The 144,179-nt window shown below is 34.5% G+C and overlaps 1 protein-coding gene across 1 annotated transcript; it reads left to right on the forward strand.

Moving 5' to 3' along the window:
* Positions 1–14,339: 14,339 nt before the first annotated feature.
* On the forward strand, positions 14,340–75,175 carry Hpf1 (Histone PARylation factor 1). Its single transcript, XM_090405875.1, has 7 exons — positions 14,340–14,514; positions 29,091–29,151; positions 33,608–33,793; positions 39,390–39,579; positions 49,702–49,800; positions 62,411–62,646; positions 74,434–75,175. Exons 1-7 carry the CDS (start codon positions 14,383–14,385, stop codon positions 74,733–74,735), a joined length of 1,206 nt encoding a protein of 401 aa, XP_090262001.1. The 5' UTR covers positions 14,340–14,382; the 3' UTR covers positions 74,736–75,175.
* Positions 75,176–144,179: the final 69,004 nt, after the last annotated feature.

A 144,179-nucleotide genomic window follows, 5' to 3' on the forward strand; every position in this document is an offset into this window, starting at 1 on the left:
TCTATAGACATCCAGATAAATCTGGATACGAAAACCCATTGAATAACATGGATAAGAAGTGCAATTTGATGTCACTATTTCATCCACATTCGCCAGTAGGGAGGTTAACCTTACTATCTTTGTATTATTAGCAAAAAGCTGTATATCTCCTGTTAAATACTAACCAATGCTATTAATAAAAAGATTGAATAACAATGTACAAAGGACTGGTCCCTGTGGGGGGAACCACTGGTCAGTCTCCTTAAATCTTGCATGCTCACATCTCCCATATACCATTTGATATCTGTAAGTCAATGCTATCTTGTTTAATTCATTGCATAATATAGATTCTCTGTCAACCTATTATTGTATACCAGTTCTTACTTTTTCAAAATCTTCACCACTACTCCAGTGATACTGATAAGTCGATAGGTGGACACATCAGTCCTTGCACCATCCTTGTGCAATGGGATTATCATACATTCGTTCATTTTCTGTAGATCTTCCCTCTGCCAGACACTCAAATTAGACAGCTAGGGGAACAAAAAAAAAAAAAAAAAAAGTAAATAAAAAATATTTAGCTATTCTTATTGAGTTTGTGATAGCTCTGGTACCTCTTCCTACTCGTATTTGAGGTTCATCTCGATAGTACCAAAGATACTATTGAGTTCCATGTTGCCTTACAACAGGTTGACTACTCTTATCAGAATGGGCACTCATTAGATGAACAATCTCATCTGCATCTGCCCACCCACATACCATCTGTATTGACACAAGTTACCTTTCATGTTCATTATTTTTTACTTGTAGCATAATGATAGAATTCCTTTGAGTTGTCTTTAGCTTGCACAGCCATTTCATATCATATCCACACTTAGCTTTCTGTACAAAAGTTACAGAAAAGTTACTTCTGTCTTTGCCTTATAATTTTCATAACTGATATCATCCTTATGCATACTGTAGTATTCCACATCATTAATTTAATAATCTCTTACTGAATAAAATTGCAAATCCATTTCACTGCCAACTAATATTGCCAAATGAAAATTACTAAAAACAGCTAAATAAAAGAGCTTAAAAAGGAGTTAAAAATAAAAATTTGAAGCTAAAAGTTTAAAAGTAGTAGCTGATACTTTTAAGTTACTTTATTCAAATTGAAGTGGCACTTGCATATAAGTGGCTAAATACATCTTCCATGTGGTCTTCTGCGCTTAATTCACCCACGCTTAGATTTTCAGCTTTATTATATGTGGCCATTGTCCCAATATTACTCAGTGTAGATGCTGGTAAATAATAGTTTGTACAGCACTTGTTGTTATGTCTGAGGCCATACTTGACTGACAAAATAGCTGTCAGCATTGGCAATTCTATTTTGTTTCTTAATTTAGTCTACATTCATGGAACTAAAAATTCGTTCAATTTCCACATTAGAATTTGGCAGTATTAATAAATTTATTGCACACTGAGCGATTTCTTTAAATGGATTGATTCTAGATGCATCTTTGTATTCTCGTACTTTCCAGAATAGCTCAGTGTTTTCTATATTTGTCCATTTATTTAAGTGGATAGTATTGTAGTGGTATTCAGCAGCAGCAGCAGCGACATCTTTTTCTGTTTTCAGCATTATTTCTAAGATAGGAATAACAGGTTCTTTTATGTTTTAGAGTATTGTCAACAGAAAAAGAAAACATCATTCTTAAAATAATAAAGTTTTCAGATAACCTTTGCTTAAGCTGTTTGAAGAGACTAAGAAGAAACTGTCTTGCTATACTTCTAAGATTTCTCTCATTATTTTGCATTATTTTCTTTTGTATCATCAACTCTGAAATTTTTCTTTAAAACCTGTAATCAAGATTTGGATTGGGATCCAAATAGCCATCAATCTCTTACTCTAGAGGGTTGACTGTGGATGACGGTAGCACTAACATATTAGCAATAGTGCAAATCAAATGAGAAAGGTCTTCAAATAATTTCATCTTATCTGCACTGTTAGATTCGAAAATTTTGTTAATTTGCTGAACTTGCAGAACTAGAACAGCAGCATGCAAAAATAAAAGGTACAACCGATTCCTTTCATATTTGTACATCTCCCGCAAAATTTGAGCTTTGTAACATTTCTTAGTCACACGTCTTCGAAGTGAGTTAATTCCAACCACTGGCTGAGAATTCTGTCTACTGCAGGTTCAATGGAGAGCCACCTTGTTGCACAGTTGCTTATAATTTTCAGAGGAGCATAATTTTTGTTGATAGTTTGATACAGCTCTTTGTATGTTGCTTGTCTTGAAGAAGAATGTGATGTGAAAACCACTTATATGTTTCAGTAACTAAAAATTCTAATTTTCTTGGGAGAAATTCTGCACAAGTGTGAGACATTGCTAGTTGTAAAGAATGGCATACACATCTAATTAAAATTAAGGAGGGAATATATGCCTTCATTTGTTCATAAACACCATTATTGACACCAACCATAACACTGGTGTTGTCTGTACCAATTGGAATGAGATTTTTAATGTCTAGTTTCTTAGTCACGAGCTCTTTTTTCAGTGCAGCCATAATACCACTAGCATCACATTTTTCTAGAACCACCATATTTAGAAATGTATGCATAATTTTGTTGAATTTCTTGCTATAATAAATGGTCATTCCTAAAATCTTATTCACTGTGATATCATTCGATTCGTCTATTAGCAAACTGAAATATTCATATCCAATGTCTGCAATTAGATCTTCAAAATGCTCGCTTAGAATATTCTTTATAATTGCAGAGCACTTAGTTCGGTGCAGTTTTACCTTTGGCATAATTTGACTGTCTGGGATGATATTTTTGCAAAGATCTACTAGATCAGGGGCTCTCAACCCTATGCCCGCAGGCACCATGGTGCCCGTTGACCAATTTGTGTGTGCCCGTCGCTGTTCAACCATGTGCCGTATAGTTTGAAATAATCACGCAACAATTCATGGCATGCTATGTGAAGCATGCGTTAATGACACATGACGAGTATTGAATGCATACAATGTAAAGTAGACGTGCATTCGAAGTTGTTCATTCCAGTTTAAGAACTGGAATATCATCATATTCTCCTAATCATGAAGCACTGGCCAATGAAATGCAATGCCAAAGATCACACTAACTTACTATTTAAATTTTTATATAATGTAAACTTTTAAGTAATAAAACATTTGATTATAATGTAAACTTTGTATGTATTCATTAACAAACGAATTCAAAAAATTTGCTTGAAAAAATAGATGGTGCCCGTCAGTATATCGGTATTTTAGAATGTGCTCTAGGAAACAAAAAGGTTGGGAACCCCTGTACTAGATGATCTCAACTGTTGAATGATGAGTGACAACAAAGAAATAATGCTAACCTACCTTCAAAGTTCGCGGTCTCATCAGACTTTTTCACAAGCATGTTTGTAACAGGAACAGCCTTATATGGAACTGCAGCAAGATGTTTCTTAGTTTGGCTATGCTTTAAAAGCTGACAATATTTAGCAGCTATATCACATCTGCAAAACTTACAGTGGCCTTTTGTAGCGTCACCAGGAACTTCACACAACCATTTGCAACCACTCCCTCCTAAATTTTTCCTTGTAAGCTTTATTTTTCTCTTTGCTAATTTTTGAAGAAGGGTATACAACTCTTTACTGCAACGAGTTACGATCAGTCTGAGAACTTCCCACTTGCTATCATAACTACCCACCAGAACACGGTGCAAAGACTAATTTGTAGTGGTGTTATCAACTTTAAGGTGATGACAAAATGTCACTGTTGGGCCACATGACTGACTGACATCATCATGCTTTTGAAACGTGTATGATGCTTGCACCAAACATACAGTACAATTCCTTATCGAATGGGAACATCTGGAAAACTTAAAACAGTTTCTTTAACAGTAAGTTATAAAACAGTTAAAAAGAGCTGAAACTAGTTCTGAAGGAGCTAGATTTGGAGCTAGGTGCTAGATTAAAATTTTTGGAGCTAGGGAAAGAAAAAAGCTAGATCTAGCTCCAAAAGAACTAAATTGGCAACACTGCTGCCAACCTGTTGATTCTTCAAGCTCTAGGGACACATTCCGATATTGCATCACTGATGTATTTTATAAAATATAATATATATAAATAAAAGTTAAGACAGAAAAGGATTAGTCATAAAAGATGGTATGTGAGAGGCTAGAGATTAAGTTATTAAGTAAGTTCATAGAAAATTTTTGGAAAGGGGATTAAATTAGAGGCTAGCAAAAGAAAAATAACAGACTATCGCTCAGGGCCGATTCCCGGATTGAGACATCGTTACCGGCTCGCCGATCAAAGGACGTTTGGTAGAAAAACGCCACCCTAATTGGTGAAGTAAAAACAAGTAGGGGGCGGAGAAAAGAAGTTAGAAAAAGTGCCGTTAGGAGAACAAGTATAAAAGGGTTGGAAACCGCCTTTTTGGTTTTGATTTTGATTCTGTTCCAGGGGAGTCCGAAAGCTCTTTCGTAGGGATTTCACGGTGTTTTCCTGAGTGGCGAGATTGGAGTTATATCTCCATCGTCACAACACGGAAACAAAAGTGAGCGTAATTTTGATTCCGTATTTCCTATGTGAGAAGCGAAGAATGCCATATAGTCGAGGAAAAGAAAGAATATTCTTTGTGTTCCAACTTCAGTAACAACTACGAAAAACGGAGAGCTGTAAAGAAATAGATGTCTACGTCGCGAGTTGCACAGCCGATATATAGATGATTCAGAGTGTGTCTAAGCATAGTTCAACTCAAAAAAGGAACGTAGGAGTGGCAGATTATCGGAGAAGTTACACCAAGCTAGTTCAATCAGAAGAAAGTAAAGGCCCATATGAAAAACCCAGGAAAGAAAGGTACTGTAAAATATATCTAATGTTAACTAAAATTTGTCTGTGATAAGTATCATTATTCTAATACGGAACTGTTGAAGTGACCAAGGAAAATTTATACTAGGACTTTAGTATCTGACAGAATATATTGAAAGTAAGCTGGCTAGTGTTAATGTTATGTGAAAAATTAAGTGTCCTGAGAATTTTGCATGTCTATTGTAATGTATTGGAAAGTTAAAATGTCATAGTTGTGTGTTAGCACAGAAAAGGGTTTAGTTAATCTACTTAAGTTTGTATAGTTAAATAGTGTGAATTAATCTTATTTGTCCATGTCAAATGAATTTACGTGTTGAATGTGTATGGCAGCATGATCGTAATACTAGTTATGTGTTAGTACAGTAAATGATTTAGTTAATCTACTTAAGTTTGAATAGTTAAATAGTGTGAATTAATCTTATTTGTCTATGTCAAGTGAATTTATGTGTTGAATTGTTATGGCGGCATGATCGTAATACTCATTATAGGATCATAGCCTAATTACATGACATGTATTAAGCTAATGTTAATTTGTAAGTATTTGGTTTAGCATTAAATTGAGTAATCACAAAAATTGAATTGTACCATGTTAAGGAATTTAATAAACCTTTCTTCAATGATAAAAGAGTTGTCTGAAATTGCTGTCCAATGCACCACTTGAAAAATACGAACCTAATCACGCGGGAAATTGATGTTAAGAAACGAGATAAAGTGTCACGACTGCAACATTGTTACACTTTCAGACATATTTGAGTTCTTTCTCCTTGTTTTTGTATATAATATCTCAAACTAAATATCCCAAAAGGCGCAGTATAAATACAAATATTAGGGGTACTAAGGGGAGAAATAACTTAGATATTAGTATAAGTTTTGTGATATAGATAATAGTAAAACATAGACAATCGGGAATTGTTAGATAGAATAAAAATCATAAAATGGGACACAACATCACGGTCATTAACCAGAAACAGGACTGTCATGTCTTTCACTGAAACCCCCCTTATGACACTACAATGAGTTTAGAAAATGGGGAGGTGTTCCTGCTAAAATGGCCACTCAGTGTATGTATAATCAGATCTAATACTCTTTGATCCCAGGTTCTTTCTGTTCACATGGTGCTGTCTTGCAACAGCTCACTAATTTTGGCTTCCTTCTAATGAGATTTCACTACTACCTAATCAATGGTGATTATTTAGTACCCAATAGGTTTAATTGATGATGCATTTCATCATCACTGGTAGCTCACCAGAGGCAAGACATGACAGTCCTGCCTCTGCCAATTTCATATGGATGCTTGTGATAGATACACCAACTTAGAAAAAAAAAGCGTGCTGATAGTGTTGTCATCTGTGGCCAAGGCCGAGAACTTTTCAGGCTCCTCCCCGCTCCTAGTAACAGTCTGGAAACTGGCACGGTCCCAGAAGAGTGGAAAGAAGGAAAAATTAGTACCACTGTACAAGAAAAAAATCCAAGATAACATCCAACTATAGGCCAGTGTGTTTGTCAGGTATAGCAGGGATGGTGTTAGAAAGACGTTAAAGACTTAATAGGAACTGGGACATTGATAAAATGAAAATCTTTCTGGAGAGTAGCACATGAACTTGTTAAAGGGGAGTTCTTGTTTCAGTTACTTGGTTGTGTTTTATAATTGAATGATTAGTACATTGGACAGAGGAGATTCTTATGTAAGGATTGTTCTGAATTGTGTTCAAGCATTCAATAGAGTACCACCTGTTGAAATTGAGCAGAATAGCTGATGAATCAGGTCTACAATAACCTCGAAGGTCTAGGATCACTGTCGTTTAATTTATGAATCAGCGATAGTGTTCGGGGGTTTGAGAAGAGAAATTCAGTTGTTTGCCTATACTGCTAAATTACTAAAAGCAATGGCGGGAAATTTGACATGATGCTGATACAAGATGATTCGAATAGATTGATACTTTGAGGAGAAGAATGAAGATTTCACTTCAATATCGATAAGTGTAACGTCGCGTATTTTGGCCAGAGACGATGGAATTAGATTTATCAGGAGGTTGGAAAGAATAAAGAGATGGAGGTGACAATTATGGGATATTAGTGGATAGGGAACCAAACTTCATGGGACATATCCCAAAAGTAAAGATTACCTAGAAAATTGCTGCTATAATATATGAAGAACGTTGACAGGTAGGGATAATGAGATGATTAAAGCCCAATTAACATTTGGATTTCTGTGTGCAGATATGGACACCTAGTTACATGAGCGATGAAGCATTAGGGAGAGCAGAGTCAGAAACTAAGACCGTCTCAAGACTAGAATGCTGAATAGGACAAATTAAGGGAATGCAGTGTGCAGAGCATGGTATATAGAAAAAGAAGAGGTGATATGATTGAGGCATAAGTTAAGGAAAGATGCCTCTCAAATAGATTGAGGGTAATATTTGATGGAAGAATGTTCTGAAACCTAACTACAAATTTCGTGTGAGTGAAGAAGTGAAAAGCAGAGTTTTTTGAGTGACGTGTAGTAAATGAATGGAATATGTTCTTCAGAGTGGATAGTGATTGCGATGCCTAATGTCTTCAAGACGGTATGGTAGTTATTGTTATCTGCCTGTGTTTCACCTACCATGATGAGCTAACAGGGTCAGTTGAGGCTTGGAAGTAATAATTCTATTACTATATGAAGAGATCCTAAATAAACAATTAGAAAATAAAATGTGCGGAAAAAATATCAGGAATTAAGGAAATAACAATATTCGTAGTAGGAAATGTTGGGCAAGGTAAAAAGTGATTGAAAAACCTGAGGTGATCTGAACAAGGGATGAACAAACAAAAAAAAGATGAAATAGGAACATGCAAGATTAAAGAACTAAATATTCCAGAAGACTTGAAGAGAAAATGAATGCAAAAGAGATAATATATCGAAAATGTGACGCAAAAAAATAAACAACATACCCATTGATAAAGGATATGAAATATTGTGAGAAAATGAGAAGTAACATCTCAACAGATGCAGAAATGATATTGATGCAAGGTTTGGAAGAACTACTCAATGGATAAGAAATAGACATTAACAGCAAAATGGTGCAAGCAAAGATGCAGACAACCCGGATCAATATATGTAAAAACAGTTAAGGGAAGCTGGGGATATTATAAACTCGTTTAGTAATGTATTAATTTCTGTATTTTGTTTAGAATTTCAGCCAAAGTTGTGAAGCAGTGTATATGTCTGTAAATTATGTGTTTTTCTCTGTTTTCATGAGACATTCATACTCAACGTGCAAGGATGTCCTTTCCCTACACTCCATAAAATGGAAAATTCTATCTACTGAAATCCTGTATGACTTTCAGAAGTTTACGAATCTTAATCATGTCACTCCCACTTTCTCTTATTTGCTAGTGTCTGCAGCCTACAAAATCTCAATCTATTTTCATAACCAGTAATCTACAATCCTGATATCATTTTTAACATTCTCTTTTGCACTCTCTCGCTCTCTCTCCATGATATCAGAAAACCATGGAAACCAGACCTGGGTACAATAGTCCATGTGAGATCTTATCAAGGTCTTATGAAGAGGAAAAAGTATTTCAGATGCCTTTATGTGTCAATTATCTTCCTAGTTGTATGTGCAATCTTTGGTATATGGCTCTTGAACTTCAACTTCCTATCTACTAAACTCCAAGATCCCTAGCCTGATCAGTTTCTTCTAACATAACTTTTTCAATATAATGACTTTGGATATCTCATCAAACAAAAGTGAATGACTCTATTTATTAAGACAAAACTGATAGCCGTTTTCACACGCTCAAATAATCTTGCAACTACTGCATATCAGCCACACTTCTGATTACCCTGCTTATCTTTGCATCTTCAGCAAATAACTGTATGTCGCATGCCAAATTCTCCCAATGTCATTAATGTTCAGATTAAATAACAATGGACTAAAAGAACTTATCCTTGTGGCACACCACTGATTACCTGAAATCTTGCAGACTCTCCCCCCCCTCCCTTCCACATATACTACTTTTTAATATCTGTCAATCAGCCGTCGTCTGATATTCATGCCAATCCATTTATACATAATAGACAGGGGTGAATGCTGATCTTGAAATTCATGCTTGCGCTTGTTATCATTCAGGGAGTGAGAAGTGTGATTAAGTCTGATTAGTGGAATAATGAATTACTGACCATTTGGAACTATACATTTAGAAATTCATGTACATTTAATCATATAAATACAACATTTATTTTAAAAATGATATTCTATCTTTTTCATTTTAGCTACTTGAATACAAATTCTATCCTATGGTTCTTCTTTATGAACTGGTCAATAACATCATCATAAAAAGTTGGTTGTAACTTAATTTTCCCAGGCAACATGCACACTTGTAAAGGCTGGCTGAAACTCAATGGCTAGAGCTACTTTGACTGCATATGGCCTGTGTTTAAGACGACTTGAAGGTAGCGGAAATTGCTCTGCACGCGAATGAAATCACAGTGCTGCAGCGAGGACCTGAAAGCTCCCACAACCTAGCAAGTCAAGGTAGCTTTGACTAGATGAGCAAGCATCGGCCTTCGATACACAACGCAAAGTTCAATTATTGCCGCGCAAGTTTAAGACATCTTCTGTCTACAAAAATAAAAGCATAAACGAAATGCTTATAAATGCACGCATTTATTAACAAATGAATATTACTTCTTTCTCAAGTAATGAGCTTTGCAGCAAGCATGGAGAATTTTCCCCTGATTATAGATTATACTAGATATATGTATAATGGATTATATATTATATAATCCAAACCGTTATTCTATCTATCCTTAGGTTATTACCTGTACAGTAAGGAAGGCAAAACTACTTATGAGGGAAAGTTAGCTGATAGCTTTCTCTCAGAGAGTTGTTTTGATATGAGTGACTTTAAAACACCATTCACATGTTGAAAAATCCATCACTATTCACAGTTCAAAATTCACTTGCATGGGAATGGTCGATGTTCACAATTTAGGAGGATAAAGACCATTGGCAGTTGAGCAGCAGTTGGACGTGTTCCAATGGACTTAGTACTAAGTTGTGGAATTATCAATGCTATTTCAGGTGAACATTGGCCATTGAAATATTTATAGACTACACATATTACAGAAACCAAACTCCTATAGAAAATGCGAAAGTGGGATGAATAAGTTGGGAAGATATGGATTGTTAATCAGTCTAATTGCCTTCATTGAGTCAAGCATCTTGAGGAAACTCTTAGGGTCCACTCTAAACGCGAGAGCAATATTCAATAGATGAGTGGATTTGTGATTTTTGTAAGGTTAACAACTATCCAGAGGTGAAGTAACACCATTAGCAAATAAGAACATCACAACAATTGCATACCTAGTTTTTAGAAGCTGAGGATGCAATGGTTGTGATGTGTTTATGAGAGGAGAGGCTTGATGTCAGGGTGATTCCAAGAAGAGAAAGCTCATCTTGTCGGGAGACTTGAGTTGTGAAAAATTATATTGATAGAAAATTGTTCTTTTTTGTGAGAAATAAGAGAGAACTGGGTTTTACTAGCATTGAAATTGACAAGGTTATTTGAACCCCCATTGGAGGATGACTTGGAGATCAGAATTGAGGAGAGTGGTGGTTGATGTTGTGGAAGTTGAGGTAAGTTTGTAGAGTAAAGCTTATGAAATGAGTGTGCTTATCTACAAAACTGTGTATTGGGTTGGAGGTCAACTGAAGTAGGTCTTTGATATATAGAAGGATGAGGGTTGGCGGGATAACAGAACATTATGGAACCCTGGCATTAGTTGAATGGTGCGAGGATAAGGATTATCCACGATGAACATTGTATGCGTCTAGACAGAAAGCTGGCAATTCAAATGCAGAAATCCTGGGACAGACCAAATCATAGAAGTTTGCTTAATAAGTCTTTGTGCCAAAACCGTTTAAAAGTCCTGGAGATATCAGGTGCAACCGTTTGTTGACTGACCATAATTATCGTTTTGAACGGGACAGTACTTTTTTTTCGTATTTCCCTGCCGTCCCGTTGTTTTCATAAAAATGTCAAATTTGTCCCGTTTTTAATAAAAACTATAAATATATTTTAATATTGGTCAATTATAAATTATTATTCATACCTATAATCGTATATCAATATCATGGATACCAGTAATTTGTATATCCATGGATGCGCATTGTTCGATGCTAAATATCGATATCTGCAGTGACTTATCCAGAGAAAATAATAATAATAATAATAATAATAATGCATGTGGCATCTGTTTTGCTGTAGCTTTAGTTTTTTGTTTTGTCTGTATGCAAACCGGTGGCTTTGTTATACAATGCCGGTTGTTTAAATTTCATATTTTTTGAAGCTTTAAGTCTATCCTTGCAAGGGCAAAGAGGCGAAACTGCAGTTTTAATGACGATCCCCAGAAAGAATTCAAATTTATTAAAATTGACAAGCTGTGTAGTGATGGAACAAAAGTGGTATGCCACATTGTAATGTCTATTTCTTCGTTCCTCATGGAGGGAGAAGCGACATCAACCAACATCTATGTAGCCAGAAACATAAGGATGCTGAAAAGATTTCAGTTAAAAACGTCAGCTCGTTTATGGTGATAGTGATAAAATTGCAGCAAGTGAAGCTCTTGTTGCTTATATTGTGCATCACGGCCAAAGTTTTCGCGCAAATGAATGCTTGTCAACATTGATGAATAAAAATTATGAACGAAAATTTTCTTCAGCACGTACCAAATCAGAAGCAATAGTTACCAACGTTTTATCAGCATACATATTGAGCAAAGTAATAGAGGATTTGAATAAAACAATAACCCTTAAAGTCAGTTTAAATGCATCAAATAAACAAACAAAAAAAAAAACACAGCAAGCTTTTTCCAACCGTTGTGCAGCACTTTTTGCCAAATTGTGGTGTTCAAGACAAAATTATAGACTTTATTTCTTTACCTGAAATACAGTCCCCATGTACATCTACCTAACTTTTTGTATGAGTTCTGTCACTGAAGAATAATGGTAAGCTCAATATGTTTATGTAATAAAACTTTTTTGTCGTCTTACTTTTTCATGAATACAGATTATTACATAACCCCCGTCCCGTTTTTCTCTCAAGGAAATATGGTCAGACTAACCACTTGAAATTCACCAAACTTCTCCATAGCATTTGTCGAGAGGTGTGTGATATATGTTAGTTGATCTCCTGTTGATTGGCAATGACGAAATCCATACTGATGATCGTTTATTAGCTAGTTGCCTTTGAGATAGTGTAAGAGTCGGGAATTAATAGTTCTCTCCATTACTTTAGATAGGACTGAGTTGATTGAGATATGGTGGTGGTTTGGCGGTGATTTGTCGCCGTTCTCTGGAATGGATTGAACATAGGCCAATTTCCAGGCTGTGGAATAGATACCAGTCGAATAAGAGAGTATACACAGGTGACATGGGATAGGAATCAGTTCTGGTGTATAGATCTTCAAGACAATTGGAGGAATGCCATCTGAACTAGAACACTTTTTATGTCTAATTTGGACAATATTTTTCTGCTCTCTTTCTGGCAAAATATATAGGGGATTGTATATCGGGTATCTGGAATTTGGTGTGGGGGGGGTATTAACTATTGTAAATCTTGCGTGCATTGAAGGCAAAATGTGAAGCCAGGAGATTCGCTTCTTCTCTGGGTGATAATATAATAGAGCCATCTGGAAAATTACGACCAACTGCTTTGGCAAGAGACCAAAAGGCTCAGCTGTCGTTTGGATAGGCTGCAAGTTTCCTGCTTTTTCGCACTTTCACACCCTGTTTTGAAAGCACTGATAATGCTTCCAAAACAGAGTGTGTAGGAATAGTATAGTACTTTTCTCCATTGCAATTATTTCGGGCTTATTTATAAGCACTAAAGGAGGATGGAGCTCTTGATCTAAGCCAGTTGTGGTATGCTTTATTTTTTTATTTCTACAGATTTGGCACGTCCTTTGAAGCATCAGAGTTTAGTTAGGAGGCAGCAGCTCAGAGTAGTTTGGGAAATGCATGCTTCCATGACAGGATTTCATTGGTGATACGTTCGGTGCATGTTTAGGTTGGAAGGCTGGATCCAGCCATGGGAATGAAGCATAGAAATGATGGAGGTTGTCCTATTTGGCACAATTAAAGCCAGAGGCTGTGTAAGCGTTGTTGCATGGGGAGGATATGAGCACTAGATTGTGATCTTAATTACCAAAAGAGAGTGAATTTTGCACACCTTACTTGACCTGTTAGGTGGAAATATGGAGGTGAGGACTCACTCTACACTCGTTTGAATTGCTCATGGGTCTCATTTTGTTTGAACGTACCTTGTTTGTGGCTTTTTATTTAGTTATTTATAACAGCGAAATAGGGTAGTAATAATTGTTTATGATATACTTCATTCTTGTATTCTTGTGACTAATTAAGACTAATTTATTGTACAGTTTTTTAAATTTAAAAAATTTGTTAAATTTAAAAAAACTGTACAGTTTTTTTAGGAATGCATTAGTATTTTATAAGTATTTTTATAATGTATGTATATTTTCTTATTAGCATTATTTTTTATATTTTTACCTGAAAACTTTAACTGTTCGTAATTTCAATGTATTTCGGCTCCAAGTGTTGCATTTATGCAAAATCATGCCATTCAGAATTTAGTGAATGTATAAATAACTTCATCCCTAGTGGAGGGAACAGGCAAAAAAAAAAAAAAAAATATATATATATATATATATATATATATATATATATATATATATATATATATATATATACATTTACAGTATTTATTAATTTACTGCTTGGTAATGAGGGCTGAACTCAGCGAATGATCATGTTTTGTAATGTTAGCAGTTGGTAACCCTGGATTTATCAGGCTAAAATGGCACTTTTATGACTGACATTTCAGGTGATATTTTGTTTAAACACTACTGAATTTCATTAAAAAAAATTAGAAAAGAAATCCAGCGCCATCTCACAAAGTAGCATATTAACATTTTAAATTGTACTTTTAATTAAAGGAACTTTTTTTCTCAGTCGATTTCAGAATTTGTCAGTCTATGGCGCAGGAATGTAGGTCTGTTTTTTCCCCGAAGATACTTCGATTTTTGATAGTCATTATAATCGACTGTTGAACGCATATGAATACATACAAATAAATATTAGCGTGGATTAAGAAATCGCCTCATAACCAAGCATAGCGGAGCGCACTCATTCCCAAGGCCATGAGAAGAAGTGCAGACCAGCTGCTTACCGATTTCCAAAAACAGGGTCTGAGTGTGAAAAATAAAAAAAATCAATTAATTATACTTTATAATTAAATAAAATTTCATTTCATATTCATTACCATATTAATTGTGATTATAAAAATCAATTATAGAATCTTCAACAATTATGCTATACCTACAACTGAAACCAATGGAGCGGGAGGAGGGGTAGTAAAAAAGTAAGATGCAATATTTTTGTACTGTTTGATTTAGTTGCGACCTCTACGCCTGTTACTGTTTACAACTCGCAACTCAACTGGAGAAATAATAGAAAAATATGAAATGTTCAAAATGGCACGGCGGGAAAAGAGAGGTAGTGACACCTTGATACCTTGCAAGTATGGGGACTCGTGCTATCGAAAAAATAAAGATCATCTTAAAAAATACAGTCATCCTGTTACACCACAACCAGAGGTATGCTCGTATGAAACTGAAAAGAGTCGTGTTTAAATAGGTTTAAGTATCTATGTATACCCGTCGCCTCATACTTTGAAGGTCGTAATCTTAAAGGTATAGTAATTTTCTCCATTCTTCCTTGAGATCGAGGGAATACCATCAGAAGGAGAAATGAAGACCCCTTAGTTATAAATATAATTCGTATAACTATTAAAAGGGAGGGGAAAGATGTAGCTGATACCAACTTTGCATGGTGGACTCGAGGCGAAAATAATTTTGGAACCTTTGAACTAGGAGCAACGTTTTTGTAATGTATAATTTAGTGCCGACTTCTAAGCTATTACTCCTTAAGATACAGTGTTTAGTATATCTTAAAGGAAAGATTTCGTTTCTTTTTTTTTTAGGGGGGGGGTGTACAGTAATCATGATAAATATGCTCATACGAATCACACATACGAAAACATTTGCAAACTGGACTTCTGTTGTGTAGTTCCAGAAAGTACCTAGACTAAGTATGAAGTCAACATTAAAAACAAAAAAAAAACTTATATCTTGTTGAATTTAATGTCAAAAATATTTAAGAACATTTGTTACTTAATCCAATTTTAATGATAAAAGTATTGAATTTATGTGCTTATAAAAATGTACATTAGCTGTATATTAAAAGCACAAAGTGACAGGATGAAGTAAAGTATCATCATTTTTTAAGACCAGCGTATGAGCCACCTATTCTTTTGACATGGTTGTCCAGTGAGAGTTCGCAACTAAAAGATTCCCAGTGAAGAGAGAGAGAGAGGTAGATAGTGTTTGTGCTTAATCTTGTAGTTTGGGTATGCTGGTGGAAATACTATTTTTGGATAGTAATGAAAGAGCATAGAGTCACTTCTTTTTTGCCCATCTATACATATGAAACTTTGCAGTGGAACCCTTCAACAGACCAGACCACAGTGGCCGATATTCCTCTAGTACTGATACATATTTTTTCAAATAAATATTTTAAGTGAAACTTCAGTAGTTTCACTTAAATTGCTGGTATTTCAGTGAAATCTTTCAGAACAAACATGTTTGGAATTCTGAATTGTGCTTTACGGAAAGGTATGCAAAATTCACTTTTGGTAATGCAGTAATTAATTTTTTCTTTTAGGGTTACACGGTGATCAGCATTCATTTAAAAATTTTTTTTTTTTAAAATGAATGCTGAAACCGAAAATGCTGTTTACCGAAAACCGACACATACGGGACAATATATACACATAAACTCCTATCACCACCCAACACAAAAACTAGGTGTCATCAACACGCTAAAAAACAGAGCTCAGACAATTTGTTCCAGTGAATAGGCACTGAAAGACGAGTTTAAAATTATCAGTAATAACCTATAAAAAAACGGATACAGCCAAAATACTATAAACAAAATTCTCTACAAAACCACAATAAAAAACAAAGACAAACCAGACTACAGTAAAACTATAACCATTCCCTACATTAAAGGAATATCAGACAAAATAAACAGAGTACTACAAAAGTACAACCTCAAAGCCACCTTTAAGCCTCCTGCAAAATTAAAAAACTTACTCAACTCATCCAAAGACCCACTCCCTCCACTAGCTCACCCTGGAGTATACTGGATTTATTGTACTTGCAACATACCATATATAGGAGAAACAGGACGCACTATTCCTGTTAGACAAAAAGAACATAAACGACACATTAAATATAATAATTATGGTGAAGCTGGCCTTTCTGATCATGCCCTGAATACCTTACACAGAATTGACTGGAAAACCACCAGCTGTCTACATCACACTAGAACATGGTATGAACGGAAATTCAAGGAAGCCTGCGAGATTATCAGCAACCACCCCATTCTGAACAACAATGATGGTTTAAAAATCCCAAACATATGGAAGGTATATATTCAACCTTCCTCACCAAGAACAACTATAAACAGGACTGTAGAAAAATCCAGTATTGTAAATAAAAAATAGGAATTGTAATACTAAAAATAGGACACCAATTGTTTCTGAAAGAAAACCATCTAAAAGAATGTTTATTCCTGTCATTGTAAAAATAGAATTTAGCTTGATGTAAAAAATTCTTATTTTATTTTATTTTTATTTTATTTTATTTATTTATTTATTTTTTTTATTATTCACCAGAGGTCACGCCAGTAGAATAACGTGATCAAATCATTGTTTCTCTAGCTTACAGTTAATGATGTAACTCAGCTTGTTCTGTATACTTATGTATGCTCCAGATGATGATCATGATGTGAAGATCGAAACGTCGGGATAATAAAAAAGTTTTTTAACACGGTTGTAAATTCCATAAAAATTTTTAAAATGAACAGTAATTAATTTCTTACAATATGTAAGAACTACAGTTGGCAGAACTTCAGTCATTACATATCCTTACATATCACTGTTTGTATCTAATGATTGACTAGTTGTTATTCTGGAGTTACAGAAAAGTTGGGCTTGATCACAGGTTTGAGTTTTGTGAGAGATGGAATTTGGGATAATATTGCCTAGTTAATCCTTGCCACACTGGTGACTGGGAAATCTGAAAAGCAGTGGACTGCTTGAGATTAGCATAAGAGGATAATTTAATGTAATTTAGAATGTTTTCTTCCTCATAGGTGTTCCTGCAGCTTCATGGTCCACTAATGTTTCTCATAAGTCTATTTCTCTCATATGAAGTGATTTGGATGTCGTTATTATGGATCCTTTATTGGCATAAAGACAAGCAGTTACTGTTCTGTAATGCTGTTCATCTTTGTACAGTGATATCCTTTCTGTGATATCTGTTAATCATCAAGTGATATCTGTTAATTCATCAAGTGAATAGTCAGTATTATGTGCTCTTCTTTGAATATATAATATATACTGTACACTATGAACACTACATAAGTAACAATCCTATCCTTCATAGTTGCATGGTGATCAGCATTCATTATTAAAAAATTATGGAAATAACCATCGTGTGTTATAGTAAAACTTCAGTTTAATATAAACCAAAATAATCACTCAACGTTTTGACCTTCATATCAATGTCATCATCTGGAGTATATGCACACGTACAAAGAAACAACTATGTTACAATCTACACAGCAAAATAAATTCACAATAACTTGGTCAACCATTAACACTACTGACCTGACCTTTTGTGTAAAAAAAAAAAAACCTCACTACATCAAGAGTGTCTCATATCTGTGGCCTCTTATACTGCTTTGATGCAGTAAGGTTTTTTTTTTTAGGCTTTAATAAAAATAGAAAAAAATTTTAGTTCACTCACAGTACTACTTCACTATAGTTTATTTACAACCTTTTGTGGGTAGGAGTCATATAAAAAAGAAAAAAGGTTACAAATTGGCATTTAGGTTTGAAGGATGTGCAGAAATACAGTTGTCTGGTTAAATCAGCTGTGAGATAATCATATTGCATTCACTATATCATTAAGGGAAATATTATTTTGGCATGTGTGCACATATATATATATTAAGGACCGTATCATTAAGATGTGTGTACACATACACAGTAATCTACCATTTATTCAATCTTCAAAACAATGACCATTCAGTTAACTGCCCCTTGCATGTCAACTGACTTCTCTGCTACAGCACCATGTAATAGTACTTCAATTATCTGAACTCACTGTTCTGATAAATGAAGAATCAGATAAATGGTAGTTTACTCTATGTATGTAAATATATTGTCATTATCATCATTAATTGCCTGATATGTACGCATACATATCAGGCAATTACCATCAAGGGATGTTCAGGCTACTATGACAGCACTGCATGGTTAAGATATTATTTTACATTATTAATAGTCTCATATCAACAATTTTTCTCAAGATTAGTCTGTTATTTGTCAGCCCTCCAATATTGTTTTGTCAAACATTTTGTTCTTCTAAAGCACTTCTGAATGAATCAATCCACCTAGACCTCGGTCTTCTGCTCAGTCTTTTTCCTGCCATCTTGGCATTAAACACCTGTTTTGCTAAGGTGTTTAATGCCAAGATGGCAGGAAAATCCCCTTTCCTTCCTAATCTAAGGTGGTCACCACACTACCTTAGATTAGCCCTGCTCACACACACTCTTCAATGAAAACAATGTCAAGTTTCTTCCTAATGTCTTCATTTTTAATATGATTCTGCCATTGATGCCATCTGTTCAGCCTCCTAATTTTCTAAGACCTCTCATATCTGTTGCCTCTTATCTTTGATCAAATACTTGATTTCTATCCAAACTCTCAGATCCATAACTCAAAACTGGCTTAAACACTGTCTTGTGTACTGCTAGTTTAGTGATTTGTCTAATTTCTCTCTTATTCCATATGAATTTATTCAACTGCTCTCCACCATACCAGCTTTGCTTATTCTGTTGTCTATATCCAGATTTAACTTGCTATCTTTGCTAAAAACTGTGCCTAAATAGCTGAAATATTTTACTTGTTCTGTAGGCTCTCCATTCAGAATGCATTGAAGTTTTTTATGTTCCTGCCTTTTTCATAGTTTGATCTTTTTATTGCTGATTTTCATGCCAAATGTGTTATAGCTGTTCCTGAAGATTTGCACTGGATGTGTGTTGGAGTACATCTGCATAAAGCAAAGAACTAAGTTTGATATTTCCAATTCTAATATCAGGTCATTGCCACTTTCTTTCATAATGTGATCATATAGATAAGAGTGGAGAAATGTGCATCCTTATCTTACATCTAATTTTACATCAAACCATCTTCCTGTATTTACTTCAATTCTAACTGCTGCTTACTACTTAAATATCGACTATGTATTCACCTGAATAATGTTCCATTTACCTCATATAACTATAGTGTTTTGAGAAGCTTTTTCCCTGGACACCTTATCATATGCATTTTCGAGATCGACAAAACTTAAATTCAGATCCTTGTCATATTCTTATGATTTCTCAACTATATGTTGTAAAGTGAAAATCTGATCTTGATTTGGCCTGAAATGAATCCAGTTCTTCTCCCAGTTTCTTTTCCACAATTTTTCTCAGCCTCTTTTCAGAATTTTTTCTGTAATTATCATATTCAGCATTATTCCCCCCCTTTTTTTTTTAAGTAGATGGGAACTATGAGAGCTTGACTCCAATCCTGGTCAGAAGGTCGAAATCCATAGGATTTTGACCTTCTGACCAGGCCCTCTGAATTATGCAATATAGCCACTGCGAATATCAGTGTGTGTGTGTGTGTACACACACACACACTTATATTAGGTTATATATATATATATATTATTCATTTAAAGGGAATATGATGCTTAGATTTTACTTTATGCAGTGTTATCCTCTTAAACAGTTGACAAATTTGATATGAAAATCAACAATAAAAAGACACAAGCTGTAAAAATATGCAAGAAAACAAACAAAAACAAGTCATTATTCTTAAGCAGCGAATCTGGAGAACAAAGAACACATTTTAGATCTTAAGCATAATTTTTAGTGAGGATAATGTATGGTTAGTTGGGTGAATACATTTATATTGTATGAGGTAAGAAACCAAATTTTATTTGATGAGTTTGATACGAAAAATTTTAAGATATGAATCTGAGTTAGAAATAAAAGAGTTAGAATACTTCAGAAAATACATAATAAGCATTCTTAGGAAAATCAGAATAGCAGAAAAGTGACATCAGGGCATAAATATATAAAAATTGAAGATATTGGAAAAGAGACATAATATTCATGACGTTATTCTGTGCTAATGTAAGATAGTACAGGCATAAACAAACAGATGAAGAAAGATTAGATCTTTCTGACATCCAGAGAAAGATCAAGATATAGGTGAATTGATGCAGTTAGAACTACTTCAGAAAATCAAAGTAAATCAGAAGCCTGAAAAACATTGGACTAATTTCAAAGATAGTTGTCCATAAAAACCTGGTAAAGATAATGAAATATTATGTTGGATCATCATAGTATCTTCTCTTCTTTTAAAGTATATACACCAGAAGGCAGTGATGGCAGTGCAGGAATTATGCATTCACTAAAGCTTAATGCTGCCACACTTAACAGCTAATATTTAAAAAATATGAATTTTAAAATTGATAAAGTTTATTAGAGCTGCTTGCTAAGAAAACAAGATACATTACTAACCTTACCTAATCCAGCCAAAAAGCTGTGGGTTCGAATCCTGCCCACCACAACCACTAGTGAAAATACTAGTGGTTATGGCAGGCAGTAGATGGCATTGGTGTAGGTGATGATTGTGGTTGATGGATTGAATGTTGGAGACAGAGTTGTGGAGTGGATGCCCTTCCTCAATTAGCCCTTGGACTCCTTGGAGGTGTCAGGCAATAATACTAATTTCTATAGGTGTGCCCATAAGTCACGAAGGGGTTTAAAATGTGAATAACTTTTGATTATTAATTTTTTTTCATTTTATATTTTTCAGGTATTCTAAGGAACATTTGGAAAATTAATCATGGCAAAGTTCACAACCCAACAGTGAACTAATATTGTATGGTTTTATTTTGAAAATCAGCATTTGATTATTCTAATGCAAAGAGCATATTGCCTCAGTTTTAATGTCAGAAATGCTTCTTCAGAAACAATGATTTGTCACTTGATTGAATGTTACTAGCAAGAGAGGTTCCATAAGTGACATCACAATCCAGAGACCCTGTTCAGCCAGGATAGAGGAAAACATTCAACGTGTGTGGGACAGTATTGCAGAAGAACCAGAAGCATCGATCTGAAGACATTCTGACCAATGGCAAATGTGTATCATCAGCTGCATTTATTTTATTTATTTTTTTCTCTTCAAAATTTTATGATAATTTACTTATCTGTACAAGAAACTGAGTGTCTGTTTTGTTCATAGTTATGTAATAACACCAATTATTATAATATTAGCATTTCTGCATTATCTGTATCACTAATAGTCCTGCCAAAAACCTTTGCAAAGTCTAACAGTATCATTGTAAACCTGTTACCTTTATCCAGCTCAATTATGACTGCATTATAAAATGCAGTCATAATTGAGCTGGATAAAGGTAACAGGATATTAGGAAAGAACTTGACATTATTAGCATCCAGGAATGCGTTAGCAGAGCTAATCTCAGGTGGTATGGTCACTTAAATAGAATTGGCAAGAAAAGATTAGCAAAACAAGTGTTCTCTGCCAAGTTACATTTATTGTCACAAAATGATTGACAAAATATTGACAAAATGATTGTCAGACATACCAAAATATTTTGGGAAAATTTGGAGAAAAGAGCAAAGCTAATAATAATGGCAAATATCTGTTGGATTTCTGCTCAGGACATGGACTGGTTATTACTAACACCATATTCCAACATAAAAATGTGTACAAATTCACATGGAGAGAAGAGGCTAGGAATAAGAAAAGTCTCATTGACTATGTTATTGTTGATAGTGATGTTTTCTCCCTGGTGCAGGACACCAGAGTGTGCAGAGGATTTGAAATTGGAAGTGATCACTATTTGGTCTTGAGCAGGATAAAATTGAATTTCATATTGAAAAGAATAACATGTAAGAAAGTTTTAAAGCGAATAAAAGTTGAGCAGCTCTCAGATGTGACTGTACACTAAAATACACAAAGCTTATTGAAGAAAAAATGAAAGAGTTTGAGAACAGGAACCAAACCTTAGAGATTCAGTGGCAAACTCTGAAGAAAACATTGATTGATTCTGCCAGAGAGGCATGTGGTGAGGTTGTCTGCAAGGATAGAAAAATCAGAACTCCATGGTGAACACAGGAAGTTAAAGAGGCAGTGATGGAAAAGAAGAAAGCATATCAAAAGTTCCTGGCAAATAAGTCAGCTTTTGCTCTTAGAGAATACAAAGACAAATGTAAGAAAGCGAAACACTGTGTAAAACTAGCTAAACAAAAGTCATGGGAGGACTTTGGCAAGAACATAGAAAATAAATATCAAGAAGGTGGTAACATATTCTGGACTGGAAGAAAAATTTTCATGTCATCTTTATCATCTCTAAAAGGAGTTAGAGATGATAAAAGTGACATGAAAACAGGAGAAAAAGATATCCTTGAAGTATGGAGTAATTACTTTGAAAAATTGCTAAATGAAACAAGTAGTGATAGCACAGTGGTAGAAAACACTGACCAGGCATGCAGTCAGGAATACATATCCATACTTGAAGTAGAAAAAGAAATCAAAGGCTTGAAATGTGGAAAGGCAGCAGAGTAGATGATATTCGACCAGAAATGCTGAAATATGGTGGCATAAGAGTCTTACAGTGGCTGCACTGCATAGTTCAGAAAGCCTGGACAGAGGGACGAATTCCCGATGATTGGAGTAGCGCTCTCATAGTACCCATATATAAAAAGGGAAATAAAACTGCATGTGAGAATTATAGAGGTATTTCCCTACTGAATGTTCCTGGCAAGATCTATGCAAGTGTACTTGAGAAACGGTTGAGAAGAATTGTGGAAGAAAAGCTTGGTGAAGAACAAGCTGGATTCAGACCAAATAGAGGCTGTCAGGATCAGATCTTCACTTTACGACAAATAGTCGAGAAAGAATGGGAATATAACAGAGATCTGTATTTAAGTTTTGTTGATTTGGAAAAGGCATATGACAAGGTGCCAAGAAAAAAGCTATTCAATACACTAAAGTTATATGGTGTCAATGGGGCATTATATCAAGCAATACTTTGTCTTTATTTGAGTTGTAAGTCAGCAGTTAGAATTGAAGGAAGTGTGAGACAAGGATGTACATTATCCGCTCTGTTATTCATTATCTATATGGATCACATTATGAAGGAAAGTGATATTAAACATGATATCAAAATTGGAGATGTTAATGTCAGCGCTTTGCTTTATGTGGATGATGTTATACTTCTAAATAAATCTGCTACAAGTATGCAAGATTCTCTGACTAAATTCAATAACTGTTGTAATAGATATGGTATGAAGGTCAGCAATAAAAAGACCAAGACAATGAAAATAGGCAGAATCATTGAAAATGTCAGCTGTGTTGTGAATGGAAAACCTGTGGAACAAGTGAAACATTTCAGCTACTTAGGCACGATTTTTAGTGAAGATGGTAAATTAAATATAGAAATAGACAATAGAATCAGCAAAGCTGGTATGGTGGGAAGTCAATTGAATAAATTCATATGGAATAAGAGAGAAATTAGTCCGAACATTAAATTAGCTGTATACAAGACAGTGTTCAAACCAGTTTTAACTTATGGATCTGAGAGCTGGGTCAGAAGTAAAACACTTGACCAAAAACTAGAGATCGCAGATATGAGAGTCCTGAGAAAGATTAGAGGTGTGAACAAATGGCATCAATGGCAATATCATATATTAAAAATGAGGATATTAGGAAAGAACTTGACATTATTAGCATCCAGGAATGCGTTAGCAGAGCTAATCTCAGGTGGTATGGTCACTTAAATAGAATTGGCAAGAAAAGATTAGCAAAACAAGTGTTCTCTGCCAAGTTGGCAGGAAAATGACCCAAAAGAGGACCAAGATATAGGTGGAGTGATACAGTACAAAGTGCCGATTGAAATATAAGATCTGATAATGTTGGAGTCTTGACAAGTAACAGACTGATTTGGAGGAAAATTGTAGATAGGAAGTTAGTAATGACATAAATTTTTCATGTAGTACTATCATAACCTGTAGTTCTTGTTCAGAATGACCCCAGACAGCAAAGACGTCATCAACATATTCTGATGTTGGCTTAAATATCCCAACATTAGAATTGAAAGCTCTTACCCCCTTAAAACGTAATAAAAACATAATCATCACCAGAGCTGACAAGGGAAATACCACTGTTCTTCTAGATACCATATCATATGACTGAAAAATGAATTTACTGTTCCGAGATTGAAATACATATGCCAAACTTGATTATGATCCTACCAAAAAGACAGCTCAACAAGTTACTTGATGAAACCACTTCTTTAGATGAAGAAACAATAAAAAAAACTCAGGTCATACCATGCTAGGCCTCCTAGAATATAAGGTTTACCTAAGCTTCACAAGAATAACGTTCCACTCAGACCCGTCATGGATTCTATTAGCAAACCGACTTACAAATTATCAAGATTTTTATCTAACATTCTCCATCCTCACATAGGACACTCAGCGTCATCAATTAAAAATTCAACAGAGTTTCATGCAAAAATAAGACATTCAACTGTTCGAAACTGACGTGCTAATTAGCTTCGACATTGTCTCCCTCTTCACTAATATTCCCCATAAGGAAACCGTATGCTTATTAACTCAAAAATTTCCATTCGATATTGTTGAATTACTGAAATTTATTATTATGTCTGGTTACTTCACCCTGAAAGAGAATTTACAAGCAAGAGGAAGGAACAGCAATGGGGGTCTCCCTTATTACCAAACTTAACTAACCTGTTTCTAGAATACCTTGAAGGAAAATTTTTCACGTTTAAACCCAAAAATTTGGCTACGATATGTTGATGGCGTCTTTGCTGTCTGGGGTCATTCCGAACAAGAACTACACCTGTTTCTAGATAAAATAAACCTCCTTCATCCTCGCATCAAATTCATGCTAGAAAAAGAATCTCCACAGGGTATCTTCTTTCTGGATTTAAACATCCAAAGAAAAGAAGATGGTTCCATCTCCACTTCTGTCTATCGCAAGCCAACATTTTCAGGTTGCTACATTCACAATTCTTCTGCTCATCATCCATCTCAAAAATTTGGCATCATTAAATCATTAGTAACCAGAACACACAGATTCTGCTCCTCTGAAGAATCTCTAAACCAAGAATTAGAAATAATCAAAAATTACAGCCATACTAAATAGATACAATCTTAAAACAACTCAAAAAATAATCAGTCATTTTACCATACCTTATGTCAAAGGCATCTCCAAACATCCTTCAAAAATTATGAAAAAATACAAACTTGCTACTACTTACAAGCCAATCAACCAGATCTTTAAAATCAGAATTGAAATGACCTTCCTTCCACTCATTGAGCCGGCCTTACCAGACAAACTCACCTCTGATGCTACCTGGCATGTACGAGGTTTCACGCTCCTGTAAATTGTCTTGCTATGGACAGACAGGTAGATGTGTTCAAAAATGCATTTCGGAACATCAAGACCATATCCTTCTTATCAAACCATAGAAATCTGGCCTTTCACAACATGGAGTTGTAAACCCAAACCATATGATCCATTGGAAAAAGACCAAACTTCTACATAGATTTTTATATAAACATAAACGTTTATATAAAGAAAGTGCTCAAGCCCTACTTCACAGACCAAATCTAAACCATACTGACATTCTTGCTATTCCTAAACTATTGGAAATTCTCATACAAAATTGTGTAAAATAATTTTCATATATGCTATTTTATTTTAATGTAATCTATTTTTTTTCCCCTCCTATATATTTTAATTTAATTCTATAACACGCTACTGCACACATATTAGGATTCCATTGTAATCATGCACCCTAACTGTATGTTATTCTTAGTATTGTTTGAATTAACTGTACTGACGATGTCCCATGATATTTAGAATGAAATATTTATTTATTAAAACTTATTATTGTGGTTATTTAAGTAAAGGGATATTACATCCCATATTGTTCATAGCCGAATAAGAAACTCAAAGAGTTTCATGCCGAATATAGAAACTATATAAAGTTCGACGAGTCCAAGCGTAAGCACATACCTGGATAGTATAACACTACATAATCCATATGGTAGTGCAACACCAGGGCAACTCATAGTAAGGGTGGAGCAAGCTCTGATCACTTTTCTTGGTATTTACCCATAATGTGAAACCCAGCTTCTAGGAGCTGTATTATTGTTCTACATTATGAGAGAAGGTCACTACCCAGACCAGATTCAACCTTTATTGAGGTCTCATTGGTGAGTAGGTAGACCTGGATAATACCAAGTTTGCAGCGAACTATTAGGACAAATTATTAGGACACCTTCTTGGCAATTCTTATAGTAAGGCATGTAAGTTCTGTTCACTGCAAACTTGGTATTATCCAGGTCTACCTACTCACTGATGGGACCTCAATAAAGGTTGAAACTGGTCTGGGTAGTGACCTTCTCTCATAATGTAGAACAATAATACAGCTCCTAGGAGCTGGGTTTCACATTATGGGTAAATACCAAGAAAAGTGATTGGAGCTTGCTCCACCCTTACTATGAGTTGCCCTGGTGTTGCACTACCATATGGATTATGTAGTGTTGTACTATCCAGGTATTTGCTTACGCTTGGACTCGCTGAACTTTATATAGTTTCTATATTCAGCTATGAAACAATATGGGATGTAATATCCCTTTACTTTAATAATTTTACGTCGCCGAATTGAAGCCTTTGGCTCTTCATATAATTAGTAATTTATTACTGTGGTTATTACATGTGTTTGTTTGTTTAGTCATACATTATCAACATCCAGCTTTTGCAGTTTCTCATGCCATGACATTTCTTCAAGCAATCTCCTAAGTTTGTCATAATTACCAGCTCTGTAATTCCACATACATTCCCTCTTAACTGAAAATTCCACACATTTATCCACCTCCCGGGTCAAGATCATATGATCACTCTCACCAGTTGGTGACAATGTGATCATCTTGGTTACAGACAAATTCTCTAATGCAGTTACTAGTTCTAGCACTCGCAACTCCTAGTACATTCTATCACATGCTTCCTCAGATAATTATCCCTTAGTAACTGCATAAATTTTTTACCTCCCTCCCATGTCTCCTTTCCTCCTTCCAATTTATGTTCCCATAGTTGAAGTCCCCCATAATAATTACCTTCTTTCCACTCATTGAGCCAGTCTAGTTGGCTTAGTAGTTAGTGTACCTGCTCTTCAACCAACAGGTCGCAGGTTCAAATACTGCTGTGGGCATAGTAGTTGTTTGTGATTGTCTTACCTTTTGTACTGCTATAACCTTTGATATGGCACAGCATGACCTTTGCTGTTCTTGTGCCATTAAAAACCATAAATCATCATAATCATTCACTCATTGAGCTAATTTGCTGATGCATACTATCAGCGTTATCCTTCACATCCTCTGGTCTGAGCAGCAACCAACTGTATATTTTGTCCTACTGACCTCTACTCACACCATGCCTTAAATGCACCACTTTCACTTGCCTGCAGTTGAACTCCTACTCTCTCTCTTTGGTTGTAGTTCATCAGCTGTCAACAATAATACCCCCCTTTTCCTATTCTTTTCTCTCTGTCATCCCTGAAAATACTATACCCTTCGCATTTTATCCCACTAACTATATCATCTGCTGTCAGCCATGTTTCATTAATGCCAATAACCTATGGCCATGATGAACTAACCAAATATCCTCCCCCCCCTTGTTCTGAATGCTCTTGGCATTATTGTATATAAAATGTAATAGCACTCTCACCCCCACTTCCAGGCTTACTACTGTCTTTATACTTTATACTAACTTAGGCATTGTTTGCACATTCTTACACCCAACTATCTTACTGGTATCTGTGTACTGCTCAACAACTTCCTTCCCAAATCTCTAGTTTCCCTAATTATTTCACATCCAATCACACTTCATTCAGTAAACACTTTTTCCAAGTAGTACAGAATATCAGATTCATTCAAATGCAAACAGTCTACCTTATGTAAGTGCTTTTGTCTGTCAAACTTGCTCCACACATCTGAAACTTCATATCATTCCTCCTTCATAACCTATGTATCAACTGTTTTACTCTCACAGCCCTCCTTTTCAACTGCCCTCTGTCATACCGTGGCAACAGACTATCTTAACTCTTTCACTGTTTTCTTTTGTAAACTGTTCACTTTCAGTAACTCTTTCACATACTCCCTCATTCTATACTTGTCTCCTTTCAAATCATTTATTCCAGCCAAAACAATCAACTCCTTCACTTGATCCTTTTGCATTTTTAATAGCCTCACTAACATCATTAATTTTTTCACCCAGGAAACACAATTTCATTACTCTCTTATCAAACACACCTATTGTAGAATTGCCGTACAAGACACTCTCTCTCCTCAATTTTTCTTTCTTTCTTAGTCAAGCGGTCCTTTCTCTTTTTGTGCACCCCTTTCTTTCTATTCTAAGTTGAACCACTTACCAGGACATTTCTGCATTTGCTGTAGCTCATGCTTTATTCTGTGTGTGTGTGTGTATCACTTCATGTAGCCATACTATCTCCCTAATTAGGCTAACTCTTCATTCTTCACATCTATCACACTGTTCTTTTGAATGTTACTTTCACCCTCTCTATCTGAATTAATTCACTTTTACTCTTTTTCTCTCAGTTCTATCTTCTGCTACTCTGTCATCACAAACATTTTCATGCTTATTCCCTGTTACATCTATCACTTCAATCTCTTGACTCGACCCACGCTTCTGAACTTTTTTTTTATAACATTTTCAGCACATTTTTGAACCAATGGCCATTCACCTTTGGTGATCAGTACATTTTGCAGACATTGTACCTTAACAGAGTCCTTGTTGAATTCCTTAAACAATGATGCTTTGAATGGCATTGTTCTGCTTCAAATCAGTGCTATGTTCCATGCTATGTAACTTACCGTACAATGTATTTATTTTTATTTTTATTTTTTTCAGAGTGATTCAAGCAAAGTAGAGTCTGATTATTTGAATACCAGTAAACCGGAGTCAATAGATGGTAAGAGTTAATTGTATTCTGTATCTCATTGCTTGATAGGAAAAAATGGAATGTTGAACTGCTGATGACATGAGATATAAAAAATGAATTAAAAAAAAGAAACAGCTTGTATTCTTGAGAAGAACAATGAAAAATACTGCATAGTCATCACGGAATTGATTAAATCAGCAGACAGTTAGGATTTACAAAATTACAACCATGGATGTTTTGGATTACAAATGATATACTTAAGTTAATAATGAAGATATTTTTAAAAACATCTTTTTATTATTTGTAAAAAGTTCAGTTTGTGATTTATTTATTAAATCCTGTTGTGGATTGCACCACTGAATAAGTTTCAAACTATTAAATTTTATCTACTGTACTTATTGTAAAAATAGTTTACTAGTAATATTATGTTCAGGTTTTCTATACTGAAATCTACACGTAGAAGTAAGATCCTAGATATATGTAATTTGCTATTATAGTTCAATATCTATTCTTCTCAAAAATTTTGTCTTAACTTCAACAATAATTAAGTAAATTGAGTTTTCACCCCTCTGTATATGAAATGCGAAAAAAATATTTTGACTTGGCCAGCTGGCCTGGTTGACCGAGTAGCTAGCGTATTATCCACTCTCCAGCCAAAAGGCTGTGGGTTCAAATCCTGCCGTGGATATGGATGTTATGTTTCTTTGTGAAAATACTAGTGGTTGCAGTCGGCGGTAGATTGCATTGGCGTAGATGAAGGTAGTTGTGGCCAGTGTAGTGGTGTAGGCAGAGTTGTAGAGTAGGTACCCTTCCTTGATGAGTCTTTGGACTCTCTGGAGGTGTCATGTAATAATAATAATAATAATATTGAGATACATTTAAAAATATATTTATACATTATTCTGAATATTATTTTAACAATAGAAACTTGTCTTAAAATCTAAAAAGACAAACATACAAATTGCATCTTAGCTGGTTTTGGAGTCTAAAATTATACCAACTAGAAAGAACATTGTCTCTTAATTGCATTTGGACCTCTCTTGAATGAAACAGTTTCTTTATTTTTTCAACAGAAACAGTTCTTCTCCTGAAAACCACTTTATCTCGGAAACAACTGTAGATTTCCTATTCCTTGTTAGAGATACAAAATGTTCAGACTTCACAATAAAATCTTCAAATTTGAACACTGTCTGACGTTCATCCATAAAATTCCTTCTAAAAAATCTCACCATGTTGATTCTTTCCACATTATTCTTCAAGATTTTGCTATTCTCGAATGAAGGATTTGCAGGGAAAAATGATTGAACATTTAAAAATCAATGCACTGTATCCTCCGAAACATCCATCAAAATGTTTCAGAGGATAATCTGCTAATGAACCTTTAATATCTGATAAACATTTTTTTTCCGATATGAGAAGCTTCATTTATCAAATTCCAATAAATTTCTTCCACAATTGTTATTCCACTTTTAAAACATCTTTCTTCCTGAAAGACTGCTACTTACAGAACTTTTTCTCACTAGTTCAAAACACTCTTCCATATCACTATATATATATATATATATATATATATATATATATATATATATATATATGTCTCTCACACACAGCTCTAACCAGCTGTTTACTAGTGGTCTTTTCACTCACACGTGCTCCAGTGCTCACAATACTTCCAGTTCCGCAAAATCAGAACAAATATGTAAAAAAGTTAAATATAAATTAAAAACGAGAGGAGCTTCCAAGGTATTTGAATAATTGCTGCTCACACCTTCAATCCCAAAACAAAAATTATGTCATGCGAGACAAAAAAAAAAAAAAAAAAAAAATTAATTTGAAAAAAGAAAGTCTCAGACCAGAGATACTAGAATACTAGATGAAAATATTAAGAGTGAGTAATGAATTACCTAACATGATAACTGTAGGAACATGAAGTACCTGCAGAAATTCTAAAAAATCTGGGAGATGCCACACAAGAAACCTTATTTAAAGTGATTAGGCTAATCTATCAAGAGGAACAGGAAGTATTTGATTTCTGTGAAGATGGTAACAGCATCTCAGAAAGGGATTGCAACAGACTGTAAAAATCATCAAATGTTAAGTTTACTCATACATGCTTCAAAGGTCATAAAGTAGTGGAGCATAGAAAAAAAATCAAAAATTGAACATTATTTAGATAAAGATCAGCTGGGATTCCAGAATGGTAAAGGAACTAGAGAAGCAGTACTAGTAACAAGAACAATAACAGACCAAAAAAGGAAATAAATAAAGCTACATAAATTGTTTTTATAGATTTAGAAAAGGAATTCAAGATTAGTACAGTGGAACAAGATTTTTCAAATAATGAAGGAAATTGGAATAGTAAGTACTTTGGGTGATGTGAGCTAAATCATGTTTCTCAAGTCAATATGCATATGTTCTAGAGGGGTGATTTTTGTTGTTAAATCGATCCTAGACTGGAGTGATAGACTAATTAAGAAATTGTAGTATAAAACAGAAAATAGATTGAGAAACACTGCCGTAAATGATAGTAGAGAGTGTTCTGATTTATGGGTGTGTGGGAGTGGGGAAGAAAATGGACTTTGAATGCAAAGTAGATGAGATGTATAAGAGTTTTGGAAGGTCTATGACAGAGTATACATATCTTATATCTTTCGCCTTTAGAGAATTCAGAACGACACTGCTATGGACATGGAAAGATTGAATTTATGGGAAAATGTGGTGGCTGCTTAGGGTGCTATGGTGATTTAGACATGTTCAATGGATGCACCAAGAGAGAAACAGAGATGGGGGGGTGATAGCCTAAGAGAGTGGTGAATTGGTCACCTCCAGGAAGAAAGAAGGAATGGCTGGACTTATATGGAGAGAAGTAATTGTGGATGCAGTGAAAGCCTGAGGGTTGCAAGTGGTTCCTGGAATGACTATTCACAATGGAAAAGGAAATTACAAGGCAACCACTAAGTAGCATAGATGTTTTTAAAAAGTAACAATTTGGAAACTGCAGAACTTGTTTTGAATATAAGAAAAACACAAAGATATACATATTATTATTCACAGATGACCAGGTTGTATTAGCTACATCAGATTTACAAAGAACAGTAAATTTCAGAACACCATAACATGAAATCATCTAAAGAAGAGACAAAAATAATTGCATCTGTAGAAAACCCATAATAAGTAAAATAGCAATATATTGAAATATTAGGACAAGTAAATACTTTCAGGTACTTAGGATATACCGACCCCTATCAAATGGTTTGAAAATGTCAAGTGCAACAAAAGTTTTTTTTTATCTGGGAGGTAATGTAGGTAAGACACTCTTCTGTGGATCAGGACTGGTAGAATCCAGACTGATGGACATTGATTAAATGAGTTTTCCAGGTGCTGAAATCGAATGTTGATGACCTCCATTACTTTAGATAACAGTGATTTAAGAGCATAGGTCAGTAGATCGATAATAGTGTCTTTTTATGGGAATTGGCTGTACGTGGACTTGCTTTCATGCTGTAGGATAGATGCTGGCTGAGCATTATAATAGCATAGAGATGATTAAGGACAGGAGCATATCTCTTCATAAGCATAATTCAGGTCTAATACCATCAGGACTAGAAGCCTTAGAAAAATCTTTGGATCTGTAAGAGATAACAGGTGAATGGAAAAGATAATTTATTTAAGAAATTTATGAACTCTTTAGATCTCACTTCTCTGAAACCACAGCTTGCAGATTGGGATGGTTTAAACATGTGAAAAGAATTATTAAGGAGAGAATGGCTAAACAAGTGTTCAAGATGAGGCCTGATGGAAAGTGATGTAGAGGAAGACTAAGGAAATGTTGAAGGATAACATCTAAAAAGACAGCTGAGAATCTTGGACTGAAAGAACTCAAGACAGAAAAGAACAGAAGGAATTAGTACTTGTAGCAAAGAAATTTAGAGGTTCAGAAGGCTAAAGAAGAAATACACAAAGGCAGCATGATCCACCCAGTTTTCCCTTCTCCAGACCTTCTTTCCCTACTGGAGATTTGGTTGGGACTTTTTAGTAGTTTGTTATGACAAACTTGTTTGCTATAGTGAGAGTTGACTGTATTATGTTAATACAACCATGAAAATACAAGGGGGGGGGAACAAAGTTCTGTTAAACACCTAGAACAAAACTGATATTAAATTAAAGCAACTGATATAACCAAAGAAAGGACATATCTTAAAACCTTTTAACCCCTATGTTTTGGGCATTAAAAGGCTTTAAGATATGTTCTTTCTTGGGGTTATATCAGTTTTAAAAAGTTTTAAGATATGTTCTGTCTTGTGATTATATCAGTTGCTTTAATATCATTTTTGTTCTGTTTATCAGAACTTTTCACCTCCCCCTCTATTTCTTCATTGTTGGGAATTTTAAAAAATCTTTGCAATTTATTCATTTAGATATAAGATTTAAGAGGTTATTGCTTTGTATAATTTACTGCAAATTATTTTTAATCTGGTTTTATTAGAGCAGAAAACAAAGAAAAGAAAGAAAGAAGAGGATACAAATGCACTTGAGAAAGGGAACTTGAAGTCAGATATTTCTCAAGAAGATTTAAATGCCTTGATCAAAGAGAAATTTCTGGTTGAAATGCCTGAAGATTTCTTTTTATTTTGGACTTTTTGCAGAACGCTGAATGAAATACATCCTGAAAGTAAGTATATATTTTAGATTATTTTGTTTATTTTTATGGCCAGTGGTCTTGTGAACTTCTGATACAACACAGTGATGCCAGCTTAATATATGCCTAATTAACTTTAATTTTAGAGCAGGAAAGAATAGGACATCACACTTTAACTCTCATACAAAGTACATATGAACCTGGTTGTAGGGCTCTTTAAGGATCAAAGCTGTATAACTGAGGCGACCTCCACATAGCCTTTTAAACAATGCAGAGAACTGACCAGGCTTCTGACGTAATGCCCAATCCTCACTCTCTCATGCTGTGCCCTGTTAAGTATCTACCTGGATACTGAACAAACAGGGATGGACTGACAATTTGGGACGCACCAAATAAATTGTATTCTTATTGGCTTAAACCACAAATAAAATGTTGGAAGTTTTTTTCACTTGGTTAGACTATAATAAATTTCGTTTAATCCTTTATCCAAGTGTAAGCAAACAAAGTTTGCGCCTGAAGTATCTTCAGGACTGAGGCAACTCGTGGTAAAGGTGGACCAAGCTCTCATCACTCCTTGTCTTAGTATCTCTCATAATGTAAAGCACATCTTCTTGTGGACATGCACAATGCTATATTAGGCAGAATATTACGAAAAAACTCAAACCTTTGTGTTCCCCCCCCCCCCCATATGCAGTTTACCAAAAATCCACAAACCTAATTCCCCACTAAGACCTATAGTAGTAGATGCCATTAACACACCTTGCAACAAACTCTCAAAACAGCTGGATAACTCTCTGACCCCCTCCCCACTGGACTTTCCACATCTATATAAAAAAACTCTACCCATTTTAAAACCCTAATAGAAAATCTAACCTTAAATAACACAGACATATTGGTAAGCTTTGACATCTCCTCACTGTTTATCAATATTCCCTTAATTGATACCTTAACACTCTTAGAAAACGTTTTTCCTTCTGACATCTTAGATCTCTTTTCCTTTGCCATCAATTCTAGTTATTTTTCTTGGAAGAACAAAATCATGGGTTCCCCCTCTCACCCCCCCCCTTGCCAATTTTTATATGGAAAATTTTGAAAAACGAACCATAGACTCAGCCCCTCTCAAACCTTCTATCTGGCTAAGATATGTAGATGATGTGTTCTCTATTTGACCTCATGGCCCAGACACTTTAGACTCCTTCCTTAGTCACCTCAACAGCCTACATCCAAGATTCCAGTTTACGGTGGAAAAGGAAAAGAACAATTGTTTACCATTCCTAGACACCTTAGTTACATGACTTCCTAATGGTATACTTTCCTTCACTGTATATAGAAAACTTGCGCACACAGGCAGATACTTTCACAAACTTTCTCACCACCACCCCGCTCAGCAATATGGCATTAAAACTATTAGTATTAAAAAAATAACCAGTTCCTCCCCCATCCCCTGGCCATCTCTTCAGAAAGAGTTTAGAAATGTCATCACCATACCCTACATCTGTGGCACATCAGAAAATATAGCCAAGATTTTAAAAAAAGTACAACCTACACACAGCATTTAAGCCCCACTGCAAACTTGCCACCCTTATCCGTTCTACAAAAGATCAGCTCCCCTCCTCTCTCAGTGCCTAGAGTGTATAAAGTACTCTGTTCCTGTAAGCTGGCATACTTTGGACAAACAGGCAGATCAGCAACCATCTGCCTGGAGAACACAAGTCTTACATCTGCAACCACGACTATGATCAGTCAGGCCTGGTTGACCATGTCTCGGATACTCCACAGTATCTCTTGGGAAAAAACCACCATGCTCCACCACAGTAAATTTAAAAAAGAGAGACTATTTCTAGAATCAGCAGCAGCTCTCAGAAATCAACCAAATCCTAAATAAATATGGTTGCATTAAGCTCCCTAAGGTTTGGGAAACACTAATCATCAGAGATCCCACCTTACATTCCAGGCAACCTACAACTGCCCATAGTGGACGCTCCACCTAGATAGGACTTTAGAGTCACCCACGTGGTTGGCTTAGTGTTGTGTGGTATTTGTGTATATGTTACATTAGTTTTTTGTAATCCCTGAAGATGTTTTGTTGACTGAGACGAAATATAGGAAGTATTGAATTCTGTTTTAATCCTTTCTGAGAACTGTACACAATCCATTAAGCCTCCAACATGAAATTTATTATTAAAAATTAAATTATAAACATAATTTGATTTTTATTGCAACAGTTACTGTCTTTGATATTCACCCATATAAAAATTAAACCTCTTTCAAAAAAAAAAAATCATTTGATAACGGATTTCTTTGGGAATTCATTTTAAGCCAGAAATGTTCTAGAGCAGTGACAAAAAAAGGTTGAACATCACTGCTCTAGAACATTTTGCCACCTTCTTGATGTTTGTCTTCTGTATCCTTACCAGACAAATGACTCTTATTTAGCTATGTTGACATTCTGTTTGCTTTCTGACTTCTTGCTGATTGTAGGAGAAGTAGAGGGGAGATATGCAGTATTTTATCTATTTCATAGATGTTGTAGTCATTGGCTAAAGTGTCGGACCCTGTCATTTCAACTTGACTCTGTGTGTGCTTTGAGAATGCTTGCTGTATTGCTAGGCAGGATGATGGTGGGCTTTCCTGGGTAAGCACCTTCCAGTGTGTGTCTGTGGGGGGTTCTATAAATAGAAAAGGATAATAAACTGTTTGGTAGTGGTGTAATTGATGTGTCTAGAAAGGGGAGACAGTTGATTTTCTGTAGTGAAGTATATTCTTGATGACAGATGTTTAAGAGTACTAATAATGCATCTATTAATGGGTGTGGCTCTTGGGCCAAAGAGCAAACACATCATTAACATAGTGTAGTCAAGCTGTTGTGTATTATTATACTTGACAAGAAATTATATTCTTGCTTTAATCCTATACCCAAGTGTAAGCATAAGCGTGAAGTAATTTCACTAATTTCCTTGTATATAAAGGTTGTTGATATTACAACAAATTGCTTATTTGAAAGTTTATTTTTCACTGGGTTAGACAATGATAAATTTAGTTTAATCCTTTATCCCAGTGAGAGCAAACAAAGTTTGCACCTGAAAATATCTTCAGGACTGAATATAGTGTTGTAATATCTTACCTGGGTAAGTAGTACACCAGGCAACTCGTAGCAAAGGTGGAGCAAGCTGCCAACACTCCTACAGTATCTCCCATAATGCAAAACACATTTCCCTGTGGATATGTATACTGTTATGCATTAAGGGATTGACAGTTACCCAGACTAGTTTCGACCTTTATTGGGGTCTCTTCAGTGGGAGCCAGGCCCAGAGTTGGAGATACCAGGCAGAAGCAGTAGCATGGTCATCTTTACCTATAGGAGTTGCCAAAAGGTTTGCCACATTTTTTTATTAAATTACTCTGGATTTAGAGAAAGATGTTGAAAGTTTATTTTTCACTGGGTTAGACTATGATAAATTAGTTTAATCCTTTATCCCAGTTAGAGCAAACAAAGTTTGCGCCTGAAAATATCTTCAGGACTGAATATAGTGTTGTACTATCTTACCTGGGTAAGTAGTGCAACTCGTAGCAAAGGTGGAGCAAGCTACCAATACTCCTGTTCCCAGTATCTCCCATAATGCAAAACACATCTCCTTGTGGATATGTATACTGTTATGCATTAAGGGATTGGCCGCTACCCAGACTAGTTTTGACCTTTATTGAGGTCTCTTCAGTGGACCTATAGGTAAAGATGACCTTGCTACTGCTTCTGCCTGGTATCTCCAACTCTGGGCCTGGCTCCCACCGAAGAGACCTCAATAAAGGTCGAAACTAGTCTGGGTAGTGGCCAATCCCTTAATGCATAACAGTATACATATCCACAAGGAGATGTGTTTTGCATTATGGGAGATACTGGGATAGGAGTGTTGGTAGCTTGCTCCACCTGTGCTACGAGTTGCCTGGGGTTGTACTACTTACCCAGATAAGATAGTACAACACTATATTCAGTCCTGAAGATATTTTCATGTGCAAACTTTGTTTGCTCTCACTGGGATAAAGGATTAAACTAAATTTATCATAAATTGCTTATTTATCCCATGATGCAAAGCACTCTTCCTTTTGTATATGTATATCACTGTGCATTATGAGATCAGCACCTAGACCAGTTTCAGCCTTTATTAAGTTTTCATGATTGGGAGTGAGATCAAAGAAGATACTAAGGTTAAATTATTGCAGAAGTCATATTTTTAACATATAAGATTTAAAAAAAAAAAATGGTATCACCTTATTACTAAACACTCTGGATGACAGATAGTTATGAAAAGTTTTATGGATATTTGAGCATTGTATATTTTACTTGACAAGAAATTATATTCTTGTTTTATTTCTGTACTGAAGTGTAAGCATAAGTATGTCTGAAGTAACTTAACAACTGGTTTACTTGTGTATATATAGATGCTGTTGACTTTGCATCCTATAATCAGTAATTGTGAAGTGTTACTTTATGCTTGGATAGTGTCCTGGGTAGTTAGTGATCCTTCCCTATTCATGTTTCTTTAACTCTAATTCATATGTATAGTTTGTTGGATGTCAAAACATGTTGTGGCTGGTAAAAAGTTATGGAGTGTACAGACAACAGAATACCTAGCTTTCTATTTTCCTTGTGTCAGGCTTACATATCAGATAAGAAATTCAAACGAGATGAAAGGATTAAAAATTACAAATATTTGAAATTTAGTGATACTGAACTATTCCAAGTTTTATTCATATATATTTATTGATTTTCTGGGTAACTTATTATTTGTTTTATTGGATTAAAGCTTAATAATATCAATGTGTATAATGCTTTTATGTTATGCTCCTTTTTATTTGAGCATTAGGTCTTCTAATAAAGCATTCATATACTTTTCCTGCTTTCCAAAATTTGCATCAAACATGCCATATTTGTACATCCATATTTTGTAAGGTGTGATAGTAGATTTTGATAATTCTCATAAAAATGATAACATAGAAAAGATTGACATCAATTGGGTTTATATTAGTCGAAGTAATTTATTTAATACTAAGTAAAAAATACCAAAAGTTTCACCAACTTAACTGTTTGGCTTCTTTAGGGTGAATAAAATAGATACAAAACAACTTAAACACTAAAACTGTTCATGAAGGAATGAACCGAATACAGTTGTATTTTTTACAAGTACAGAAGAATGTGTACATCACATGCATGGACCTTGTATGATGTAAACTGTTATGTAGGAACATTCTGTACCAGAGTTAAATCTCGCTGCTAAAAGTTGTTTTGTATCTATTTTATTCACCCGGAAGAAGCCAAACAGTTAAGTTGGTGAAAATTGTCAGTAATTTTTTTTACTTAGTATCAAATAAATTACTTCAACCAATATAAACCCAGTTGATGTCAATCTTTTCCATAGTTCATATGGTCGAAAAATAACATAAAAGCATTAAAAATGATAACAGTTAACAGCAGTATTTATAGTTTACAAATTGTGCAAGAGCTGCAACTCTCATACTAGGAAGTTTATCTGTACATTTGTATGATTAGTAAATATAAATATATTTAGTGTAGAATGCAGCATATAATGCAATAAATAATTGCATCCTTTTAACTCTTGTTTGATATATCTAGATGCATTGGTAAATCATCTTGGACTGTACCTAGTTGGACCCTATGATATTCTGGCAGGCAAATTGTCCAATGGTAAAACTTATAGTTCATCTGATCTTCTTTGCCATTGGCGATATTATTATGATCCACCTGAATTCCAGACTGTATTGAAGAAAGAAGGTAGCGCACATTATCACATTGGCTACTTCAGGTTGGTCTAGGTGAAATTTCAAGTTTTCTCTGAATAATTGTAGCTGATTGTAAGATGTCACTAATTAAGTAAGTGAGAAACTAATCAGTGCCAAAATAGTTCAAATGTGAATGCTCTTATTTTGTGTGTGTGTGTGTGTGTGTGTGTGTGTGTGTGTGTGTGTGTGTGTGTGTGTGTGTGTGTGTGTGTGTGTGTGTGTGTGTGTGTGTGTGTGTGTTATACCCTATGTTTTGTTTTAATTGTGAATATTTTATGTACTGCCCTTTATATTGATTTGTGTAATCCTACATTTTATAACCCAGATGAGCTTCTGATATTGGATTATATATGTCATTTTTGGTATAATTTTGAAAAAAAAAAAAAAAGAATGTGATCTGGTGAAGTTAATTTGATTTATATTGTGTTTATGTTTGAAATTCATAAACTTTAAAATATTTTTTGAAGTTAATCAGGAAAATAAACAACTTCCATTAGTTGGGGGGGGGGAGAGAAAGGGTGAGCAATATTTTAAGTTGTTGAAGTAGAGAACAGAAAGAATAAACCAAAAGAGTGATTATTATTTGCCATATCCCAAGTACTTGGGACTATTGCCACCATAATTCATATAGTGTCTATCATTCCTTTAACCAATAGCATGCACAACTCCCTCTGACCACCCATTTGACTCGTTCAAAAGAAAACAAAAGAAAAAATAATAAACCTAGTACAGTAGTACCTCGACTTGCAAACTTAATTCATTCCTGACTGCTGTTTGTATCTCGAAACCCAATTTTCCATTATATCTTATGGGAAATTAATTAATCCATTCCTAGATTCAAAAATTGAAAAAAAAATCCAAAAAAACCTTCTCAACTAAATGAAGAAAATGCAAAGAAATGGAAGAGGAGTATTTTTACACTATAAATATGCATTTTGTATACCATCACATATTAATTTTTATTTATGAAATCATGTTTTACATGATTAGTATGAAAATCATCTTCCATTAAATTGTAAAAAAAAAAAAAAAAAAAAAAAAAAAAAAAAAATTCTTGTTGCTGGTTTTGCGGTTCAGGAGTTTTCGATTTGTTGTCATCAGTTGCTTCTTTTTTTGTCTCTTAGGTGAGGGAGGTTTAAAAAACCTATCCAATGTTGCCTGAATCTGTCATTTCCTTAACACCCTTCTGAAGTGATTAATGACATTGTCATTGAAGATATTGGTGGCTTTAGAAACAACACCTTGATTTGGATGCTACTTGTTAACCAATTCTTGCAATTTTCCCCAGTGCTGCAAGATTTTTTTTACGTCACTTGTTGGAATTGCTCCCTTTTTGTTGTTGTCTTCTTCGTCCTCTGAAGATATTTGCTTTTCCTCCTCATTCCTTTCTTTTTTCTGCTCTCTTCTTAACTCCTGTAGCTCTTCAGTGGTTAGCTCAACGTTGTGCTCCTCTATATCTGCTTCATCAACTTCCAAATGCATGGTCTTTCCCAGGGAGACAACTGTATCTTGGACCTGAAAGCGAAATTGACAACTGTCAATTTCGCTTTCAGGTCCTTCCAATGCAGTTCCTCGGACACAGTCGGGCCATAACTTTTTCCAGGCTGATTTTAGAGTTCTCACAGAAACATCTTCCCATGCCTGGCTAATAAGATGCAAACAATGAAGAATATTGAAGTGATTCTTCCAGAATTCCCTGAGGGTTAATTCCGTGTTGGTGATAACTTCGAAACATCTTTGGAAAAGAGTTTTGGTTTTTAAAGTTGGAAATAACATATTGATCCATTGGTTGTAGGAATGGTGTGGTATTAGGGGGTAAGAACTTAATGTTGATGAAATGGAATGAGAGAGAGGTATGGGAGTGCTAGAGGAGGAGAGACAGAATGAGAGAGAGGTATGGCAGTGCTAGAAGAGGAGAGGATGGAATGAGAGAGAGGTATGGGAGTGCTAGAAGTGGAGAAAATGGAAACAGTAGGTGAGAGGGAATGAGAGAGAGAGGTATGGGAATGAAAGAAGAGGAGAAAATGGAAACAATAGGAGAGAGGGAATGGTAAGAGGTATAATGTATGGGGACTCAATGATCCGTGGTGTTCAAGATAGGATGCATGAGGAGTGTTTGCCAGGAGGAACGATAGAAAGGGTGGCTTTGGCGGTTAAGAGAGGTGAAAGGGTGGATGAGATGATTGTGATGGTGGGAACAAATGACTTGAGTGGTGGTATAAATAGGGCAGCAAGAGATATGAGATTCTTGCTTGAGGTGGTACGAAAGAAGACAGAGAGAGGAAAGATAGTGTGTGTGTGTGTTGCCTAGGTATGATAATGACGAACTGAGCAGAAGAGTGGTAATATTGAATGACATAATACCTAGGATGTGTGACATGAGAGGACTGGAATATGTGGATGCTTGGAGTGCATTTGAGGACAGAGAAGAATTGTATGCAAGAGACCACTTACATTTGAATGAGGAAGGACGTAGGCATCTGGAGAGAGATTGCTGTTCTGAAAAAGTCAGTGTGTCCCAGGGAGGATGGTAGCAGGGGTGACCTCTTGTGGGAAATGGATACTTGGGAGAAGGGGGAGACGACATCAAGTAACCTCTGAGCCTAGTGGAGTCTAGAGGGGATAATGCTGGGTATAGAAACAATGGCATTTATATGCTATATACTAATGCCAGGAGTATCTGGAATAAGGGAGAGGAATTGGTGGTGCAGATAGCATCAGCCTGCCAAAAATTATTGGGATCACTGAGACGTGGTTGACAGAAGAGGATATAATAACAGGAATAGAAGTCGCTGGGTACAGCATTTTTTGGCAGGATAGGAAGGGAAGGCGTGGTTGTGGAGTACTGCGTAGGCAAGACAGGATATTTAGTGGGGTGTTGCTACAGACTCAGGAGTACAGAGGGTAGGGACCAGGAAATGTTTAGACAGTTGAGTTTGGCAAGTACAAGAAGAATGATTGTTATGGGAGATTTTAACTACAGTAGTATAAACTGGGGAGAGGAAGATGCATGTAGCAATAAGGGAATGGAATTTCTAGAATTCTTGAGGGACAAATGTCTTAGGCAACATATAATAGAGGGAACAAGAGGTTCAAGAGTTTTGTATTTGGTTATAGCATCAGAAGAGTTGATAATAACTGAGATGACATCTCTCCCACCAGTTGGAGAGAGTGACCATATGGTTTTGACTTGGAAAATGACTAGACATGCAGGAGTATCAAAGAGATGGGAACATGTGTGGAATTATAAGGCAGGTGATATAATAGTCTAAGACGTCAACTTCGGGAAGTTTCATGGAGGGAGGAATTGGAAGGCTGGGATATCATTAGTGCATGGGAAATTATGAAAGAATATTTGTTAGCAGCAATGGTAAGTTGTATACCACGAGTGAACAAGAGGACATAATTTGGAGTAAAGTGGATGACAAACAATATTAAACAAGAATTGCATGCGAAAAAGAGGCTGTGGAAGAGATAGGTGAAGAGAGGATGCATGAAGAATATAAGACACATCTAGAAGAGTGACTAGTATGGTAAGGAAGGCGAAACTGGAATATGAGAGGAGATTGGCTCTAAGATCCAAAGAAAATCCTAGGAAATTTTTTAGATATGTGGCCAGCAGGAGGAGGAGAAATGACTGTGGAAGAATGATATTATGGGATAAAAATGGGAATAGTGACTGATGCAATGGACATAGTAGAATTGTTCAATGAACACTTTATTGGAGTATTTCATCCTGGAGGAGTCAGTTTTAATGCTAGAGAGATAGGGCAAGTTCAAGGTTTAACGTGGGAAATTGTGAAAGTGCGTGGAAAATTGTGAAAGAATATTTGTTATCAGCAATGGTAAGTTGTATACCACGAGTGAAGAAGAGGATGCAATTTGGAGTAAAGTGGATGACAAACAATATTAAACAGGAATTGCATGCGAAAAAGAGGCTATGGAAGAGATATAAGGAGACAGGTGAAGAGATGCATGAGGAATATAAGACACAGGCCAGAAGAGTGACTAGTATGGTAAGGAAAGCGAAACTGGAATATGAAAGGAGATTGGCCCTAAGATCCAAAGAAAATCGTAGGGAATTTTTTAGCTATGTGGCCAGTAGGAGGAGAAATGACTGTGGAAGAATGATATTGTGGGATAAAAATGGGAATAGAGTGACTGATGCAGAGGACATAGTGGAATTGTTCAATGAACACTTTATTGGAGTATTTCATCCTAGAGAAGTCAGTTTTAATGCTAGAGGGATAGGACTGGTTCGAGGTCTGGAGGTACAGGAGGAGAGTGTGTTTCAAATACTGAGTACTCTGGATGTCAGTAAAACTGTGGGACTGGATGGTATTTCACCATGAGTTTTGAGAGAATGTGCTAGGGAACTGACAGTGCCTTTGACCTGGCTTTTCAATGAAAGTCTGACTGCTGGAAAGGTTCCCATGGAATGCAAGGAAGGTAAGATAGTGCCATTACATAAGGGAGGTAGCAGACTGGAAGTGTCTAATTATAGACCAGTTTGTGTGTCATTCATAGTTAGTAAGATCTTGGGGAAAGTAGTGAAGGACCGTATAGAGCATTGGGCAGATGAGGGTAATGTTATCTGTGAGAGTCGACATGGATTTGTGAAGGGGTGCTCTTGTTTTAATAATATGCTAGCCTTTTATGATAAAGTTACAAGAGCATTAGATGAGGGAAGGGCATATACTGCCATTTTCTTAGACTTAGCGAAGGCATTTGACAGGGTGCCACATGATAAGCTGATATTTAAATTGCAGCACATGGGTCTGGATGTCAGATTGGTCAACTGGATTCAGGATTGGCTGTCCAATAGGTATCAGAGAGTTGTGTATGGTGGGGCAGTTTCAAGGAAGCAGAGGGTTGCAAGTGGGGTCCCACAGGTCTCTGTACTGGGACCTATATTGTTTAATCTTTATATCAATGACATTGTCAGTGGATTGCAAGGGGATATTCAGTTATTTGCAGATCAATTGTAGCTATGGTGGATTTGGACAAGTCATACTGCTTGCACAGATCACTTTTCCTGACTCCTTTCTCATATTTTTACACAATCTCTTTCTTAATTTCTATTGTGATTTTCTTCTTCTCTTCTTTCTTAGTTTTCTTTGGCCCCATGTTGAAAATAATATGCTGATCAGTGAAATTACGCTTATCTGGTAGATTATTCAGAAAATAAACTCGAAGCTACAATAAAACACGTCACTTATAAAAAGAAATACACACAGTACACATAATAAATACAAACCTAAAAAATCTTCACGGTGTATTGTTTGTTTACACAAATACTGAAGTAGATACACAAAAAGCTAAAAGTGCATACATATATGCTGGTGCTGTACTCTGCGTTAAGCCTATTTCTGTTACTAGTGGAAAAAGTTAAAAATATGTATACAGTATAATGAAAATAGGCATTACTTCATTTGGAAAGATAAACATCACAGTTCATATCTCGAGTCTAGGTTTGTATCTATAGGTCAAAATGGGATATGAAAAAAAGTTCTTAATTCGAGCAGTTCGTAAGTTGAGGTACCACCGTACTTATATCTATGCTTCAACACTTTTCTTAATTTCCATGGATGCTCCCTTTGTGCTCTCCTTCTGCCATATACTGAAAAATTTCTGTTGCATCACTGTAAAATTCCTTGCAACTAAATTATGGTTGAAAGGAAATTATTGGAATGCAAAACTAAATCTGTTTTAATCAAATTTTTCAACCTACAGATCTTTAATATGTTCTCATAATGAGCATCCACTTAGCTTAACAGAGACAGGTATAGTTATCTCAGTACTTTTTTCATTCATATAAAACACAGGCAGCTAAATCTGGCAATTTGCCAGGTTGGCAAGAAAAAGACCCGGAAGAAGACTGATAAATTGATGTTTTTTTTTTGTAATACTTATAATTTCCTAACTTTTATTTGCCTCTAACTTTTACTGGGTTGTGGTCGAATAGTTAGTCAAATTAGTAATTTTAACTCATCTTACTTTCTGACCCTAGTTATAATCATTTTTATTATTATTATTATTATTATTATTACGGGCAACTCCAGGGAGTCATTAGACTCATCAAGGGAGGCCCCACTTTAAAATGGTTTTAAAAACCATTTTAAAATGGTTTTTGTATTTTCCCTATTCTTTTCCGTGCATAAGTATTATGTTTGAACCAAGTATTTAAAATTGTAATTAAACATTTTCTTGCAAAAGTCAAATTTTTTTTAACTTCATTTCTTTTATCCAACCCAAAATTTTCATTATATTTGACATTATTACCATCAGGAATTAACCTGATTTTATGTACTTTAATACTTCATGTATCCTTTTATCCTTACTGCCTTTTGATTTTCATCTAAATATGTCCAGATGGAGGCTACATGTCTCCATCTGGACATATATTTGCACAAATTGATTGTTGTAGCTTTCATCTTGATTATTTATTTATTTGCAAATGTGACACTGTTTTTGGTGAGAAGAATTCTGGTGAAATAAATCATCTAATCTGATGTTTAAATCATTTGTTTAGTATTATGTCTAATTTTACCATGACTGGAGCCTCTACCTTTGTTCTGGTCACTGAACATATCTGATTCTTTCCTAAACTTTCTATGGTTCATTTGTGGTAGTCACAGAATTGCTGACCTGGATCTACAGATCTAAATCCTTTGTATGTTTACCTATGGGCAAATGAAAGTGTTATTGTATGATTGCATTTTGTTGCACCATACACATATGAGCTATATTGATGCTGACAGTAATATTTTTGAGAATTTTTTAAATGTGAATAACTTTATCAAGTATATACCTGCCCATTTATTGTTATTTTTTAATGTTAATTTGTTTTAGAATTTAAAATACCATATTTCCTTAATTCTGAGATGCCACTGAATTATGAGATGCACAATTATTTTTCAGTATTACATCAAGAAAAAAGTATTTCAACAGAACTGAATCATTTTCCAGTTTAAAATTAAATGTGGGGAACGTTCGTCTATCATTAGTTGTACAGATGGTCAAAAGCTCCCCATAGTCATGAAAATTTCGTGACTATACTCATGATCTCATGTGCATAAAAATTTTATTTCAGTAGGGTATATGGTGTCTAAAATTTCAATTATTTAGCATTTTAGGTCCTAAAGCAGTTAGATGCTTTTTTGAATTGCTCATCATCATCATCATCATCAAATTCCTGACATGTACCCTCAAGGGATGTACAGGATATGATAGCACTACATGAAAAAAATTACATCATTACTAACTTCCTATGTACAATTTTCCTCCAAATCAGTCTGTTACTTGTCAAGACTCCAACATTATCAGATCTTATATTTCTATCATCTAAGGCACTTTGTACCGTATCAATCCACCTATATCTTGGTCTTCCTATGGGTCGTTTTGCTGCCAACTTGGCAGAGAACACTTGTTTTGCTAATCTTTCTTCACCCATTCTGTTTAAGTGACTATACCACCTGAGATTAGCTCTACTAATGCAATCCTGGATGTTGACAATGTCAAGTTCTTTCCTAATATCCTCGTTTTTAATATGATATTGCCATTGATGCCATCTGTTCACGCCTGTAATCTTTCTCAGGGCTCTCATATCTGTGGTCTCTAGTCTTTGGTCAAGTGTTTTACTTCTGACCCAGCTCTCAGATCCATAAGTTAAAACTGGTTTGAACACTGTCTTGTATACAGCTAATTTAGTGTTCTGACTAATTTCTCCCTTATTCCATATGAATTTATTCAATTGACTTCCTACCATACCAGCTTTGCTGATTCTGTTGTCTATTTCTATATTTAATTTACCATCATCAGTAAAAATCGTGCCTAAGTAGCTGAAATGTTTTACTTGTTCCACAGGTTCTCCATTCACAACACAGTTGACATTTTCAATGATTCTGCCTATTTTCATTGTCTTTGTCTTTTTATTGCTGACCTTCATACCATATCTATTACAACAGCTATTCAATTTAGTCAGAGAATCTTGCAGACTTGTAGCGGATTTATTTAGAAGTATAACGTCATCTGCATAAAGCAAAGAGCTGACATTAACATCTCCAATTTTGATATCATGTTTAATACCACTTTCCTTCATAATGTGATCCATATAGATATATGGATCACATTATGAAATAATAACAGAGTGGATAATGTACATCCTTGTCTCACACCAGATTTAACATTAAACCATCTTCCTGTACTTCCTTCAATTCTAACTGCTGACTTACAACTCAAATAAAGACTAATTATTGCTTGATATAATGCCCCACTGACACCATATAACTGCAGCGTATTGAATAGCTTCTCTCTTGGCACCATGTCATATGCCTTTTCCAAATCAACAAAACCTCCATTCCTAAGCTTCTTCAACAACCTTCAGAATATTTTGCCACCTTCTTGATATTTATTTTCTATATTCTTGCCAAAGTCCTCCCATGACTTTTGTTTAGCTAGTTTTACACAGTGTTTAGCATTCTTGCATTTGTCTCTATATTCTCTAAGAGCACAAGCTGACTTATTTGCCAGGAACTTTTGATATGCTTTCTTCTTTTCCTTCACTGACTCTTTAACTTCCTGTGTCCACCAGGAAGTTCTGATTTTTTTATCCTTGCAGACACCTCACCACATGCCTCTCTGGCAGAATCAATCAATGTTTTCTTCAGAGTTTGCCACTGAATCTCTAAGGTTTGGTTCCTGTTCTCAAACTCTTTCATTTTTATTTCAATAAGCTTTGTGTATTTTAGTGTACAGTTCACATCTGAGAGCTGCTCAACTTTTATTCGCTTTAAAACTTTCTTACATGTTATTCTTTTCAATATGAAATTCAATTTTATCCTGCTCAAGACCAAATAGTGATCACTTCCAATTTCAAATCCTCTGCACACTCTGGTGTCCTGCACCAGGGAGAAAACATCACTATCAACAATAACATAGTCAATGAGACTTTTCTTATTCCTTGCCTCTTCTCTCCTTGTGAATTTGTGCACATTTTTATGTTGGAACATGGTGTTAGTAATAACCAGTCCATGTCCTGAGCAGAAATCCAACAGATATTTGCCATTATTATTAGCTTTGCTCTTTTCTCCAAATTTTCCCAAAATATTTTTGTATGTCTCACAATCATTTCCTTCTCTGCTATTTAGATTCCTAACAAGGACCAACTTTTTCTTTTTCATTGTGTCAGTTGCTTTTTCTAAAGCCTCGAAAAATTCTTCCACTTCTACCTTAGTAAAACCTTCTGTGGGAGCATAGGCACAAATAAGTCTCATTGTCCAGTTCCCCATTCTCATATTTGCCCACATTACTCTACTTGAGACTGACTGCCATTCAAGAAGATTAGCCTCATATTTTGTGTTGAATACTATGGCTACTCCTTCTTTTCCTTGATTGTCATTGCCTGAATATACCATTTTGTATTTATTGCTCAGAAAGATCTCACCAGTTTTGGTCTTTTTTGTTTCAGTCACCCCTATTATGTTGATCTGGTACTTATCTAATTCCTTAGTTAGCTCCATTTCTTTGCCATTCAGGCTTCTTACATTGATAGTACCGATCTTTAACTCTGGTGATGTTGAGTTGGGGTTTGTTTTCAGATTTTTTCCATTCTGTCATTAATTTGTTTTGTAATAAGGGGGGTAACTTAATTTCCAGGTCCATGTGAGATTGTATCCTAGAAAGAAGAATGAATGTACTATTTGCCTTGGAAAATATTGAAATATTTGTATCTATGAGGATTTTGGTGAATAAAAAATATTTTTTTTTAATTTATTTTTTACATAATCCAGAAATTTCTCTCTGAAGACCAAACATGGAACTTTTTCAAGCCACCTCAGGCCTTCAATATGCAGGGTGATGGTCTCACATTTGGAGATGGACACCCACAGCCTTGTTGGAAAGTAGATATGCTAACCACTCAGACAACCAGTCTAGCAAATTTACTTCATGTTAATGAAAATTCATGATATGTATATTTTAGTTTGAGAAGTGTGACCTTAATACCTTAATAATAAACTTTGTTTTTTTTTTTTTACATAATTGTTGCTTTTTGCTGATAGAAGTTCATGGTGCAAAATTTCAGATTTAACTTTTCTCCCCTATTAAATTTTAAAAGTAAATTAACATTGATAAATTTATTTTAGAGACACTCCTGGCGATACTCCTGTTTTTGTAGCTTCAAATTCTGCTTCCAAAGACAGCATTCTCATGCCATTGGGTGAAAATCTGTTTGCAGCTGTACTGTAAGTACTGCGTAGCAATATGTTATTTACCAGATTTTGATATCTTGTTTTATAATGAAAAAATATATTCTTCTTTGGCAGTAACTGTTCCAACATAAAAAGGTCCGTAAAATATTTTCATATAATTGATGATTTTACAAAAGATGAATATAATTATTTAATGAAATCAGAAATCCACTAAACTGCACTCTCATTTTGAAGAAAAATCAAGTTTTGGACAATTGTTTAAAAAAATTAAATGAATTTATATTAAATATTTGAGTATTGACATGTGAGTTATATAGCTATTAAATTCCAACTTTTTTTTTTAACTGTATAAATATTATTAAAAGTTGTAAACTTTTAAAAATTACACTGTTTGACATGATTTATTAAAACAAATATATAAATAAACCTGTTGAGTGTTCATGTTTGCTTTTTTTTTTTCTGATAGAAGTTTGATACCATAGATATCATCATTTTATTATAAAGTAATATTTTGCTTCCATCAGATAGCACTTCAGCCAGGGCTGTATTATGGTACAAGCAAACTCTTGAGTTTGCTTGAATTTAGGAGAAAAAGTTTTCTCATCTTCTTCTTCTTCATGTAGCTTGCTCAGTGAGAGGGTGTAGCACCATGTCCTTCCAGTTCTCTCTGTTGGTGGCTTTCCTTTTTGTTTCTGCATAGCCATTTGATTCTGTCCATGATCTTATATCTTCAAGCCATGTCGTTCGTTTTTTTTATCTCTTGATCCTTTTCCCATAATTTTTCCTTCTAAAACTGTTAATATCCTTTGTACTGCCAATCTCATCTTTCTCTGGATCATTTCCTGTAATAAAGATCTCTGTGTTCTCATTCTCTGTAGGATATCTGTATTTGTCACATGTTCTGTCCATGGGATTTTCAGAGCTCTCCTATAGCACCACATTTCAAAGGCCATTATCTGTTGCCTTACTCTCTTCTTGAATATCCAGGTCTCACTTCCATATGTGAAAATTGGCCACACTAATGTTCTTATCATCCTTTTCTTTGTCTCGATACTCACAGAACTTCTGAGCAGATCTTTATTTTTCCAGAATGCATCTTTAGCTATGGCTGTTCTTATTTTTATTTCTTTATCTTGCTTTCCATCTGCAGTAAAGTAGGTGCTTGAATATTTGTATTCTGTTTTATGTTTAATTTTCATATTGTTTACGAATATTTCTGGCTCGGATCTGCTTTCTTTTGAGATTTTCATAAATTTTTTTTTTTTTTTTTTGCATTAATATCTAATCCAAATTCTTTACCATCTTCAATTAGTAACTGCAGTAACTTGATTCATTTGTTTCTGTTTTTTGCTATTAGAATGGTATCATCAGCATATCTAAGATTGTTGTATTTTATACCATTGATACTAATTCCTGTTTTTTTTTTTTTTTTCAATCTTTTTCATCACTTTCAATCTTTTTCATTTCTCATCTTGTGCATATTTTTATATATGTTGTATTGAATTCTATTGAAATTAAAATAATTATGTAAAAACTTTTTTAATTACTAGGATTTATGACACATGTGCTAAACTGTATCTGAAATTGATGAACTAAGATAAAAATTATTTACTAATAAAATTTTCTCATTTACTGTGGTTTGCACTGAAAACCACACTTAGATAAATGCTGCTTTAAGGGTAAATTCTGAGATGTTATTGTTCAAATTATTGCATATAAACAAACACGAAGAGCTTTCCAGTGTTTACTCACTTCATCAGTTAAACGTTGCTGTTTGAAATCTATAGTATTATTATTATTATTACGCGACACCTCCAGGGAGTCCAAAGACTCATCGAGGGTGGACACCTACTCTACAATTCGGTCTCCACCAACTGCACTAACACCATCTACCACCCACCACTAGCATTTCCACAGACTATCACAAACATCCGTGCCCACGACGGGATTCGAACCCTAAGCATTTTGGCTGGAGAGTGGATACGCTAACCCCTCCACCAACTAGGCTGCCATTTTTTATAATTTTTTTATTTATAGTTTTTTATAATTTTAAACAAGTTTTCATTTCTTGCCACACTGAAAAAATAATGTGCATGACATATTTTCCAATTTCTGTAATTTTAACAAAAATTCAATATAAACTGAAATGGCTAAAAATAAATAAAGTGAAAAATACCTATCAACTGAGTTACAAAATTTCTTCATTACAGGATCTCCATACTAGGCAGCAGTATCAACAATATCAACAATGCACTGATTTAAAAACAAAAACCACACATGAATCAAATGACATAGAAGAGGAATGAGAAAATCTGAAACTAATCTTGACGAAAGCAGCAACAGAAAGATTAGGAATAAAGAATAAATGGAATAGAAAAAGAGGACTGGAACAAAGAAATAGAAAAGAGAATTAAAACAAACAAAAAAAAGACAATTACCAGAAATGGCTGAATTCCAAGACAGTAGAAGCAGAAATAGAATATAAAAGAAAGAGTGCAATTGCAAAACAAGAAATAAAGAGAAAACAGAGAGAGAGGGAGAGATGGAACAATTTTGTAACAGAACTAGAAAATGGTATATTTAAGCCACAACCATAAATAATAAAATACATGAACAAAGAAATTCTTTAACATAGTCTGGATTTCTGGAAAAACTCCTAACTCTTATGCAAAAAGCACTAGTTATTCCAATTTATAAAAAAAGGAAGTAAAGATGAATGCAATAACTATAGAGGAATTAGTCTGCTAAATACAGGATACAAAATATATGCAGGAATATTAAAAGAGAAACTAAACATTATTGTAGAGGACAAACTAATAAAAAACAGAATGGGTTCTGTAAAGGCTGATCTTGTATAGACTCAATTTTCACTCTAAAAGTATTAGATTAATTGAATATTAATTAATTAATTAATATTCAATTAATCTAATATTAAATGAAAAGCAAAGAGAATTTCAAAAAAATAAATAAGTAAATGTGACTTTCATTGATTATGAAAAAGCCTTTGATAAAATAGACAAAAATTATTTAATTAATCAATCTAAATATACCAAACCAGTGCTCAGTCTATTCAAGAAATATATACAGGAAATAAAATAGAAGTCAAATTAGAACAAATATCAGAATGGAAAGACGTATTAGGAGTATGGCAAGGATGTACCCTTGTATCAGGGGCATATATTTATGGTGTGCTAGGTGTGCAATGCATAGCCACAGAATAGCAATATCACTCATATTATATTTTTGTGTTTATTCTTGTTGAAGACTTTCCTAATTGTTTTCTGGCTTTGTGTTATTCCTAAAATCAAACAAAACATGCTAACACTTCATGAAGAGGACACTTTTCATAAACATTGCATCACATTCATGCTACTAGCCTATGTGTGTGTGTGTGTGTGGTCACAAATATGGACACTTTTGAGTCCTTTGAACAGATGGCACAGCTGTTCAAATTCTTAGTAGAATTTGAACTGCTGTGCCATCCAGTAGTTTTAAACCACCCAGAAGGCCAGGCAGGGTGTGCACTGAGACAATAGCACTTAGAAATCAGTGACTGTGATTGGTTATTGTGTTGATCAATCCAGTTGAATGCTGTCATTTTTCATGAGTTGCTGTTTTTTGTTTTCTGAGTTCATCTGTTTTGTGTGCTTGAAGTGTGAACTGACGTGTTTAGGACATCGATATAGATAATTTTAAGTTTATAACCTTCTTTCCCTTATTTACAGTGGGAAATAATGTTGACAATCTACTGAATGTTCTGTTTTCTGCCAAAGCTTTTGTGGTTGTATGATTGTAGTCGAAGGAGGTAAGGAAAGGTGTATATTTACACCTTCGAGTAATTCAAATATATCAACCAAATATAGCATTCGCCTTCATTATGTTTTCTGATATATCTTAAACACATTATCCTCCATTCTACACAGATTAATTTGGTTACAATTAATTGATAAATTAAAGTATTCAAAGTTATTCTACAATTAATTGCATTGGACCAATTAAGATAGGTGCTAATGCATTATGCATTCTTAAAACTTTCATACCTTGATAAAAATGCGATTATCCAGTCAAATTGATATGATTTTTGCAGCACTGGTTGTATAAGCCACACAACAGCACACCCAACCAAATTGGACATGCTATGCCACTGATATAAAATTATAACATATATACAAATTAAACATAAAAATGAAACAAAAATTAAACATAAAAATGAAACAAAAATTAAACATATACAAATTATAACATATAAAATTATAACAATCTGGAAACAGCATAACACCCATTTGGTATACAAATAAATCCATAAATAAATAAAGATAGATACACTATTATTTGGAGATGATCAAATTGTATTAGATACTTCAGAAAATCTACAGAGATCAGTAGAATCATTAAATTCAGAAGACAAAAGCCATAACTAATGGCTTTCAAAAGAGAAAACACAACAAGAAGTGAAATAGTTATAGATAATAAAATATTAGAACAAGTAAATACTTTCAAACACATGAGATGTGACTTATCATATGAAGATGAAAAAGATATAGACATTAAAATATCAAATTTTGTTAAAGTAAACAGCATAATAAATAATATATTTAAGCCATCTTGCTACAAAAATACACCAGAATCAGATTATATAATGTTCCGTCTCAACTTCATTATATGGAAGTGAAACATGGACGATAGAAAATAAAGATGGAAAAACAAATTCAAGCAACAGGAATGAAATTTTTTAGAAAAGCAACTGGATATACCAAATGGGACCATGAAACAAATGAAAAAATTTTACAATCCCTGAATATAAAACCACTTAACTACCATAAAAGTAAATATAAACAAAAATGGATAGAACATCTAAATTGAATGAACAATAGCAGACCACTAAAAATCTTCCTTTCCACTAATACACCTCCAAATCAAAGAAAATGTGTTGAATCATTTGCAATTTGAATTTATTGCATGTGACAATAATTATTATCAAATATGAATTAGCATAATCTAAATCTGTGTATTTTGTAAATTATATAACCATGAAAACAGATAAAAATGTAATTAATATAAATTTAAGAAAACATTCACAAAATTAGAATAATTTTTAACATGGTTCAAAATATTAGAATATTCCAAATTTTTCCAATTGGTTTTGAGGAGAGTATAGAAATAGCATATATTTCAGTAGCTGCAGGACTGACTTGTGTGTGAGCTATCATTTGCACGTAGATTTCAGTTAATCTTTTGTTAAACATGGGTTGAACGAGTGACATATCGGAAGCTAAGAATGCCAAACTCAACGGTTTATAGTTAAAGAATTGAAATGTTCTCAAGCAAGCGTGAGTAGAGTATTCAGACAGTATTCTAATAACTGGAGCTTTCAAAGTAATCTCTGCAATAGCAGTTGAAGGTAATAACTACATCAGTTATTACCTTTGATGAGAGAGATGAGAGGAGATTGAAGAATATCGTGAAGGAAAAACTGCTTCCTAAGTGTAAGGTATTTTCACAGGAAATGGAAAGAACAAGGTGGGAATGTGTCTAAATCTACGACTTCAAAAATTGGGTTTTAAATCACGTGTGCCTAAGACAAAGCTGCTTGCAACTTCCAAGCAAAAGGCAGTTAGAGTGTGATGGTATAAGTAAAGACTGTTGTAGGATCAAGAGGACTGGAAAAAGGTACCTTTTAGCAATTAAAGTATTTTGTGTGTCCCATGGTCATCAAGGGATACGTGTTTGGCATCTTAAGCAAGAAGTATTTGATAAAGAATGCATGGAATGCTGGGTGAAATTTGTAACCTGCCATGATCTCGGTTTGTATGATTGCAGATGGTCCAGGTAGGCTGTGTATTGTATACGAAAAAGTCAATTCCAAAGTGTACCAAGAAATTCTTGAGCACTTTATGTTACTGCCATCGGAAGATTTATGTGATGGTGATTTCCTTTTTCAGCAAGATTCAGCTTCTTGTCACACTTCCAAGAGCACTACTAGATGGCTTAAAGAAAGTCAAATCAATGTAATTTGTTGGCCATCAAACTCACCAGATTTAAACTTCATTGACAATTTGTGAATCTGTGTGGGATTAAAGAAACTCCTTCAAGATGTCCTAAGAGACAAAAATGAACTTGTTTCTAATCTGCAGACCATATGGGCATTTTTTGATAAAAAAAGACTGTGAACTGCTAGTAAAGAATATGTCCAACTGTTTGGTCATAAAAGCTAAGGGGAATGCAACAAATTACTAATTATCATGTTGTTTCCCTTTGACTGTAATTTTTGTGCATTTATTTTTGCATTATTCTGAATTTGTTAATGTTTTCAAATAACAGTTTTTCTCTATGCAATAAATTAGAATTGAAAATTATTCAGCACATTCTTTGATTGTTGATTTTTTGATTCGGAGGTGTATACAAAGAGTAATCATGAAAATACTTCATGCACAAACTTTGTTTGCTTATGCTTGGGTAAAGGATTAAAACAAGACTATTCTTGTCAAGTATTATATAATTATCAATTGTAAGTAATACAGTTTCTTTACATCAGATTTAATTGCATAAGAGAGAGAAAGATTTCATAATTCAGTCAGTAGAAGTGATGACTTTTTAGCCTGTTGTATTCATCTTAGGTTTAGCTGTATTAACAACCCCCCCCCCCCCACAAGAACAAAATAAATAAGATATTTATTTAGATGCTAAGATTTTGCTTCCAAAACTAGCATTTTCAGAGCACATAGTTATATTACAATACACAGGCACTAACAGTCAATAGTGGAAGCAGTTCATAATTATAATTTATTTTGGTCTCTAATGTTGAATAAAAAATTAAAAATTTGCTCTTGTTTTGATTGGATCTGGTCCTGGAATGTCCATCTCCCAAATTTTTGGAAAATTGATGCAATCTTACTTATTAAGGAATGCTTCAGTGCTGCTCCTGCTAACGACTTCAAAAATAGTCATTCTTGACTTGTAACAATTTCTGTGTACCACTGTACTGTACTGTATTTCTTTTAATCCTGTGTGATGGGATATCTGAAGCAAGGTCTTGAATTGCCATAATGATGATAATGAATATGTTCTCCAGATGCCAATTTCAAATATCTGTAATATGACTATTGAGAATGGCTGTGTTACTGAAGTTTAAATTACTTTGGAATGGCATTGGGGATAATATCTTGAAAAACAACATAAATTACAAGTCATCTCTCTCTCTGTGTGTGTGTGTGTGTGTGTGTGTGTGTGTGTGTGTGTGTGTGTGTGTGTGTGTGTGTGTGTGTGTGTGTGTGTGTGTGTGTTCTAAGGATGCATGCACGAGCACACACACACATGCAGCATCACAGCTTGCTAAAATACTGCTTATTTCATTTTTTTCCCTTCCTCAAATTTCAAAATATGTTTGTGATAGAAGTTGGACTTCAAACATAGACCTTTTAACAGTAATGGTGCACATGTTACCACTAGGCTATGCTATTGACTGTGAAACACTACTTTTCCACTTGAGCAGAACTTCTTTCCTTGGAAGCATTACATGCTGTAACATCCTATCAAGGTCATCAAACACTAGGAATTTTGTTTCAATAATGAAATACTCTGAGTTGGCATATTGAAAATAATTATAAAACTGGAGGAAAACTCACATAAATAACTTTCTTAGCTTAGAATTTTCGCCTAACTATCATAGGCATCATCAGTACAAGATCACAGAATGGCAAAATATTAACAATTCTATAAAGCACTACCTAAGTAGCTAATATAAGATAACTATAAAAGGTCAATAATTTCCTAACTTATTTAATATATATATATATATATATATATATATATTCAGAAAAGAAAAGATTAGCTGATTTAAAAAGTACTATCTCCCACTAAGGGGATAGATGTAGACCATTGGATCTGTTTAAGTTAGGACAGTGAAGTGAAGTAAAGTTTCACACATTTTATAAAGCCGTTCTATGAGGAAACAGCTTCTATGAAGAATTCTTGTCTTATTCCAGTGAACTTTATGTTTAGTGTCTCTGCAGGTCCCGACTTCTCAGGCCCGTGGTATTTAATAAGATTTGTTGTTCTAGCTGAATAAAAGTAGATCTTCCTGTTTGTATGAAATAAGATAACTCATAAGAGCAAGGCATCTAGTAGATGCCCGGATAATTGAGAGGCAGGAGCTTGTCCTTAGAAGAAGTGAGAAAGGTGGAGATTTTTCTGATGGGGGCAAAAGGCAACAAAAATATTCAGCAGTTTTAAAACTTTCACTGTGTGTTTGTTAATGCCATGCACATAAGAGATAGGAACATTAGTTATTTCTTCTGTGTTTGAAGAGGTAGAGATACCATGCTCTTTTGATGAAAGAATCCTTAAGACCATTAGATAAAAAGGTGGAATTAATATGTTGAAATTTTTTTCTGTTAAGAACTCATCTGAAGAACATTAAGAATGAACATGATCTGGTAATGTTTTAATAGTTCCAGCCTTTAGACTAGGATGGCGATGAGATTCAGCATACATGTAATGGCCTGTATAAGTCTTCTTTTGAAAAACTAAAAAATGTAGGCCGTCATCTGGTTGACGAATAATTAAAAGATCTAAAAAACCTAATTGCTTATTTACTTCTTCTTCTAATGTGAATTGGATCCTGAGATGAAGTGCATTTAATTTAGAAAGAAACTGCTGTAACCCAGAGGAAGAACCATTCTAAATTGCAAAATTATCATCCATGTATCTGAATCAGTGAGTTGATCTAGGTGAGATGTTATCAAATTTGCATTGTTCAACGTGTTCCATGAAGAAATTTAGTGATAGTAGGAGAAATAGGATCGCCCATGGCTGTTCTTTCAATTTGTTGATATAATTTATTTTTAAAGGAGAAATAACCAGAATGTATTGCAAAATCAAATAGTTTAACAAGATCTGAAGGAAATTCTTGTTGAAGTAATTCAAGGGAATCAGATAAAGGAACATTAGCATACAAGGATTCAAAATCTAAACTAATCATAATATCTGAAGAGTTGAAATGAAGATCAGAATTTTATTTTGAAAGTCCACAGTATTTTTTATATAAGTAGCAGTTCTCTTGGTTGAAGTAGTAAGTAAACTAGATAAGAATTTAAAAATTTTATAAGTGAGACATCCAATACTATCTACGACTGGTTTTAATGGAATATCTGGTTTATGAACTTTGGGAAGAACATGTTCAGGAGTCAGCAAAGTGATCGATATTGACCTCTGGGGGTTGATGTGGCTGTCCAAGGGATCGATAAATGTCAACGAACACCTAAAACGATTTTGAATAATACCTAGTAAACATGCAATGCCAGCTGGTTGATCGACTGAGCCAACGAGGGAGAAACGCACGTTCTCCCCAATGAAGACATCTAGAACAGAGACAATCTGGGCTAATGTGCATTTATTGCCCATAGCTGTCAGAGTGGTGATCGGTGATCTGATAACTTTTGAATTTATTGCATAATTTTTTAAAGTTATAGTGCCGAGATAATGGCAGCCCCTGATAGTAAGAAGAAGTGCCGACAGTATTCACAAGAATATTTAAAATTTGGATTTATACCATCATTTACCAATGAAACAATGCCTATGTGCCGATTATGTGAAAAGACTTTCAGTAATGATGCTATGAAGCCTGCAAAGATGAAAGATCATCTCGAAAGGGTTCACTCTGATAAGAAAAACAAAGATTTAATTTTTTTAAGGCACTGAAAGAAAAGATCATAAAACAACCAAATTTAAAGACATTTTTAAAAGCACCTGCCAGTGGAGATTATGAAGGAGGACTGAAAACATCATACAGTATCTCTCTTAATATACCAAAAAAAGGAAAACCACATACCATTGGTGAGGAGATCATACCAGCCATTAAAGATGTGATTGAAACTTTTTTTTATTATTGATAACATTTATTTAACATGATGGAAGAAAGGATCAAGGGATCAAGGATTCAATGAAGGGGTCAATGGTCTAAAATGTTTGCTGATCCCTGCTCTAGTTGAACGACCAAAAAAAGGTTTTAAGCATTTTCTTTTGATCTTCATCCAAAATAGAAACCTTATCAATAATATAATTAAATCTGTTTTGTTTACTATAGACAGGATCAGATGTGAGGGGCCTATAAGTTGAATAGTCTCAAAGTAATAGACATTTTTCTCTCATATTCTTTTTTGTCTTGAACAATAACAACAGCCTTTCCTTTGTCAGCATTAGTGATAATTAAATTGTTATTATTCTTCAATGATTTCAGTGCTTTAAATTCAGAGAAAGAAAGATTCTGATGTGGAGGTTTTGCACTAAAAAGAATTTTTGCACATTTGAAATGAACAACCTGTTAGCTGTTTTTTGAGATAAGATTCAAAGATCTCTATATTATGAAAGAAGTCCACATGAGAAATAAGCATGTTGTCACCAAAACTTTTCATAAAGCAGGAATAGTAGTTCATGTTCATAACGATGTTGGATATAGGCCACTTCTTAAATTTGAAAGTAAGTTGTGATTTAAAACTGCATAATTTAAGTAAAAAAAAAAAAACATTAAATTTATCTCTTGTTTAGCAACTTATCCCAGAATCCAATTCACCTTAGAAGAAGAAAATAAACAATTAGCCTCTTTAGATCTTTTAATTCTTCATCAAACAAATGATAGCCTACATTTTTCAGTTTTTTGGAAGAAAACTGATACAGGCCATTATATCCATGCTGAATCTCATCACCATTCTAGTTCAAAGGCTGGAACTATTAAAACATTAGAACATCATGTTCATTCTTTATGTTCTTCAGATGTGCTATAGCAGAAAAAATTTCAACATGTTAATTCCACCTTTTTATCTAATGGTCTTAAGGATTTCTTCATCAAAAGAGCTTTTAACAGTTATGATATCTCTACCTCTTCAAATACAGAAGAAATTACTTGTATTACTGTCTTTTATGTGCATGGCATTAGTGAATGCACAGCGAATTTAAATAAGTTAGGAAATTATTGACCTTTTATAGTTATCTTACATTAATTACTTAGGTGGTGCTTTTCGGTATTGTCTGTTAATGTTTAATTGCCATTCTATGATCTTGTACTTATGATGATTTGGAGAAAATTCAACTCTAATAAAGTTATTTACATGAGTTTTTCTCCGGTTTTATAATTCTTTTCAACTAGGAATTTTAATATATATAGAAAAATGATACTTGAGAAACGGTTGAGAAGAATTGTGGAAGAAAAGCTTGGTGAAGAACAAGCTGGATTCAGGCCAAATAGAGGCTGTCAGGATCAGATCTTCACTTTACGACAAATAGTCGAGAAAGCATGGGAATATAACAAAGATCTGTATTTAAGTTTTGTTGATTTGGAAAAGGCATATGACAAGGTGCCAAGAGAGAAGCTATTCAATACGCTGCAGTTATATGGTGTCAATGGGGCATTATATCAAGCAATACTTAGTCTTTATTTGAGTTGTGAGTCAGCAGTTAGAATTGAAGGAAGTACAGGAAGATGGTTTAATGTTAAATCTGGTGTGAGACAAGGATGCACATTATCCCCTCTGTTATTCATTATCTATATGGATCACATTATGAAGGAGTGTGGTATTAAACCTGATATCAAAATTGGAGATGTTAATGTGAGCTCTTTGCTTTATGCGGATGATGTTATACTTCTAAATAAATCCGCTACAAGTCTGCAAGATTCTCTGACTAAATTGAATAGCTGTTGTAATAGATATGGTATGAAGGTCAGCAATAAAAAGACAAAGACAATGAAAATAGGCAGAATCATTGAAAATGTCAACTGTGTTGTGAATGGAGAACCTGTGGAACAAGTAAAACATTTCAGCTACTTAGGCACAATTTTTACTGAAGATGGTAAACTAAATATAGAAATAGACAACAGAATCAGCAAAGCTGGTATCGTGGGAAGTCAATTGAATAAATTCATATGGAATAAGAAAGAAATTAGTCGGAACACTAAATTAGCTGTATACAAGACTGTGTTCAAACCAATTTTAACTTATGGATCTGAGAGCTGGGTCAGAAGTAAAACACTTGACCAAAGACTAGAGACCGCAGATATGAGAGTCCTGAGAAAGATTAGAGGCGTGAACAGATGGCATCAATGGCAATATCATATTAAAAATGAGGATATTAGGAAAGAACTTGACATTGTCAGCATCCAGGAATGCGTTAGCAGAGCTAATCTCAGATGGTATGGTCACTTAAATAGAATGGGAGAGGAAAGATTAGCAAAACAAGTGTTCTCTGCCAGGTTGGCAGCAAAACGACCCAGAGGAAGACCAAGATATAGGTGGATTGATATGGTACAAAGTGCCTTAGACGATAGAAATATAAGATCTGATAATGTTGGAGTCTTGACAAGTAACAGACTGATTTGGAGGAAAATTGTAGATAGGAAGTTAGTAATGATGTAATTTTTTCATGTAGTACTGTCATATCCTGTACACCCCTTGAGGGTACATGGCAGGAATTTGATGATGATGATGATGATGATAGAAAAATGACAGTATGAGCTTTTCGATCATTTGTGGTGGGATACTGTCACATGAATGCAAACATTTTCTGTATTAAAATAAATAAATAAATATTTATATCATTACCACCTATGTAATAATAATCATTTTAAGGATATAAGCACATCTTTTTTCAGGGTTGAAATTTCTGCAGCACTAAAGAAAAGTACCAAGCCTAAACAAATTTGTGACCTCAAGAACTTACAGTTGGAATTACAAACATTTGCCAAATCAAATAACCTGATATTAGAACAGAAGACAGTCAAGATGAAAATGAGAAATAAGCATGTTGTTGCCAAAACATTTCATAAAGCAGGAATAGTAGTTCCCGTTCATAATGATATTGGATATAGGCCACTTCCTAAATCTGATAGTAAGTTGATTTAAAACTGCATAATTTAAATTATAAAACTCTAAATTTATCTCTTATTTAATAATTTATCAATTTCATAACTTATTTTAATGGTATTACAACACCAAACGAAGTAAATTTTAAAAATATGTTTATTAACTGGATTTCACTGGATTGCAAACCAGTATCATCAGAACACAAAACATGTTATATGCAACAATGAGTAAGTGAAACAATTCAAATTGTAATGGACAAAAGATCTAAAGTCTTAATTTGTAACCTCTAATGTCAAAAAAAAAAAAAAAAAAAAAAAAAAAGAATCTATGTTGGAATTGATCTTAAGACAATAGTCTCCCAAATTTTTTGCAAATTAATACAACCATACTTGTTCAGGTTAGGAGAATGCTTTATAGTCATTGCTGACTCTAGAAATAATCTCTCCGACCTATAATGATCTTCTGTATAGCACATTGGTTTTTTTCCCATCTGATCCTGCGTGAAAGAGTGTCCTGATCTGCCAGTTTAGGCTTGCCACAATAATAGTAGTGAATGTAGTTCTTAATGTTCTCCAAGGCAGATGTTAACAGATCTTCCTGTCTGTCCATATTAGTTCAAGTCACAGGGAATTTCTTACACTCCAGGATATGCTAGGGGGATGGAATTTATCCTTAGGAGAGTGGATCAAGATTACTAATTTGACATGTGGTGAGAAGGTCATATTTTAATAGTACGTTGGCTATCTTTTCAGATATCTCTTAGGGAATAGGAATGGTGGTGTTTTGTTCTTCGGTGTTTGGGAAGGGCCAGTAGGGGGTCCATGTAGTATTTTATCTGTCATCAACAAATATTTTAGATATCATTAACAGATGATATCTGTTGTATGACAATGATACTTGTTCTTGGTTGTTTGAAGAATGGCTATGTAGTATTTTATCTATTTTGTAATAGCTGTAGCCAACCAGGAAAATATGATAAAGATACTTAACATTCTGTGGAAAGAGCTGTATCATTAGAACAAATAGTTATAGCTCTGTGTTTTTTTTAAAATACCATGCTCTTGGGCTGGATCATGATGTGGTTGTTTATGTAGAAATATTCCTGTGTGTGTGTGTGTGTGTGTGTGTGTGTGTGTGTGTGTGTGTGTGTGTGTGTGTGTGTGTGTGTGTGTGTGTGTGTGTGTTGACTTTCTATAAATGGAAAAAGATATAGACTTATCTGAAAGTGAATGACTAATGTGTCAAGAAAGGGCAAATAGTTATTAGATTCTTTTTCTACTGTGAAGTGAATTTTGGTGTATTGGCTGTTTAGATAAATAACAAAAGAATCCAAAGTGTCTTGCCCATGGAGACCAAATGGCGAAACACATCATCAACAAAGTGTAACCACACTAAGTGCTTGTATTTAGCTGTGGTAATTATTTTGTTTTGTGCTTCGAAGATGCTGGTTTGAAATCCAGCAAAATATAAGCTAGTTAATATTTTAGATATCATTAACAGATGATATCTGTTGTATGACAATGATACTTGTTCTTGGTTGTTTGAAGAAGGGCTATGTAGTATTTTATCTATTTTGTAGTAGCTGTAGCCAACCAGGAAAATATGATAAAGATACTTAACATTCTGTGGAAAGAGCTGTATCATTAGAACAAATAGTCATAGCTCTGTGTTTTTTTTTAAAATACCATTTTTAAAATATTATGACGCCAAACAAAATAAATTTATAATTTATTTTGTTTGGTGTCGTAATACCATTAAAATAAGTTATGAAGAACATCCAACACGTAAGCTGGTCTGTCAGATTTACAGATTTATTTATCAAGTACTGAATGATTTTTTTATGTAGCTCCCACCCACAAAAGGATTTTCTTTAAACTTGTAGCATATTCATACCATCGGTATGCTAAGGATTTATTTTTTTCTATTTTTTAATAATTTTATATGTTTTTTTTTTTTTTTGGCATTGTTTATTTTTTACAAATTGATTTGCATCATTCAGATTTCCAAACTTTAACAGTTGCAGTGTTTATCAGTACATCATTAATGGACAAATGGATATAAATTTTGCCATGTTGATGTACTTATATATTTCACTGTGGCAGTGATGTTCGAAAAAGTTTTAGGCACTTCGCAGCCTGGATAGCTAAGTGGATAGTATCTGTTCTTTGCTGTCAGTAGATGTGCATTTGAATCCCACTATAGATAAAACATTTTTGCTGCATGATACTTGTGAATATTATTTAGGTTATATGTGATTTTCATCATCTGATGTGAGACCATAACCCACCTGTTAGAAGTGAGAAGTAGTATGAAAAATATTTGTTTGATTTCTTGAACAGGATTCCTGATTTACCAAACAAAGTAAATTATATAAAAAAAAAGTTTATTAACTAGCTTATATTTCACTGGATTTCAAACCAGTATCTTCAGAGCATGCTCCTCATATGATACTTATTGTACTGTTCCATCCACTTAAAATTATAAGTGAAACTGCAGTTCAAAAATAAATCAGAAAATTTGAAAAATAAACTGATTTGTAAAATTAATTATTAGTTTTGTTTGTAACACTGGTTACCATCAGTATTACTAGTATATATACAATGGATTTGGTGTGGTCATTTCAAAAATATCAGTTTTCTTTTATTGTGTATAGTTTTTGTAAATTGTGCAATATGATCAAAAAAGTAACATGACCATGAATCGAATAACAAAATCGAACCATTCATAAATTAGTACTTTTTATTTCACATTAATATTTTAATGAAGTAAATAGTGTGTATTTACTTCATTAATTAATTCTTAACTGGTTAGACTGATTCCCATTATTCTGTTCTATTCTATTCTTTTCTTATGAGTCAAAGTGGTAACCATTGTGCTAATTGGAACTGCCAATTTTTCTGCCTTCTCAACCAGTCAACTGCCTTTCAAGCTACAATTTTGTTTAGCTTAGTTTCATTGTGGCATATTATGATTTCAGTAGTGTCTTGTTCAGGCTTGGTTTTGGACTTTCAGTGTTTTGATTATGGCATAGATGTCTTGTGAACATTTAAATAAACCAGGTTTGTTATCTGCATGTGGTTATTCTGTGGATAAACAAATTCAAAACATCACTGATTTTTGTTAAAAAAAAAAAAAAGTGTATTATACCTATTTTAAAATTAAATTCGGTGATTACGACAACCTGGGCCCTGCACACTGTTTTTGCCAGGATTACATTAAAGTTAAGATTGTTGAACCAAGAGAAAGGATGGGGAGGGTTCCTTTAGTAGCATGTGACTTCTGTTTATACAGAAATAGTAGTTATCAGCATAAAATGGTACATTTCAAAAAATAAGTATACAGTTCCTTATCTTGAGGATATTGTATCTGCAATAAAACCGGTACTGCATTATAACTGACATTCTTATTCTTTCATTCTGGAATACATTGACATAGTTCTGATTACAAAGAACAAAGAAAAGAAAGAGACCTCAGAAATACTGCTAATGTATATGTATTACAAACCGCCACAAAGTTTCTTCTCGCCTATACAACTCCGAAAACTTTAGAAATCCCAAATTTGCCTGATCTTAGAATATTGTTCTGACATTTTTTGTGGTACATCAGAAACCATGAAAGAATATTACAATGCTTGATGCTCTCTGGAAGAGGGCAGTTACTCCTTTCTCTCTCTCTCTCTCTCTCCAGTCACTTTCTCATAGACATTCTCTTTCTTCCATATGCCTTTTCTATGTGTATTTATATGGATGCATTTCCACTGAACTGACCATCATATTTCCAATTTCCTCTAATCATGTAAAATGTGATCATCTGATTTTATTTTTTGGAACAACCTTATTGCACTTGTGTTAGTTTATTTAATGGTATTAATTCACAACACAAGAATAATAACAATAACAGTTTGTCCCAGTATGCCGACAGTAATGATTTCGTTAATAGTGGGACAACTTATTTAAATATTTGTAATAGACAACACAATGAACTAAAGTTCTAATTGGTGGCATCTATTGTTGGATGAGGAGAGAAAAAAAAGTTTAGTTTCTTGTGTTCTCCCTCACAATTTTTAAACGAGTCCCACTGTTAACAAAATTGTTGCTGTTCACATACTGTGACAAACTGTTTTTTGTGCTCTGAAGATGCAGTATATAATTCCAGAGAAATATCAGCAAATAAAATAAATAAATAATAATACTTTTCTTATTATTCTTGTGTTGTGAATTGATACCATTAAATAAATTGATGCGACCTACCAACACACAAGCCTTTCTACTCGTTTAACCTTATTGCACTGTTTCCTTCAAGAACTACAGCTTTGGAAACACATAGTAACATGTTCCTTCTTTCTCCTGTGTTATAGGTTTTGTGATTTCTCATATCTGGTAGTGTTATGAAAAAAAAAGGTTTTTTTTAATTAATTTTAAAAAAGTTCCTTTCTTCCCGAATGGATTTTGATAAAATTTGCCATTATGAATTCTTATAATCAAAAATGTGTTTTGATATGTGAACAGTTTAACTCATTATATAATATTGCTTGTTTCTGATAGACTATCTAGTATTATAATATCATTTTCCTCAGGTATAAGTATTAGTTAGGAGTATGGTTAAATGATTCTGCAGGGCTTTATTGCATATCTGTATAGGTAATTGATATAGTTACATTCAAATTTTGTCTAAGTGAAAATTGTTATTTTTAAGATATATGATTAACATAGGTGTTTGTTTTTTCAGTAACATTTTGATGATAAATGACTTGATATGATTATGAGATTTTGACTAAAGAATTTAGATGAAAATGGAGTGATGTAAAATCTTACCGCGTATGTGAAAAGTGAATTTGCAACAACACGAAGATTATAGATAATCATTATGCCTGAAAGATAAACGATCATCATTTCCCATGTATCCTCATGGGAGTGTTCAGGATATTATATTAGTCCAGTATGATTAAAATTTTCTTATTAATAATTTTCTGTCTATTTTCAAATCTGACTTCTAATCTCCAGTATACTCAACTGTTATATTTCTGTGTTCCAAGGTGCTAATGACAGCTTTAATCCATCTAAACTCTGAATCTGTAACATAATTTGTCAGTTTCAAAAGCTTGTAGTGTAACTGTATTTGTATTGAAATAATATTGGAGAAAAGCTGTACTGTAAGATATTACAATGAATGAACTAAAGCACAAACAGCCAGCTAAACCTTTTCTCTTTCACAACAATAGATAAATAGTTGACCGAATGAATGATTGTGCATTTTGACTGAATTCTGTAATATAGGGCAGTTTGATGCTTGTGCAAGGTCAAGTTGTTATTCATAAGTTATTAGACAAGATGTTGCAGGGTGTCATGTCTAGAAAATATAGTGGATTTGGAAAGCTTTTAGCGGTAGGGTGAGAAAGTGCTAATTTTAAACAGGTACTGTAGAATAAGTCATAACATTATCATAGAGAAACCAGTTTTCATTTTTCAAATACTCCATATGTTTTCCTATGAAATATCTTGCAGATATTTTACCCATTTGATACGAGGTTATATGACATGACTGCATTCTAATTGTGTAACAATTAGAATGCAGTCATGTCATATAACCTCTACAAAATTTTAAAAAAAACAAAAAAAAACAATGAATATGCTTTGAACTTTAAACAGATTTGCTTGGTTTGGTTTTTTATCACAACCACATCACGTATCAGCTGATGTGACGGTGATCAAGGGCATGAAGTGTAGATTACCTTCTGCCATTGAAAAAGTTCATGAGATTGCTAAGTGAATGATGTATATGATGACAATCCTATCCATAAATGTTTGGGAACTTCTAACATATTGTGGTAATGCACTTGTTTCTGGTTTGCTTATAGCATCACTGCTAAACATAAATATACTGGTAACGTAATAAGGCCATAATCATTTTGCAATGAAATAGCATTTGATGATAAATGTATAATTTAATCTAATGTAGCATTTGTAGAGTTTTCTTAATATAAGGTGATATAAAAAATCTTTGTGATGCAGCCAGCTCTCACTGTTTCAATCACATATAGACTAGGTAGGAACAATTTGTTATAGCGGGTAGTGCTGTGGCAATGGAGTTTTGGTTGGGACTTTTCAGTAGTTTATTATTCTGAGTGAGTTTGTTATAATATAACCACAAGAAAGAACATGTCTTAAAATCCTTTGGGGGTTAAAGAGTTTTAAGATATGTTCTTGTGGTTATATCAGTTGCTTTATTATCATTTTTGTTCTAGGTGTTTATCAGACCTTTTTTTGGCCACCCCCCCCCCTCTTGTGCATGTGTACACGCACACAGTATGTTTAAGGATTCATCTTATCTGTCATCACTGACAAGAGAAGTCTACATTTCGATGTATAATATGTTTGATAATGTCTTATACACCTGCTCTTGAACTTATCAAATAGGAGGGGTATCTTGTTGCCAAGTATCACTATATATTCCTTTCCATTCTTCTCTGGGAAATTTTCAATTTGTGAACCATAACTTTAGTGAAATTTCATGTTTCACTGTCATATGTAATTACAGGTAAGACACATTGGTTGAAAGCTTTCCTTTTCAAATGAAGTGAAGATAACGTTCACCTTCTCAAAAGCCATCCAACCTAAGTTGTATCCTTATTTCTTCTGTTTCTGCAGCTTTGATTTTTATGATTTATCTCACATATTAATGTATGAATCTACTACTCTCGCCATCTTCTGGCAAGAGAACATCATCATCAACAAAACACAGATAAGTAAAAATCTTTCTGTTAATTTCAACTCCTCTGTTCTTCCAATTTAGTTCATGACAAACTTCTTCTAAGGAAACGTAAAGAATTTTGGAGATAATGTAGATCCAGATTCCCCTATTTATCAGAATTTTTTTCATTTTTCTTATGCTATTTAATGACAGAAGTAGCATAACAGTGTGTGTGGTGTGCGCGTGCACACATACACATTGCTTTGAAAGAAGTCAACAGATACCATAGTATAAGGAATGACCAGCCATGGTGCTCACCTTAAAAAGATATAGGACTTCCTTTTGCTGTGATCATGGCAGCAATCCTATAGGGCATACTTTCCAGAAGTGTTCGATGGCAATCAATGGGCATTTCGGACCATTTTCCTGTACACACGTCATGAGGTCCTGGATGTTGTAACTTAACCCAGTGTTCCAGTTCACCCCACAGATGTTCAATAGGGTTGAGATCAGGGCTCTGTGGAGGCCAGTCAAGTGTGGTGACATTCATGTCCACAAACCATTCAATTACAGTAGCAGCCTTTTCATTGTCCAGAATATTCAGATACCTCTAGAGTTCAATGTTTGTGGCACCAAAACAGAGGTCTGATGCTTAACCAAGAAAAACAGGACCATACCATCACACCACTTCCACATTTCATAGTTAGGGTTATGCACTCTGGTAAGAGACATTCTTCAGGTATCTGCCACATCCACAACAGTCCATCTGCTTGGTAGAGGGCATAACATGATTCATCACTCCATAACACGTCACTTTCCAAGCTTCCACATCCCACTGTACACACACTCTTTACACCACTCAAGACTATGCTGCATGTAGATTCAGGTAATGTGGGGCTTGGATATTACGGTCCTACCACACGACCCTTTTTGTGCACATCTGTTCTTAATGTTTTTGCACAGATTCGTGTTCTAATCAATGCCCAGAATTCTGCATTCAACATGTCAGCTGATGAATGGTAGTTTTTACATATTATCCTTTGTAGCACCCTATAGTCACGTTTCATGGGTTCCCCACTGTGGTTAGCACTTTCATTTGACTCTATGTGCTTCCATCTCTGTATGGTGTTACTGATTTGACCTGGGATGACCCAATTTGCTGAAAACATAGGCCTGCAACATATCATCCTATCACTATGCCTCTTTCAAACTCCATCAATTCCCTTCTCACAGCCATTTCACCTGGATGCAGTTACACTGACTTGGGAGCTTCATATTCCAATTTATACTAGCTCTTACAAAAGATTTTCACCCTGAAGAGGTCCACAGTAAATGCCACTGAATATTCTTCTGTTGCATTTTTATGATCTTATTAGTTTTCTTATCCAATACAATTATTGAATTATTTCTTATCCAATACAATTATTAGTTTTCTTATCCAATACAATTATTAGTTTTCTTATCGAATACAATTATTGAATGGTTGGTCTGAATCATCATTTTAATGTGATGGAGTAGTCTCATTTGCATAATTCAAGTGCCCATCGACTTTATATCCTTTACTTTGTTTTATCCCAAGTGATTACAAATCTGGAATGGGAGGTGGAAATCAGTGTTAATCCTTCCCATGTTCACTAGGCAGGTTGGGATTCACTTGTCTGTATTAGTTCAGTGATCCTTCTGCAAGTATACACTCCCAATATGCTTTGCTCATACCATCCATTTGCCTCCTTTCACAGACATTTGCATGTCAATAAACTTTAGGAAGGAATCCAAATAAATAATTAATTTTTCTGAAAATCAAGATGAATAATTCAAATCAAATATACTTACACACTGTTGCAAAATGCACCTATATGGTGCTATTTGATTTTACTGGTAATACTATAATGAATAAAACTGAATTTCATATTGAAAAGAATAACATGTAAGAAAGTTTTAAAGCGAATAAAAGGTGAGCAACTCTCTGATGTGAACTGTACACTAAAATACACAAAGCTTATTCAAGAGAAAATGAAAAAGTTTGAGAACAGGAACCAAACCTTGGAGATTCAGTGGCAAGCCTTGAAGAAAACCCTGATTGATTCAGCTAGAGAGGCATGTGGTAAAGTTGTCTGCAAGGATAGAAAAATTAGAACTCCATGGTGGACAAGGAAGTTAAAGAGGCAGTGAGGAAAAGAAGAAAGCATATCAAAAGTTCCTGGCAAATAAGTCAGCTCTTAGAGAATACAGAGACAAATGTAAGAAAGCAGTGTGTAAAACTAGCTAAACAAAAGTCATAAGAGGACTTTGGCATGACCATAGAAAATAAATACCAAGAAGGTGGCAAAATGTTCTGGAGGTTGTTGAAGAAGCTTAGGAATGGAGGAGAGAGTGCTATAAAAGGAGATAGAGATGATAAAGGTGACATGAAAACGGGAGAAAAATATCCTTGAAGTATGGAGTAATTACTTTGAAAAACTGCTAAATGAAGTAAGCAGTGATACACAGTGATAAAAAACACTCAACAGGCGCCATCAAACAGTAGAAAAAGCCATCAAAGGCTTGAAATGTGGAAAGGCAGCAGGAATAGATGATACTCGACCAGAAATATATAAAAGTCTTACAGTGGCTCCACTGCATAGTTCAGAATGCCTGGACAGAGGGACGAATTCCCGATGATTGGAGTAGAGCTCTCATAGAACCCATATATAAAAAGGGAAATAAAACTGAATGTGAAAATTACAGAGGTATATCCCTACTGAGTGTTCCTGGTAAGATATTATTATTATTATTCCTGACACCTCCAAGGAGTCCGAAGACTCATCGGGGGAGGACACCTACAACTGTCTCAATATGTGCAAGTATACTTGAGAAACAGTTGAGAACAATTGTGTGGAAGAAAAGCTTGGTGAAGAACAAGCTGGATTCAGGTCAAATAGAGGCTGTCAGGAAAATGAGATATTCACTTTATGACAAATAGTGGAGAAATCATGGGAATATAACAAAGATCTGTATTTAAGTTTTGTTGATTTTGAAAAGGCATATGACAAGGTGCCAAGAGAGAAGCTATTCAATATGCTACAGTTATATGGTGTCAATGGGGCATTATATCAAGCAATACTTAGTCTTTATTTGAATTGTAAGTCAGCAGTTAGAATTGAAGGAAGTACAGGAAGATGGTTTAATGTTAAATCTGGTGTGAGACAAGGATGTACATTATCCCCTCCGTTATTCATTATCTATATGGATCACATTATGAAGGAAAGTGGTATTAAACATGATATCAAAATTGGAGATGTTAATGTCAGCTCTTTGCTTTATGCGGATGATGTTATACTTCTAAATAAATCTGCTACAAGCCTGCAAGATTCTCTGACTAAATTGAATAGCTGTTGTAATAGATATGGCATGAAGGTCAGCAATAAAAAGACAAAGACATGAAAATAGGCAGAATCATTGAAAATGTCAACTATGTTGTGAATGGAGAACCTGTAGAACAAGTGAAACATTTCAGCTACTTAGGCACGATTTTTAGTGAAGATGGTAAATTAAATATAGAAATAGACAACAGAATCAGCAAAGCTGGTATGGTAGGAAGTCAATTGAATAAATTCATATGGAATAAGAGAGAAATTAGTCGAAACACAAAATTAGCTATATACAAGACAGTGTTCAAACCAGTTTTAACTTATGGATCTTAGAGCTGGGTCAGAAGTAAAACACTTGACCAAAGACTAGAGACTGCAGATATGAGAGTCCTGAGAAAGATTAGAGGCGTGAACAGATGGCATCGATGGCAATATCATATTAAAAACGAGGATATTAGGAAAGAACTTGACATTGTCAACATCCAGGAATGCATTAGCAGAGCTAATCTCAGGTGGTATGGTCACATTAGCAAAACAAGTGTTCTCTGCCAGGTTGGCAGCAAAACGACCCAGAGGAAGACCAAGATATAGGTGGATTGATACGGTACAAAGTGCCTTAGACGATAGAAGTATAAGATCTGATAATGTTGGAGTCTTGACAAGTAACAGACTGATTTGGAGGAAAATTGTACATAGGAAGTTAGTAATGATGTAATTTTTTTCATTGTAGTGCTATCATATCCTGTACATGTCAGGAATTTGATGATGATGATACTATAATGAATACTTAGCCTAGATTTTTTTTAATGCTTAGTTTTTTACATTTCATCAAATTGGCTTTAAACAAATTTCATTCTTGAACTGAGCATCCTGTGGGTTTTCATTGCCTGCTTTCTTTCTTTCTGATCATTTTGAAGAAACACTAAATTGGTGTTCTTGATAAGTGAGAGATAGTATAGATTATTCCATGTCCACTAACATGCCCTGGGTCTAAATCCTGTGGCATTGGATGTACTTATTCATTTTTATTTATTTATTATTATTTTTTTAATGTGAAAGGTATAAACCTGTCATATGCCATACCATTGATGAGCTAAAGTTAGGTAATCCAGGAGTTCTATTTTAGCTTATCTAACCTCAGATAAATAATAAAGAAAGATAAATAATCCGGTTTATAATGGTCAAACATGGTATGCTTTTTCAAGCTATTTCAGATCTCTAATAAATAAGGTGGCCTTACTCCATACAGTGAAAAATTATCTGCAACTAAGAAGTAAATATACATTTTATATTGTGGCTTAAACCAATAAGAATACAATTTGGTTAGCTAAATCTCAAATAGCTAGCTTATCCTCATTTCATTCGGTTTCCGGGTAGATACCTAACAGGGTGCATCATGAGAAGGTGAGGACTGGACATTAGGTCAAAAGCCCTGGTTGGTTCTCCATATTCCTTAAAAGGCTACATGGAAGCCTCCTCTGAGTTATACAGCTTTGACCCTTATGCACTCCTTTCATGAAGTAGTAAATAATATTTAAGCACTCACAATACCAGTATCTTGCTTATTATTGGCCTAATCATATTTGATCTTTAGAGATGGTAATAACATGTTGCATGTATCTTCGTGGGTGAGATTGTTCACATATTAAAAAAAAAAGGAAAGTTTGCGCAATTATCCTATATAATTTCTTATATTTAGGTTTCATAAAAATTATACAGTAATTATCTGTGTTACTATCATTAATTTACTCTTATTCACTTATTTGTTTTAGGTGAAATGAAGAAGCTTCTTATACAAATTGTAGAGAGTAAAACAGATAAGGATAGAGAGAAACATTTGGATAACTTACAAGAAATAATTACCTTTGTTCAGTTTGCAAATGATGAATGTGATTATGGCATGGGATTTGAGTTGGGTATTGATCTTTTTTGTTTTGGAGACCCTAAATTTCACTCATATATCCTTTGCTTACTACCTTTGGCTTATGATCTATTACAGAGGAAAGAATTTGCTACAATCATAGAAGCTCATCTTAAAAACAGACGGAAAGGTGATGATTTGAGTGTTCTGTGATCTTTATTTATAATTCAGAAGTTCATATTATGACCTGTATCAATCTAAATCTATAATATAAGAGATTTACACATTATAAATTTAAATAGTTTTTTGTATTCTAATACCAGTTGACTTTACTGCAAGGTATTCCAGATATTTCACTGCAGTGGAAAACATGCCTTCTAGGAAGCATAACATTTACCAGCCATTATAGAGTTCACTTACTTAGACCCCACCCTTTTCCCTTCTTCCAGTAAAGATCAAAATGTATCTTAATGCAAAAATGGAAGTCAATATGTAACTCAACAAACATCCATGCATATTGTTTAGAGATCACACTAACATTTTGCAAGTGATAAAGGTGGAGACTGGTTTCAAGCCAATTAACAAAAAACGATTTTGGGCTAAGGGATACTACCTGCTTCCTTTGGAGGAGAAATATAAAAAGAGGATTATTATTTGTTGTCTTCATTATAGCTTATTAAACATAAACAAATAAAAGAAAAAAATGCAGAGTGAAAATAAATCCATGTTTTTTACTACCAAATAAGGAAACTTATGTCAGTGTGAAAAGCCACTAAAATACTTGGAAATATACTACAAATAATATTTAGTCTAGTGTTATCCTAATTATGCATAACTTTATGCATATGAAGCTGGAAATTCAAATGTACGAGGGTGGTCTGGAAGTTCTCGGCCATAGATGACAACACTATCGGCAATTTTTTTTTTTTTTTTTTTTTTTGTTCTAAGTTGGTACATCTGTCATAAGCATCCATGTGAAATTGCAAGTCATTCTATCAAGTAGTTTGCTTTATACAGCTGTCTGAAACAGAAGTGTTGTCTATATCCCTTGAAATGGATAAAATCGAGTATCGTACGGTTACAAAATTCTTTGTAAAAGAAGTTTAACGCCAAAAGAAATGGGCTGTAGAGTTTTTCAAGGAAAAAAAAAAAATCTTCTTTCCCAATTCATCTGAACTAGGGTCTTTATCACAGTATTAAATGAAAGAACTATGGTACAATATAGCTGTTGCTAATCAGAATATTTCTAACATGGATTATATATATATTTCCAACCTCAACAAGCATGGCTGCACTAATTTACCCAAAATTTGGGAGACAGACCTATGCAGCCCAGTTAAGTGGCATTTGCATCTACCTATTGTGTTAGGAAACCTGAAGAAAAAACGTTTCTAAAAAAAGTAGGCACCAGCCTTGAAGATGATCCATGTGAAGGACGTCCAAAAAGTGTAACAACACCAGAAATCATTCATCAAGTGCATGATATGGTATTGGATGACCGGCGAGTCAAAATGTGTGAAATTGCTGAGAGTATAGGCATTTTAAAAGTGTGTGTAGGATGTATTTTGCATGAAGAATTGCACATGAAAAAAGCTTTCAACAAGATGGATGTTGTGTTTGCTCACTGCAGATCAAAAACGCACTTGCATGAAAATCTCTGAACAGTGCGTGGAGCATTTTAACAAGAATAAAACTTATTTTGTGCATTGATTTATTACTATGAATGAGACTTGGATTCACCATTACACACCAGAATCCAAACAGCAGTCAAAACAGTGGACAGAAGCCGGTTGTTAAGCACCAAAGAAGACCAAGTTGGTTCCATCAGCAGGAATGGTCATGGCATTGGTGTTTTGGGATGCTAAAGGCATTTTGTTTATTAATTATCTTGAAAAGGGTAAAACAATAACTGGGGAATATTATTCTGATCTTGTAACCAGACTAAATGAAAAAATTCATGAGAAAAGACTGTGTTTGCAGGAGAAAAAAATCATCTTTCATCAGAACAATGCACCTGCCTGCAAAGGTGTTTTGGCAATGGGAAAATTAAGAGATCTGCACTATGAATTGTTGGAACATCCACCCTATTCCCCAGAGTTGGCTCCTTCTGACTTCTCTCTCTTCCTAAACTAAAACTCTTCCTCGCTGGTCAGCATTTTTCTTCGAATCAAGAGGTGATTGCAAAATACCATTTAGAGGGGTATTTTGCAGATTTTACTCAGAACCATTACAGAGGCGGGATAATGATGCTGAACCATCGCTGGAATAAATGTATTAGTCTTAAGGGAGATTATGTTGAAAACTAAAAATAATTTTGAAATTATTTAATTATTATATTCGATGGGATAATGATGTTGGAGCATCGCTGGAATAAATGTATTAATCTTAAGGGAGATTATGTTGAAAACTGAAAATAATTTTGAAATTATTATATTCGTTTTTTTTTTCATTGTTAGGCTGAGAACTTTTCAGACCATCCTCGTATTATCAAATAAGTTAATAAATTATTTTGTTACTATTTTATCCAATACAGACAATTCAGAATCCTTTCGCAGTAATCATGAAATGGCAAATATCAATAAATATCAACTCAAAACTTAATCTCTCACACCATTAAAAATTTGTTATAAAGTTAAAACTTAGGATTCCAAATATTGGTAGCCACGAAATATTCTGAAGTTGTTTTTTTTTTGTTCACTTGTTCCTTGGACTTACCACTCTGATTTCCTAATAGATCCCCCATCCTAGCAAGGTTTGTGGCTTAAAGGTTGCACGTGCATAGACATAACAGAATGTCATTCTACTGCAGAAAAGGAATTAAAAGCTATTTGTTTTGGCACAACTGTAGTCCAGGCCAGTGCAGTTAGCTGCTATTATATTTTTGCACACACTGAAGTACGGTTGTTGGCTGCTTCATCCACCCAGAAGTTTCTGTCCTCATTTAGCCTACTGCTATAAATTAATAGACTGGTTGTCAAAAGAAAGAATTAGTTTTCATAACTGGGGCATTTGCCTCTAATAATGACATTTGGCCTGTACATTATTATGCAGATGAAATTACATTATTTTTAGTCAGATACTTTGTTTCTAATTCATTAACTCTTCATTTTAAATTTTGAGTACTTAATGCTAGAGAACATCTGAAACTTGTATATCAGACCATGCTACATTTCTTCTGGTTACATTTATTAAGTATAAGTATAACAAAGCAGCTTTACCTTTTCATCAGTTTTACTTATTTTAATATAAAAAATTGTTATATGACATAGTCCATCTTGATGTCTCAGCAGGGAAAATTGTAATATAGAAGATATAATAAGTAAACAGATTTAATTATTTTCAATAGTTGCTTAAGTCACATTCACATCATCAGGGAACAGATAAGCTTGAAAAAGATCTATGTGCAATCACTACATTAGTATGTAAGACTGGAGTAGAGAAACAGATCAGGACTTAAAGTCCTAAATTCTGCCTTGTGGTCTTGGTTCTGTGTTCTTGGCTGTTCAACTGATTGTGTGATGATGAATGTTTCCAAAATGTGATCAATTAATCTACCCATATTTGTTGAAGTTTGGATAGAGTTTTAGGGCAGAGGTAGATTCCAGGGATATGCTTTTGTATTTTTATTCTCTTCAGTGAAGTAGGTAGCAGGTCCAGAGTTTGATCTGCAAATACTTGAACAGCCACAGTAGGATAAGTTACAACTGCACCTTACCAAGTATCCTGCAGCAGTAACTATGGGAACACCAGACTGTGTAACATAATGTTTATAATAAATTTAGTTTAATCCTTTATCGAAGTGTGTGCAAACAAAGTTTGCGCCTGAAAGTATCTTCAGGACTGTGGTCAAGTGGTACATCACCGGGGTGACTCCTTGCAAAGGTGGAGCAAGCTACCAACACTCCTATCTCAGTATCTCCCATAATACAAAACACATCTCTTTGTGGATATGTATATTGTTATGCATTAAATGGGAAGGGCCACTACCCAGACTATTTTCGACCTTTATTGAGGTCTCTTCGGTGGGAACCAGGCCCAAGTGTTGATACCAAGGCACAAGCATTAGCAAGGTCATCTCCTCCTATAGGAGCTGCCAAATGGTGTGCCACCTTTTTATTAAATTACTCTGGATTTAGAAAAAGATGTTGAAAGTTTATTTTTCACTTGGTCAGGCTATAATAAATTTAGTTTAATCCTTTATCCAAGTGTGTGCAAACAAAATTTGCCCTGAAAGTATCTTCAGGACTGGGGTCAAGTGGTACAACACAGAGTTGTTGTACCGCATGTGATATACATGCGGTATGTTGACAGAGATCAAAGACCACAATCAGGAGTCATGATTTGGATTTATAACTCCCTTTTAAAACAGTATATAAACAATAATTGGTTTATATGCCCCAGAAGAAGGAAGAGAACAGGATAATATTGAATTTTATAATCAGCTACAAAATATATATGATAAAATAAATAAAATTGATTATGTAATTTTAGCAGAAGACTTAAATGCAAGAATTGGAAATGCAAAAATTAATAATAATATAGGAATATATGGAGAACATACTCTAAACAGGAATGGTAAAAAATTGATTGACTTTGTAGTTTATAATAACCTAAAAATAATGAATTCTTTCTATAAACATAAAGACATACATAAATATACTTGGGCAGCAAGAAGAGGAGATCAATATTAGATTATTTTATCTTAAGTGAAAAGACATCAAACTTTTCATTAGATGTTAGAGTTCACAGAGGATATGAAATAAGCAGTGACCACTTCCTCCTTAAAATAAAATTAAGATTACCACCTAACTGGCTACAAGTAACAAGAAGAGAACGAAAATTTAAAACATTTATTTATAAAACTAGACTATTAAATGACACAAATATACAATGGCTATATGAAGAAAGAATTAACCAATATCTAGATAAAATAAAAACAAAATGAAGAAATAGAAATAGAATGGCTTAATATAAAAACGATACTAAATGCAGCAGCAAATGAAAGCTTAGGAAAGACTAAAAAAATTCAGTAAAAGAAAAAACTGAACATATGGGGCAATACAAATCAAAGAATAATCAAAATGAAAAAAGAAGCCTATCATAAATGGTTAAGCAGTAAGAGATTAGAAGATGAAATAGAATATAAAAGAATAAGAGCCATTGCTAGAAGAGAAGTCAGAAAAAAACAGAATCATGGAACAAATTTGTTTTTAATTTAGAACATGATTTATATAAAATAAAAGACCCAATGTATATAAGATTTTGAAACACCTAAATGCAGATACTGAAGAAAACATAAAATTAAACACTAAATTGAAATTAGAAGAATTTCTACACAGAATTGTGGACAGATAAATATTTTAAAAAAGACTACTGGCAAACACTTAATGAAAATGAAAAGGAAATAACTAAAGAAGAATTAGAAATCAGCCTGAAAGAAACAAACTGAAAATCACCTGGAGAAGATAAGCTAGGTTCAGAACTGTATAGATATGCAGGAACAAGATTCAAAGAAAGACTCCTATTATTTTAAAATAAAATTCATATAACTGGTAACTCCCCAATAGAATGGAAAAAAGCAATTGTGGTTCTTATCTTTAAAAAAGGTAATTGAGATGACCCTAAAAACTATAGAGGTATAAGTATACTAAATTCCTGTTACAAAATATATAGCAGAATTTTAAATAGGAAACTAGTGAAATATTCGGTTAACTTTATTTTAGAAGTACAGAATGGGTTTAGAAAAGGACTATCATGTATAGACCCAGCCTTTTGCCTAAAATTAATTATAGAGAAAAGAAGAGAATACAATTTAGAAACACATATTGCATTTATTGACTTTGAAAAAGCATTTGACAAAGTTAAAAGAAGCATTTTATTTAACATATTAAATGAAAAACAAATACCAAATAATATCCTAAAAACTACCATAAATATATATGAAAATAATCAAATACAAATAAGATTAAATCATGAGCTATCATATACAAGAGAGATAAACAGGGGTCCGACAGGGATGTCCCCTCTCAGCAACTATTTTTAATATTTACCTAAATGAAATAATAATAAAATGGAATAAAAATTTTCATCAAGGTATTAAACTTTCTCCTACTGTGAACTTAAACACTCAAAAAAATCAAAAACTATGGCATTTAAAGGACAAGATCCAGCAATAACTAAGATAGTTATTGCTGGATAACAATCTTAATAGATAATAGATAACAAGATCTTAGAACAGATGAATTCATTTAACTACCTAGAATGTATGATCACATACAAAAAATATATAAACATAAAAATTGCAAAATATTTAAAAATAACAGGTGGAATTAACTCTATATTTAAACCAAACCTAGTTCAAAAACAAACCAGACTGAAAGTATACAATACATTAGCCTTACCAGTCTTATTGTATGGAAGTGAAAAATCTGGACAATAGAACAAAAAGATAAAGATTAATAACAGCAGAAATGAAGTTTATGAGAAAAACTGCAAAGTATACTCTATTTGATCACAAAAGAAATTATGAAAGAATTAAACCAAGAATCACTAATAGAAAAAATTAAAAAATATAAACATAAATGGATGGAACACATTCAAAGGATGAAAATCGAAAGATTACCAAAACAAGCCATTAGGAAAAAGAAAACCAAGACGTCCTCTTAAACGATTCAACGATGACTTCTAAGGCCAGAATAGCTAGGCCTAAATCCTTGATTTGCATGATGATAATATAACTATCATAGTGTTCTGTACCCCCCCCCCCCCCAATTGATAATAGGAATTCAATGATGGTACACACACATATATGCACAGGCACACACACACACTCACACGTGCCTATTGAGGCCGGAATTTGTTTAAAAAAATTTTGTTTGGTCTCTAGAGCAAAGTTTCTGGACTATGAAAAAAAAAATGTATAATTAATAAAAAATGGAAAAATAATCCTTATTCCACCCTTGGTTCGAATGTACTATAAGTTTCCAAGAAAAACTTTTTGTGGGTGGAAGCCACTTAAAACAGTGCACACGTACATGGGAAAAGAGCATGATTCTGCATTGGTTAGCAGATATAATTTCACAATTTGCCAACAAGTACCTGCATAACTTGCATGTAACATGGTCTAGTTATTAATATAATTATGTGGTATAATTCCAGGAGTTTGTAAATGAAATTCCATTGTGTTCAATTGAGACTGATTAAATGTATGCTTACTAGATAGATGCTAATAGTTTCAAATGGTATGCTGACATGAGCATTGCCAGTGTGTGAAGCAGTTTGATCATTTAACTTTACATCTAAATGTGATATCAGCAAGTTCAAAATAATATGCAAAGACTTGGTAAATATCTGCATGCCTTGGGATTCTTCATCTACTAATTGAAAGATGCAAGTAAAAAGCATTTACATTTATACTCTTTGATAGAAATATATAACCTTGAAAAAGTAGATTATGAAGTACAAGTGAATTTTAGTCTTTTGATACTTTGAAATAGTGATGTTTGTGCATGAATAATTTTTATGGAACTGATTCCAGTGAAATGTATAGTACAGACTTATAGCAAACCAATTATCAGGCTCTACAGATTGATAATCCTTTCTTTCTTGAGAGGATATGTATTTTTCACCATGATTCTATTGGATTATTTTTTGGCAGGTTTCTGATTGTCTGACTAATTGCAGAAGTTGGTAAAATAGCTCAAAGGTTTCCTTGGATGTTAACATGCTTACTTACAGGTAAAGATAGCCTTATAAAGAGGATAACTTCCCTATGATTCTCTGCATCTTGACTGCTGTGCGCAGATTTCGACTATTTAGACTTATTTGCTGAATTGAACTCATAAAGTTTAATGGAATAAATATAGCACATATAAATAATTAAATAACATGCATAATCAATCCTATATTTTGTCTCGTTCACTGAGTCATCATCATCATCAGGGAAAGAATATTACAATTGCATCAGAGTCCTATGAGGGGTGCTCTCTATGGGTGCTGTTGGCTAGCCTTAGCTGTGTTGGACATGAGGCCTAAGAATTAAACTTTCCCAAATCACTAGTCACCATGCTAGATTGGTTGAGAATATCCTTAACCTTTGCAAGCTATAACTTCTGACATTAATCCTTTAGATTATAGTGTTTGAGGCCAGCTAAAAGTATACCTGTATAATATTAATGAAGGAAAATTTTGGACATTGCAAGCTAGCTAGCTACATTGGAAATGAACAAATAGAAATTAATGTTAACCAAAGAGAAATGTATATCAAAGTAAGAAGGCAGACATTTTGGAGCAGGAGTATTACTGATATTCATTAAAATAATACTTTGTAAACATACAAGTATGGCTTAGGATATCTATAACTTTAATTCTAAAATAAACATTTAACATTTTTCTAATTTCTTCTAAATTAGAAAAGTATTGTATCATACTCTTTTAAAGTATTACCATGTTACTTGTTCCTAATTCTCTATTCCATTTCATTTCACAGAACTGTAAGGTTTGGTTTAGGACTGGCTGTTACAGTGTTCAGACATTATTCTCTTCAAATCATGTGTTCAGTCTTTTCTTCTTAATGTGGAGCAATATCATTTTGAAGCTGTAAGAGCTTGTACTAAAATGTAATGTGTGGAATTATGACCACATTATTACTTACTCTGTTGACTTTCTCCATATACAAAGGTCAGTGAAGTGGAGTGTAACTCATATCACTCACTGCCAGTTTCCACTTTCGAACAGCCCAGGTTCTGCCCATATCAGTCGACATTGGGTATTTCTAATAAATGGTATGGGCTGTATTTTTTTCTTTGAAAATATATGCAGTGTTTTGTTTTATAGAAATACTCATTGGGGGCAAGAGTACTTTCCCTCCATTCCTCAGGTATATTTTCCTGTTGACAAACTTTTATTAACAGGTCCCACAGCACGCCAATTCCCTCTTCCCCTAGTGCCTTCCATGCCTCCACTGGGATCCTTTCATTCTTCATCATCTTTATGGCTTCCTTCACTTCCACTCTACTAATGTTCTGCACCATCATCTCATTAGGCTCCCCATCTTCTCTGTGAGTCCTTGCATTTTCTTCATTCAAAAGCCCTTCAAAGTATATTCTCCATCTGTTTCTTATACCCACATCCCCCCTTAATACCCTTCTTCCAGAGTCTTTGATTTGATCTGCCTCACATGTACGATGTCCTATGATGCCTTATTTCTACATTTTGCCAATCGATAAATCTTTCTCTGTCCTTCCTTTGTTTCTAATTGATCATAAAGGTCTTGATATACCTTTATGATCAATTAGAAACGATTCCAAAATGGTTCCTCACACCCTCTTCTTTTAATCGAAACCACTTAATTTTCTTCCTCCCATGGCTTCCAAAGGTTCTTATCTTCGACTTTATTTTAAAGTCTGCACACAGCAGTCAGCGTTGCTGCGCCAAGCGAACAGCCAAGAAGACAAAGGAAGTAGGCCATTTTGAAAGAGTAGCTAGTCTCCATCTTTCAGGTCTTCACTGATAGCCAAACTACCAATAAACCAAGGCTTTCAAGAGATAGAAAAAATATGACTAACTACAATATATTTTGGCTCATGAGTGCTTCCACCCATGTTGGTATTGACTCCACTAGACCATGCAAAGATGTTTTGGACCAGCTAGACAGTATAACATCATAGGATTCGGTAACTGAGCAAGGCACTGGTGTTGATTGGCAGATGGTGCATTCTACATGATTCCGTAAATGCTTCATGGGATCCAAATAAGAATTAAGCTGAAAGAGGAGCACATGGAATGCTTATATATGCTTGTATCCAAATAACCTTGTGAACCTTGTAATAAGATGTAAGACCATTTCATCTTGTAGGATAATGCATAGTCCAAAATAATCCCTAAACAAGAATTAGTGATCAAGGTTTGTTCAGTGGACATGAGAGGACTAGGTGATATCCACGAGAACAATCTCCATGCAGTCAGGTTGACTAAAAAACAGACTGTGTGGCCTAATGTTTTGGTTCATAAATGTATTCATGTAACACCTAAAATCTGCTAATGCGTTTTATTTGGCAACTGTGTAGCAGGTGATGATGTTTCACTTTTGAGGACTAGTGGGTAGCCAATCACAGCTTGTCAACACAACCCTAACATTAGATATATTATTGTCTGATCATAAATCAGACAATAATGATGTAGTCAGTTGATTTTCTTGTGGTGAGTTAGATTAAAAATCAGAATGCTCACATGAGAGATTGAAGAATCTCTCAAATCAGACAATAATGATGTAGTCAGTTGATTTTCTTGTAGTGAGTTAGATTAAAAACCAGAATGCTCACATGAGAGATTGAAGAATGGCTTAGAAAAAGTGCCTCTTGTTGGTGACTAGAATGGAACAATTTAAGTATTTCTGGCCTAGGGCTATGGATGGCAAACTACGATATGTTTTTGCTCATAAGTGTATGCTTATTTTTCCACAGAGCTACACAGACAAATGTATTGTATATTGTATATGATATATGGAACAATACATTAATACAATATGCAGAATGATCTATAAGTTGCACTCATCATAAAATAAACTTGGATTTTTCGGTATTGGTGACAAACTTTCTAGAATTAAATTGCTACAATCAAAGCTTATAACCATATCTCTACAAAAGGCAAAAATAAATGACACTAAAGCAAATATTCAAATTGCCCATCTCATTTTTGAATGCCAGGCATGTGATCTTTTTACCAAATTGGAGGCAACTCTTTGAATCATCGAATTACTGACTGCTCTGATTGCTTCAGTGATGTTCATCAATTGTGGAGGATTATTTTTTATACATAGTACCTTTCAGGTATCCCCATAAGAAGAAATCTGGAGATGACAAATCTGATTACTTTTGAGGGCAAAAGTTGTTTAGAAATTAGTCTGTTACCAAAAAATTTGCAAAAATTGCATTGTTTCATTTGATTTATGGCAAGTGGCATTCTCCTGCTGAAAACCAGTTACATTCTTCAATCTCAAGGAGCCATGAACATGATGTCTTAGAAGAAATCTGATGACTTTTGAGGACAAAAGTTGTTTAGAAATTAGTCTGTTACCAAAAAATTTGCAAAAATTGCATTGTTTCATTTGATTTATGGCAAGTTGCATTCTCCTGCTGAAAATCAGTTACATTCTTCAATCTCAAGGAGCCATGAACATGATGTCTTAGTATAGTGCACATGCGCTGTTCGAAGTTGTCTCAAAGAAAATGGATCCAACAATGCGATAGTGTACACCACACTCTGATTATCAGAGAATGCAGGGGTGTTTCATGAAAAACATGAGGATTTTCCAATGACTAAATTCTGTTTTTTTTTCTGACATATCAACTTAGGTGGAACCATGTTTTATCACTGAAGAAAACATTGTCCAGCTCATGAACTCCATTTTCTTCAACAAATGATTGAAACCATCTACAGTACGCCATGTTTTCCCTTATCCAGTGGCTTTATTTCCTGAACTGAGTGAGCATGGTATGGACGAAGCTTTAATTGTTTGATGACTTTCCAAGCACTGCCATATGACATACCTGTCTGTGCAGAGAATTCTCTAACATTGCAACGTCATGTACTGCAGTCACTTCAGCCTCAGTTAAAATGGAATGTCTTCCATGCTGCTGTTTGTCTACAACTGATCCAGTTTCCTGAAAGCATTTGATTAATCTCTCAATCAAATTTTGAGGAACAACAGGGTCGCAATACTTCTGACGAAACTCCACAACATTTGCCTAAAAACAACAGGAAAAATAATTCGTTGCTCCTGGGGAAATACCATTTCGCTTTCCTCATTTAAAAAAAAAAAAAAAAAAAAAAAAAAAAACACAATGGACTCCTAGCACCTGGCATGTTGCAGATAGATTACACAATAGTGGCTAATAGTCCTAGGGTGCGAAATGCATAATTAGAATTGAAATACTTGATGCAGCTCAGCTTCAACTTTTGATATGCGTGACTTTTGGATCACCCTGTATAAGACAATACAGTAAAATATTAAAATAGTAACAATACAAATGATATTAATTAAAATTCAAATATGCAAAAATATTAATTGCAAGAAGGAACGGCATGTGAAAAAATGCTCTGAAGAATTATATATGAATATAAAGGCTGAAGTGAATTTTGACTATTATTACTATTACTATCAGAAAGACCCAGGGATTCAAGAGCTCACCAAGGACTCCTTACCACCTGCTGTAGCTGTCATACCTTATCTTCATTCACAACCTGTATGCACTATTTCCAAAAGTAAGCCATTCCATTCATACACTATGATTATTACTAGTATATGAGAGAAAAGTTAGCTCTTGACCCTTGCACTGTATTTATCCATTCTCAATTTCCATGGATGTCCCATCACTACTCATTGCTAAATGAAAACTTCCATCTACTCTGATCCTGATAATCCTTTCAGAAGTTTATAGGTCTTGATATCATATTTACCCCCCCCCCACCCTTTTTTTTTTTCTCCTGGTTTACCAATGTCTGTAGTCAATGCATTTCTACATTACAAATCCAAACATCACCTTTACCCTCCTCTCTGCACTCATTGCATCACCTCAGAAACCAGGAGATGGGATCCGCACACAACAATCCAGGTAAGGTTGTATCAAGGCATTCTGAAGAAACAAAATGACTTCCTTATCCTTCTCTGTCAGTGTTCATTAAGCATTGTGCTTCCAAGTATTATGTGCAATGTGGCCCTGAACTTTATCTTCTGTCTAGTATGGCTGCGAGATTAGTTAATCAGTTTCTTCTAGCATAATCCCACTATTATAATAATGATGAGATATCCACTATTGGATACCAAAATTTCATATTCCAATACAATATCATAGTTCTGTTCTTATCTTTTATTGCAGTTATTTGACTTTTAACAACTGATAAATGTTTTCTTAGTATTTTCATATTTTTATTTATTTTCAATCGTTTCTTTTATTTTTGTAGTGTTATAAGATCTTATTTCATTTCTCATCTTTTTTTCCATATTGTTTTACATAGTTCTTTATAGTTTTTTCCATATTGTTTTGCATATTCTATTTTAGGAGTTAAATTTTTGTCTTGTTTCATATTTCGTATCTCTTTTAGTAGTCGTAAGGTCCCCTCTAAAACCTTATGGCCTTTATGTTATTTGTTGCTTTTGAATTCGTTGGCTGCTTAGATTATTACTTCCATTAGGTTTTTGCTTATTTTATTTGTCTTCTTCAAATATATTTATTAAGTCTAGTTTTTGATTGAGTTTTTCTTTGTAATCCTTCTCGTTTTCAATAGGTTTTAAGTCAAAACTTGATTTTTTTGTTGTTTAGCCTTTTTTTTCCCTTCTCCCAATTTGGAGTTTATTTTAATTTTGGCTCTCACCAGTCTGTGTGCTGCAGTGTCATAAAATGCTTCTATCTTCTGATCAGTGTGGGATGAGATAGGAGCATATATATTTGGATTATCCTGATTTTAAGTTATGAGTTTATTTTAAGTGTGATTTCTATTATTCTTTCATCTGTATAATTAAATTCTTCTATAAGGTGTGTAATTATTTTCTTAATTAGAAATCCTACTCCATATTGTCCTTTAGTTTTCCCATAATAGTATATAGTCTCCAGTTTTTAGTTTTATTAAATGTTCATCCTGCCGCATACTTCACTTAAGCCTATGATGTCCCATTTGATATGTTTTAGCTCTTGCTGTGAGATGGTAGGGTCTTCCTCTTCTTTAAGTGTTCAACAATTAAATGTTCCTATATGGAGGAAAAAGGATTACATTGATTACTATTATATTTATGAATTTTGTGAATATTCCAGTATTGCTTATTATTTGGGAAAGCTTCCCGATTGCATCATGCCTTGGCCTTTATAAATAAACGGTTTCAATCAAAGTAGTCATATAGTTGGGGAAATTTAGTCACATCCAGTGTTTGTCCCATTTTGGCCATGGGATTTATGGCCTTTCTTCTTCTTGGCATTGTAGTGGAGGGGTTTTGGCCTAATCTCCCACACTGGCCACATAACATCTTGGGAGATGTATTTTATAGCTTTCTTCCAGCTCTTTGCTCAGTATCTACTTTGTCATGGCTCATTACGACACCATGTTTCCCGGGGAATCCACATGGAGGCATGATACTAATACTTCTTGGGTATGGTCCTCCGGACTTTACCAAAATACTGGCACTGCCATCAATCAGTTCCATCAGGGTTTTTGACCGTGTTGTAGGTTGCCAGCCCACCACGGAAATCAATCCCAGGCTTAACCACACTACCAGCCAAGATGCCTGTTGACATCAAGGTTATCATGGATGCGAAGTGCATATTAAAATTGTAATACCATTGATATTACATTAAAATATATGGTGGATACGAAGCATATGAGGATGCGTATTTTATCCATAATGGCCTGTTAGGTGGTTAACTGTGCTCAACATGCTACAAACATGACTGATGGTTAGTCAGCCAAGATCCAAGTAGAACACAGCTAATCCTCCCATCTTCAGATGAAATAAAACAAGCATTAAAACAAATGGAAAATGTCCTGGTGAAGATCTAATTCACATATAATTAATTAAATGGGGAAGAAACAACATAATCTGCCATGTTACAAACTTACTAAATCTATGCCTAGAAGAGGGGATGATATCTAGAAACTGGAAAAATGCTACTCTGATACTGTTATTTAAAAAGGAGACAAAGTAAAGAACTATAGACCTATTAGTATTCCTCCTAATCTGTACAAAATTCTCACAAAAGTGATAACGAACAGATTAACCCCTCTTCTAGACTCAGCAGAACAAACAGGATTTCGTAAAGTGATCAACACAATTGATCCTATTCATGCAGTAAACCAAATAATAGAAAAAGCAGAAGAAAACCAATTGCCCCTCTGTTTAGCCTTTATTGATTATTAAAAAGCATTTGATTCCTTCAAAACTAATGCAATCATCAAAGCACTCCAGAATCAGGGAGTTCCTGGAGAATATATGGACCTCCTCCAGGAAATACCACACTGCAACAGCAACAATCCAACTTCACATGAGTAGCAATAAAATATCAATTGAAAAAGGTATCCAACAAGGAGACTCTCTATTGCCCAAAATCTTTACAGCAGTCCTTCAAGAAATATTAACAGAAACTTAACACACCTAGGATATGCAGATATAATTTTTGCAAACACTCCAGATCTCAGTATAATGATAGAAGACCTATATCATGAAAGCATAAAAGTTGCTCTAAAAATAAACAGAAAAAACTAAAATCATGTTTAATCATTTTGTAACACCAAAGAACAATAATTATTTTTTGACACTTCCAGGGAGTCCAAGGACTCATTGAGGGAGGGCACCTGCTCTACAACTCCGTATCTACCATCCAATCACTAACTGACCGCAACTACCGGCGACCACCACCACCACTGATATTTCCACAGACAATCACTTACATCCATGCCCACGGCGGGATTCGAACTCGTTTTGGCTGGAGAGTAGATGTGCTGTCCACTTGGCCAACTAGGCCGGCAAATAATAGAACGCAATTTATTGGAAAGAGTCTTCATATATACATACTTAAGTCATCTCATTGATCTAAATTGTAGACTCCACAAGGAAATAAATAGAAGAGTTCAACCTGCCTGGAGTGCATTCAGAAAATTGAAAGGCATTTTGCAAAACAATGATGTCCCACTCTGTTTAAAAAGGAAGGCATTTAACCTTTTTAAAGGTATATACTTTGGAAGGCATATACTTCCAGTCATCACATATGGTTGTGAAACTTGGTCTCTAACAAAAGCACTGATAAATAAACTAGCAACAACTCAAAGAAAAATGGAGAGGCTGATGCTAGGCAACACATGAAAGATACCTGAATAAGAAGCCAGACTCATATCACTGATATTCTTCACCACAAGCAACTAAAATGGAAATGAGCTGGACATCTATTCAGAAGAGACATGAGCGATGGACCACCATCGCTCATGTTCACCATACTAACAAACTGGATTCCAAAAGAAGGGAAGCGAGGCCGAGGACATCCTAAAAGAAGGTGGAATGAAGAATTGTCAAATTTTATTTTGAAAGAAATTGGTCAACCATTGCCAAGAACAGAGAAAGGGGTAGAAACCTTCGTCCAGAAAATGGCTGAAAAGAAGAATTATAATCATGTTAACAAAGAATATTTTAATGTTTGCCAAATATTTCAGTCTGAAACTAACAGGACTATCTTCAGTTCCTTGAGGGGAACAGCTTTTACAAGGTAGAATACAAACAATTGATCGTTCTACTTTTGAATGATCAATTGTTTGTATTCCACCTTGTAAAAACTGTTCGGATCAAGCCACTGAAGATAGTCTGTTAGTTTCAGACTAATATTTGGCAAAACATTAAAATATTCTTGTGTTAACGTGTTTATAATTCTTAATTTAATGTCACAAGTGTCTCTCAAGAATGAAAACAAGAAAGAAGAAGGTTGTAGTTCCCTGCTTTGTTATTTAGCACGTCTGCTTTTCTGAATGGAACATCCATATATTTAGCCACTTCTCAGAACACCACAACACGATACTCACGGACTAGTTGGAGAACAGTCATGTCTTTAACTCAAACCACTTCTGATACTATAATCAATTTAGGAAAGTTGTCATCATGCAGCAGCTAGATGCATTTGACTTCTTTCTTTATATGAGATTTCATTTTGCCAATCGAGTTCAGATAATTAAATTTTCTCTTGATAATTACTCGTTTAGCACACACGTAATTTAGCAATGCATTTCATCGTCGCCAGCAACTGACGCACTGAGTCTGTAACAACAACCTATCACGTATTTGATCTTAGACTCTTAACAGATAGTATCAAACTTGTTGCTGCATGTGAAATTGTTATTAATATTGCAATCATAGATTTCTACACAGACCAGATTCAAATCATCTGATATTACCAGTAAATCCTACCTACCAACGTCAGGAGGGTAAATCGGGTAGGAAACAAGTGAGTAGTATCATTAAGTATGACTTGCAGTAATAGAAAATGTTGTAGAGAGTATATATTCTATATAAGGAGAAAGGTAACTAGCTAATTCGTAAACAGTACAAGGATCAGACAAGAAAAGTGACCAGCATGGTAAGAAAGGCGAAATTTGATTATGAGAAGAGATTAGCCAAACAGGCGAAAGGAAATCCCCAAAAGAGTTTTTTTTCATGTAGCAAGTAGGAGGAAGACTAGTTATGGAAGGATAACTTTAATTAGTGTAGATGGTAGAGAAGTAACAGAAGTAGATGAAATTGTTGAGCTACAGAATGGCCATTTTGCATAACAATATCAAGTGATGATATTGTTATGGCAAAGGTAACAGGGACTGATGTGATAACAGAGGTTGATGAATTGGAGGTACTAAGAATATTGCAGAATCTGAATGCAAATACAGCTGTGGGAGTGGATTGGATGTCGACTCGCATTTTATGAGAATGTTTAGGATTGCGATACCATTAACTAGATTGTTTAATTTGTCTCAACTCTGACAAAGTCTCAGGAAAGTGAAGGAGAGCAAAATAATTCTTTTCATAAAGGTGGATCTAAGTCTATGGTAGCAAATTATAGTTCAATCAGTATTTCAGGAGTGGTGATAAAAGTACTGGAAAAGTTGGTCAAAAGAGAATTCAAGAATGGATGAATAATAATATACTCTATGAGGGGTGGTATAGCTTTTCGAAAATCTGTTGTGCTTTAGTAATGTACTAATTTTATAATGGAGTGGCAGCTGAATTGGATAAAGGGAATGACTACACGATGATGATGATGCTGTATTTTGCAAAGGCATTTGACAGGATACCACATGAAACTCTGGTATGCAAACTGCAACAAATGGGAGTGGATAGGAAGCTGGTGATATTGATAAAAAAGAGTGGCTGATAGATAGATACAAAAATTAGTATATGGAGGAGCAGAATCCAGAAGAAGGCAGGTGACTAGAAGTATGCTACAGGGCCCTGTGCTTGAACCACTAATGTTTAATTTATACATAAATGATATAGGAAATAATCTGAAAGGAAATATTCAGTTATTTGCTGATGATGCAAAATTAGGTGGGGTTAATCAAGGTGATGAAGTGAGCATGCAGGGTGATTTAAATAGGCTGACAGTATGGGCAAAACATAATAGATGTCAATTTAATGTGGAAAAGGGTAAAATTATTGATTTTCAAATACAGAGATTAGACGCTGTGTACCACATTGAGGGAGCTGTTCTCCAGAAAACTGATGAAGCCGAAGATCTGGAGGTAGTGGCTGTAGTAGTAGTAGCAATAGATAGAGAACTGAAGTGTAGATGGTGTAGCCAGGACAGCGCTTGTAGGATTACTTAGTTATTGAAGAACATTAACAAGCAGAGATAAGGGAGGTATCATTCCTCTTATAAAGTCTTGATGTGACCGCTTCTAGATTCTGTGATCAGGTCTGGTCACCTGGGTTTCTTAAGGATGAGGAAGTGGTGGAGAGGATTGGAAGGCAAGTGAATTGCGGAATGCTCCCTATGTAGGCTGACTATATTTCCTTGAGACAAAAACGGGACATTTGGATGGCAAAAACGGGACGAGCGTTATGTAATATCCTGTATTCATGAAAAAGTAAGACTATAAAAAAAAAGTTTTATTACATAAACACGTTATTTTTGCCAAGTGTTTTGCAACCACCAAAATTGGTGTTCGTGTTCTCTGCACACAAAGTAACAATTTTGTTTTGTAAGGCAAATTTGTCACTTACTTCTTCAACATAGCACACTGTATATCGAATGTTTCACCAGGTAAGGAAATAAAGTCTATAATTTTGTCTTGAACACCATAATTTGGCAAAAAGTACAGCACAACAAATGGAAAAAGTCTGTCTCTTTTGTTTGATGCATCTAAACTAACTGTAATGCTTTTTGTTTTATTCAAATCCTCTATTACTTCGCCCAGTATGTGTGGTGATGAAAAGTTGGTAATTCCTGCTTCTGATTTGGTACGTCATGAAGGAAATTTTAGTTCAAAAATTTTATTTATCAATGTCTACAAGCAATCATTTGGGTCAAAACTTTCTCCGTGACGCAGAGTATAATAAGTAACAAGAGCTTTACTTGCTGCAATTTTATCGCTTTCATTATCAACACGTCTCACCATAAACTGATATTTTTAACTGAAGCCAAAGTCTTTTCCGCATCCTTGTGTTTCTGGCTACGTAGATGGTGGTTGATGTCGCTTCTACCTCCATGAGCAACGGAAAAATGGACATTACATTGTTGGCATACCACAGCTTGTCCATTTTAATAAATTTGAATTCTTTCTGTAGATCTTCATTAAAACTGTAGTTTTGCCTCTTTGGTATTGCAAGGATTAAAGCTTTAAAATATATGAAATTTAAACCACCAGCATTGAATAACAAACCCTCCAGTTAGCATAAATGCAAAAAAAAACTAACGCTACAACAGAACAGACGCCGCATCTGAGACGAGCTAGTGTTGCCAACATGCATTTTTTTAAATTTTCTCTGAATAAATCACTGCAGATATTGATATTTAGTATTGAACAATGCGACTCCATGGTTATACAAATTACTGGTATCGATGATATTGATTATGGGTTGCGGATAATAATTTATGATTAACCAATATTAAAGTATATTTATAATTTTTATTAAAAACGGGACATTTTTATTAAAAGGACGGGACGGCCGGGAAATAAAAAGAAAAAAAAAACGGTACTGTCCCGTTCAAAACGGTACGTATGGTCAGCCTATCCCTATGAGAATAGATTGAAGGTTTGTGGATTTCAAATGTTGGTTGATAGGAAAAAGGGGGAATATGATAGAAACACTTAAATTACTTAAAGGCTTTTATATAGGATTAATGCAGGCGAAAATGTTTCATCACTTGGCTAGATGGAGAAGAACATGGAAATTTGTTGCGTGTGGTAAGCAAGAACGTGAGGACTAGATTTTTTGCTTGGAGAGTGGTGAATGGATGGAATGGGAATGTAATGCTTTGTCTGTTAATAGTTTCAAGGAGAGTTATGTTAGATATTGTGTTGAGAGTTTGGATCTTCCACGATCAGTTTTAGAACTCCATTGAGGTGCCTCTGAAATAATAAGAATTATTATCATTATACCTTATTATCTGTCTTTCCTGAAAACACTACATTCCACTTGCTTCCTGTTAGTATATATTTATGTGGGGAGACAAGTCTAACTAATAGCTACAATCTTAGGTCTTGACTTTTTCATCATCTAGGCAACATACTATTCCTTTGTTCCTGATAATCTTAGCATGTGCGTACATATATAAGAAGTTACCTCCATGGTTTTTTGTATACTCACCTCAGCATAATCGAGTTGGACTGCTTGCTGATCGCTCTTCGTATCTAATGCCGCACCTATACAGATATCCTTGCACGCTTCGCGGATTACTGCCAAAATACGGCGCAGTGACAAGTAAAATCAGAAGGCTACGCGCCTCTACAACTAGGCCTGAATCCGCTCACATCAAGAGCTTTATAAGACAGGCTCTAATGCACTTTGGCGACAACACAACTCCATACCTAAAATAATCAACACAGAAATAGATGGAGTACCCTACACCTTTTATATTACTGTTGCTGTTCAGTGCTTTTACTGCCACGAAGAAGGTCATGTAAGAAAGTTATGCCCGTATATACCCAAAAATGAGAAACCGGGTAACAATACTACCAACCCTAGGGGATCAGAGAATCCAAAAGCAGCAAGCAGCCAACCCCAAAAAACAGAGCATCCCTAACAATCAACAAAAGTCTCATGGAAACAACTCTCAGTCGAATACCGAGGAGACAAAATCAAGTGGTGGCACTAACGAAACCCAACTTTCGGAAGAACCTCCCACCAACATCGATTAAAAGCAATCCTAGAGAAAAGGAAACAGAACACAGACAACTAACTAGCTCTGATAAAGATAAAAATAACGAAGAGGAGCAAAAACCGGGTAACAATACTACCAGCCCTAGAGGATCAGAGAATCAAAAGCAGCAAGCAGCCAACCCCAAAAAACAGAGCATCCCTAACAATCAACAAAAGTCTCATGGAAACAACTCTCAGTCGAATACCGAGGAGAAAATCAAGTGGTGGCACTAACGAAACCCACCTTTCGGAAGAACCTCCCACCAACATCGATTAAAAGCAATCCTAGAGAAAAGAAAACAGAACACAGACAACTAACTAGCTCTGATAAAGATAAAAATAATGAAGAGGAGCAACAAGAAACAAAAATGGAAAACCAGCTAAAGACGAACCAGCACAGTTGCAACAAGGAATCTTTGCCTCCAAGCATTTCGGAACCCTCCCAACAGCCTGTAGAGGGGGAGGGGTGAAGAGATCGAGCTAATTGAGTCCTCAGATGACGAAGAGGAAACTGGAAATGCAGGTCTTCCTCACACTGAAGGCCCACTTACAAATGAGCAGTTTCAGAGCTTTCTTAAAAAAGTTCGAGGCTCTTCACAAAAACTGCTGACAGCTTATGACTACACCGCCACATCAGTGGCCTTATCACCCAGCTGGAAGAATTAAGAACCATTCTAACAGGAAAAAGAGGAAGAAAAACCAACAGTCTCGGGAAAAGAATATATTACCTGATCAACGGGCTTGAATCCCAGCGGCAGCGTAATTATCTGTAAAAGAAGTGAGGATCACTGCACCAAAAAAAAAAAAAACTAAACCATAAAATAATGAGCACCTCAATAAACCTTCTCTCACTAAACGCTAGAGGGTGTGCCACACCACTTCAAAACCGGCTGGTTCTGCAGCATTTCCTGCAGTTTCCAGCCAGAAACTGCAGGAAACTAACTTCTATTGCAACAGCAAAGCTTCAGATCAACACTGGAGGAACTGGCCATATACCATGCACCACTGTCCTGCCATACAACTTCATGGATCAGGAGTCAGCATTGGAATTCACCAAAACAGCGCCCTAAAATTAGGAATAATCGATACCTTTCCTGGGTGTGCAATATATGCACTCATTACAACTCAGACAGGAAAGAAAATACATATTATTAATATATACATGCCATAAAGCGAACAGCTTGCTGTGCAGGTACTAGAGTTCGTCCGAAACCAACTCAACAAGGTCAATGACCACCTCATACTGGCAGGGGATTTCAACTGCACTCTGGATCCTGCAATGGACAGACAACAATGCCATGAACATCGGCACTCACTAGCTCAGCTTCTCCAGGATGTAATAAATGACTACGAGCTGACTGACACCTTCAGACACTTGCACCCACATGAGAAAGTATTCTCTTGGAGGTCCAAAGGTGGTCCTACCAGTGTCATATACCAGGCACTGCTCGATAGATACTACACATCAATGCACACAATATCCTATGTAAGGAGAGCCACATACCATCCGTCTCATACATCAGACCAATGATTCCATCCTTCTCAGCATTTGCATTCCTGGACACACCGGACACAAAGCAGGAGCATACTGGATATTCAATAACAGGCCTACTACAGGATACAAAATATCTCAGAACCTGCAAAAACTATATCGAAACTCTCATCAGAGATATACCTACTTCGCAATCAATTTCCGAGTGGTAGTCACTCTTTAAATCCAAAGTTAGGGTATTTACCCAAAAATATAGTCACCAGAGGAATTTGAATAAGCATGCAGTCCTTAAAAAATCTGCAACAACAACAGCAATTACATCATCCAGAATCTGAGGAATACCAGTCCTTAGAAGTCGCCATACGCTCATACCTAGAGCATTCTTCAAAAAAGAGGAGCACTAGTAAGAGCACGAAGCAAACATTAACTTCACAGATGCACCCACAAAGTATTTCTTCTCACTGGAAAAGCGCCAACAAGAGTGCACCACTATATCTGCTATAACAACAGATAGTGGAAACATCATAGAAAATCATGACGAAATCCTCTTATATACCTTGTAGTACTACAAACATTTGTACCAAGCAAACTCAACATCTATGGATGCCACGAATATAATTCTCTCCTATGTGAAAAAAATCTCACCAGCAATTAGGCGTAACACAGAACTCCCTATCACTCTACACGATTTGAAAACTGCCTGCACCTCCTTACCTAAAGTTAATCTCCTGGCATAGACGGGCTCACCACTGAATTTTACCAGTCCTTCTGGGAACAGCTTGGACCTATCTTCTACAGAGTATATGTCGACGCGAATACCAATGGCTTCCCACTAAATATAACTACGTCTGTTATTAAACTTATTCCAAAGAAAGGAGACGCGACGAAATTAGGAAACTGGAGACCCGTCTCTATCATAAACACCGACTATAAAATTATATCAAAAGCCATTGCCAACAAACTTAAACCAGCTCTGAACGAAATAATAAATAGGCATCAGAGCTATTCCATCCCTTGACGATCTATTCACGAAAACTTACACGTCATAAGGGATCTCATAAGCATAGCCAACAGCAACAATGAAACAATGGGTCTTGTAACACTAGACGAAGAAAAAGTTTTCGACCGCATTGAACACCTATACCTATTCAGCTGCTTGAAAGTCTTCGGCTTTGGTTGAGGCATTATTCATTCTATAGATGTTGTATGCTAAAGCACACTTTTGCACTAAAATAAACAACAGACTTACCATAACTGTACCATACAGCAGAGGTATTAAACAAGGCTGTCCACTTTCCGGTCCTCTTTACACAATTGCTATTGAGCCTTTTTTGTGGAGATTAAGCATGCTTCTTAGGGCATTCCGTCCTAAACTTTCCTACCAAACCATACTCCTAACAGCATATGCTGATGTTACAACTATAGCCCGCAAAGAAGAGAATTTCCATAACATACGAATAGCATACCAACAATACCAAGCAGCCTTAGGAACAAAACTAAACGCACATAAAACCACAGGACTGTGGTGTGGCAAATGGAAAAACCGAACAGATGTCTGGTCACTGGTCCGCAGAGGGAAACAAATCCCCAGGGATTTACCTATGAAACACTCCCTCTTATGTGGATAAGAACTGGAAACACTAAATAAACTGTTCAAGCAGGTACTAGGAAAGTGGGCAGCAATACAAGCCTCTGTCTCCACAAGAGGGAGAAAAATAATTGCCATTCAAATAGCCACCAGTGTCCTTTGGCATACGCTAAAGATTCTCACGCCACCAGTGAAATTCATCAAACAAATATAGTCAACAATCTATCGATTCATATGGAACAAAACAAACTGACTTTCCTACTCCAAGCTATGTATTTCTCTCAAAGATGGAGGACAAAACTTGACCTCCATTGACAACAGGATAGCAACGTTCCGCACTTCTACAAAGATGCCCTTCGGCTAAACTTCCAGCACACAGTGAAGATAGCATCCCTTCCTGAAATCCTCAAGGAACCATCTTCCACAATACGATGGTAAGAAACCCGACCACTCAGAAAGAGATTTTCTTTCCTCCATAGCTTGCTAGGCGTGAGGATCTTGGGTGACAATCTTTCTCTGAGCCTCACGTGGCGCTTTCCAACATCGCTCGAAAACTTGGAATACGGGAATCAGGCTGAGCAGATACACACTGTAAAGGCCGCTTTTCAAGCCCCTATGCCTGATAGCATAACTAATAATTCATTGGAGAAACTTACACCCAGCAACACTAACAGAATCTATAGCACTCTATACAACAGTCGAACCAAAGCACTTTATTGGAAAATCCTGCATCATCCCACCAAACACCATTTCAATGGGACCTACCGTATCCCACTAGAACCATCAAACTCGACACAAATATTCAATGGAGAATGTGGCACAATGTATTACCCAATTACCCACTCCAACTATATTACGAAAATTTAACTCAGATGTCTCAGATAACTGCCTGTTCTGCTACCGATCAGGAACAATCCGACATATCTACTTGGAATGCCCAGTCAACACCCAATTAATCAGTTTGTCTCGGGAAATGACAGCTCTTACCTGTGGTAGCCTTTCATACAGAAGAGGAGTATTTCAATCTCGTCCATGCGGAGTCAAATAACCATTCATTCTGTAATTACCTCTTCATCACCGTGAAAGCGGTAATATACAACTTCTACCTCAGACATGCAAGACCAGACAGCTCAGCAACTTCACAGAGAGAGAGAGAGGCAGCTGACCAACTCCTTGCAGTCTTCAAACAAAAGGTGAGAAGTCGGATCCTACACGAGCATCACTACCACAGGCAAAACAACATCTTAGATCTTTTCCACCAAGACTGGAATCCACGGAATCAACTCCTGGCTGAGCAGGGCGACTGCATCATAGTCCACTTTCCAGCATAGAAGTGACATCAATCCCCCCCCCCCCAAAGAAAGGGGGAAGAAAGAATTTTGTGCTTAACAATGAGAATAATAATCAGCTGTCACTCCCATGTAAATAGATAATATTTTCCTATAGTAACTGTTATGTTCTTCCACATGCATGTCAGATCTTATGTTCTTATACGGTATCATGTCAAAATAACTGTTAATGACTTTTATTAAAAAAAAAAAATGTAATTCACCTTATAACTGATATTTCGATGTAACATACCTCAACAAGAATATGAGCATGTAACCTCTCTGCCTGACTGCAGAGAACCAAAAACCGGTTAATCCTGTCCATAAGATTGTTATGTTTACAATAAAAAAAATAAAATAATAATAATAAGTCTGGACATTGGCACAGTCCTTTCATCACATCACCTCCATAATTATACACATTCATATCATTAACACTTGCATAACTCATTCATTTCTACGCCTAGATTCTCACCATTCCTTCGAGCCTGATCTAGTTTCCTGACACTCTTCGTATTAGGTCATACTAATACATAATTTCTCCACACTAATGGTATCAATGCATTCACGTGCAGGCCATCCCTCTTATATAAATTTATCCTTCCCTCAAACTCACCCCACACATTCAAAAACTCGCACCCATTCCATCTACACAGCCTGTGAATCGAATCATTTGTCATTAGCCCCTTTTTAATTCAGTATTATCGCATCTCGGTAACAGACTAACGATGTTTGCTCTCTCTTCACACTAGCTTCAGCCAGCAATCCTTTCATATCCTCTCTCATTATTGTATTAGCGCTAGTCAAATCGTTTGACTTGTTACTTGACTTTTTTTTTTTTTCATTTGAATTCTTTATACTTTTTATTTTATCTTTCGAAGTTGTAATACTGTTATCAATGAAATGTTTTATAAGTAATCGCCATTCCATATTACATCCTTCTTTTTTATATTTTACTTGTCTGATTTATCATAACTCAGTAATATCTAACATTCAGTACAACTCGTGCTTCTATAAACAAATCTTGGCATTTTTCAAATTCCTGTGCTGTCTGTCTAATAATTTGTTTTGGTTTTGAGATTTCGAAAGTTAATTGCGTTTCAATATTCTCGTTTGTATCAATACTGACAAGTGTCTGGGATAAGTGCTTTTGTACTCAGTTTCAATATTCAGGTTAGCGATCGCTTTTGTTACTGCATTATTGATCTTGTATGTTCTAGCAGTGTCGTAACTAGCTTTTCGTGGACACTGTGCAAGATTATATTTTTGGCATCTTTTTTTTTTTTTTTGAAAAAAAAAAAGATAGAAATAGAAATTTTGTTTATAAATAAACTTGTATACGTAATAAATATTCAGTATACTGTATTTATAAATTAAAATGCTTATTTTAATTGCACTTTTCTAGCTTTCATTTCAGCAAATTCATTAATCACATCACCATAATTAATATCTTTAGCAACACTATATTCTCTTGAGAATATAATATTGCTCTTTGAATATTTCTCAATATTTGGAGAGCAATACTAATATTTGTATATGACTCAATTAATCCAAAACACTGAAGATGTGCGTTTATAATGTTTTGAATAAGTTTCGAAGCTTCAAACTTAAAGCTTTGAATTTCACAACTGAGCTTGTACCTACTTAGATCTTTACCTTAACAGCCAAATCTGCAGCCGATTTTTGTAAATCAGCAACGCTCATCGACTCTAAAAATGAGCACAACTTTTGTCTGTCTGACTCCCAGCAAACCGCGGAGTCGATTCTGTAACGTTTTAGATTAAAGTTAAAATTTTACTGCACCAATAAGAAAAATCGTTACTTATACAATTCCTATTTAACAGTTGTTTCTTATTGTCGATTCATTTTTAAATTTAACCAAAAACGTTACGGAATTAGCCCCACGGCTGCAAAATTTAAATTTTGAAAATGAAAATATAATACTGATTACTTTTTTGATACCCCATTTCAGGGACCCCTTCATCCTGGGCCCTGTGCTGCAGCCGTTGCACCTGCCTAGTTACGGCCTGTGTTTTCGGGTCATTTTATGGTCACTACTTTAATGTTGTGGTATCTCAAGAAGTGTACAGGAGAACCTCTATTTACGAACTTTCAAAATACGAAGAATTCATATTTCGAACGTTGCACGGACTAATAAATTGCGACTCCGAATTCATTTTACGAACACTGAATCCCCCCTGCTTACGAAATTTTATGTTGTTACTTGAAGTTCAGAAAGTAAAAATGGATTACAATAAATTGTTCAAAGAATTGAAAACTCTTGTAAAGAGTACGGACTAAGAATTAACACAAAGAAGACCAAGATAATGATAATGGGCAGAAAAATAGGAGATAATGTAAAGATAAGATGTGGAGGAAAGATTTCAATATTTAGGTAGCTGGATCTCAGAGAAAGGAACTTCAGAGTTGGACATTAGAAATAGAATTGGCAAAGCTAAATCGGCATTTATAGAAATGAAGAGAATTTTAATAAACAAGAATATTAAAATAGGTGTTAGAATTGGAATAGTTAAAGCAGCAGTTTGGAGTATTGCAAGTTATGGAAGTGAGTTATGGACACTCAGAAAGAGAGATATGGAAAGAATTAATGCATTGGAAACGTGGTGTTATAGAAAGATGGAAAATATTAGCTATACAGAGAGAATATCAAATCAAGAAGTTTTAAGAACAGTTTGGATGGAAAGAGCACTGCTCAAGAATATTATGCAAAGGAAGACCAGATTTGCAGGACATCTTCTGAGAGGTTCTTTGGGATGCCTGACAAGAACTATATTACAAGGGAAAGTTGAGGGGAAGAGAAGACGTGGAAGACCAACTAGAGAGTGGTTCAGTGACATCGTGGAATGGACTGGTTTAAGAATGACGGAGACGACAGACAGAGAGAAATGGAGAAGAGCTGCTCATCTGCTGCAACCCTCTTGCTAGAGGATGCTACCAGACGACGACGACGACTTGAAGTTCACCGATATTCTACAATGCTCAACAGAAAATGTTTAGTCCACTCATTTCTTCCACTTTGTACGTAAAAGATTAAAGATTTTTTCTGTTGCTGAGCATATTCCACACGCTAATACATTATTTCAAGCGTAATAAAAAATAGAAAGGTATATGTAAATATATATAATTATTACTTAAATATAAAGAGCCAATAGGCTTCATTTCGGCGATATAAGCATTATTTAAATTAAGGGGATATTAAATCCCACATTGTTTTAAAACCGAATAAGATTGGAATCAGAGAGTTTCATGCCGAGTAAACTATAAAAGTATCGGCGATTACTAGCGTGAGCTAATGCAAGGAGTCCTAGTACGTAGTACAATCTCGGACAACTCGCAGCAAAGGTGGTAAAGTTCTGATCGCTGTTCTTTGGTATTTTCCATAATGTAAAAACACATTTCCTAGGAAATGTATGCTGTTATTACATTATGGCAGGAGGTCACTACCCAGACCGGTTTCAGCCTTTTTTGAGGCTTCATCATTGAGTAGCTAGACCAAATAAATACCAAAGGGTATAGCGAAAAGAACTTATATACTCTGCTATACGAGTTGTCAAAAAGGTGCAACCATTAAGTTACTTAAATATAAAGAGCCAGTAGGATTCATTTCGGCGATATAAACATTATTTAAATTAAGGGGATATTAAATCCCACATTGTTTTAAATCCGAATAAGAAACTCAAAGATTGGAATCAGAGAGAGAGCTACTCACTGATGAAGCCCCAAAAATGGCTGAAACCGGTCTGGGTAGTGACCTCCCGCCATAATATAATAACAGCATACATTTCCTAGGAAATGTGTTTTTACATTATGGAAAATACCAAGAATAGCGATCAGAACTTTACCATCTTTGCTGCGAGTTGCCCGAGATTGTACTAGGAAAACAAACAAAGATGAAGTGATTTGAAGGTGCTAAAAGTGACAAAAAGTATTTAAAAAAAAATCCGCTAACCTTTATTTTCTTATAGGGAGAAGGCAAAGTCGTTTTTTTTTTAATCCTTATTTTTGGAGACTGACAGGGAAGTTCAGTCTCCACCGATAGTCAATCAGATATAGCTGGCCCAGACTAACACTAATTACAAACAGCATCAGTGAAGATACGGCTCATAAGTATCGCCATTTCATGATCCCTGACCCTAACAATATATTTATTGTTCTAAGGTCAATTTTCTTGAGTTTTCGGGATTTAAAAAAAAAAAAAAAAACGTGTTTCCGGTAGAAAAACTGCTTGCCCGTACCTAGATTGACTAACTGCCAACTCAGGATTGGCAAAAAAAAAAAAAAAAAAAAATTAAAAATTAAAAAAAATATATATATAAGGCTAATAAACAGTCTCACCTTCTCCCTATAGCGAATAGAAACCATTAGCGGATTTTCTTTTTTTTGTCCATCGAAACGGTCTCGTCAGACCGTTTCGATGGACGTCTCGTCAGACCGTTATACGAAAACTTTCTGTGAAAATCAAAGCTAGAATTTGCATGTTCGTAGCTTCTCAACTGTGGTACGAAATACTGTATATAATTTCTAAGGCCGTGTTGATAATAGTCAGGAAAAAATTCATGGACTCTTTGCAACCTATATAAGGGCTTCACAATATGAGCAACTTCCATTAAGTCCATACAACAGACTACTTCATGAAAGAGATGCTGGAGGCCTTGGTATAGGTCTATGAAATATGCACCTGAAACCTTTGATATAACAAAGTCATAACTGCAGATGGAGCACAATAAGTTATATCATGGATACGCAATTTCCTTTATACAAAAATGCATTCCTGACAAAGGCATAATTTCTCTCCCTGTGATTAAAGAAAGGCCGCTTAGAATGTTCACTGAAATTCTTGAGAAATATCGGTTTGTAGCATGAAATTATAGCATATAAAAGATACTACGCACCAAATCAAGAGCAATATTCACAAAGCTTACTAGACCACTTTCTTCGTACCTTACCTCAGTACAGAGAACAAAAAAGAGGCGACATCATTCTAAGCTTAAAAAATGTATTTCAACTTCAAGTAAGTCCAGTTTACAAAACATTTATACATGTATGGTACAAAACAAAAGTGTACCATGCATGTCTCTCCCAACGCAAAATGTGAGTTGTGGCAAAAATACTGCAATTACCTAACCTAAGAGTTGTTGCTTTTCAAAGATATTTGTGTGCAAGCTTACCCATTCAATTTTATCAGCAAATGTTAAGAGGGGAAAAAAAGCTCAGGATGTTTTATAATTAATAAAAATGACATCGTTGAGAAGCAAGTCTACACGACTTGTTTCTCAATAAATTTACTTTGTATACCAATTTCTCAAATAGGTAGGTAAAAAAGAATCAATTTTTTGGCCAAAATCTCGTAATGTTAAACTTATACCCCCCCCCCCCGCTTTTGGGGATATGTAGAGAATAAATTGTACATTATACATATCAAAAACGTGATATCACGACAAGAGCTTAATGATAACATTCAAATTAAAATAATTTTTTCATCTCAAATAAAATAAAAATTTAACACTACACCATAGATGGAGCTCTTATTCATGATGTTTATGTTTACTACTATTGTATCTTAATTTTGTCAATAAATATTTGTACTTGAAAATTTTGCGACATTTGTTCTTTGGAAACAATTCATGATTAATACTAAACAACAAGCATTTATTATTATTATTATTATTATTATTATTATTATTATTATTATTATTATTATTATTATTATTATCTGAGAGCTTCAGGGAGTCAAGGACTTCGGGGGAGGCTGTAAATTACTCAACCCAACTGTCATACTTTCCCTTAAATTCATTTACACTAGATGCACTCATTACCCCTAAGGGCAAATTATTCCACTCACTCACTGCTCTCTGGGAGAAAAACCTAGCTCTTACCCCGTTCTTGACTGTGAACAAACTTAACTTCCATGGATGCCCCCGTATTCTCTTCCCGCCTTCCATATAACGAAAAATTTCATCATTTGAAATGCTATAACACCCATTCAAAAGTTTATAAACCTCTATCATATCACCCCTCTTTCTCCTGTTAACCAAAGTCTGCAATCCACATACTCGCAATCTGTCCTCATAATCTAAATCTCATAATCCGGATATAATCTTTGTAACTCTTCTTTGCACCCTTTCCACAGCTTCTTTATCCCCTTGGAACCTGGGAGATCAAATTCTGCGCACGGTAATCCAGGTGTGGCCTTATCAAAGCCTTATAAAGAGGCAAAATTACTTCCTTATCCTTACATGTCAAGGTTCACTTCAACATAGCAATTTATCCTCTAAATTGTATTTGCAACTTTTGCTATGTGACCTTTGAACTTTAAATTCTTATCCGACAATACACCAAGATCCCTTGCCTCTTCAGTTTCTTATAGCATAAACCCGCTAATATAATATACCACTGGAACTCTAATCACGCCAAAGTGCATAACTTTACACTTATTAATATTAAACTGACAGCCATTTTCGTTTGCCCAGATTTTCAGTCTATTCAAATCATTTTGTAATTGCTGAATATCAGTAGCATCCCTGATTGCCCTACCTATCTTCGCATCATCAGCAAACAATTGCACATCTGATGATAGACCCTGCTTGATGTCATTAATATATAGATTGAAACAATAATGGCCCAATGACTGAACCCTGAGGTACACCACTGGTTACCTTAAATCTGGCAGATTCACACCCACTGTATACCACTTTCTGTCTGTGTCTGTCGACCATCCCCTGATCCAGGTCAATAGATTATATTCCAATCCCATATTCTCCAGCTTACGCAACAGCCTATCGTGTGGTATCCTATCAAATGCCTTAGAAAATTCAGCATTATCATAATGTATCCATTCCCTTTATCCAACTCAGCCGTAGCATTGTTATAAAATATGAGCAAATTGCTAAAACATGACCTTCCTTTAGTAAACCCATGCTGTTCCCTGCAGAGTATAGAATGCTTGTCTACCCATTTCTATATGCGAGTTCTTACCAACCTCTCTAAAATCTTCACTACCACACCCGAGATATTAATAGGTCGGTAGTTAGAAACATCAGTTTTTGCATCACCCTTGTGCAATGGAACTATCATACATTCCTTTCATTCCTGTAGTATCATTCTTGAGCTGAGACTCAAGTTATACAAATGTGTGAAAGGCCTAGCCAATTCAGCTGAAGATTCCTTTAGCAAACGGACTGATATTCCATCTGTCCCTATTGAGAAATTCTTATTCAGGTTATGCAAGAGCTCTTCAACCTCATTTTCATGAACCTCTAACTCTTCATCCAACGTAGCAGTAGCACTGTGCACCATGCTACATACACCTGATTGATATATCTTAGCAAAGTGAGTACTCATTAACTGAACAATCTCCTTAGTTTCCGACACTCGTGTACCATCTACATTCAATGAAGTTATTCTTCCACATTCATTCTTTCTTTCTTTCGCTCAGCATAACGATAAAATTCTTTTGGATTGCCTTTAGCTTGCATGGCCAATTTCTTTTCATACTCCGTTTTAGCTTTTCTCACAATACTCGTTACTTTTCTGGCCTGAGCTTTATATATTTCATAAATCCTCTCACTCTTATTCTCACGATATTCTTTCCACATCATCTTCTTCTTGTGGATCTCTTGCTTAATAAGGCTGCACATCCATTTCACTCTCAACCTATTTATTCTTCGAACACTAAGGATACATTGAGATACCGCCTCATTCAAGCACTTTTTCAAAGATTCCCATGCATTGCTGATTTTTTTCATTCAGTAACTGATACCATGGGACCAAAGATACTATTCTTCTAAGTTGATCATAATTTCCAGCTTTGTAGTTTTTAAAAAATCGTAATGACTAATATACAGTACATGATGCTTTTTTTTAGCTAGTGAGTAATGCAAATTTTATGGGGTATGTGACAAACCATTTCATGGTTACTTAATTACACCATAAATTTGTAATGATAAATTATTGTAATATATATGTTGAGAGAGTCTTCCTTCGTGGTTCTCAGACATGAAAAACTTGATATTTGTAATCATTTAGTCAATAGAACGGAAAAACATAATCCAGATTTTTCCAAAAATTGTGTGTGTTAATATGAAGCCATGGACTTGTTTATCATCTTCCCTTATTTGTGTCATACTAAAACTGTAATACGTTCCTGATTAAAAGACGCATATCTTTGCTTTATGAAATATAAAAGAAATATGTGAAGCCGATAATCAAAAATGCATTCTAAAATTCCCATATTACCATTAATCTGGAAAATATTTTCTACGCACAATATTCCAGCTTGATTGAAAGATTCACTTATTTATTTTCAATTTGAGCAGATTGACTGTAGGAGAAAAATGAAGTTAAATACACCATGCAGCTGTTTGATCAATGAAGGAGAAGGAAAAAAATCAGTGATCAGCGATCACAGTTAAGACCTTGGGCATGTGACTAGTTTTTGCATCAATATTTCTTCCGCAGTTCTAGATAAACAGGTGCTATTGCCAATGTTCACTTGAGTCTTGCGAAACTTAACTAGCCCCCGAAGCTGGGCATTTTGCCTTCCACTTGGCAGCACCTTGTCCTTTGCTTTAATAAACTCTGAGGCCAACATTAGCCTCTGTTCAAAACTAGCTGTTTCTCCTCCCCTCTAAATATTTCCGTTCAGAGGTGCCATTTTTGCCGGAGGTAAGGGAACACGTTCGGTTCACCCTGTGCTGTTAGTCTTTGCTGTAATCTAATAAAGATATGCGTTATTCATGAACGTAGGTCTGATTCACATCCTAAAAACCAAGAGCGTGGCTCAAGTAAAAACGAGTATTGTTGTGGTTTGTAGGACTTCTCTGAATTCCAAGTGTTGCTAGCAGCGGAAGTAGATTTCAGGGGTAGTTTTTAGTTTTGTGTTCCTCTTTTGTTTGTATTCTAAGCTTTAGAGAATTCGGTTGTTAGGGAGAGCTGTTCTTAACAAGTGGTGGCAAAAACATACTATAAAAAAATTCCGTATTTATTGAACAGAAATCATTAAAACAAAACTTTTCAGTCTCTGCCAGTTTCTCCAACTGTAAATAGATCATTTCTTGTTTCATATCTATAAAATGCAATTAGTTTTTGATAAATAATGTTTGATTTTAGAAAGAATAAAAAAGTATTAAGTTTCTTGCTGCGCAACTGAGATTCATCTATTTTTTTTCCTGTTCAATTTATTATAATATTATTTAAACTTTTAAGCGAAATGAAATTTATACGTAGCCAAGTTTATAAGTTTTGTAAGTATTTTGGAACCATTTATTGAACATGGAAAATGTCTATTTAGTATAAAAGTAAAATCCTGTATTTAGTATAAATGCAAGATTTTATACTAAAGAACAATAAAGTTTTAGATATTCTTTTAAATATTATCTGTAAACTAAACGTATTTGCCTATTTTGAAACTAACTAAATAATGAATTGAGATTACTGGCAAATAATTTACAAAATGCTTAAATAAAGTGAGAAAAGAAGTTTTGTAAGGAAAAAAAAATACGCCACAAGATGGCGTATTACGCCTGCAAGTGCATTTAAAGAATGTGTGTCCATTGTCTATAGAAAAAAACACTTTAGACGAACCAAATCTATTAGTTCGTTAATACCACAAAGGTATTTCGAAATTCCTCATGAAATTGTCTTCATTGTATCAGTTGAGTGCGTAAACGTGTACCAATTGGAAATATATCATGACGATCAAAAGAGCTTATCCATTGGACTTACAGTGGTATTTTTTTTAAAGAAGCATACTCCACTATTTTTTATTTTTATTTTTATTTTTAAATTTGCACTATAGTTTAAGGTACAGGTGAAAGTGCAAACTAGATTTTCTTTTTCGTGAATTTTGTTCGGGAGAAGCTCATTACACGACAGAGTGACTAAATGGATTTGCGCCCTTTCAGGTTTTGACTGTTATCCCAAAAATCTCCGAATTAAAATTCTTCAAAACATCATCTTCCTGAGCTAACACAAAATACTGCTGATAATGTTTGATAATATAGTAAAGTAAAGCATATTAAATGAGTCGGATTTAAAATGTTTATGTCCGTGGATACAATAATGATAAAAATCCTTTTGTCATCCACAGAGATAATATATATTAACATTTATTGTACGAGGATTAATCGAAATCGCTTTGCAGCATTTTTATTTGGCATATTTTAGCGTTATAAATATATCAGAACACGTAAATTAAGGATTAATATGTATTATATTTTTCGCATTTTCTTCCGGCAGGTGGCAACACTGCACTGGTTGTTGCAGTTAGTAATGGCAAAAGTGACGTCTCCGTTCCCTCAAGAATTAGACTTGGGGGGGGCGGATGATACGTTTTGAGATCTAATTCTCGATATGTTTTTTAGAACAATACAAATGTGAAAATCTGTAGTAAGTTACATTAATAAAAATAAAATAAGAAATATTTAAATATATAATATGTATATGAAAATCTCCCCAAGATCTCATTTTTCCCCTAATATCCCCCCACGCCTCCCCCAAACCCCAACCCCTGTAATCAAACAGCCTTAGTTGTACAAGCAGTTTAGACTTGGATGGATTAAAGTCATTGATAAGGAAAAATCTTTTCGGCCGTATCTGGAATGTAAATATCTTAGGCAAGCTATGCAACCAATCAATAACCTATAACCTATCAATTAAAAACATTAAAAAAACCTTAGGTCACAAAAGGAGACAAGAATTGAAGAAACAGAAACAACGGATTAGTTGCAATTTAGAAATGACGATTTTGCTGACGTCATTTTTAATAATTATTGGTATGGTGTTATTGCTTTGGAGTATTGGTTGAATATCGGAATGAAAAGTTATGTAACCAACAATTAAAAACAATATCGTGGTATCTTTCTTTTTTCTTCCACATGAAGTAGATAAAATAGTCGACAAACAATTGGTTTAATGTCAGTTGGATGACGCGATCTTCAGCAATGTTTGCTGCATTTTATTTCTTCTCTCTCTCTCTTTCTCTCTCAACAATTACATCTCAATAATAAATGCAAATATTAAGTCAGGAAAGAGAGAAACATTTTTTTTTTTTTTCTGAGGAAAGTATACGTTGTTGATACAATAATAAAACTTACAACTAAATAAAGATCAATTCAGTTAATTTTTAATGAGTTGAAATTGGGCACTGTAATGAATACACTTTCGTTCATTTTTTTACTTAAAGCTCATTAACTGATTAGTTATTTGTATAATCAATTATTCCAGTCTTTATGCTTATTTAGTTTCATGTATGTAATTTCTTATATTTACAATTGTCATTGAATGCTCTTGGAACCGAGAACCAAAGAAAATTGTTCACAGAAACAGCGAAATCTGGTTAATCTGATCATAAATAACTGTTTATAAATGTGAAATAATACCACCTAGATATTCTTTCATCGTAGACAGCCACAGAAAATTGCAAATGATACTTGTACGTTAAGAAAACGGAAATTCTAGCAGTTAACCTCAGGCTTGCGAGAATGTTTGCTTGGCTTTTCTTTACATCGTTTAATATTAATGCTTAGTTTTGAAGTATTGCAGACTGCTTTTTTCAAAAGAAATTAATGAAAATAAACGTGTTCGTTCTCTTTCTCCCTCCAAAACTCTAGTTTTTGGAAAGATACAATAACAGACACGCAGTGATGTTATTCTACATCATTTAAAAATAAATAAATAAATAGAACGAATTTTTTAACCAAAAAGTCTCCCACGGTTTTTATTTTATTAAAGGCAAGTTTTGAGATCTGTAGCTATTTAGTTTACTAAATTAAATAATCTATTTTGCTATTTCATTTACTAAAAAAAATGAATACGATTCATTAGAGTGATGTTTTCTGGAGAAAAGTTCGTTCTCAATAAAAATTATTATTATTATTATTATTATTATTATTATTATTCAGCGGCGGCTTGATGTTTGTTCTGACCTTTCTTCACAGTTGACTGTTTTTCACAGTTATTACTGATGATGAAAGTTGATACTTTTCAGTACGATCCTGAAATAAAACTCAAAAATATGCAATGGAAAACATCATTGTATAGTGAGAGACAGCTAATAAGCATCTGCAAGCAATGAACTGATCTCTCTCTCCCTTCCCCAACACAGCTTCGAAGTAGATGGGATTAATCTGCTTCATTCATCTACACGTAGTCCTCATAATCAAAGACTGCAAATTATGTAACAAAACAGTCAGTACGGTGTATAATACTAACGAAAACACTGATATTATTATTATTATATGATGCGTTTCTCATTCGGAAATCCCATCGATGGAGAGCACTTCGCACAACCCACCATCTCTACTATTAATCCTTCACCTATCCACAGAACGGCACACTATTCACCACTACTCATAACGCCATCTACCGCTAATAATGTTATTTATCAGTAAATTGTGTGAATTCTATGAGCCTTCGAATACTGCGGACACAGCCATATACATATGTTTTTTTTTTGTTTTTTGTTTTTTCACTACAGGTTTGACTTGCATTTTCTCAAAGTAAGATTAAGGAAACAACCATTTAATTCATTTCTACTAAGTTTTTCTTCATGGTAAGAAATAAATAAGATCACAGGAAAATGATAACTTTAATGGTGTTTACAAGGAGATTCATCCTAAGTGAATTGAAATTGATTAATTTTTTAAAAATAACGTTTTAAGTGTAATATTTCGCAAAAGTTGTTTTCTGATAAAGTAATGTAATACGACAAGTTCAAGTTTAGTAATCGGAAATCTGATATAAGGATATATTAACACAGAGTATATTAACCTGCTCTTCAATAATAACTGCGACTGTTATGCAGTTTGTCACAGTGTGGCCAGAAGTATTTGAGTTTTCCAATTTTATATTGAAGTAATTGTAACATTATTTTCATGAAGTTAAGGTGTTAACTGTATTTTATAAAGTCGGTATAAGTTGCTGACATTGTGTATTATTTCTTTCTCTTTGTCGCCTTCTTTATTTATTTATTTTGTACCTGTAACTATTTGAGTTCTACACGGAATTCAAATTGCGTGACCATTTTGTTTTCCATTTAGATTGAAAGGAACATTTTTAAGGGGTTCTCAGGTGAATGTGAGTTAGTCGTCTTATACGAAGGTAGCAAAGTTTTATCTTCTCGGAGACTTGGAACTTTTATCCCCTCCTTATAAAGCACACTGACAGAAAAACAAACGCAATTAACAAATATAACAAACTATCCTCATAGTCACAGTAGCTTCTGTCATTATTCCAATCAAGCAAAGGAATAAACAGTTGACTGATTACTTATGAATTATTTATTTTTCATAGCCAACTCAGGTTAGCATCAGTGGCGGCCGGTGAAAATTTTAAGTGGGGGGTGTGCTGCATATACAAAATAAAAAATAAAAAAGAATTAAAAAAATTCTGTTTTTCCTAATCAGTAACCAATTTATTAATAAATAAATTTACATATTAAAAAATTGCTTTATTGAAAATATTTCATCCTCACCACGAACAAACACCAATAATAAGACTTTTATATCTCACAGAAATAACGCGCGCATGCATACAATTTATCTGTAAGCGACACTGCCCAAACGAGCAGTGTCGGAATCAGTTGTAACGTGCCATGACAAGCGTAAACGAATATCGGTAAGTCTAGTTGCAATTGGCACGATAATTCTGACACTGCGTTAAATCGCAGTGCATTTTTTTCGTGTACCGATAATTGAAAAAAATATAATTATTTTCATATTTTTAACAGTGACACTCGTCATAATTCAGCCTTGTATCTATAATTATTATTATCATTATTAAGAGAGACCTCCAGGGAGTCATAGACTCATCGAGGGAGGCCACATACTACACACACACCAGCTATCATACTTATTCTTGAATTCATTCACACTGCTTGCACTCACAACATCCAATGGCAATCCATTCCAATCACGCACCATCCTCTGAGAGAAAAATCTAGCCCTTACACCCTTCTTGGCAGCTTTCATTCTCAGCTCCCAAGGATGCCCTCTCGTCCTTTCCTCACCCTCTATAAATTGAAAAATCCCATCAATTGAAATCTTGTATGACCCTTTCACAAGTTTGTAAGTCTCAATCAAGTCATCCCCCCCCCCCTCTTTCTCCTATTTGCTAGTGTCTGCAATCTACAAATTCTCAACCTGTCTTCATAATCAGTATTCCACAATCCTGATATCATTTTTAACACTCGCCTTTGTACTCTCTCCAATATATCAGCATCACATCGGAAACCAGGAGACGAGACCTGCGCACAATAGTCCAAGTGAGATCTTATCAAGGCCTTGTAAAGAGGCAAATAACATCCTTATCTTTACATGTGAACCTTCATTTGAGCATTGCAATTATCTTTTGAGTTGTATTTGCAATCTTTGCCACATGGCCCCTGAACTTCAAGTATATATAATAAATAAATAAATTATATAAATATATAAATAATAAATAAATACAATAATAAATAAATAATTATATGTTATTTTAACAAAATAAAATAAGATTTACAAAAAATAGTTCACCCTCACCACGAACACACACCAATAATAAAAGTTTCATATCTCACAGAAATAACGCGCGCAAACATACGATACACTGCCCAAACGAGCAGTGTATGATGTCAGGATTGTGGAATACTGATTATGAAGACAGTGGCGGAATGATTTGCAACGTGAATGAAAGGCGCAAACGAATATCGGCGAGCCTAGCTGCAATTGGCCTAGCTGCGGCGAGCCTAGCCGAATGTCATAATTCCGACACTGCGTTAGATCGCAGTGCATTTGTTTGGTAATCTAAAGCGTTAATCGAACAATTCCAATTATTAACTATTCAATCAATGTCAAAACATAAGCTGTAACCTTTAACATGTTGTACTGCATTTATATAATGTTGTAAGCATTGTTATTATTTATTAACACAAACAAAATTTAATTTTTTCATTTTTTCCGGGTGCTGCATTGTCGCAGTGCTAATGTACGAGCCGCCACTGGTTAGCATGCTAAATGATTTTTATTTACTTGTCAATTCATTATTTTACTTTTCTTTTATGTTCTTTTCTTATGCATCCCTACCCCCTTTCACACTGCATAAAATCGCGTGCAGAGCGTAATAAAATATTGCTATTTTTGTATTTTTATCTTCTTTTGTTTTTCAACTCAAAATAATATATGTAGGGAAAGTAAGGCTAGAGATTCCCTAGCTCAGTCGAATTCGACGATGCGCTTTGGTTGAAGCGACCTGGGTTCGAATCCGTGGCGTACATTGGGGGTTGAAGAGGGAGTGGTTCGCCCTGGGCGGTGCTTTTCACGGGAGTCACCATTTTATTTTCCGACGATTCTTTTATTTATGTTAACCTAGAACTTTTTATTACTTAATTAATAATTAATTTTAACAACTATACTTACAACTAAAATAAACATAAATACAGTGTTTTAATTTATAAAATTATAAGTTAGATTCCCGTCGTCACAATGAATCGTTATATGGGCTTTTTCAATTGAAGGGTGAGTTAACCAATCTCACACCGCGATAGCAGAGTTTTTTTCCTCTGGGAAACTCGGATTTCTCATCATGGATACAGGAAATTTGGCCCTAGTATACACATACAGTTTACAGACAAAAATACAAATAAAAAGAAATAAAAATACTATTAATGGTGGTAGATGGCATGTGTGGTGTTGATGTTAACCGATCTCACACGGAGATAGCAGAGTTTTTTCTTTAGGAAACTCAAGTTTTTCATCTAACGTAAAATAATTTGGCTGTAATATACACTCAATTCACTGACAAAAATATTATTAGGGACAGTAGATGGGGCGTGTGTGTGTGCTGTTAATGGATAGTGGCGTTATGTATTGATAAAGTTTAAAGTAGTGGTGTAGAGAGGGTTGTGCTCGAGATGAGTCCTTGGACTCCTTGGAGATGTCATATAATAATAATAATAATAAAATTAGTGAAAGAAAGACATATAGGTTCGATCTAGCCATTGACTAGAAGGACATTGCCATAGGCCTTTTTTTTTTTTCAATAAATTCCTGAATTGATCTTTAGCCTGAAGTAATTTTTTCTCCAGAAAGCAACTCGGATTTTAAATGTCGTAAAAAAAGTTATGCATCGGGCACGTGCTTCCTCTTCAGTATTAATATACTAGATATCGACAGTTGTCTGTACTGTCGTCTTTCCACCTGACAGGTTGTAGTAGTACAGTCAATGGCTATTATAGTGAATTTCCAAAATAAATAAATAAATAAATAAAATGAAATAAAAGTAATGAAAAGGCGCATTGCTTGTTTGTTGTAGTGCTGCGTGTTCTTGGCATCCCCGAATTTGTTTTTTGCAGAAAACTGCGAACTTGACTATGCGGCGTGTGAGGGAGGTGGGGGGGGGGGGGCTCTCACGAGCACGTACGTGTTGAAGGACAAAGACAAGCAACAGCGGAAAATTTAGTGTCAAAGAATTAATGTACTCATTCAAGAAAACACAGCGTTTAGTGGCCATCATATGATTATGTTCACCGAAATGAAGATCGCCTGTTTTCTCTTAGCGTCACTAATTCTCGAAATACGTATTGTCTTGTAGTAAACGATACAAACACTTTTGTATGGGTTAGTACAAATGCTTTAGTACTGGTAAAATAAAACAATCCCGTTTTCACAAAAATGCGAAGCAAGATGAAATTAATTGTTTATGTACTAATTTAGTGTCGAAATAACATTTTTTTTTAAAATGAAGAATAGTTTTCATTCTTCATATTTTTCACCTTTTGACAATCGTGCTTATAATCTAAACCTAGTGAACATTGATCACATATCTGTAATTAGTCCATTAAAATATATTTATAAGCGCTGTTAAAAAGCTACAAATTTTAAACGTGAGTGATTGAAGTGTGATGAGGAAATGGCACTGTTGTAAACAGAGTCACAAACACTTTATTAAATGAAAGTTGAAAAGGCGTGCACTACTAAAAACAAAAGAAGGAAGAAACCGTAGTAAAAAGAAAAATGTTGTGTGACTATGGAATGAAGAAGTACACATTTAACGGAATGAGATTTCAATGTATTAAATATTTTAATCTGAAATAAGGTTTAGTTTTTCCCACAGAGACTCGCTAGAAAGTATAACGCGCTACCAGAGACACCGACTCATTTCGATGTAAAGGTCTCAGCTCAAATTCCCATACGACAATTCAACGAAAAACAGTATGAAAAGGCCCTCCAAGGAACTAAAAAGTAGCATTTATTATTAGTGAAACAGGAAGAAATGCACTGCCTGGTTGCTCGTAAAGCACTCTTAAATCCGTTGCGGGACTTGTATTTCTCGGATGATGTATATCTGGATGTCAGGTAATAGCTGCAGGGTAACAAAATTCTATTAGCACATGCAACTCGGAAGGTCCGCAAACTCATGAGAACCGCATGTTTCCCACACGCATACTCTGCAAGAATATCTCGATTGTAGCAACTTTCTCACACAGCAGTGTCTCGAGGGAAAAGCCCTCTAGCGGCTCATATCTCACTCACCGGTCCGCAAGTGTCTTCTAGCAGCCCAGGGAAATGCATATCGTTCGAAGTGGCACTGCAACCACTGCGGTGGTTTGTGGTTGGCTGGCTGGCTGCACTATGCCGATGCGAGTCGCCCGATCTGTACTACCCTCCCTGCCTCCCCCATGAAAGCCGCGTGCCGCAACAAGAACGCGAGACATGATGCACGTGCATACTTAGCAAACGATTTGACAACTGATTTGTCACTGCCACGCGCCCTAAGACACGTTATCAAAGCTACATCTTGTACAAAGATTGTAGCATTCGTGCACGTGCTCGGCGTGGTGCGATAACATTGTCCGGAAGCTGTAATGAAAGTGTCGTTACTTAGTTGTTTCCTGGGGTTTTTCCTGTACAGCAAAAGGGGCAACAGCTGGTACTTCATGAAACACAAGCGCCCGTCAATACACAACCGCCTAATGCGTCCCATTTTGGCCACTCCTGTGAAACATGAAAAAGTCGAATCGCGTATGATCACAAATATTAAAGCAATGACACTTAATTATTAAGAATTTGGGAAGCTTCTGTCGAAAAACCTAGGGAACTAAAAGATTTTTAAAAGTCTTTCATTCTGTAATATTTAAACCAAATTTATATATATATAAGAACTACATTTCTTCTAAATATGGTAATTATCGATAAACACCAAACTTAAATTTCATTATTTATTTTAGTAAATTATGATTATGGCTTATCTAAGGAAGATGGCAAAAGACTGCGTTTCTTTGGAATTCGGCAGAAACAGCTAAGGCTATTTCAGAAGCCAATGTATTTTATGTCTGTTACATGCGTGTGTTCTTGTGGAAGATTTGTCTGCTTGTGGGATGAAAAACCCTTTCACCTCCGTATGAGACTTGCTTAGCCTGATGAAAAAAAAAAAAAAAACCGTTGTAAAGATTCTTCGCGTCCTGTCGATTGGCAGAAGATATATTCAGGTGTGTCACTATACAAATATGCATTACTGAAGTACTGATTGTAACAGCTAAGATATTTTCTTTCCAAATAATCAACAAAACATCTCGCTTTTTTTGATAGCGGCTAGAATGTTCTGTTTAATTATCGTATTTTATCCATATCGTAACAAAAAATCTTTTCTTACTACAAAAATGAAAGGTTATTTTTTAAGGTGGTTTATTTTATTTGATTTACATTCAATCTGTTCTCTTTAAATAAACAAATTGCTCCATAGGGCAACGATATAATATTTTTTCTTAATTTTATTGTACGAAGATATACTCAATCTGCTTTTCCAGCTATTCTGCTCCCGTCCACTTTCTGGTTCCATTACCAAGTATCTGATGATTGATTTTGTTCGATAATTACTAAAAGCCTTACCTCAAAGGGCATAGAAAATTATTCACGTAGTATATGGGAATGGAATCTATGAAAAAAAAAAAAAAAAAAATATATATATATATATATATATATTATATATTATAAACAAAACTGCTCGGCCAAGGAGGTGCAGGTATTATGCGCTGTCATTGTTGAAATATATTTTCTGTCCCTATTCTATAGCTCGTCTCAAAGTGTCTCAAAATCAGATTGGACAAGGGATAACATTTCGCGTCTTGTATATGCCTACAGGTAGAGGCACACATACAGAAGTTTTCACGGAAAAGGTCAACATATATGGAAATTATAGCAGTTAACAAACAAAGTAAACGTCTGAGTATGTGCCTTCTAGCTTTTAAAACCTCTCAGTAAAAGAAGCTGAATAAAAATAACGTTATCCCTTCTTTTTCTGGCTTTTATATCAAGCATCGACTGTTGTCTATCCAAGTTGCTGTCAAATGATTGAATGTTTGTTTCACACAAGAGCTGTCATCATGATACATCACGATGTTTACAGAGAGTGGGTATTCTAACAAAAGTGATGTCCTAAATAAAAGCTCCGAATGTGTTGTCAGGAGTGCTGGAAGATTCAAGGGAGGAAAGTAGTTTTGGGTACTTCACAAAATGCAGACAATAAACCCCTTTCTGGTAGAATAACATTATCAACCAAGAGGGATCATAAATGTTTTATTCTATAGTGAATAAACACATGCCTTCAGAATCTTATATTTGCAAAAGTGACCGTGAAAATAAAAAATGCTCAGCATGATTCTTTGTTGTTAGATTGGGATCAATCGTAGTCCCTCTCTCTCTCTCTCTCTAGGAGCCTCCGAAACGTGTCGGTATCGACAATGCTTGTAAAGACCTAGATTCGAATCTTGTTTAGGATGTGGAAAATTTTTTATAGGGGCTTTTCAACTGAAGTGAATTAGTGCTAAATACGGAGTATTTGACTTAGAAACTCACCTTCAGTTAGGGAACAAGAGTTTCTTCTGGGAAATTCGGGTTTTTCGTCTTCTGCACGATAGACAACCCGCCTGGAATACCGTACCAGGTAAGAAGCATAATATACTGGCCTCGTACGCCTCCCTAATTAATTCTGTTTCGACAAAACCATTTAGTTGGAAAGATCTTTGTTCCCTTCCCATCTAGGACGAGAAATATCTCTATCACGACTCTCGAATAAAGGTGAGTTAGACTCATATCGAATATCGCCTTCCTTAGTTGGTCGAGTGGTTAACGCATCTGCTTTCCAGCCAAAAGACTATGATTTGAATTGAGTTGTTGGAATGGATGGTTGGTGATTGTCTTTAGATGGAGATGAATCTCCATTTAAAGGCACATCGTTTGGAAAGAAAGAAAGAATAACGAATTCACAATTTGAACCCTACAGGCCATATCTGATATCTAATATCAGATATTTGTTGTCTATACATAGATGAGGTTGCAATGTTTTGTGATATAAGTGACGTTTTATTTTTATTTATTTGTTTATTATTTAAATACGTGCTTATATGTTCAAACAGTGAAACTCCACTCCGACTCACAATTGCAGAAAACGAATATACATGGTCAAGAAACCGATGTAAAAAAATTGTAAATATTCAAAAATCAATAGTTAAATGCTAAAATATGCAGAACAAAATATTTCCTATATCATTATAGTCTTACATATATGTATATGCTTAACTTGGAAGATTCCTCACAAAAATTAAAGAATTAAGATATTCTATGAGCATAATCACTGTATAATTTTTTCCCCATGAATAGTTTATAAATCACTGTGTACACATTGCATAAATTATGAGCACTAAGAGCATCTATAGATGCTCTTAGTGCTCATAATCTATCGATGCTCTTAGTGTATCGATAGATAACGAAGTAGTGAGAAATGAATATTTCATTCTAATTCTACGTGGTTTTTATCAGAAAGATAAAGCTGTTTAAGTAGCTTTATCGGAAAGCATTGTTAGCGCTCGGATATTTCCATTCTTTCTGTTAGCATTTTTTTCTTCACACGTTCTTCTCTCCTTTTAAATAGCATTATATGAAGCTCCATCCACAAATAGGAATTTTCTCCCTCGTAAAACGGGCAGTACACGAAATTATATCAGTTAATGAAGGTGTTTACTTTACTACTTACTTTCTTCAGTTAGTTATAAAAAAAATGAAAGCAAAGCATGTGCCAACAGTTGTAAAGTTAATTAAATAAATAATGGAGAAAACTTATCATGTTTAATATGCTAAGCGAATTTTTATCTCTTCTGACTTGCAGAAAACGGTACATAAAAACGTATTAGCTAAGAACTAGCGCCCACACACACACACACACACACACACACACACACATCGCACGCACGCACACACACCTACGCACGCACGCACACACACCTACGCACGCACACACAATAGTAAACTGCATGACATACATCTAACTGGAAAGTTAGGGTTAAAATGCATAAAAATATCAAGTAATTCTGAACCCGTATATCGCGGGTTCAGCATTATTTGATAGTATTTAATGAAAGAAAAGATACAAATGAAACGATTCATTAATTTACTGTATACAATGCACAATCATATTCTGAAATTTCTTTATTATTATAGTTAATATAAAAGATAAATTTGAACTTCGTATTCAGCTGGTTTTAATTAGAACTGACATTAAAGTTCTTGAGAGAGAGAGAGAGAGAGAGAGAGAGAGAGAGAGAGAGAGAGAGAGAGAGAGAGAGAGAGAGAGAAGAAAAAAGTTTTATTTTTATCCTGTTTAGATCCTCAGTGTAGTCAATGCAAAGAACATATTGTCAAACAACACGTCTGTTTGTCGGCCGACATCTGTGTACGGTTAGACTTGCATCCAAAAGATTGGATTAGTGATCAGTGAATGGACAGCAGGAACACAATTACCAGCCACAAGAGGAGCCTTCGTGCCCACCAATTAAGGTTTATACAGGTACAAAGAACAAATTCAGTGTCCTGATGTCCACTTCCCCTGACTCCGAAATGCAAACACGGGCAACAAGAAAGCTCACTAATTAGCAAACTCCAGATGTTGCAAATGGATTTTATCCTTTTTTCGTTTCCGGTTAGCTTCAGGTTACACAGTAAAGCTCGTAAACACAGTGTGCATCCCCCTCTCCCCAAAGTACTTTCGCTTTTTTTTTTTTAATAGATTTTAATTTGTATTATAATTCAAAAGAGTGCATGGATTATTTTTCTATATGAAATTTTTCAGATATGATCAATAAGTGCACTTTTTCTACTTTTTTTTTTTTATATAACTTGTAATTTTTACATCTCTACTGAGAGCATATTGTGATTGATACAAATAACTTCTGTTCATTGAAAAACTTGTATTCACTGGAATAGTCCAAAACAAACAGATAACGAAGTGCGATATTGTCCCCAACTTGGAGAATACTGGCTATGACGTCTGGGCAAAGTCAAGAGCCAACATTGTACAGTTGCCGATGGTTAGCTGGCAGCATTTATTTCATCTAACTTTGGAGGATCACTAGTGTATATGTACCGGGATTGCGTCGCATGGTACATTACGTGCGCTCTTCTTTTCTCATCACGTGATTTCCTTGTGTGTGTGTTTCTATGAACAAACGGCATGATCTTTGATCTGTCTCCTAGCATTATGTTAGAAACTTTCATGCTTCCAATCTAGAAAGATTTTCCTCTGAGATGGAAGGAGTTTATTAGACCCTTTTCATACAAGACTGGTCAGAAACAGCAGAAGTGCTTTTATTCCGTAAAACAGACAAACTAACCTGAATACACTTTTCCAGCTAGCTTGCCTTTTCCGGAATACAAATTTCTAACTATGTGAGAAATATTTAAGCATCTACAGTATAATAACTCTTATGTAAAAAAATATCGTAATGTTTTTGTAAGGAACTTAATTAAAATGGGATCTGAAATTAGATATATTATCCTACCAATCGATCAAGTATTCGCATTCTTCCACACTTCCTGCGTTTTGAAAAGCAATTTTGATTAAGAGAAAGAGAGAAAATATGTGGAGACAGGGACACCAAGTTTACTGCGGGTCGTCCCAATAGTATAATAACCCAATATGTCCTACGCTTCATGTCATAGTGAGCCAATGGTGATAGGAAAAGTGTACATCGCTACAGCCATAAACTTTACCTCGTTACGACGCAACAGTGGTAGAAAAGCAGCACGTGCCAGCCATGACAACGCCACTGTGATAGTTAAAGTATCTCTAAAAACGCCAATTTCCCAGTATAGTAAGACAAACTGTAATAATAAGTAAGGGAAAAGGAAATCTCCAAGGCTTCGTAACATGCTAGCGAGGAAAATTTCAGTAGGACACAACAGTTTTTATAGGGTAATAATGGGGGTAATAACTCGAGGTACGTAAGCCAGTAAAACCTATAATGACTGGCAATAGACTCAAGTAAACAGGCTACTTGTCGTCATTGTCAACGAGAAGCACATATAGGCTGTGGGTAAGCTCAGAAAACTCTCCACAGTGTAACTGTCCCCAAACCACACGATCTAAGTTAGCAAAATTGTCTACGATTAAAACTTCCATTTTACAGGAAGTATTTTGTTTTGTTTTGTTTTGCTGTTTACTTTTAGAATCAATTTTTGTATTTACATCATAGAGCAAAATAATAATAAAAAAAAAAACTTTATTCTGGACATAAACAACATTTACGGTATATTGGGTTCGAGATTAATTATTTGGAGAGATCTAGCGGTGGGTGGGTGTGTTCAGTTTCTTTGGTATGGTGATGTTTTTTTTTTTTTTTTGAATTTGTTATGCATAATTTATTTTTATTGTTTTTTTTTTAATTAAATTAAAAAGTCAGATGTATATAGTATTTATTTATTAAGTTGGTTTTATTACCAGAAGAGAAATTTCTTGATACTTCTGTCTATTGTTTTGTCTGTGTTTAACTAAGCACAGAACACTGATAAGTGAAAAATCATAAAATCCTACAAGAAAAATACGTGTAAAATAGTTAACTTACCTTTTGAGCAAGAACTCCTGCATATTTTCACATTGCTGCTTTGGTCGGAAGAATTAAAAGGTCTCTGCCAGGTTGCCTGTGATAACCCTAAAACTCTATGACACAGCAACGAATACTTTTAAAATATCATTCCTTAAAAATAAGAAAGATATATAATTCATCGTAAATATGAAATTTTCACGCACACTCTCTTTCTTCAATACTCACCTTCGCAGTTGTTCGAGCGTTACAAATCGCCAATTTAAATTACAATGTAGGCGTTTTTGTGACGTTCTTTTTAAGGATAGCGATTACAAGAGAGAATAGTGGTATATATTCTGTATATGTTTAAAAATTCGCAGCTGCTTATTTCTTTAGCACTTTTATATGAAAAAAAAATGCGAATAACTGTAATGTGACATAAATATTTTTAGCCTACTAGCGGATGAAAAACCTCTCATATTTGATATCAACTTAAAAAAAAGTAATACAAATTAAATAATAATAATAATTGCACGCTTTTTTTATCACCAATTCAAAATAATTAATCGATTATTACATTTATTTATTTATTGTTTTTGTTGGTAATAAATTTCTTATTGTAAGTATGATAAAAAATCACCGCATTTTATATTAAAATTATTTCAATTGCAAATATATTTTTTCCCATAAGTTGTTTCATGATAGCTTATTTGTTTAAAAATTCACGATATTCGCATATTACATAAAGTGTAGGTTCAACAATTTATTCCAACTATTTTATAAGGCGAAAAAATAGGAAGACAGAATATTTTTAGTTATTCTTCAAGTACAGTTTTAAATGTGTGATGGTTTTACAAATCAATACCTCGGACTCGTGACTGTTATCAAAAAAGCACGTGCATCGCGTGAGTTATGACGTTACAATGCTTCTCATAAATTCTTCTGCACCGAATGATCACTGTAATTGTCGTGAATTGTCACATTTTCACGTCCACTGGATATGCCAGTAAATGGTAGACTGGATCACGTTTTATGGATTGTAGCAACATATACACATTGTTTATTGCATTCTGACTTCTACCTTTACTTGTAATGCAGTACTTCTCAGGACCTGACTATTGCACCTTGGCAATCTCCACTATTTACGGTTTCGTTTTGAAAATTTTGAAGACAGGTACGTAGACTTCGCAGAGTATTGCAGTAGAGCCTTTTCTTGGTTCCATACAAGAGACGGTATTTCAGCAAAACTAGTGTCTATTGTCCCTCATCTCCATAACGTCCTGCAGCTCCATCCACGTGACTGGGTTTCCCACCTTAAAAGTTATTTATCATATTCGTTTACCAATTTATATGCAATCTCTTTCTTTTTCTTCTTGTGCAGCTGATTGTTTGTTTTTTTTCCTCTGTGTATACTTTAGTATATTCTGTTAAACAATATAATAATAATAATAATAATAATAATAATAATAATAATAATAATAATAATAATAATAATAATAATAATAATAATAATAATAATAAGACCACTTTCAGGCGAAGTTAAGGATGATTAAAGTTGTGTTTTAGCCTACACATGTCACTAATGTGCTAATAGCACATCATTTGTTCAACGAATATCTCCATTTACAATGCACTTGAGATCACAGCTCGTGTCATGCGAAAAATCATACCGTAGAAAAATACACTTGTTGTGATACTGACGTAATATCAGCATTTATTAATATATGAATAGCACTCAATAGCTATTCTACTTTCACCTGAACATTGCACCTTTCATGGTCACGCCATAGTATTATATGAACTGATGTAAGCCATACTGTCATCTATATATTACACGCACAATCTCAGATTGCTGGCATTGGTGATTTGGGATGATTACTTTTATTTATGGTTATCACTTAAAGCTAAACAACGTAGACTTAATGAATGAACTTTAGAAATGATTTATAATTTGAAAGTACTTGCCGAAAGGTTCATTATCTAAACCACCTCTTCACGCAGCAGCTACGAAACCTAACGTACAGGAAGAATAAAGAGGAAGAAAATAGGAAAATGCTATCGCAAAGGATTTTCATCCATATAAATAAATAAGTGAACGAGATGAGAATAAGCTGGAAAGAAGTAGAGACGAACATAAAGCTATGAGCATTGAAGATAAACTTACTTCGTCATCACAAGTTCTTAGATGAAATTAGTGATGCTGCTTTTAGTTCTGCATCTATTCTAGTTAAAAGAGTCTCTGGACTGCCAATATTTCTTCTTTGTAAAAGCTCGATTTCCTCCGTAGAATGTGTACGCTTGTGCAAATTGCACTTATGTTTCCAATAATCGATTGACTGCCAAATGTTTTTAAATTAAACGATTCGACTAAGTTCTTAAACTAAAATAAACCGTTTAGTTTAGGAACTAAATCTAAAAGAAACAATTCGATTTAAACTTAAAACTGAAGGATTTTCACTATAAACTTAATATGTTTAGTTTAATTTTGATCTAAACAATCGGAATTTATGGTGCTCTTTGATTTAAATTAGATCAACGAAGTTAGGTTTGCTGTTATAGAATCAAAAGGTTTCTTTCTATGAAATTGTAAATAAGTCAAAAACCTTTAAAAACAAATATAATAAAAAAAGTACATATCTCGATAGCATTCTCGTGACGTCATCATTATCATAATTAAATCTACAGCTGTTTTTGACTAATACATTACAGACTGATATATTGTATCATTAAGTTCAATTTACCCAATAAAAAAAAAAAAAAAATCTGACTGAAACCAAATTAAGATAACTCACAAGTTTTGTAAAAATGACACATACGAAACTTTAATGCGAACTGTCCAACCAGAGCGAAGTTGTTCTATGTCTACGAATGAAAGGACCGAACGAATACAGATGCTTGGGAATATCTCTCGAAATGCACATAAAATGGCATCGTTTTAACTTTCCACATGAAAGTGTACGGAGGAGATTAAATTTAAATTCAATTCATATTTAATTGAACTTACGAGAAGTTTAATACAGCAAAAAGCCTCACATCGTCCATTTAGAAAGAAAATTTTTGTCTTTAAGGAAGGGAAGAAAGGAGAATGGCTACTAACATCGCATGAATTTTAGTCCAATCGTCATTATCGGTTATTTCGAAATATAACTAAAACCATTATTGCGGTTGCATAGCAGTTTCTTCAGCAAAAAAAAAGAAAAGAAAAGAAAGAAAAAACTTTAAGTTTTTTCCTCAATGGCAAAAGAAAAAAAAAGTGAAAAAAAAAGTACGAATGGCCAGACGTTTCCAGCGCCCATGTGAACGGCCTGTTCAACTTTTGAGTAAACAGTTTTTCCCTGTTTCTCCGCACCATCATACATCACTCAGACTACGGTTGGGCATTGAAAGAAAAGGGACATTTACGGCCACGCTCTTTGCTGCCAGCAGAGGTTACTCTGGCAACTCTCACCAAAGTCACACAAAGTACATCCGGGTCTCGTGACCCTAATCAAATTTGTCGACAGCCAAGTGATTCGTTTGTGTCCGGCTTCCGTAGCGAGTCGGGCCAAAGGACAGCAGCTCTGTCCCTGCGTGATGCGAGCTATTAGTGGCCTCCATTAGCAGGGCTGACGATTGGTTGGCTAGGTGAGGAGCAGGCAATGGTTTGGGGCAGGCTCCTTAAGTCCATTCCATGATTAAAACTCCATTAGCCGATGACTTTAATTCTAGACTCTCATCACGAGGCTCGGCATCACTTACAGTTTTGTTTCTTTGTGCACTTAGCAGGCTCAAGTGTTAGCCGTAACCGAATTAAAATTAAACGCAGATATATGGCTTCTCCGATATTTCCCATTCTTGGTTTTCTCCTCATTTTCTGCTGGGCACTTTGAGCTTCTTAAATATTGCTGAGGTTGTGTAATAAAGACTGCAGACTCTGAATCAAGTCAGCTTAACTACGGCTGCTTACTTCCTAATGTTTCGGGCATTAACTTTGCAAGGAATGTATTAAGCCACCCCAATTAACTACCGTATTAAGGATATGAATCACATTTAAGGTTTATTTGCTCCTCTTTTCGCAAATAGAAATTAATTCACATCTTATTTAAGAATTTTGTCTTACCTTTATGACAACGAAAGCGGGAGAGAAAATGGACAGTAAGAAAACCGAAGTGTATTTCTTCCTTAAATATTTTCAATGTGGAAAAATTATACATTTCTGTTGTGTTCAATAGATCAGCCATCGCTAATATAAGACTATTTTATAATTTGATTACAGATGTCTAATCTTATGACTTTTATTCTGATACTTTTTTATATTTGAATAAGAGATCATAAGACCAGGCATCCGTAGGTGTAGTTATGTGTGTTTCTCTCAAAGATGACATCTTCCTGTTTAATACCAAGATTCCCTGGAAAGCAGAAGCCAAATATCTCGGTGTACTGCTGGACAGAAAACTAACCTTCAGTCCACATACAGAGGCATCAAAAAAAATTATTGCACAGCTTTACCCTCTTATCAATAGGAATAGCAAGCTGGATATCAAAAGCAAACCGTTCCTTTATCAGTTGATGATTCAACCCATTATTACTTACGCGTCCCCGGCCTGGAGCCACACCTCAAACTGGAGAGAGTGCAAAACAAATGTCTCCGCATGATCTTAAACGCGCCATGGTATATCAGAAATGTCCAACTCCGCCGGGATATAAATATCCCCTACATATACTCTTTCCTGCAATCTTTAGCAGTAAAGTTCTTCTCAGCATCGTCTTCACATCCAAATGAACTAATACAACAAGCAGCAAATTACGATGAAACAGATTTCTCCAAATATAGGAGACCTAAGGCCATCCTAATTCCTTACGAAGATCTTTAACTCGCACCCACTCTGGCAGAGCACTTAGCTCATAAACTTTTCCCTACACAGCAACCTTAACAGATAGCAGGGATTATAAAAGTATTTTGCTTCACCCTTATAGGCAGCAACGTGTTGCGTAGTTATGTGTCACATTTCCTTGTTGCTTTTAACTAAAATTTGTATTTTAGGTAAGTTACAAAGCACCTCCGAGATCTGAATAGCTGGGGCTTTTAGTGGGGAAGAGAATCGAATGGTCTGTGCTCCTATGGATCCTTTTTTTTTTTAATTGTCGTTAGAGAACTTAAATAAAACACTTCATTGCCCTCTAACAGTTTCGAAACCCGAAGATAAACCATGCAACAGAAATTAAAAAAAAAGTTAATCAACTTCTCGACAACAGAAATACCATCCTAACGGTAAAGGAATAGACATGTAATTTACTCCAGCAATTATACCAAGACATAACTTATATCCTTATAAGAACTGTGGCTTAAAGGGGCAAAGCAAGAATGCTTTTTATCTTCCCCGTTATCCGTAGAGGACAGTGTAAGGATAAGGTGTTATTGAGCTATATAAAGCTCTGATCCTGGCAGGAGGGTAACAGCAATAGCCGAGCCTCAGTTAGAACTTCATTAGCTACACCATTGTCATCCATTACCCTCACAGGGTACACATTTTAGTCACCTCGTAAGACAGGCATGAGCTACATTGGGGCTCTTATCCCGGTTAGGTGCTATTTAATTATAATATTCTAATATGAAATTTATAGAGATGTATGCTATAATTTTGAAATTTTATAAAATAAACTTAACTATTTAAAACCATTTGTAAGAAATATAAGGAATATATAAATTATACTAATATTTCTTAAAAAAACTAAAGCAAATTTTAAATGATGTAAAAAATGGCCTATACGCATGGCATCACAGCATCTGAAACAAACTAAATAGTGAGGGATTTGAATTTCACTTTGTATATAGCATTTCATATACCCAAAGTCAGAGGATGCCTTTGTGGGACATGTTCGACTAATGAATAAAATGATAAACCGCCAAAACAATAGCTGACTTTTTCCAGACATAAGACCAAATGCTAACAACACAAAAGTTCTTTAAAAGGCAAAGACTGTTGATTCGAGACTAAAAGAATGGTGAGTTTCATCGAGAGGATGACGGACGGCGGGGCCCGTATTGCCTCGACAGGCTTCACATTCCATAACGGTAGTGACTTTTCTTTGACACTCGATGACGACTTGCAATGCACAATAAAAGTTGTGGCTCCAAATTGAATTAAGTGGTCACGTTATTAAGTAAACAGAAGGGTTCTTTCATAAAAGTTTCACACGTCTGGTTATCCGAATAGAAATATGCCCTCTCCGTAGCAAAATAATTTAATCTACCCAACTGGGTTCTGGAAATCGTCCCGAGATGTCAAGACGGCTAGAGTGTATACTCAACAGCCTTCATAATTTTGGAAGGATGTGCTATTCTCCGGTAAGGAAGCTAACCTAGAGAACATATCTGTTTATTTAAACGTATGGGACTTATAACCAAAAAATACTTCTAAACAGATTAAGTTGTAAAAGATGAAAGAAAGTGTTATGTAGTCGTAAACATCACACGTTTCTCTGGGATAGTTGGTAATAACTATTAAGATTTGCCCAAAAGTTAAAACTGTTAATACTACGCCTGTTAGTAATTTTTACGCAAATTCTTCAAATGTTTTATTCGATATTTGTTTAGGGATTTAAAATACTGTGACAATGATAAACTCTATTTCCACCTCGTTTGTTGGGGGGGGGTTATGAATTACATTTGGATGTATTCGAAATATTAAATTTATTTTATCTTAAGTGAAGTAGAAGATCAGTAATTGCTCTGTTTAAGTCTTGAGACTTCTTTTTCCCTTATAATTTGATTTTCATTCACGTTTTTGATAATTAGGAATAATCTTTTTTTTTTCTCTCTTTTCTTTTAATGTGAAATGATGTAGTGCGTGCAGCACGAAAGTATTTCTACCTAATTTAGCATCGTAGTTATATGGAAGTGATAAGGGAGGACGTTCATATGTCAAATACAATACACACATTGCAGGAAGGAAGTAAATATGTACGGAACTGTGCACTGTAGCGTGACTCAAGCTCCTGCATCAGATATCAAACGATCCCGTCTCTCTCTATCTCGGTCTCTGAAAAGAGAAGCGTGAAGCGTTGGCTAGTGGGTCTCGTACCGCTTTGGTGTTGCCTCCGCATGCGTAGCGATGTGTTTCGCTTTTCTAGTGGCAATTAAGAAAGGATTAAAATCTCAATTTAGTGCACAAAACATATTTATGAACACTGCTACTATTACATAACAGCAGTCTCATACAAGTTTCGCATTATTGTGAAAGTTATTTAACTTTTTTTTTTTACCAGTTGGTATTCATTTATAGGAATAATTAAACTAATAGATATTTGAATTTTAAAATTCGGAACCATAACTCGAATTTTCAAATAATATATATATATATACATATATATATATATAACCATAATCTGAAATCTTATATGTATACTTACTTGAGTTGCTTCTCTGCAAAAGCGATTACGTTTTGAAGAAAAAAAAAAAATTCTGCTTTTAATGATATTCCATAAAAGCTAATAAATGACTGTTTTTTATTTAGAAGGAGATAAGCGCCATAAAAATAGCTTTTTGACATTTTTCATATTAATTAATGTTATAATTTACACTATAGTTATATTTTTTAGCAATTATCCAGCAGTGAATGCTATTTAACTATCAATGTCAGGGTGACACTAGAGAATTTCACTCATCAGTATCTATTCGATGTAGACAACATCCCGTAGAACTATGAAAACTTCAAAATAAACTGCATCTGGTTCGGCAAAGAGATATTTTTATCTAATTTCAACGCTTCTAATGCCATATATTCATTACAACGTTATGTTTCCATAACATACAGTCTTCACAGTGCATTTAAATTTTTTACTCATCGATCGGAATTTGGAAAAGGAGTATATTTATTTATATAGAACATATATCATATGTTTCTATGGTAACAATCAGAGCTGAAGGGAAAGAAACGAAATAGGGATATTTTGGTGTGTCAATAACTAGCAACTATGCACATCCTCAGGTCCTTTATTCAATTATACTTTTTTTATTTATTAAATAAAAAAGTACTTATATTTTAACTTTATTTATTTATTTATTATTATTATTTTTTTTATTTCAGACAACATACGTCAACCAAACTTTCTTTTCTTTTTATTCATTTCCATGTAATTATCGCATCTCAATTTAAAGTGTTTTTCTTTATGCATTTTCAAGTATTCCAACAAAAATAAAAATATTTTTTAGAATACAATTATGAAAACGACAAAGAATATTCATTTAGTAAACGATTTTTTAGACTGATATAAAAAGTCGATCATTAATTTTGACATAATAAAAAATTAAAAATAAAAAGACAGGAAATAAATAAATAAATAAAGACAGAGAAAAAAAGTCCGCGCTGTTAGCCTAGTGGCTGTGCCCTTCGCAACCATATGCCTCGCGGAAGGAGTGTCCTAGGTTCGATTCTGTCGGTGACGTGAGTAGCTGAAGGATCTGCCATAGTCAAGTTAGCTGGTCTTGGGCGTGAACAGTAAGGTTTTTTCCCCCAGTTTATCGTTGGGTTTTTCATCCCGCAAAGCAGGCAAACTGGCCTTGAGAACTCAACACTACAGACATAGGATACACCGGTGTGTAGGGCTGACCACCCTATTCTGTGAACGGCTTTAGGTCCGATGATTAATAAACCCTCGACACTGCAAGGAAAAAGAGAGAAAGGAAGATGAGATAAGAGAAAAAAAAATCCAATTCTTCGTCGCAAAAATCACCGAGTATCAAACTTTTAAGTGTTTTAACTCGTTAAGTGTTACGTTTCAACACTTAAACAAGAAGACCATTCAATATTTAGTGTGATAGATTCAACAGTGAACATTTGAATCAATAAACAAAATAAACCAAACAAATCCTTATTCATTTCGGAAGCATTCTGTAATGTGTAAGCATCTATTTCTTTTTTTTTTTTTTTCTGTCCGTCTGTACTCATATAATAAACTCCACTTTAACTTCATGGGATTCAGTAAAATTTGTCGAATTACTTCAATTTTGGTTTAAATCAGACCATTCGTAGTCTTAATATTAGGAAACACATTGGTACAAGAGTGTATTCAATAATCAATGAACTTTAGCTTAGGATTTAATTGCCAGGATAATAAACAAGTTGTTGATGGACTTGGTGAAAGCCTAGCTTCAGATGAACGTAGGCTTTTGAATAATCTTTTGAGTGATTCTTTTCCCTACTTCTTATATATAAAATAACAATGCATTCGTTTTCATAAATTAAAAGTACTTCGCTTTTAATCAGTGCTATCAAAATGAAATGTTGCAAAATATCATGCACTAAGCGTGCCTTGTGGTTGTATGTGAAATGACATCCTAATCAAAGGACTCAACTTGACAGCCAATATTTTGGAGAGTAGCCTGACTTATTCACTTGGCTATAGCACTAACCCTGCTGAGGCCACCACTGGCTAAGTTACTACTGTAAATCAAATTGTTTTACCTCACTGGATGTTCTGCTTCCCCCCTCTTCTCCCTAACTTGAGATCAATATTCCTTTTACATCAAATAGACTGTGTGTGTGTGTGTGTATGTGTGGAAGCCACACAGTAGGCAGTCGACTTCAAATAAATAAATAGTTCGGGACATCAAGAATTGTTTGGTAAGACAAAAATAATCATGTTAAACTAACTTGTCATGCAAACTTCAACAAAAGATAGTGCGTGGATTTCTCTAGATTGAATGATAAACATCCAAAATGTTTATACATAAAAAAAAATAAGGATATAAAGGTATTACAATATCAATGAACATCAGCAGCAATAACTTCTTTTAATTTCTGTGCTGAAATGCAAAACACTTTTGCTGAAGGACAATAGCGATTCAATGATAGGTAATATTGAGCACTAACCACAAAGTTAAGGTTAGGTTGCGTGAAGAATATTTATTCATAATTTTCTCCTTGTGTACAAATTTGCAGAAAGGAAATGATCTTATTTCATCAAAGCGAAATATAAATGGACGCTTGTCTTTGCTTTGATGAAAAAAAATATAATTACAGAGTTTAAATAAACAAAGCCTTGAATTTCAATAATTAAAATAAACAACTGCCAAGAATTGATATCTAATCTCACAATTGTATTTCACTTGATTATCTCTTAAATCTTTATCCATGATAAAACTGACTCAGATTGGTACTACACCTAAAATAGAATATTTTGCTTTGTCATTTTTTTAAATTCAATAGGAAAATCTGCATCGAGATAGCATACCGAATAAACACTTTAGAGGTCAGTTGCTACCAATATGTCATTTTTTTTTACTTCACTAGGTTTTTTTTTTGTTGTTATTTTAAGTATCTGAAGTATAAGTTTAAATAGTTTGATGGTTATTAATAAAATAAAAAATATAAATGAATTTTGCTATAGTACTTCTTATGAAGTATTTGCCTTAATGTAAGTTCTAGAAGATCTCTCTTACAGTCTGGATTAAGGAGACTGGATTAAGGAGAGCCAACAAGACTGGAGGAAAGCGGAGCTCTCTCTCTCTCTCTCCCTCTCTTTGACTTTGACTGCTAGGATCTGTCATTATTTTAATCAGAAATTCTTTGTACATGTGATATGAAGAGGGTTTCAAAATTGTGAAAGTTTCTAAATCCCAGATTTTTTTTATCCGGTTCTGTTCTCAAATACCCCCCCCCTCCCCCAAGTCAAAGACGGAAAAATTGTAATCTCAATTTTTTTACTGTTTACATCCCAATTTTATTTTTTCAAAGTAATATTAATATTCTCTTTCCAACTTTATGCTTCCATTGTAGATATTTATGTCAAGTTTCGAAGCGTACTTAGCATCATAAACTGATTTTTTTTTTTTTTTTTTTTCTGTTCAGAGAACAGATACCCCGCCCATAAAGTATTTACAGTAATCTTCAACTTCTTTTCTTCTTTTTTTTCCAGAATAAGAAAACAAGACAGATTCGAAGTCTGTTTTTATACAATTCCCCCTTCATACTTCGTTAATAAATCCATATATTGCTGTCTAGCAAAATATCAAAAGTTCCGCGATAAAATTAACTAAGGCTTAGTTTACATATTTATCCTCCATTGGACATTGTTAATATTACATTATCAAATGATTATGTGACATCACATAATTACTTTAGTTATATCCATTCTTAAAAATTTCCATCTATTTATATCTCGACTAACGAACATGGCAATCGCAATGTTACCATAGTTACAGAGGCGTGACTCGATGTCACATACCAGTGGCCTACTGTCTTCTTTTCTAGTTTCTCCATTGGATACAAAATTATCCATCTTTGCAACAATCTTAGCTAGCTCTACTATTGGCTGTTTTCTTCTGGGGTCACGCCTGCCAGTACGGACTGCTAATGTGTTCCTATAGCAACAGATTGATTTGCTCAGTTGCGGCACCTGTGCTATCCTTTAAAGGTCCACTTGACATAAGCATCATTCACTCATTAAATGAAACGAGCTGCTTGCCGTTCGTGTCACCGTAAACTGTGATAGAACCCATGTTTTTTGCCTCTCTCTCTCTCTCTCCCTCCCTTGTACGTATGTGTATCTCGACAAGTGGCGTTGACATGGCACAAAATTACACATCCTTATCGTAATATGGACGCCAGTGTTTATGTACATAAATCAGCGCTCTATAAGAAATTATTCCGCAAGGTTAGACTTTTTTGAAGGAATTATTGTAACAGAATAAATATCCTACTACACGCAGATGATCTATAACTGATTAGGTTTTGACAGTAATAAATTAAAAATTATAATAGTTTTGTTCTATTTCCTATCCCAAGGTAAAATAATAATAAAAAAAACTATCTTGATGAATGTGAAGAATTAGTTTTGATTTTGCTCTACTTTTTTTCTAGTAGAGGCGACAAAGTCAAGATTTAGGATTCCGATATTTTTATTTTTTCGGGAACTAATCAATCAAATGATAGCTTTTGTTTCATTTTTTGAATGATTCGTCAAAATCAAAATATTTTATTTTGAATAGAAAATTTGATCAGAGTGCTTATGAGAATATAATCCTTGGCATCGGAGTTGCCTTGGCTTGTACTACTTAAAAGACACGACATCGCTCAGGCGTCCGTATATTCGCTTTTATTAGCATTTTAGATAATGGTTTCAATAGCCTCATAGCGGTTACGAAGTGATTAGCTCTTTATATGATAATTGCTATTATGCACCAAAGGGAGTTAGTTAGCTTATGAAAAATACAACTCTCTGATATAGGATTGCTTTGGTATTGAATGAGGATTTTTGTCCTCTTAAGATTTCTACTTGGTTCTCTGAAGAGAACCAACCAGTTCGAAACAGCTGTCAGGCTAGTGAAACTTTTAAGTAAACAAGAAATTTTAAAAGACGAATACGGACGCCTGGACCGTGCTCGTGTCTTTTAAGTAGAGCAAACTAAAACAATTTCGAAGTCGAGAATTGTATTCTCATAAGCACTCGGGTTAAATGTTCAAAACTTCAAAGCTTCTATATTCGGCTTTGAAATGAGAGGTAGATCTTGAATATCTATTTCTATTTATTTTCCATCAGCGAAATGAATCCTATGGCTCGTTCTTTGATAATTATTTGATTTTGATTCTACCTAATCAGCCTACGAATAATTTTAGATAACTCCTTAATTAAGAAGTTCAGAGTTTAGTTATAATAAGGAGATATTTGTTCAGAATTAATTCAGAAATGCCATCTAAGATTAATATATGTCAAACAACAGATAGAAAAAACTAAAAATTTGGTGATCTAAGGTAAGAAGATAGTGGATATCCAACAAAAAATCTTGAAGCTGAAGAATTGTGTTTTAGACAATGATGCACGTGATCACCTTTCATTCCGATGTAAACAGTGAAAATAATGATAAACTATGGTTTACGGATTTCGGCTATCTTTTATGACTAATCATTCATTTTCTTTACTATTTGAGAGCCTTAAAGAACTGTTTTTTTTTCTTTTTTAATGATAATAACGTCTTAAATACTGTAAACAAGAGCCGAAAGGCTTCATTCTGGCTTAGTTTAGTTTTTATAATAAGGATATTAAATATCCATTTACATCTTCTAGCCAGATTCCAGTTGACCAGAGAGCTCATGAGAATGTAGCCTTCGTGATTGAAGTTGTGATTGGATTCGCACTATTTATAAGACATAAAAGACAAGAGCCAATATATTCACCTTTTATTATTGCTATTAGGTTTCACTAACCTCTCAGATGTTTCCAACCGTTGGTTCCATCAGACACCAGGCAGAAACCTTAAAAGGGTAGGAACCCTCTATTTAACAGTAGGAATCCACGTCCACTCCAATGCCAAGGGCATATTCTTGTAAGCTGTGTGGTCCAATAAAATCCAAAAAAAAAAAAAAAGTCTCATATCTGAATTTTTCGTTTTCATGTTTTTTATATATATATATTTTTTTTTATAGTGACTCCTGTTTATGAAAGGCAGTCAACACAATAGTACTTTAGTATTAGTATTAGTATTAGTTAGTACCATAGGTGTGTTATGGGTTATATAATCCGGCAACCCTACTCTCCAGAAGAAACATGAATTTTTCAAGTCACTTCAGATCTCCAATAAGCAGGATAGTTGTCTCATATCGGATGATGATGATGACATTCACCTGCCACCGTGGCATACACAGAACGCTCACGGTGGAATTCAATCCAGATTAAGTTGGTTGAAATATATATATATTAGTAGTATTAGTATATTAATAGTGTTGATATATATATATATATCAACACTATTAATTTAAACGGATTTCCACTTCCTTGAGCAGCAAGAAAGCCAGCTACTTATCCTCTTATCCTCCACGCAGTAGCCTTCCAAGTTTTTCGTAGTTTCCCACACTCAGATGTATACATCATGGGATAATTCTTTGTTTCTGGTTCTGAATAGCCGCATTTCCTGACAATTCCAAAATTCCAGCGATTAAATATTCCAACACAGCAGTCAAAATATACTGTGGAAATCTCAGAAATTCTTTTCATGCTTCCGTTTTCTTTTACAAGCCGATAGAAACATCCAACAGGTATTATAAATCCAGTTTTCGCTTTACGAGTGTCTTGAGGTTTTCTAAGTAATGGAATAACTCGTTCTGAAGAATGACTAGAAGATTTACCTGAAGCTTGATTTTGATTTTGATTTGCAGTCCCACTTCAACGTCGACCGGAAGCACGACTTTCAGGCATTGCGTTTAAACAGATTTAAAATTTATCACAACTTTCACATGCAAATAGTGATGTTTAGCCAATTAGTAAATGCATTGCCTATCACATGTTAATACATTCTGACGTCAGCGTGACAATACTCATGCGAAACGAGATAGGTGAATGCTGAGATTCTCTCTCTCTCTCTCTCTCTCTCTCTCTCTGTGTGTGTGTGTGTGTGTGTGTGTGTGTGTGTGTGTGTGTGTGTGTGTGTGTGTGTGTGTGTGTGTGTGTGTGTGTGTGTGTGTGTGTGTGTGTGTGCGTGCGTGCGTGCGTGCGTGCGTGCGCGCACATTGGTAGCTGACTGGTTGACAGAAAGAATTTTAAGATATTTAATTGATGAAATACATTGCCAAATAATAATAATAATAATATGATACTGAAATAAACCTCTTATACATTAGTACCATACGTGGGCGATTAATGTTAAGTAACTCGGAAACTGCTCTAGAGACCAAGTATGGAATTTTTCAAGCCACTTAATGTCTCCCGTAAGGCGAGTTGTAGTAGTGGTCTCATATCATCGGGATGTCATCTACTACCTGAAACATTTTTCCCTCGTAGGTTGTTTAGCAAGTGTTTTTTTTTTTTTTTTTTTTAATTAGTGACACTCTCACAGAAATCCATTATTAGAGGATGAGAAATGTATTAGTTCCAATAACTAGAACTTTAAACCCCCTAACTTCTTAATTATGCATACTCAGCTGAATGTTCATTTTATTCTGATAGGCAGTTGAATGTTTGTGACTATTATTCTTCTCTTATTGGGGGAAGGAACTTAAACTGGGGGAAACTATCTCTAATTCTGGGGAAGACTGAGGAAAAATGGGGTTGGTTGCTTGAATGCAATCAAGTAATGGTAGCCATTCGGATCGATCGCTTAAGTATCTGGAATTTTGTTCACCAACTTATACTTTTGTTCACCAACAACCGAATAAAATCTTAGTCCGACACACATCAAGTGAAGGCCAGTCTATCGACAACTTAGACTTCTCTAACTAAGAGCTTACATCGTAAGTCAACGCGCAATATATTCTAGATTTTCTTGACAAATAATTTTGATCCTCCACTAATTTTGGAAACAATTGTCGTAGCGATACGAGGCGCGCGTGCAGTTCGAGTAGAGCAGCCACTTAGGACAAATCATGGTGTAGTTTTTAATGTGAATCCCATCCATGAAAGGTCTTAAACCTGCAGCACAATGGTATTACTACTATGGGTGGGCTAAGGGTTAGGTAACACTAAACCTTAGCCTAAGGGTAATAAGTGCTACCCCTCACAGGCAGCAAACTGGATAATGATTTAAAATCCGCTTGCTTAATTTGTTTTTCGATATAAGAGGGGAAAAAGTAGAAATCAATGTATTTTGTAAGACACATAATCGAAACCATATTTATTATCAGGGCGAATAGCTTGCTTGTCCCTTATCTCAAGCAAAGATGCCACTGACCAGTGTATGGCACTAATGTCTGAACAGCTAAACTAATTATTCTGAAAATTACTTGTACGCTATGTCGTTGTTTCATTACTCTGATATTTTAATTACACTGGACTTCCATGATTTACATGAGTGGCGTCCAAAGTGCAACTTTCCTTTGGCTCCCAAAGTAAAATGGAACCTGCAACACATAAACTTAAGTATGCGTCAGTCTGATTTCCACAGATTGCTTGACTTTCCTAGAATGATGCAAAACCTTATAAAAGACATATTTAATGGAAAATTAGTATTTTTACAAATGTATGATACTTATAAAGAATTATACAGCATATATAAAATAGCTTTATTCGTCCTTTTTATTAAATTCTATCCATTACTTTCTTCACGCTTTTCCATAAGTTGCAAGTTCAAGTAAGAAATTTTAATGTTTGATATTCTAATTTTGATTTTAAACATTTTTATTTATAATTTCCTAGAAACAATCTTGTTTTTTCGCGTGAGGCGATATTCGTAAAATCTCTTTCTTGTCAAATAAAGAGACTATGAAAAGGGTTCTTAAGAAAGGGTAAGGGTAGAAATATCGAGAAAAGAACGACAAAAGGAAGTAGTTATGTTACCCAGTGACACAAACGACACAATTTACTTTCAATTGAGCAAATTTTCAGTAGCATAGAATTAAAAATGAAAAGAATGTATTTACTGATCTTCCATCAACCGCAACGTGCACTAATCACTGTGTGCAAAGCAGAACTAATTATTAAAGAAACATAAAATACGTGCTGTACGTAAACACAAGTAAGTGATATTTAATTAAACATACTTTATTATAAAAATATCTTTTTTTTCTTTTTTACATAAAAAGGTACCATCTTCAATTCTATTTTGGATCGATGGTTTAAGAAATGAACGAATGAATAGAATGAATCGATGATTTCAGAAATTTATACCGAAATAGTTGTGTAATTATTACATTTGTTTAAAGTAATTAATATCTTTTCATTGTGTTTACGGATGTATTTTATGTTTCTTTATGGATTCACGGTTACCTCTACATGAAGAACTCATTGTTGTCATGGAAACGTGTCGCCCACATTCTTTGCCAACAAACAAGCGCTTTTCTTTATTATTGTATGGATAGTTTGGCATCCAGAAATTATCGACAGTATGCTAATGACTTTAAAATATCACATGATTTACTGTTGAAGTTATGTTTATTACATTGAATGACACTGAGAAAAAAGAACGAAAATATTAAAAGATGAATTTCATTATTGAGCTGATACTTCATTAGCAACGAAGAACAAAGTTTTAATCGTATTGTATTAACCAAAAAACAGCAAGAAGTTATGACGGAAAATAGATAAGAGTACTAAAATTTCTTAGTAGATTCTCGAACTAGGGTTTGCCTCTGAATCATCTCCAGTTCAAGTTCTCTTGTGAACAATTCGATGATCAGACATACGTAAAGAATAGCATCCTCACAGACATTAACCTCCTATCAATTTCTGTGAATATATCATTTAAAAACTGTTTTCTTTTGTTCAAATAATATGTAGTTTGCTGTGCATTAAAGTTTGATGGAAACCTCAATGACTAAATTCTTAAAATATCTTCATTAACTACAGAAGGATAAAACGGGAGCAATGTTGAAACTTGAAGAAGGGTTATGAAAGGATTATTTTTTGTTTGTTTGTTTGTTGTTCTTGTATTTCTAGGAGTGATAATCAAAGTAGATAAATGTAGTTTTAAAAAATAAAGTTAGAAAATAACGCAAAAAGTGTGAGTCGTTTAGGATTTTTTTCTTTTTTTTATGTGAACAAAATATGACTTGGCCGATAGTCCTAAGTAAAATCGTAAAGTACTTTTGAAGTACAGCAAAATGGCTTGTTAGCAGTTTCCACATATTTTTCCCTTCGATTTGCATCTACTGAATTATTCATAGCCCGAGAGCTTACAGTTCACAAATAACAGTGAAATTAACGTAAGAGACCTTCGTGGTGATATCCACACAAGAGATTTTATAATATTAGAGCCACCGACGATTCTTTTTATAAAAGTTTTTGTAATTCGGAAGATAAAATGATTTTCAGATGCAGTAAGAAAATGACAGTTACTGTTTCTTGAGGAAAATTTCGAACTCTATTTGAGCTGCGACAATAAAATATTATTATCAACTGTGACAAATGTTTTTTTTTTGTCAGCTGACAAAAATATTAATTTAAGAATAAAATACACGTAATCAAGAGTTTTATACACCAAAAGGGCAGTTTTGAGTGTAATTTCCGAAATCAGATTGTTGGAATAAGGTTATAGTTGGTTTAATGTTTTTTTATTGTAAATTTTGAGTTATCTTAATTCAACTACAGCCAGATTTTAGAATTACACTTGTATTTCCCCCTTGAACTGATCTGTGAATGCTATATTACGCTAATAAGATTTTTATAAGGACTTCAGCAAGAGGGTAAATCAGTCAATCTCATACAGAGGATGGAGGATTTTTTCTCCCGGAAACTTGAATTTTTTTTTTATCCTGAATAAAATTTATTATTATTATTATTATTATTATTATTATTATTATTATTTTATCCGTAGTTAGCCCAAAAGTTATCTTATAGGAAAATCTCGTTCTAGAGAACAAATTTAGTTTTTTTTTTTTAAATTTACTTCAGGTCTCCAATAAGTAGAGTGGTTGTATCACACCAAGCGATGAAAATCGTCTGCTACTTAAGAAATTTTTTAATTTTTTAAATTTGAAATTTGAAATATGCCTATATATAGCTTATATTATGAAAGTTTCTAAATTTTAGGATTTTAATATATATATATATATATATATATATATATATATATATATATATATTAATTTTAACTTAATATAATTTGAAACATTTAACAGATTGCAACTGTAATAATTATAGATGGCTATAAATATATAATAAATGTTGAAATAATAATTTTATTGAATATCAGGTTTACATAAGGTATTATTGCAATTGTAAATAGAAAACGGGAATGTATAGTAAGTTTAAAAATGAAATCGATTAATTCGTTTAAGTCTCATCAACTTAAATTTGTTCAACTTATCACATACAGAATAAAAGTTTTGTATTTATGTCAATAATCATTTGAGTTTTCCATATCCCCCCCCTCCCAGAAGGTACATTTTCTCTCCAAATCAAACCTAAAATTAGCACAGAATGGGATTTTGAGTAATGTAGAAATGGTAGGCATAATTAAGCCACTTTGAGGTGTACTCAAAAAATAAAGATGGCTGTCAGATTCAGTTGTTTATTATAAGCGTTTTTTTAAGCAAAGTTATTTCCGATTTTTACTTGACGTTATTTTTCTCTCGTTTCATAGTGCAGTGCAAGCAATTATTGTCTAGTCGTGATTATGCTATTTGAATAACGCTATTAATTTAGTTCACCTCCCACCACACCTTGAATTAATTCCACATATTAATGCAATTATCGTGTGACATTGTTAAATCCAAATTATGAATATTTCTGGCCTACCGATCCACTTCTTGTTCTTCTCAATCACTCTGTTTGATACTTTTCCATTTCCTGCTGTTCCGAGAAAAGATAGACAGACCGAATGTCAAGTGACATTAAACTGCTCATTAGCACTTCAAGAAACTTCACTTCTTCTCTTGGAGAATTCTGACTTCATTCGAATTACGAAATTGCGACATTTTTGAAACTGTCAGAGCACTTGCTGAATGCGCGTCTAAAGACAAGCATTCAGCAACAACAAAAAAAAAAACAAAAAAAAATTTTTTTTCAAAACCTTCTCTGTTTACTGTACAGATATAAATCCAGTCAGCCTGTCATGATCGTTAAGTGCACACTAAAATGCATAATGAGTAATTAATTATGAAATGAAATTGTATTAATTAGGGGGAAGCTCAATTAGCTATGAGATCTTAAGAGAAATGAAGTCTTGTACTCCAGAAAGAGCTGAGATAAAATAAAAAGTCCTTCAGAATGGGGAATTCAGTTTTATATCAGCACAAAACAGTTCTATACATAATAAGCAAAATAAACGTAAGAACACCTTCGGTTTGGTTAATTAGAGTTGATGTCGAAGTAGATAAAGTTATTGGCTATTTAGAATTACTTCGAGACACTAAGACAATGGGACGATTGTGTCATTCAGATGGCTGAGACACAAAGGACTTTCCAACAACTAAAGAGCATGATCCTTCTTCCAGCTACGCGAAGGAGTTGGAAGAAGGAAAGAAAATAATAATCATTTAAAAAAAAAATATATATATATATATATATATATATATATTTTTAAAATTATTATTATTTTTATGACAGTTTCATGTACGAATGCTTGTAAACGTATAGCATATTACTATTGTGGGTTACGTAAGGATTAGATAATCTGGAAACTCAGTTTCTAAATTATCATGTTTGAAGATTAAACATGGTAATTTTTTCAAGCCGCCTGAGTCCTCTGTCAAGGAACAGTAAAATTGATACCTAAAAGAAGTTTCCATGTCACAGTGGGAATCTACAGCCTTTCATTGAACAAAGTGAAGACAGTACTAATTTTTTATCTTCGAATCTTGAAAGATTGTCGACCTTTGAAATTCATTTAACAGATGGTCAGTAGCACCTACTGTATAATATACAGTACGTAATCAAAACATTGCAATGCAACTGTCTGTGACTCTCATTTAATTGATAGCTGTAATGTAACCTTTTTTTTTTTTTAATACCGGTATATAAAATTCTCTTAACCATTTACGATTATGGAAACTGCAAACTGGACGAAAGTACTTACGAAAGCTTGAGATCGCCCATTTACAGTTTGCATTCTCCTTCTGTCGGAAGGTAAATGTTTTCTCTGAAATTCCAAATAATTTGCACAAA

Source organism: Typopeltis vanoorti, chromosome 2, assembly GCF_054136105.1.
Source record: "Typopeltis vanoorti isolate ZY-2024b chromosome 2, IOZ_Tvanoo_1.0, whole genome shotgun sequence".
NCBI classification, from domain to species: domain Eukaryota; kingdom Metazoa; phylum Arthropoda; class Arachnida; order Uropygi; family Thelyphonidae; genus Typopeltis; species Typopeltis vanoorti.

What these genes read in the sequence shown, in the direction of transcription:
- Hpf1 (XM_090405875.1), top strand. Translation starts at nt 14,383, where the DNA reads ATGTTCAAAATGGCACGGCGGGAAAAGAGAGGTAGTGACACCTTGATA. An exon ending in GAATGAAATACATCCTGAAA is followed by an intron (nt 33,794 to 39,389) that starts GTAAGTATATAT and finishes TGATATATCTAG; the next exon opens with ATGCATTGGTAAATCATCTT. An exon ending in TATCACATTGGCTACTTCAG is followed by an intron (nt 39,580 to 49,701) that starts GTTGGTCTAGGT and finishes AATTTATTTTAG; the next exon opens with AGACACTCCTGGCGATACTC.